Source organism: Ictalurus furcatus, chromosome 13 (assembly GCF_023375685.1).
Source record: "Ictalurus furcatus strain D&B chromosome 13, Billie_1.0, whole genome shotgun sequence".
Taxonomy (NCBI): Eukaryota; Metazoa; Chordata; class Actinopteri; order Siluriformes; family Ictaluridae; genus Ictalurus; species Ictalurus furcatus.
The window spans coordinates 11,810,495-11,936,338 of NC_071267.1; the positions used below are offsets into that span (position 1 = coordinate 11,810,495).

At 38.4% G+C, this 125,844-nt stretch overlaps 4 protein-coding genes across 6 annotated transcripts; 2 read left to right on the top strand and 2 right to left on the bottom strand.

Moving 5' to 3' along the window:
• The first annotated feature begins 47,321 nt into the window (after positions 1–47,321).
• Positions 47,322–85,702, top strand: fam20cb (FAM20C golgi associated secretory pathway kinase b). The gene is made up of 10 exons (XM_053639796.1): positions 47,322–47,916; positions 48,511–48,686; positions 49,375–49,453; positions 75,168–75,260; positions 79,277–79,392; positions 81,461–81,641; positions 82,790–82,899; positions 82,990–83,071; positions 83,208–83,267; positions 83,743–85,702. Exons 1-10 carry the CDS (start codon positions 47,399–47,401, stop codon positions 83,999–84,001), a joined length of 1,674 nt encoding a protein of 557 aa, XP_053495771.1. The 5' UTR covers positions 47,322–47,398; the 3' UTR covers positions 84,002–85,702.
• A 1,563-nt stretch (positions 85,703–87,265) lies between these two features.
• foxl3 (forkhead box L3) lies at positions 87,266–89,475 on the top strand. Its single transcript, XM_053640497.1, has 3 exons — positions 87,266–87,516; positions 88,223–88,391; positions 88,692–89,475. Exons 1-3 carry the CDS (start codon positions 87,413–87,415, stop codon positions 89,112–89,114), a joined length of 696 nt encoding a protein of 231 aa, XP_053496472.1. The 5' UTR covers positions 87,266–87,412; the 3' UTR covers positions 89,115–89,475.
• Positions 89,476–92,436: 2,961 nt separating this feature from the next.
• Positions 92,437–114,231, bottom strand: tom1l2 (target of myb1 like 2 membrane trafficking protein). 3 transcript variants are annotated; one of them, XM_053639766.1, is made up of 15 exons: positions 113,804–114,231; positions 113,024–113,108; positions 111,831–111,909; positions 111,565–111,714; positions 110,016–110,150; positions 109,704–109,850; positions 109,499–109,615; positions 109,174–109,307; positions 109,047–109,095; positions 105,117–105,282; positions 104,912–105,032; positions 99,078–99,153; positions 98,527–98,586; positions 98,011–98,047; positions 92,437–97,711 (listed from the first exon to the last, which is right to left on the bottom strand). In XM_053639766.1, the coding sequence occupies exons 1-15, from the start codon at positions 114,003–114,005 to the stop codon at positions 97,557–97,559; spliced, it is 1,713 nt and encodes a 570-aa protein (XP_053495741.1). In that variant the 5' UTR covers positions 114,006–114,231; the 3' UTR covers positions 92,437–97,556. The 3 variants fall into 3 exon arrangements, with proteins under 3 accessions (XP_053495741.1, XP_053495743.1, XP_053495742.1); XM_053639768.1 differs by lacking the exon at positions 110,016–110,150; XM_053639767.1 differs by lacking the exon at positions 98,527–98,586.
• An 86-nt stretch (positions 114,232–114,317) lies between these two features.
• atpaf2 (ATP synthase mitochondrial F1 complex assembly factor 2) lies at positions 114,318–119,001 on the bottom strand. The gene is made up of 8 exons (XM_053639769.1): positions 118,657–119,001; positions 118,517–118,561; positions 116,655–116,803; positions 116,467–116,564; positions 116,149–116,229; positions 115,935–116,047; positions 115,242–115,357; positions 114,318–115,063 (listed from the first exon to the last, which is right to left on the bottom strand). The coding sequence occupies exons 1-8, from the start codon at positions 118,781–118,783 to the stop codon at positions 114,926–114,928; spliced, it is 867 nt and encodes a 288-aa protein (XP_053495744.1). The 5' UTR covers positions 118,784–119,001; the 3' UTR covers positions 114,318–114,925.
• Between the last annotated feature and the right edge of the window lie 6,843 nt (positions 119,002–125,844).

The window sequence follows — 125,844 nt, forward strand, 5'->3', positions numbered from 1 at the left end:
TTAAAACAAAAAAAGGTTTGAAATATTTCACTTTATGTGTAATGAATGTAGAATATATGAAAGTTCCACTTTTTGAATCAAATTATGGGAAAAAATGAACTTTTCCACGATATATACTTTTTTTTTTTTAGATGCACCTGTAGCCTTTGCACTAATTTTTATAAAAAAATTTGTCATTAGATTCCAGCTGACATCATTTATAAGCAAAATGAAATTAGAAAATAACGGACCACCTGACTATGCATCATGGACCTCACTTTGAGAACCATGGCATTAGAATAATTATGGCTGTTTTCCCAACAGATTGCACGTGTTGTTTGTTCTACTGCTGAGCAGTTATCAGTCAGGTGGGTTTCTGACAGATGAACAGTGCAAATGTGTCTGATGGAAAGCTTAACACTGACCACACAAATATCAGATTTTTATCCCCTATCTTTGCCACAGTAGTTCAGCTAGGGCGCATCCTTCCTGGCTCCAACCCATAACAGTATTGACTTAGTTATGAATCACACGTACGCACAGTACTGCCCTATATGCTGTGAAACCACACCTCCACTGCAGCATGTCATTTAAATAGTGGTACTTTGTGATGGGTCACATTTTAAGGCGCATGTAGTGTGAGGATGAGCTGATTCAGTGTGGCCATTTTAAAATCCACTCACCCGTTTGCTGCAATATGTTTGCTGTGGCTGGATCACTGGAGAAACCCAGTCAAACATATGCATATGGGTTGACGTGAAGAAAACATAGTTGGCTCTCTAGATCTAAACATCCATAAAAAGTTTTTATACATTTTTGTGATGTTTAGAATATTTTGATCTCCAAGATAAATGTATCAGATAATAATAATAATAATAATAATAATAATAACTATTATTATTATTATTATTATTATTATGATTATGATTATGATTATTATTATTATTATTGTGTGTGCATCTATGCTTGGTGCCCTATGTGTACATGTTGCCCTGTGATAGATTGTCATGCCATCCATGGCATGTATTCCTGCCTCAAGTAAACTGTTAAATCCAGGATAGATTCCGGCTCCAACGTTACACCGATCAGGATAAGGCAGTTATTGATGATGACCGAATCTATTATTATTATTATTATTATCATTATTATTATTGTTAGTAATAGTAGCAGTAGCAGCAGTAGTAATAGTAGTAGTAGTAGCAGCAATAGTAATAGTAATAGTAGCAGTAGTAGTAGATCCTTTCCTGTATGTTATGTAGCTTAGTTTTATATGGAGGATGCTTACTTATTGTTCCATTTAATTGCATCAGAGGATAATGATTTTATCATAACTTTCACATTAAATGTGAGCGAACTGGAGGAATGAGGGTGGGCACGGTCTACTTCATTTTCACCCTCATTATAAACTGTGTCTTGGGTTGTGGGGTTGACTGGGAGAATTTTCTGGCCGCTGGTTTCCCTCATTACAGTGTGTCTTGGAGTGCTTGTCAGACATACCTCCCACATCCTAAATCAATTAACCACTCTCCTCTCCAAGTGTCCTGATCTTTTAGCAGGCAGAGAAGGGAGAGCCGGTATGTGTTTGACAGGATGACTCTCCCCAGCCCCCCTTCCAATGCCCTGATTTAATTTGTTTGGTAATATGAGAATTGGCACGTTCAGCCCAGGTTCAGTCCAAAGTGAAATTGGACAAGGGCATTGGAGCTTCACCATGTAAAAGTGTCTCACCTTGACAGCTGGCTGATTGGGCTGAGGATTGCCTGAGAAGAACACCTGAACGAAGTGCACACACCAATTCATTTAGGTGCATGCCAGGGGGATTCAAGTCTGAAGACGGTGTTATAAAGATGGAGGTAAGTGGGCAAATCCATAGTGTGTAAAAGAGAGAATGCAAGCGCAAGTTGCAAAGTCTTTGAACAATTTGGCTCCTAGGTTGTGAACTTTTTCTAAAACTTCTACTATCATAACATTTCAGGCAATGTTGAATATTGTTCAGAGCAATGGATGAAATCGTTTAGGATGAGATTTTTGGCTCCCTCAGAACTATAATTGATACTTTTCAGGACTTCTTTTCTGTAGTATGAATCTAGAAATGCTGATGCAGCAGGCATGGTAGATAACTGGGTTCCATGTGGCTTGTGTTACTAAACCCCACTGGCTTTATTCCAGCTTGTCAAGACCGACATCTCCCATCATAGATCACAGAGCCTCGATTGTCAATGAAATATTTATCTGGAAACATATAGAAATTGTTTTTGCTGAGTGTTCTGTTTTATAAGATAAACCTTTCCAAGAAGTCGCATAGTGGATGAGCTCAGTAATGTGAGTTATCTTCTTATGCAGCTTTATAGCTATTTGTATTTCACCTCCCAATTCACCAAGCCAGTTCTCCCCTATTATTTGACAGTGTTTCATCCTTGATAATGCAGGGTTGCTTCAATACAATGCACTGTTCTGGGCAGTGTGAAGCTCAGCTTAGTGACTTTAGTTGGTGATTCCAGGGCAGCACGGTGCCCTGACACTACCTCACAGCTACAGGGACCCTGGTTTAATCCTGAGCTCAGGTTCTGCCTCTGCAGAGTTTTACATGTTCTACCTGTGTTTTACTCTGGGTTCTCCAGTTTTCTCCAACTGTCCAAAAACATGCAGGTACATGGATTGGCTTAAATGGCCCTAGGGGTGAATGAGTGTGTGGATGTGGGTGTGCATGGTGACCTGCATTGGACTGGTGTCCCATCCAGGGTGAGTTCTCCTGCCAGTGTTTCCATGACAGGCTTTAGATCCACTGCAACTCTGACCAGGACAAAGCAGATACTGAAAATGAATGACGAATGAATAAATAATCATTTCACTAGTTTTTCCATACTTATTCCTCCAGAATTGCCAAGCTTCATTTGCTTAATAACACTCACTCACCATCAATCCTGTATACACCCAATGAACACTTTAGGAACTATTAGGAACACTTCACTAATACCAGGTCTGGTCTTCCTTTGCTCTCAAAACAGCCTCAATTCTTCATGGCATGACAAGATGTTGGAAACATTCCTTTGAGGTTCTGGTCCATGTTGATGTAAATGTACTTTTCAACAACCTTGAAATTCTGCAGTTCTTTTTTTTTTTTTTTTGCACTGGAAAGAAAATGACATTTTGTATCTTTTATTTTTTCTTCAAATAACAGATGCTGAATTCATTCATTCCTTCAGTAGGTTGTCCATCTTTATCATATGAAAGCCTTTCTTGACATGTGCTTTTCTCCCATAGGGTAAGCTGCACTGTATAAGAGCTGCTGTTGTGGCAGGACACACTGAGCATCTTAAGTCCAGCTCATTTCCACCTCCAGTGGAGGGAGACGGCTCCTTTAGCCCTCAGGAGAGATAACTGTTCACGGCCAATCACACCTCATGGCAGATGGAGGCAAGGTGGTGGAGGCCAGTCACTACCTCAATATAATCGGCCATGATTTTTTCTCAGTTCAGTGGAAAATGCTGGAGTTAATGTGTTAATGCTTAGTCTTTTCCTAGTATTGTACAGTTCTTTTCAATTAGCATATTTCTGTCATATAAGGCCATTATTGTTCAGGCAATGAACATGGTGATCTAAATGAGCAGAGCAGTCTGTTTTTGCTGCAACGAAAGGCAGCTTTACTACTGGATCAAAATTCAATTAAATTCAAGGAAGGTCACATCACGGTCAATAAAATCTCTAGTTTACCAGTCTGCTTCTGTTAAATATGCTATCACTTAAGAAAAAAAATGTTCTGATCCTAATTTGTTTTTGTATTACTGGTAGAAAATATCAGTGTGCTCATAGTGTGTGGCACTATTTCTTTCCTGCCACCGCCCCTTCTGAGACTGTTAGCAATAATAATTAAATAGTCCACATAGTAATTCAGCTGTCCCACAAGGATTGGTTAAATATAATTCTCATTTCTGTACTCAAGCAGCCACTGCAGATTTTCATATAGCATTTTGAGGTTTAGGATAAAAATAAAAAGAATCCTATTTGTGAGATGTCAAACATGGCTTTTACACCATGTGTATGCAACATATGCCCAATAATGAGCAATGTGGAATTCAACCTAAGGCTTGTATATATTATTGTGTGTGTGTGTGTGTGTGTGTGTGTGTGTGTGTGTGTGTGTGTGTGTGTGTGTGTATATATATATATCTCCAAATAGCTTTGCATTTCGCAGATGTACCTGATAAGATGTTTAGTGCCATGATTCACACTGAAATATTATAAAAACATTAACATGCATCTTATATAAGCACTGCATAGTGACAAGCTGAATATCCTGGAATGTAATCAGACATGGAAATCCCACTCAGATTGATGCTCTCTAGTTGATGTTACTTATCTATGCTGCTTTCTGATTAGCTATTGGCCCACTGACCTTACAATTAGTGCCTGACATATAGAATAACAAAATTTACCATTCTGACACATTTACCAGTAGCCATCATTGGCTCCTCATAATGGCTTCTGATTTTCCAACACTGGAAGGAGGTGAGCATGAAGTGTTGGGGGTTCTTTCCTATTAGCATATTCATAGAAGCTGGGTTTCTTGATGAGAGTAATAATGTGGACCTCTTTGTCCCCTTTTAAGCTGTTTATTGATATTGTGAGTGAAACCACCAAGTAAAGTAATTTATTATTCAATATACAGATAGGTAACAACAACAAAAAAAAAAAACTGCTGCTGTTATGCTGTGGGAGGCATTTTGTTGGCATGGACTGGGTCCACCTGTCCCGTTAAATGGAAGAGTCACTGCAAATCAATACAAAGTTATTCTGACTTTGTACTGCACTATCTCTTCAAGGATGGCAGTCCCCATCCACAGGCACAAGGGCTCACTGAATGGTTTAATGAGTTTGAAAATGATGTAATTCATTAGGACAGCTATGAGAAATCTATATTTAGTGACCACTGATATAGTCCTATTATTACTGACCACTATTAGGAACACCTGTACACATGCTTCATTTATGCAATTATCCAAACAGCCAATCATGTACAAGCAGCCCAATGCATAATCTCATGCAGATACAGGTAAAGAGCTCCCATCAAATATCAGAACGGGGAAAAATGTGATATCATTAAGCTTGAGCATGGCATGGGTGATGGTACCAGATGGGCAGGTCCAAAACAATATAGTGAGCAGCAGTTCTACAGGCTGAAAAGCTTTGTTGACGAAAGAAGCCAAAGAAGAAACCAGACTAGTTTGAGATATCGGGAAGTCTACTTTGGTCAAAGACTGGACAAATATCCAGTCTTTACAACTGTGGTGATCAGAAAAGCATCTCAGATACTTGAGGCAGATAGCCTAAAACAACAGAACCCACAAGACTACATCGGGTTTCACTCCTTTCAGCCAAGGAATGAAGACTGAAAACTGACGCTGCAGTTGGCACTTTTGGGACACCCTGCATATATATATATAAGCAACACACACGCACCCGGCCATCCACATGATGTAAAAGAAAACGTGATTCACCATGAACTTTTTCAGCAATTTGTGAGCAAAAATGTATCAGCAAAAAAATAGCTCTTCGATGGGATTGGACCAGACGGGCTAGCCTATGCTCCCCATGCACATCAATGAGCCTTGGGCACCCATGACCCTGTTGCCAGTTGTCCTTCCTTGGACCACTTTTGGTAGGTACTAACCACTGCATACCAGGAACACCCCACAAGACCTGCCATCCTGGAGATGCTCTGACTCCGTCATCTAGCCATCACAATTTGGCCCTTGTCAAAGTCAGATCCTTACGCTTGCCCATTTTTCCTGCTTCTGACACATCAACTTCGAGAACCGACTGTTTACTTCCTGCTTAATATATCCCACCCCTTGACAGGTGCCATTGCAATGTGATGATCAATGTTATTCACCTTACCTGTCGGTGGTTTTAATGTTATGGCTGATATAAAAATTAAAGCAAACCAATGTTGATGCTAAGCTGCAGAGCAGTTCAAAACAAGGCCAAATGGCTCAGATGGGCTAAGCTGCTGTATCAGCAGGGAGGCTGCATGTTCAGTCTCCTCACTGAAGCTGCTGGTTCCTGGAATTACATCTTTAATGAAACACATTCCTCGCTCCATTTCTCTTTATGGTCCATAATGATTATTAAACTCAGCCACAGTGCTATCAGAAAGCACAATAAGACCTAATGATGTGGCCAGTGGTTTATCCAAGCTTCATCAAAACAACCAACACTTCTTCCATGGGAATCAGTGATTACATTTTTAATTACAGCTTTCATTTTACAGCATGCTAAACAGTTCCGTAGGTTTTCGTTGTCCTCCATTCAGATGTTATAAGGCATCATTAGCATTACATGTGGGTTACTGGAGTTGGTGGGGTTTGTGTGTTGTGTGTATTGTACAGTAGCCTACACAGTCTCTTCGCACATAGTTATGAGTGATGAATGACTTCATCATGTATGTATACATTATGTACAGATTAGGGATGTCACGATACCAAAAATCTAGTAGTCGGTACAGATACCACCAAAAGTACACGATACTTGATACCAAAGTCGATACCACAGTGTGGTATAAAAATAAAATAAAATAAAAAATTTAATTAAAAACACTCCTGGAGGACATCCTCCTCTGGCTGATACTGGCAGAGAGAGAGACAGAGAGAGAGAGAGAGAGAGAGAGAGAGAGCGGGGGGGGGGGGGGGGTATTTTAGTTATCAAACACTGTCTGACAATGAGTGGTAGTGCACTCCTAAACGCACACACACACCCCTTATACTCTGAATGCAAGCATTAGTTTAAATTCACTGATATGGTGGCAGGACAGAAAGATTTATTAAAAGCATGAACATGTGAATAATTATTAGTGACATTAGGCTACATTTAGCTGACAGGACACGGGCTGAATGGCGATGCATGGTGGCCCATTAGGAGGTAGTTTATAACATCGCAATGTGTTAGTGTCTTTAACAAATAACTGGCTATAGCAAATATTACATGGAGCATAACGTTAGCTGGTTTCACGGCAACAATACAGCTGCCTCAAACAAATATAATATAGACCCGTCTTTCAGGTGCTTCACCAAATTCCAGGTGTTTCCTCGCTTTGTTTGAAATGAACGATAGCATCGGTTGCACACCGGAAACCGATACTAGCTTTCCTCCCTTTTCCTCTCAACGAGTCGGGGCGGAGCTCAGCTAATCTTCTGTAGTTTTTCCCGTGTGCTTGTAAGCGTTCTTCTTCTTCACCACTTGTGGCCCGACTAAAACACTTGCGCGTATTTGCTGCCCCCATCAAGTCCGGAAGAATCGCAACCTCGGTACCTCCATTAGAAACGGTTCCAACGCTAGTGCAGAAAAACAAGTACTGTCACGTTTAAAGAATGTTGGTACCGACTTGGTACCGAAGTATCGGTTCTCGTGGCATCCCTAGTACAGATGTTCAGTGTATTCGCATAATGTACATTAGTGCTGACATACTGTATCCATGCACAGAAAATGGAGCTCATTTCATCTTGCTGTTTGATTTCCATAAAATAAACATCATACTAAATCACCAGAGCAATTGTTGCTCCTTCCATATGCATAAACCATTAGCTTCCATTACAAACAATGTGTTCAGACTAATGAGCAAAATATCTCTCCCTGGAGAGCTGCTGGAAAAGGGAAATCCACTAAAGCCAGTTTAGAGCATAACACTGCCTGCTTTCACTATAACTCAGCCATTCTCTGCCATCCATCACAGATACAGGGCTTAACTTCCTACTGAACAGCAAGTATGACATCGATACAATGACAATGTAATCACAAAATGTATTTTTAAAATGATTTTACTCACATGGTCCATATTTTTTATCACTCATATTTTGACTGGTGTCAGTGAACATAAAACATAGACACGCTACTCTAATGCTCACATTATGAATCCACAGTAGCAGATTGCACAGATCTAACAAAATGGATTGATTACCGTGTTCAAATATTTTAGAAAAACATTTCAAAATTTCATTACCAAATTCCAGTGTTCTGCCCCTCTTTTCTCATTTACATATCAGTTACTGAGCTGAGCAACTGGTGTGATTTGTTTCCCCCTTAAGCAGGCTAATGTAATGTCATGGCTAATAATATCCCTGTTTATGTAAAAGACACAGTTGATTTCCTGATGCTCTCAAAGGTGATGTTGCTTAGCAGTTCTTTCCCATAGCAGTGATGGATATTCAACCACAACTCTCATGCTTTCACACATGTGGGAGGCAAAGGGACTTTCACACACTGAATTTCTCCCTACTATTTCAGAAAAACAAACTGGTAACACTTTACAATAATGTTCAACAACTCATAGGTAAATAGGAAGGAACTAAGCAGGAATGAATGACTAGTTTTTCGTTAACACCTTATTCCTATGAAATACTAAGAACTACTAATTAATTAGGCATTAAGTATGTAAGTAGAGTTCACTGTTAACTATGCAGCAATTAAGTGAGTCTTACAGTACATTTCTCCTGCGGAAGTACTAGCTAATTATGGCTTTTATATTAACTACTGATTAATTACTGATCATATCGCCAAAAGCTAAGTTTTACTTTCGTCCTGGAGATCTACTAATATACTTTACTCTATTCCATGAGTATTTATGAGTTTGTATAGGTCTCCTCAGAGGATCACAGGGTCGGTGTGTTATTTTTATTTAGCCAGTCTATGTCTAAAGAGAGAAATAAACAACAATAACCAAAAAAGTAGGCTATTGAATAATAAATATTCTACATTAAGGTACTTAAAAAAAAATTGTAAATAATTTTCTTTTAAATAACAAAATTAGTAATGAATTACCATGTGTAATCCTGTTCCACATCATCATTAACTACTAAAGAACTACACAGTAACACTTCAGTCATTACTAATGAGTTTCACTTTATTGTTTAAACTCATATCCTATAGTTAAAATACTCGCAAACAACACTCGTACGTGATTTATACAACTCTGAGCTGTTATGGTACAAGACAGGGCTCACAGATTAATTACCGTGGGAAGTTACATTGTTGAGCCTTACCACTATGCTCATGGTAACAATGGAAAACACTAGAAAAAAACACCCAGAGGTAGAAATGTCAGCACTGTCAGCATAGTGTGTAAATGCTGGCTCTGACAGTTTCTCAACCTCATGTACATCAGTTGAGTTCATAATTGGTCTCAACTAGACATTTTATTAACACATTTTCACATGACATTTTCTAACAAATGTAGTTGCATTTATTTCCCAAGATACAAACAAACTAGTAGCCTAATTTAAACCTCCACGACCCAGACCAGACATTAACTAAGGATGAATGAAGGAATGCTGTAAAAGCATTGTGCAACACTGCACATTAATGGTAAATATGATAATGATTGTGGTACAGTATACATTTTAATAATTTAAATCAGTTCAATTTTGCTGCTTTTACCCATAATAATAGTGCAGTTTATATAAGCATGTTGTAGCTAATAGAACTTTTAAAATCTTTGCAAGCTAAAAATGGAGATAAGTTGACTTAATCCTCATTCATGCTTCATTCATTTTCATAAGCCTCATAAAAGTCAGTGTGTTCACATCATTACTGAAAATTTGCTCGGGAAAATGGACAAGGAATGACTCATTATCAGAAGCTGTGGTCTAAGCGAGCTTGTCATAGACTGCTTGTCAGTAAGGCCTTAGAACGGTTTTATTTAGAGTCAGTGTATGAAAATGTCTGCAGCCCACTGATTAATCCACCAATTGCCCTTACTGTATCCTTCACTGCTCCTAATATAGCCTTAGCAGCCCTGATTTCCACTGAGACAACATCCTATAATTCAGGCATTGATTAGGAAACACAGTGGAGTGGCTGGGCCATACAGATAGCACACTTTAATTTACCTTGCTGGATGTGTGGTGAAGACAAACTAATGATTAATGGTAGACTATAAATATTGCAAATGCATATGAGACTATCTGATTAGACATAGAGCCAAGAAAAAAAAAGTTTTTTTTTTTTTTTTTTTATGTTTTACATAAAACGAGATATGTCAGGAATTCTATTTTCCTCTACATATTACATGTTGGATAAAAGGAAATGAATATTTAACACATTGGAAATACGCTGTTTCTGATTTACAGATAATATCCACTCCATCATCTCCCTTTTCCCTCTACCCCTTTCCCTCAGCTTTGCAATATATTTTACAGAAGAAATGGTTCTGTACATCATAGACATACTACCTGAGCTTACACTTAGCCTTTGTTTGTGGAAGTTTATTCAATTTAATTCCGATTATTTGCAATACAACAAGATCTTGGCCGCCATGGAGTATTTTTAATCTAACCCAATTTGGTATAAAATCAACAACCCTGGCAACCCTGTAATTAACTGTCCTATCCACTGCTCCTCGTCCCTGAAAACATTGATGGCATGAACATGGGACAGCATGATTCCTGCTCCAGTGGGTCTCTATTAGCGCTTGTTGCAGTTACCCTTTTTTTTTTTTATCACTATGTACAATAATACTTCCACAGAGTTAAATGAGGAAGTGAGGAAGGTTTTGTCCATTTTTTTGTTTGTTCAAGAGGTAATTAGTATTATAACTGAATTGAAAATGTTATAAATGATGACTTTATGAAGATTAGCATTTCTTGAATGGCTGATATATATGGTGGCCCCACATGCTCCTATGGATGAGCTGCCACTGGATTTGAGCCACATGTTACACGCTTCACCTTGAAAACACTGACCTTTTTACACCCTGTGTTACACACTGTATTTCCTCTGGCTATGAGCATTTCCTACTTCAAACAGGCTCTGAGCCTCCAACTGGCCCTTATCCTACATGGTGGATTTTATTGTCCACTGTATTATGATAACTGAAGATCAAGTCTGAAATTTGAATATGATAGCTCTAAGGCTGAGTCGAACCGAGAACCATTGCTGTATTCCTCTTCACTGATAATTCCACTCAGAAAAGCAAAGCAAACTCAACATGCAGAGGCCTGAAGCTGCAGAATGTATCTGATGGAGGCCATGGCATCATTTCAGGCTCTGAGGTAGCATATTATAATAGTTCAGAGAGAAGGAAACTTTTAATATGTACAGTATGTTCTTGCTGCAGGGTCAGAGCCATATAACCGTCTGCAAATAAAATTCTTATCTACCTGGGCTTTACACTTGACACTGGGGACAATTGTCAAATTAATCAACGTGTCAGGTTACTGTAGAAAAAATGACCTCATTCTCTGTGTGTGATTGGTAGATCGCACCTGGAGACTCTAGTGAAGTGTTAATTAAAAGCAGTAATACAGTTGTCAGTGTCAATAAATCAATGAAAACCCCTGAGAAGGAAGAAAGAGGAACAGAGTTGTGCCTGACTTTTAGAAGTAAACACACTTTTCTTACTCTCTCCATGACCTTCTTTGGTATACTGTTCAGTACTGAAGAAGCTTACAATAAATGGTTGAACATAGTATAATTTTAAAAAGAATGTATTATTTTATGGTTTGTTTCTGATTCTAACTTGAAATCAGACAAAGGATTTGCCCACAAAGTGCTGTGTGTGTGCACATGTATTTTTGTTTTCACTTTTTTTTAAAAAGGGTAACGCTTTACATTAAGTTTCCCTTCATGTTATTTATACTTTGGTGCAGTGTGAATTCTCAAATCTGATTGGTCAGAAGGTGTTGATTAATTTTCTATCATATCAGCAGCTCTGACAATAGTGGCAGCTACACAGGTATATATTAATGCACTCTTCTTAATATATATGTAGTTATATGTAGTAACACAGATGTGGTGAAATTTTATTTCTGTTTTTTTAACATGATAAAACAAGCCGTGATTTACTTTTTGTATTAACTTCAAGAGAGATAAAACAAGAGGCTAGTGAGTGAACGATATTATAGTAGCTGCTATAGCAGAAGTGATATAAGTGACAAGCTAAATTGTTCTAGAGAATATATATACACAGACTATATATACCACTAATATTGGCACCCTTGGTAAATATGAGCAAAGAAGGCTGTGGAAAATTGGCCATGTTGTTTAAATTTATTATTCAAACAATAAAGACAAATTTGTTAAAGTAAAGACATATTTACCAAGGGTGCCAATATAAGTGGACGGCGCTGTGTATATATACTCATACTTATGTCCAGCAAATTTCTTAACATGTATAAATATTTGTATTGACATAAAAAGATTCCACAACTGAGACATAAACTGAACATGCTAAATATCTGGTGATGTCTGGCGACTCCACATCCTGTGGTGGGAAAAGTGTTGTCATTAGTAGTGATTGCAGCAATGAGCTACAGCCAATGAGAGCTCAAGGCATGGGGTGAGATCACCGTGAGGAAGGGAAACCTGCGAAACCTTCCTTCCACGAAACTGTCTTGTCATTACAAAATTTTTTTACTCACCTCCAACTCTCTCAGTAGCACACACAATCCCTGCCTCCTGCGTGTGTTAATCCATTCTTTCCCCCACTTTCTCTGTCTTTTCCTTTTTGGGGTTTCTTCAGCACAAATCATCACACAAGCTGCTCGCACCTCTTGTTTCTGTCCTACGTCCATCTTCAAATAAACAACTCCTGTATGTGCTTTTCGCATCATATATCCATGTCAGTTCTTGCGTGTGTTTTCGTGATAAAACGTAGTTTGGACACCAGATAGAGTCGTCGGGTGACAGAGTCATTGTCAGAGCATGTAGTGTGTGACCTCCTGTCGCTGAGCAATCGTGTAGTGTTAACACCACAATGACTTCATGACTCCTGATTACAAGAGAGCAAATCGTGTAGTGTGATCAGCACAGCGATGTTGAATGTCGTGTAATGTGAACTTAGCCTTACCTGACCTAAGGAGAAAAAGATCTGGACTGTTGCTCAGTGGTCCAAAGTCCTCTTTTCAGATGAAAGTAAATTTTGCATTTCCTTTGGAAATCAAGGTCCCAGAGTCTGGAGAAAGAGTGGAGAGACACAGAATCCAAGTTGCTTGAAGTCCAGTATGAAGTTTCCACAGTCAGTGATGATTTGGGGTGCCATGTCATCTGCTGGTGTTGATCCACTGTGTTTTCTCAAGTCGAGACTCAATGCAGCGTCTACCAGGAGATTTTAGAGCACTTCATGCTTCCATCTGCTGACGAGCTTTATGGAGATGCTGATTTCCTTTTCCAGCAGGACTTGGCACCTGCCCACAGTGCCAAAACTACTACTAACTGGTTTACTGACCATGGTATTACTGTGCTTGATTGGCCAGCCAACTCACCTGACCTGAACCCCACAGAGAATCTGAGAGACACCAGACCCAACAATACAGACGAGCTGAAGACCGCTATCAAAGCAACCTGGGCTTCCAGAACACCTCAGCAGTGCCACAGGCTGATCGTCTCCATTCCACGCCATATTTATGCAGTAATTCGTGCAAAAGGATTAAAGCCCCGACCAAGTATTGAGTGCATATATTAACATTAACATACTTTTCAGAAGGTCGACATTTCTGTATTAGAAATTCTTTATTCTAATATTTTGAGATACTGGATATTTGATTTTCATGAGCTGTAAGCCGTAATCATCAAGATCAAAACAAAAAATCTTAAGTGTAATGAATGTAGAATATATGAAAGTTACAGTTTGTGAATTGAATTATAGGAAAAAATGAACTTTTCCATAATATTCTCATTTTTTTTAGATGCACTTGTAGACTTTGCACCCATCGAACTCATTTTTATAAAATTTGTCATTAGATTCCAGCTGACATCATTTATAAGCAAAACGAAATTAGAAAATAATGGACCATCTGACTATGCATCATGGACCTCACTTTGAGAACCATGGCATTAGAATAATTATGGCTGTTTAAAACTTTAAACAAACTTAAATTAATATTAGTGTTACCTTACTTTGTCAACGTTACTTATGGTTTATTAATGCTGAAGTTCATGTTAACTTATGTAGTAAATAAATTCCACCCTGAAGAAGATCAGAGAGAACCATGCTGAGCCCAGAAGTTCAATCAAAATGGTGTTTATTTTGCCATAGAAAAGAGAGAGAGTGTGTGTACTCAGAATTCTAGCACATGATAGGCTTATGGAGAAAATCATGATCTACTTTTTATTGGTAAATGATCACATCAATCTAACAAAAGAGGAGTAAAGACAGGGTTGTATGAAGACAGCAGGTGCATGATAAAACTTCCTCAAACTAGTTTCTTCTATGGTGCCAAGAAATCAGAAACTTAAACCTTGAGGATGTGATAAAAGAAAAACATTGTGTCACATATAGGGTAGTTGCAACCTGAAGAATATAATAGAGGCTGAATTCTGAGCTAAATGTGTGTGCAGATGATCGGCAACTACAAATACAAACTGAAGTCAGAATAGAAATCAAAATGTAAAAACATAATACAAATCTAGAATAACGTTAATAAGAGAGAGGATAAACTAAAAGTACAATTTTGACTTCACCAGTTCCCCGTTCAAGACTCCATAAAGAAGTTTCATCTCTCCACTACTTCAATTCAGTTCAAATTTATTTATATAGCACTTTTAACAATGTCACAAAACTGCTTTACAGAAATCCCTAATGAGTAAACCAGAGGCAACAATGGCATGGAAAAACTTCCTGAGAAGACATAGAAAGAAACCTTGAGGGAACCCATCCTCTTCACACCAGTATCACACCAGATACTGAGATTATAAATCAATACTTTGCTATACTACTAAGTGTGCTGAAAGGAAGTTCAGTACGAGCACTTCTGATGTGTTAGATTTATCTATGGGAGACATATCGTGAAACAACAACTGGTGAGGAACAGAACCACTTATGAGCCACTTATGAACCACTACAAAAGTATAGTAATGAATCTCATTTCTACCATATACATATGAATTAGTATAAATAATTGCTTTGGCAAGAATGGTCATCATTAACAATAAAAACAACATTCTAAGCACCTGTTCTCAAAGTACAATCAAAGAACTGAGTATATGAACAAGATACTGAGTATATGAAAATGGTTATAAAAAAGGTGTATCAGTAAATGAATGACTATGTGGTGTATTTAGAATGAAGCAATGTTGATTTTCTGAATTCTGGTCCAGAGTCTATATTTTCTGCCCCTTGTGGTTTTACACTGTGTAGAAGGGCTGTTGGACAATCAGAGAAAAGTTATCAGCACTTCATCTGATTGCCTTTATCATCTGGATATTGCTTATGTAGAGTTTTTGTCAAATGAGATTGTTCTCCTCCTGAGTTTCTCCAGAAGGATGCACCATCAAGAGTGAGCAAACTACAAACACGTGTTGTGACCCAAAGGCAGTGAAACCAACCATCCTGTAATATGTATAAGCAAGGTAGCGACACTGAAGGAAAGAAACACTCAAAACATATTAGTTTAATAAAAATATATTACAGCAGAAACATCAGGATTTACGGTCCATCATAATGCAGCACCTGAAAAAGACTGGGCTTAATCACCAACATGAAAAATAAATTTCAATTTAGTCATCCTTCTTATTTTCTGCTATACGATATGTGAGGGTGTTAGTAGCATTAGGAAGAAGTTTAATTTGTGATAGGTGGGGTCATTGCGTTCTACTAAGTTCTAGCTCAATAAGCAAAGAATTGTGGATGTTTACCAGGATGTATGGAATCCCTCGTGTCTTAAAGACATAGAGGACAGAATGCCAGTTTTTATCAACTAAGACTTAATTTTCTATTTGGACAGACGTGTTTGCAGCAACATTTTTATATCTAATCTGTCTTTGAGTTTTTGGGTGCTCAGAAAAATGCAGAAAATTGTGAATCCTGAGAGATTTTTAAAGAACCTGATTAAAGACATATCCATGGTGCATTTCAAAACACAACAGGAACCAGCTCTAATTATCTTGGCATCCATAATTCATAATCCCATAATCCCCCATTAGAAGGCGAGGCACCAAGAGAACGCTAGTGACCGAGAGTCTTAGCTTCTTTAAGACAATAAAGGGAGAGAAAATCAGAAAGGACAGGACAGTCAGGGTGAGATAGTAGGGTATGGGAGGGAGAGGGAGGTAAACAAATGCTAAAGGGACATTTTGTTGTTGTAAATGGCCTGTCAATTTACAAACAGCAATGTAATTAGGGAGAAGTTCGTCACAAAAAGAAACTATCATGGAAAACATGGCTCTACGGACAATAGGGAAACAAATAGGGATCAAAAATATATGTCTTTGCCCTAAAGTAGTGTAAAAACATACCACATTGAAAGAGTTTAGAGTTTGGTATTATTATGGAGGCAGAGGAATCAGTGAGGAGTGTGGAGAAAGACATGATCATAGACCACAATAGGGTCCACAGGTTTGATGGTCCATTCTGCACAGTCCAGGGCCATCATCAGAGCAGTTGTCCTTTCATAGATGCAGGTATGAGAGCTGAAAAATAAGCAATGACATCGTAAGTGCAGTCATCTTGAACTTGGGATAAAACTGCCTTGCAGGTACATGTGTGATCAAATGTGAAAAGGTTTAAATATGTCTGAGGGGACTCAGAGAGGAGATCAGGCTCATCCATTTCTGGGATCCAAGTGATCCAAGTGCTACATGGTTGGACACCTTTTACGACATCAGTTAAGAGTTTGGCCAAATCAGAGAAATCTGGGTCATTCTATTGAAATAAAAAGCCCTAGAGCACACCTCAGCCCTGTAACAGATGATGGATTAACTAGACAGGCTAATGTTTTGACTCTGTCAGGAAGAGGAGGCCTGCCATGTATACCTTTATGTGGTGAAATCAATAGTCAAATGGTATTGAGTTGGATTAGTGCCAGTTTGGGAACAGGCCAAAATTGGAGACAATGTAGGTGATGAGCACGGAACAATAATGCCTTATGAAAGTAGCATCTGAATAATAATGGTGACTTTCTCAGCTTCGTGTTTCCATACATAATATGGCACAGAGGGATGTATAAGGACCCTGGAACAGAAATAGGGTCAAGTGTACATAGCCAAAGGGTCAGTAGACCATAAACCAGAGAATATGTAAGAAAAATACTAATTTGTCATGTTGTGTCAGATCAGGATCAGATAAAAAAAATTTTACTTCAGCAATTTCTGGTGGAGAAAATTCCACCCTGAAGAAAAGCAGAGAGAAGCATGCTAAGTCCAATCAAAATGGTGTTTATTTTGCTTTAGAAGAGAGAGAGAGAGAGAGTGTACTCTCAGTGAATCTGATACAAGAGCGATTCAAGGAACAGACTGACCTAACATCACAGATACATCACTTCATATACTGCAGAACACTAGCACATGATTGGGTATGGAGAAAAAGATGATCTACATATCACTGGTAAATGATCACATCAATCTAACAAAGGAGGGGTAAAGACAGGGTTATATGAGGTTACTGGACTGAAGGTGCATGAAAAAACTGCCTCAAACTAGTTTCTTCTATGGCACTAAGAAATCAGAAACCAAAACCTTGCGGAGGCGATAAAAGGAAAGCATCATATCACATACAGGGTCACTGCACCCTCAGTAATATAACAAATCCTGAACAAAATATGTGTGCAGATGATCAACAAATACAAATTGAAGTCAAAACAGAAATCAAAATGTAAAAACGATATATATATATATATATATATATATATATATATATATATATATATATATATATATAAAATATGTATGCTGCGGCTACAGTGCTTGACGAACGCTGGAGAGAGGCCCATAGAAAGAAGGATTTTCACTGTGAAGGTCGGGAGGAGTACTGGAAAGAGATTTTTAGTAGAAAGTCTACAACGATGCTGAATGAGCTCAGATGTGGAGCAGTGGATCAGGAAGAGCAGGTGTGGGAGATACTAATACCGATCTCCGAAAGAGAAGTAACTGAGGCACTGCGGGGGATGGGTGCCACGGCGGTGGGGCTGGACAAAGTTGAGGTAAAGGATTTGCTTCAATGGCACCAGCCCACGCTGGCTGGGTACCTTAACCTGATTCTAGCACTTGAGGAGCTCCCTGAGATCCTGACCACAGCCCGAGTGGTGTTCCTTCCGAAAACAGGAAACCCGGCGATGCCCGGGGAATTCAGACCGATATCAATTACCTCTGTTATCACAAGAACCTTCCATAGGATTTTAGCTCGCAGGATTTGCTCGTATGTAACATTCTCTCCTTTGCAATATGCCTTCTTACAGAAGGACGGATGCCTGGAGGCGAGCTCCCTGCTTCATGCTATCCTGAGGAGGGCGCACGACAAGACACAGTCAGTTGCTATGGCCTTTTTAGATCTGGCAAAGGCCTTCGATACGGTCGCTCATGAGGCCGTCATTGATGCGGCGAAGGCCAGTGGCATCCCATCGCCCTTACTGAACTATCTTGAACATCTATACAGACATTCGACTGTGTACTTGGATGGGACCTTAACAAAGTGTGAAAGAGGCGTTCGACAAGGAGATCCGCTGTCCCCGGTTCTGTTCATATTAGCTATAGACAGAGCCGTGAGGGCGGCATTCCCAGAAATAGGAGTCGATCTGGGCGGGTGCAGGGTCGACGCACTTGCATATGCGGACGACCTGGTTCTTTTTGCGGAGCGCCCAGAAAGGCTCCAAGAAAAATTGGATGGGCTGGAGGAGGCTTTAAGAGCAAGAGGAATGACTATTAACATCAAAAAGTCAGCTGGCCTTACCATCGCAAGAGACGGCAAGAGAAAGTGTGTGGTTCTGATCCCATGGAGGCTAAAGACAACGGGTGGAGTAATTGCACCGATGGGAGTAGAATCTGTACAGAGCTACTTGGGTTTGAAGTTCACCTGGAAGGGGAAGGTGACCCCCAAGCACACTGGGAGGTTGGAGATGATGTTGAGAGAAGTATTAGAAGCTCCCCTGAAGCCGTATCAAAGGCTGGAAATCTTAAAGATTTTCCTCTTGCCCAAACTAACTAAGAAACACAATGAAGAGAATGGACACTTTAATAAGATCTAGTGTCTGGAGATGGCTGAGGTTACCAAATGACACCTCGGTGGCGTATTTACATGCCAGGGTGCAAGATGGTGGTCTGGGGATTCCCTGCATTAGCTCATCAGTCCCTCTAGCCCAGAAATCAAGATTCCAGAAGCTTTTAACAAGCAAGAGCATATATTGCGCGTCCGTTGTCAACCAGAAATCATTTAAGAAAATCGGGCGAATTATAAACATCCCTTGCAGGGTGGCTGGAATGGTTATAACAACAAGGGATGAAGCCCAACATGCGTGGGCTTCACAGTTACATGACGCTGTCGATGGCAGAGAGCTTACAGTTGGTAAGATCGACAAGGCAAGCCACCTCTGGCTACAGAAACCAACGAGAGTCTTCCCCCGTTTACAACTTAGGGGAATCCAGCTGATAGGCGGAGTTCTGTCCACGAAGGCATGAGGGTCTCGCGGTAGACCTGACAAGGCAAATGATATCACATGCCGGGGGGCCTGTACTATGCGGGAGACATTAAATCATGTTCTCCAAGTATGTGAAGTCACGCACCAGGCCCGCTGTGCCCGCCATAACAGAGTGATGCGGTTGGCAGAGAAAATGCTTAGGAAGGTCAAGCGGAGTATATGGACAGAGCCTGTGATTGCAACTGCACACTCATACATCAAGCCTGACCTGGTGATGGAGGAACCGCTAAAGTTGACGGTATTGGATGTTTCGGTGGTGGAAGGACGGAGACATGGAACCTTATGGTTGAGAAATATGGGTCTTTAAGGAACACCGAGGCCATAAAAAGATGGAGAGAGACAGAGAAGGAGATAATACAACTCTCGTTGATCTTTTCAAACAGAGGCCTTTTGTATGAGCCCTCAGGGGCCGGTCTTCGTCGAATGGGGTTAACTGAGAGGGATCTGAGTTACCTTTGCCTGTCAGTAATAATGGGTCAATCCGTTGCTACGATTGTTACATGATAGGGACGAGATGAGTATTATATAAAATAAATAAATAAATAAATTATCTGAGTCTGTCAGAGAGAAGGACCTTTATGATCCGCCAAAAGCGGTGATACCTGATGTTTGCATAGCCATTAGCGCCCGGTTGGGTGCCTCAGGAAGAGAATATCAACCTGATAACAAGTGTTAAAATATATATATTTTGTCTATAGAATAAACTATAAGCAAAATTTCAATTTCAATAGAACCTTAATGAAAAGTGTTACACAAAAATTCTTCTGGCACAGTGCTTCATTTACATGCTGAAGTTATAGGCTTACGTGTGTGTGTGTGTGTGTGTGTGTGTGTGTGTGTGTGTGTGAAGCACTGGGTTTCATCCTGGACCTGTGAGCAAGTGCTAAATTGACAGTCAGTAGTAATTACTGATCATGGCTCTGATAGCGCCGCAGATTAAAGCCCAGATTGTTTTCAATCTATTGCCTCTGTGCACATATGCCTAGTCCCATCAGATCTGGATGAACGCCAGATAATTGAACTCGCTGGTTCTGCACTACGTTGTACAGTTCTAAGATGGAATCATTGGTATTGGGACAGTCAACTCCCTCTTCAATTCTGCTGTGTCATTTTTTCATGGCTTAAAGATATAAATGGCTTCTGGGAGATCTGTATTTGTATGTGTGTGTGTGTGTGTGTGTGTGTGTGTGTTTTCTTTCATTGTGTCAAATTATGACTTTGATTATGGGCTAGAGGTGAGATGATGGAAAGTGAATTTAAACACACACACACACACACACACACACACACACACACACACACATGTTTGTCTTACTATTCTTACACTGACAATTATTAATACTTTGCCTACACATTCACACTCAGAAATAAAGGTACTGAGCTGTACTCCTTATCACTGTGTTGGTATCATTAAGGGTACATCTTTTGCACCTTTATTGTGTAACCCAAGCAAAACTTTAAGGCTGTAGTTTTTTTTTTTCTTTTTTAAATAAAGGCTACAGTCAAAGCTAAATGTCTCCACAAGGTAAAAATAAATTTGCTCATTAATTTGCGAGAGGCAGCAGGATCACCGTCATGCCAACAAAGTGTCATGGCCTCCCAGCTTACATCATTGACAGCATGAAATAGAACACGACACCTCAAGGAGAACAGGAAGGCAGGAAACTGAGAGCAAGCGGGAGCAAGACTTTAGCACACATTGAGTGGATATGCAATTAGATACATCAAAATCAAATCATAGCACCCAATTGTACTTTATTAACCCTTAAAAGGGCCTATCATTCTGTTATCTTAAAGCATATTTCTGCAATAACTTTTATGAATTATATTTCGCATGAAATAATTCATTAAATGTTTAATAAATTATTAATTATTTATTGAATACTGTGAAACCAGTCAGAAAGATTGAAAGATGTAGTTAGGAAAGTGGGGAATATGCCATCTGGGAGTTTAAGGAGTTAACATACAGCATGTTTTTACACTTTGTGTAGGGGAGCAAGAACGAGAACTAATGTGTTATTACTTGATATTCCTGTAATTTTCTTTCTGGCAGATAGATTTGTTATTTAAATTTATTCAAAGAGCACATCAAATCCATAAAAGTGTGTATTCATGTTTTCAGAGCTTGAACACATCCACACGCTGCATCATGTTTTAAAAAAAGTATCTTTTAAATGTTTCTACAAACCACACGGTGCAGCATTACTCAATAAAATCTAGTGTGCAGCTCATAGCAGTGCGCATATTTACCTTGGTCATTAACACTTGTAATTTCTAGGGCTTATCCTGATACACTGAGATATTTCCAGTGACTCAGGCTTGCCTGAATTCTGAAATACATGGCTAACGAAGTAATGAGCTTGCTTTAGGATCAGCTTGCTTACTGCACTGAGAACATGGTGCCTCAGGGGCTCATTAAAATATCTGGCTATAAACAATAATTCAAGCAACCGGTTTAAAAACCAAATGAAAGCATGTGTGGATGTGCTTATTAACACGTATGAGAGTGAGATATGTTCAATTATTGTACACTAAGATGGTGTCAAATGTGTTAAATGAGCTTGAATGTTCTGAGAAACAACTCATGTTAACAAAATCACAGCCTGTATATATTAAGCTTCTGTAATGAATACAGAAATACCCCAGAACTCTGTTAGCCTCTGTGAACTTTCAACGGCACGGTATGATGTGCACACACTACACTTATTTTAATGACGGGTGAAGAAAAGATGGTACTTCGAGTGGTACTAGATGGTATTAAAAGAGATACATCAGGACCTTGGTCCTAAAGTAATAATTCCTTACATTTATATAGCACTTTTCTAGACACTCAAAGCGCTTTACATAGTATGGGGGCGAGGAATCTCCTCAACGACCACCAGAGTATAGCATCCACCTGGATGATGTGACGGCAGCCATAGTGCACCAGAACACCCACCACACACCAGCTATTAGTAGAGAATATAGGAGAGTGATGTAGCTAATTCAGAGATGGGGATTATTAGGGAGCCATAATAGAGAAAGGCCAATGGGGAAATTTCACCAGGACACCAGGTGAAAGTAGCTCCTGTCCTGCACATTTTAGGGTATTTTTTTTAACGTCTATACACACATGATTCAATCAATCAGCTACTTATTAGCCTTTCCTGAGTTGAAAAGAGAGCAGGGAAAACACTAAAATGCAGGACAGGGCTACTCCAGGACCAGGGTTTGGACTCTGCACTGTTTTGTTACAGTAATTCACTGGCAGCAAAATAAATACACAGTAAATAATTACAGAATACTGTATGTTTTGCAGTATATCACTGCATATTACTGTATTCTACAGTACTATATGTAAAACTGTACATTTAAAATAAAATATAAGCCACTACATTCGCTCCTTTGGCTGATGCTTTTATCCAACGTGACTTACAATTGAGGAAGGGTACAGCTGAGCAGTTGAAGGTTAAGGGTCTTACTCAAGTACCCAACCATGTCAGCCACCACTTCCCTTAACTAGCCTGCACTGATTAACCCACTTCGATCGTTGAATTAACTCACAGTAAAAGATTAATTCCAGTGAAACTGAAGTTTTTATTAGCATATAATCTTATAATATAATATAATCCCTCTTGAAGATGGTTTGTGTTCACCTAAAACAGTTTTTGACATATAGGGCACAAAAATATTTTCAGATGTTGACACCAAGAGATTGTTTATCATTCTCACTCCCACATAAAATATTCGATATCTCACTATGCATTGCATTTCCTGTTAATTTTCCTGTAAACCAATGCACTGCTCGACCTGCCTAATCATTTACAGTCCAATCCTGTAAAGTGATCAGTCATTATCACAATAAATACAGCACATGTACAGCATTCTTTTACAGTGTGTGTATTAGGTGAACACAAGGAATGCTAAATGTGTTTGTGAACGATACGCTAGAATAAGCAGTTAAACTGCTGGAATTGCTGAGATTTCACCCAAGATATTTTTAGAAAGCTGAGCTTACAGCATTGCAGTATTCAGTGCAGCACGGTGACTAATCATTCTAACAAATGTAATCAAATTATGCATGTTATGATTTATTACAGCACTTAGCACCCAAAACAAATGGTTTTACGCTGCACACAGAATGCCACTGAACACTTGGGGAAATGTTTACTACAACTCCTTTAATTGGTCCCATTAGCTTGTTTATACATTGATGTTTTATGAATGCACTACAAAAGTGTGGACAAATTTTAATGTTGCCTCCTGTCTGGGGTCAGCAGCACATCAATGGAAGATACAACTTAATATAGTCTGTAATGAGGTCTGACAGGGAATAAATATTAATTAAATGAGATCAAACCAGGCCTGAGCACTCGTCTTCATTAATGTTTAAGTGACAATGTAATTTTCTGGGTACTGCAACTCATGGGGTGATGAAGCGTCTCCACTGCCGCTTGTTGTTCCCTGAGTGCCATCTAAAGTGTTTGTGTACACTGAATAGGACGGTGTGTTGCACTGAGTGCTAATGGCGCGACGGAGCTCCCTCCCAATATCAGCTTTCATGGCGCTTGTAAATTATAGATCTCGATATGAAGTTATAACAGCCGCTGAGTGATATCTGTTTCATGGAAAAGGATCGTCTCAGCATTTTTCTTTCATGTCAGTCCCTGGTGGTTTACTGATTACCATCCGTCATGTTGATGCTCCATTGTTTATTGATCAGCAGCTCATAAATTGTGAAAGGATATAGCAATGATGGGGCCTCTAAAAGCATTTTTAAATAGATTAGTGTTGGCAACTGGAAAACCACAGGAGCCCTTTAGAAATGAATGTGTGAAGGCGCAATACAAACCAGTGAGATTAAAACAAGGCAGAGGAACCCCAGGGCCATTGTGTTTAATCTGTGTTCCCCACTGTTCTGCCATATTATTTTTAACTTGAACATTCATATTGTAATACTTTTGTCATGGCTAGTGTTGCCACACCAAACTGAAAAATATCTCTCAATGGATAGTGAAACACCAAGGCTGTCCTGCTATATAATTTTTTTTTTTTTTTTTTAATGTAATGCTGTTGCCCCGAGTTAGAGCTATTTGTCTTTGTGCTGTGCCCTGGTGTCTTGTGGTACATCACAGGAAAGATGAATGCAGCTAATAGACTGTGACACAGCCATTAACTACAGCTGTAATGAAAGTGTAATGGAATCAAGCAGCCATTTCTCAGCACAACACTGGCACACGTAGGTAAAATGTTTAAAGATGAACCAAGAAGGCCCGGCATTCCATGCTGCTTGCCCTTGAACTCCTATTGGCATCACAGGAAACATCAGAAACCCAGGATAAAAGGCAACTTTTAGGCATAAAAAAAAATGAAAGAGATTTGCTGATTATATTTGCTGATTGAAATGAAACATGTACAGTATTTTCCATAATTTTCTCTGCTGAGTATAAAACTTAGGCTAATTATTACAGATTGATAGTACTGATACTCATTTTTGAGGTTATTAGGCTTTAATATTATAGCTGTAAATATTAAAAAATGACTTTAATAAGCACTGTAACCAGAATCAAAATTTTAGCAAGGTCCACATTGCAGAAACGTATCATACTTTATATATATATATATATATATATATATATATATATATATATATATATATATATATATATATATCACAATGCCAAATGTGTAATGTGTATGACATCAATTGTTGTTGTTTTTTTTTTTTTTTTTTTCAGTTATGTTATGATCAGTTATGTTATGCTTACATTTTTTCATAAACTGCTTTGACTCCAGTTTAATTTGATTAAGCATTTTGGTTGTTTCCAGACAGCCTAAACTGTCAATTTCTAAATGATATTACTTTACAAATTATAGCCCTTGAACAATAGCCTCTGCTGTGTACTCATTACTCTAAGTTTTTGAAGTAGTTATAACACACAGTTATAACACCCACTGCCCTGAACAACTTTTATTGAGTCTCTTGTCCACTTAGAATCATCCCTACCACCCTCCTCTTTAAGGCCTACTGCACACAATAATAACATGCCATTATCCACGTACTCTAAGAGTCATAGTTAGGGTAGTTTTAATTTTACTCTTCATCTCTAAAGCTTTATTGTTGTTATTTACAGGCTGGCTTTCATCTATTCTATTCTCAAATGAATCCCATTTGCCTGTACACAAACAAACCCAGAGCCTGCTGAGACTGCCAGCACATAAGACTCTGATGAAATTCTAGCTTGGTGATGAACTCTGATATCAGGGGAAATATTGCAAAGGAATATAATCTAATGAGAGCTCAAGATGTCTTTTTGAATTTTTTTAATAGCAAAAGAAATAGATCAAATTAGATGAAAGATAACCTTAGCTATTATAATAGTTCAGTGTAGGTTCTGTTATATATCATGACCAAGAAAAATCAAACATATTAAGATGACTTTAATTAAATAGGGAGCAACAAAGTATATATATAAATTGCAATGTAAAAATCTTTCTTTTGTTCCTCCCTATTTAATTAAAGTCATGTTAATATGTTTGATTTGTTTGGTATATATATCATCTCAAGTACTTATCTTAATGTAAAGCCTGTTTAATTCCAAAATGTAAATTACAACATTTACAACATGCTACACATATTTTTGCAAAATACATACAGTACTGTGCAAAAGTCTTACGTACATGTAAAGAAATGCTGTAAAGATTCCTTCAAAATAATTCATTTACATTTACATTTATTCACTTAGCAGACGCTTTTATCCAAAGCGACTTACAAATGAGAAAGATACAAGCAAAATGAGAAAGATACAAGCAAAATGAGAAAGATACAAGCAAATTCAATGAAATGTTTCTACATAAAATACTGTAAAAAGCAGTAAACAATAGTAATATGGTCTAATATGTAATTTGCTTCTTTCTTTACTGACATACAAACTTTTTTCTTTAACTTTTTTTGTTGGAAAAGTAATGTTTGGAAATATTCAGTGCTTTTGTAACTTACTCAATAATGCAGAAATCATAAAATAAATATTTATAGCAAAATTTGTACTAAAAAAATACAGTGCCTAAGATTTTTTTTGCACAGTACTGTATATATTTATAAAAAGTTTGAAAAACACAAACACATCACCTGAAAAATAAAAATGCTGCTCTTATTCATGTTTTCAGGTGAAAATAGAACAGGGCTATTCATATCTTATTAATAACTCACAGCTTTTCAATATTTACTAGGGTCGGGCTTGTCGATAACAGTCCAGTGCACCAAAAATGGATGGATAAGAGCATTTTTCTCTGCTTCTTCAAAGGTATTCTATAATTTTCAAGACCAGCAACTTTCAGGTCTATAAAAATTGATTTGTTTGTCAGGAGAGCAAACTGATTTGGACCCTTTCATCCATGAAATCTTTGGGTGAAATAGGAGTATCATTCTGACACATGAAGAGGCTAACAGAGAACAAGAGATAGTGAGATCTGACATTAATTTAGACATTGTCTGGTGTACTAAATCCAAAGAATGCATATAACAAGGTAAACTGATTAAAGCTTGTAGGATTTATATGGTATTATCACTGCAACCAGCAGATGAACTTTTAAATTTTAGAAAGTACATTTAATCACAGATGTCTGAAATAGTTTTTGTCATACAGAGATGTTACTTACATTCATGTTCAGGAAATTAAGGCCCATTTCTTGGCTATCTAAGATTTTTGCCTGTTCTTGATCTTTCAGTCTATTGGTAGGAAAGTCTACCAACATCAGGATTTGTATGGACTTATCCTTGCTATCACAGAATAAACTGATTACATTTTGGAATTGATCCAAACATGGTCAAGGTCAATTTTAAGGGTATTTGAGGCATACAAATTAGTAACAAGGAGGACTAGACTTGTTGGCAGAAGGGGGCATCCCCATCGACATCACTGGCATTGAGTTCTACTTGGTCCTGTTTCTTTGACTTGAAACACTCAACAAACAAACCGTATAAAAATATACAGCTTGTCTAGTTCAGACTTTTCTGTTACCTGAGTTTTATTCATGGAACTGTTATACAAATGTTTAATAATATACAGTGCAAAAGTCCTAGGCATACTGTAAGCTGTTAAACATTTACAGGCATGTCAGCAAAACAGAGCCCAGTTTTATACCTCCAGCTATTAATGTTTCCCAAAAAAAAAAAACCTGCAGAGAAACATTTGGATGTTGTTAAAATAAGAAACATGCTTTTTGCCGTGTACTGCTCTTTATTGTGATTTATTTGCATATTTATCTTTTTTTTTTTATTTAATTCATTTTGATACATTGACTCATGTAAATAATTTTTTACATGCACGTAAGAAAATATTCCTTGAACATAAACAAAACAGAGCATGGTGGTACAGTGGGTTTGCCACCTGGGAGTCACAGGGCCTCTCTTTCGATCGTGAGGTTTGGTTACTGTGGAGATTCACATGTTCTCTCTTTGTCTGTGTGGATTTCCTCTGGGTTCTCTGGTTTCCTCACACTTCCCAGTAAGTAACAGTAAGTGAACTGGCTATTCTAAATTGTCCCTAGGTGTGGATAAGTGTGTGAATATGTGTGAATGGTGTTCTGCGATGGAAATATTCAAATGTGAAAATATGGTTTTGTTCAGATGAAGCCAGATGACAGAGAATCAAGATGGTGAATAGAATCTTTCCCAGAGTGCAGATCACATTTCAGTGCTCAGGCTCTGGTCATTCATATATCATCACTTTGAACCATCTCCACTCACTCACTTTCATAAACTGCTTTATTATGATCAAGGTCACGGTGGATACTGGGCAGTAGGACTGAACTATATTTCGTCTATAAATATTAAGATTACTTTCACAGAAACTGGGGGTTTAAACTAAGTCCCAAATGAGCCTAATGACTTGTTTTGTACTGCATGAATACCAGTGAATTACTGCTGACTGGTTATTATTACTGTAAGAGTACTGTATCGTTTTATCAATAGGCTCCCAATAGTATTATACATGACTGAAAATTGATTTTGGTGTAATTCACTAATGGTGCATAACATGCTAAATGATTATACGTCTGATGAAACTCACAAAGCCTTGATGTGCTGAACTTGTGAAACAAAGTAACCATGACAAAGGGCTTAGAGTGCAGGGAGTGATCCTATACTCTGATCATTATGACCATAAAGGTCTAGTGAGTACTAAAGGGAACTAAGGATTTGTACCTCAAGGAATGTTTAACCACTGTGACTTTTAATATACTGTTATCACTGTTATCCTTCTATCACTGTACAATAATCTGCAATTATAGCAGATGATACCACACTCAGAAAGTAAAATGACAGAATATCACATTCAAATGTACAGTATTTCAATAAGATATTTTAAATTCCATATTGCATAGATTGTGTTTAGATTGGTAGCACAAAAATCCATTCACCAACAAGTGTATGAGACTTGATTTGTGAGCACAAGTGATTTAAATGTGGGCTACAGAACCTAAGAAATTAAGAAAAAACTTGTAATTAAGAAGCCTCCATTAAGTGTCTTCAGTTTCACCTTCATTTTCTCTGTAATCCACCTCCTGGCCTCGGGCAGTCATCCAGCGACAAGGGCCAAAATCAGTACTGGCAGGCTTTAATTAGAGCATCCTTTTTACAATACAAACCGCTAAACCTCCAGTCCTAACCATCAACCTTTGCCCCTCCTCACAGAAGCCTGTTTAATGAGACTAAAGATGTAGACGCACAATCCTGCCTATCATGCAACATGTTATATTTCTTGGTAATTATAACACCACGTCATAATCTCAGTGCTGTGCTCTGGTAAAGAAGAGAGCACCATGCTGATGTTTACTAGAAACAAAGTCATTCAGTTATGACAGAGGTCTATGGAGGTCTACTTCTGCTTCATTTCCACTTCTGTGTCGTCAATTTGCGGTCTGGAAAAAGGCACACTAAATCTCTTACCTGTACCTGCTCATTGAAGCAACATTTTCATCCTTTTAGTCTGCTTTTCAAGTGTGCCCTGCGATGGACTGGCACTCTGTTCAAGGTGTACCCCGCCTTGTGCCCAATGCTCCCTGGGATAGGCTCCAGGTTCCCCCACGACCCTGAAGAAGGAGTAAGCGGTAGAAGATGGATGGATGGATGGATAGTCTGCTTTTCATGTATAGAATTATGGTATTTATCTGTTAATATGTTTTGTTTAGACCAGATCACCAGGAATTGCTCAATAGCAGGAAATCCATATACTTTTATAAAGTAGTACTGACAGTAGGTCCGGCTGAAAGGTTTACAATAACCTGTTCACTTTTTCTAAATATGTTCTTATTTCTATGGTAACAACTTACACCGAGATTGAATGGAGGCCTTTCAACAATAATTGAATTAAAGAAGATGTGCAATTGTTGATATGGTAAAGTTTTCTGTGAGGACATGTTTATTTAATAATTTTTGGAAGGAGACTTCGCTGTCAGTACTTTGTAACGGCCAATGGTAAAGCTGAAACTTTTTACGTATTCTTATTAAAATTAAGTGAGAGAAAAAAAGAGAGGCCAGTGAAGGGAAAGATTAGAAAGTCATTTTTAATTTAACTGATATTAAGAACAAACTTGTTTCAAGGATGTTCCACAATATTAAACGTAAATAGTTACAGATACAAAGTATGATATATTGTTCTGTTATGAATAAAAACATGTAATTGTGGGCAAATAGCCAACACACCCATACTATCCTTCTACATAGGATACTCCTCTATAGTAAAAATAGCATTTTAAAAGTAAAATTGTTTTTTCATACACTGTTCACTATGCTAGTATGCTGTGAAAAATATGACTAGCACAAAAAAAGGGTGAAAAGAAGCTGGAAAAACTGTGCCAACAGGACAGATAAGCAAAACGCAGATAAGTACCAGTGCAGATGTCTGATTTAGGTTATGGTTTATTGACAACAAAAGCTTCTACTTCTTTGAAAAGACAATTAGTAAGATAATTCATATCAATAAACACTGGGGGTCTACTTTATGAATATTAATGACTAGTGGATGGTGTGATTTTGGTTCCAAGGAACCAGATTTAACAAATTAAAAATATATACAGTATTGTGCAAAAGTCTGTGCAAAGAAATGCTCTACGGCAAAGATGCCTTCATAAACAATGGAATTAAATGTTTCTACATTGAAAAAAATACTATAAAGTGCAGTAAAAAACAGTAATAAATGAAGCAAAGTCACTATTTAGTTAAAATAGTAGTCTCAGGTACACCTTCTACAGTTTTATAAGGAAATTAGCTGTAAGTTTTATCGAGCCAGTGAACCAGTGACAGTTCTTCTGGAGACTTTGACTGTTGCACTTGCTTCTTATGTCTTATTTTTTCAGCAAAAACCCAGCAGCCTTCATTGTGTTTTTTGTCTGAAAAGTGGTTTCTTACATAATATGCTGTTTTCTTTACTGACATACAAACATTTTTCTGTAACATTTAATTTTGTGCTGGAAAACTAATGTTTGAGAATCTAAAATGTTTTTTTACTGACTTGATAATGTAGAAATCATAAAATAAAAATCTATAACAATAAAAATATAATGTATATATTTAAATTTCAATAGATTTTTTTAAAGAGCAAAAATCCCTTAAGATCCACGGAGACTCAGTAATAATATAAAATGCCAGAAAATCAAAATATATACAAGCCCAATTCCATAAAAGTTGAGAGACTGTGTAAAATGTAAATAAAAACAGAATGCAAAATGATTTGCAAATCTCATAAACCCATATGTTATTCACAATAGAACACAGAAAACATATCAAATGTTTAAACTGAGGAAATGTGCCATTTTATGGAAAAAAAAAAAAAAAAGGTCATTTTGAATTTGATGGCTACAACACGTCTCAAAAAAGTTGGGATGGGGCAACAAAAGGCTGGAAAAGTAAGTGTTACTAAAAAGAAACAGCTGGAGGAACACTTTGCAACTAATTAGCTTAATTGGCAACATGATTGGGTATAAAAAGAGTATCTTAGAGAAGCAGAGTCTCTCAGAAGTACACATGGGATGGAATCTGGATGGAAGCATATGTTGCTCTAAAACCTGTACATACCTTTCAGCACAGACATGTTGTGGCCATTAAATTCAAAATTACCTAATTTTTTTCTTAAAATGGTAGATTTACTCAGTTTAAACCTTTGATATGTTTTCTATGTTCTATTGTGAATAACATATGGGTTTTTGAGATTTGCAAATCACTGCATTCTGTTTTTATTTACATTTATTTACATTTTACACAGCGTCCCAAGATTTTTGGAATTGCGGTTGTAAGACCTTTAATTATATCAATTATATTTTACTGAAATATCTGCAACTTACAGATTTTTATTTCTTCAATTGACTTTGGCGTGCAGCAGTTAGAAGCTTACAATGTGATTACAACATGGTGTAGTTAATTACTACTACTGTGTACACAGTGTGTACACACAGCACTATTACCCCAATAACCATGACACAGTTATGCAAAAGAACAGTAGCACAAGTCTATTGAAGTTCTCACACAAGCTCCTAACCATCTGCTGTAGCCATATGGCTTTATCATGTCAAATTCAATGCTAACTTTGAAACCCACATAACTAGCTTTCCAAAGTAAACATAACTTGAGCAGGTATTATTTGTCTCAAGGACACCCATAATTATTCATAAATAACAGGGTATTTAAGTAGTAGGTGTGTAAGGTTTGTTTTGCAAAGCCTATATTTAATTTAGATCAGAATTGCTGAGAGAAATAAGCAGCTATAAGTCATCTCCTTTCCAACTAAGGTACTTCATTACTGAGAATCTCCCTTTTGACTCTCTCTCTCTCTCTCTCTCTCTCTCTCTCTCTCTCTCTCTCTCTCTCTCTCTCTCTGCCCTGTTTCTTATTCATACTGAAATACTGAAGCAGATGTGGTACCCTCTGAAGCTCATCTAAATTTGAATTTCATGTCTAAATCCTGCTCTCTTAATCAAACCCGTGCTTTATGAGAAAAATCAATAATTTCACAGGAGCCTGGAGGAATGCAGTTACAGTCAAAGGCTGTTCTAATGCACACAGGGAGTGTGGCACTGCAGGCTTTTTATTCCACAATAAGCAGTCCTTTTAATGATGAAGATGAGCATATTTCCGGCAGATGGGTCAGTATGAGTGAATGTTTCTGAGTATTTGTGCACACCGCAATGGCAGCACTGAACTAGAATGTACTCATGAAGGTTGTTTTAGTTCTGCAGGTCATGCACCTGCATTTTAAGAGAAAATTATTTGACTTTTGACAGTTGATGGTGTACCAATATTAACAATCGTTTAAGGTCAAGTGACATTTGTGATGGTTTTTCACGCTTTTTAGAGCCATTCCTATTGCTCATTAGGATGGAAAACATTTAAAGGAAAATAAATATCTGTTCATATATCTACTCTGCAAGGAGAAGTGTTTTTTTTTTCTTTTTTTTTTGTATTAACACAAAGAGCTGTATACTGAATTTAGTGTGCGTAATTCACTGTGGTCATACGGTTGCATTTCTGTAAGCCTCCACTGGCTACTACTGTACATTCAAATGTTATTAGAGCGGGAAAGGTAAATTTTGAAAATGTAACTTTCAAATGTAAAATTGAGCCATGTGCTCAATCACTTTCCTGTCATTTTTGTGAAGGCCTTGGTTATACATGTGAAAAGAAGCTGTTATTTATAGTAGTGTTGACAGACACTGATCTGAAATGTCCACTGGAGGTGTGAGAAATTGATGACTTTTTTTTTGTTTACTTTCAGGCTGTGGAAGTGAACAAATCCTGGAGGGTGGGCAGGTTTGTACCTATCCTTTCAGATGATCTAATGGTGCGTTGCAGCTTGTTCAGTCTGCTCCTGCATCAGAATGGAAATTCAATCTGTTTTTGTAGGAAGAAAATCTTCTGCTGGAACTTTTTAGCAATCCAGTCCATACTGGCTCTCCATTTTAGGTAAGTGGCGATATCTCAGGACCTTGAAGGTCTCCACAGCAGTCACAGTCTTGGGTCATTCCCTCTCAAGTTGGTCCAATACAAAAATCTAAAATCTATTCATGCATACTGACTGCACACCTGTACTAACATGATCGATCAGGGTTCTTCAAATCTGGCCTTTGAGGTCCACTGTCCTGCAGAATTTAGCTCCAGCCCTAATCAAACACACCTGAACAAGCTAACCAAGTTCTTCAGGCTTACTAGAAAATTATAGGCAGATAAGTTTGGAGGTTGGAGCTAACTCTGCAGATTTGAAGATCCCTGTGATAGCTCATGCTTCACTGTTGCCAATATAGACCTCATTCAATATAGACGTCACCTCTAGATTAGATTACTGTAATGCCTTACTGTCTGGATGTTCCAGTAGGAATATAAATAAGCTCCAGTTAGTCCAGAATGCAGCTGCTAGAGTCCTAACTAGAACTAGAAGGTACGACCATATCACACCGATATTATCAATACTGCATTGGCTCCCAGTAAAATCTCGCATTAACTATAAAATACTTTTATTAACCTATAAAGCACTAAATGGTCTCGCGCCACAATATCTAAGCGACCTTTTGGTTTTATATAATCCGCCACGCCTACTTAGATCAAAAGATGCAGGCTATTTGACGGTACCTCGAATAGTGAAGGCTACAGCAGGGGGAAGAGCTTTCTCTTATAGAGCCCCACAGTTATGGAACAGTCTTCCTATTAGTGTTCGGGACTCAGAAACAGTCTCAGTGTTTAAGTCTAGGCTTAAAACGTATTTGTTTACTCAAGCCTACCCTGACTAGATTCTGTTCTACTACTTCGCAGTCATAATTATCTTTTTTCTCCCTCTCTCCTTTCGCCGAGCCCCACATGAATTTATGGAGATACTAGAGATCCAGATCCTTTCTGCCTCTGTTTGGAGCTCAAATCTTCTCTAATTCCAGACTGCTGGGACTACGGCTGCTCCTAAGGCCATACAGACTTCATATAAATCCATAATGAACTTTTTCACACTATCTGTTGTTACCCAGATGAGGATGGGTTCCCTTCTGAGTCGGGTTCCTCTCAAGGTTTCTTCCTCTTAAAACATCTTAGGGAGTTTTTCCTTGCCACCGTCGCCACTCAGTGGCTTGCTCAGTTGGGATAAATTCGCACCTTTAATATCTGTATACCATGTTGATATTTCTGTAAAGCTGCTTTGAGACAGTCTATTGTAAAAAGCGCTATACAAATAAAATTGAATTGAATTGAATTGAATTGAATTGACAACCATAAGCTATTGTATATCAATCACAAACATAATTACGGTACAATACAGTTAATTTTTCTTATTTGTTATGCTTATATTACATCTGTTCATCATGATCAAAATGCATGAATAAAGTGGGCTTTTCCCCAGATTTCTACTGGCCCTAGCTCTGTAACCAGTGGAATCTCAAACTCACAATTGTTTTGTTTTTTTGTTTTTGTTTTTTACAGCTGAATGCTACTATGGAGGACTTCAGGTTCGTATCTGATCCCCCCACCAGAGATATTCAACACAACATTTAAGGGATTTTTTAAAAATTGCACTTTCTTTCCCTCATAAAAACAGAGAAGTCTCAAACCTGAAATGTTCTGCATGCACACTATTCTTACCTTGGTACCTCTAAAAGAAAGTTAAGACTGAGACTCGATCCCTTCCAATTATAAATTAACCCTAAAAGTGGATCTGTAAGCAATCTTGAGCACTACATTTGGACTTCTAGGCCTAAGGAACAAGCATGTGCAAAATGTGTATATACAGTCATGTGAAAAAATAAGTACACCCCATGGAAATTGTTGGCTTATTTATTTATTTATTTATTTATTTATTTATTTACATATTTGGACAAGCAAACATTTGATCCTCTTTGAAACAGTACCCATTAATAAAGTTGATACGCTCAATCAAATGATACATAACATTTAAATGAACAAAAAACAGATTAGTCACATGGAAAAAAGTGGAAATGTTATGGTTTGGGGTTGCTTCACTGCCTCAGGGATTAAACAGCTTGCACTCATTGATTCAACTGTGGATTCTTCATCATATCAAAGAGTGCTTGAAGATAATGTGAGGCCATCTGAAGTTGAACCGAAAGTGGACCTTTCAACAGGATAATGAGCCTAAGCACACTAGCAAATCCACCAAGGAATGGCTCAAAAAGAAGAAATGGAGGGTTATAGAATGGCCTCGTTAAAGCCCGCATTTGAATCCCACTGAAATGTTGTGGGGGATTTAAAAAGGGCAGTACATGCATAAAAAACCCTCAAACATCTTGCAAATGAAAGAATATTGTATGGAAGAGTGGTCAAAACTTCCAGCAAGCCTGGTGGAAAATTATGCAAAATGTTATTTCTGATAAAGGGGGCAATACTAGTTTCTGAGGCCAAGGGTGGACTTTATTGAAAAAGCAAATTTTTCTTTGTGGTTTTGTTCATGTATATCAACTTTATTAATAGGCACGGTTTCCAAGATGATCAAATGTTTGCTTGTCCAAATATGTCAAAAAAGCCAACAATTTTCATGGGTTGTACTTATTTTTTCACATGACTGTATGTACCTGTGTTCTAGAGATCAGTTTTTCTTACAAGGAGCTAGGCCCATCCTGAGCCGAGATATTGAGGTTTCCATAAACAGCTGTTTAACCAACATAAACACAAAGATGGCTGTCATGGTTAAACCAAGTGTATATATATATATATATATATATATATATATATATATATATATATATATATATATATATATATATATATATTTTTTTTTTTTAAATTGTGGTTTTGAAATGCCAATACATAGAGGTAATCACTCCAAAATATATATATAGAGAAAAATGTAAAAAATGGTCAAGCAACCAAATTTACAATTATTGGACAACTTGAGATGGTCTGACCCTCTTTGTTATGTATAGTTAGCAAAGGCACTGGTCAGCATTTAATAATTTTAGTAATTAATTCTACAATTTATAGATTTGACTCAAATGAACATGTCACAGACTAAAGGAAATAAACTAAGGGACAAAAACATGGCTTTAAATCATAACGATGAGCACGTCCTTCTTAACAGTGACCATGCACTAAGCACCTTTCCAATGCAGATGTAGGTTACTAAGAAACTGAAGCTCTTCTCTGGCCATGAATTGATGGTCAGAGTAAATGAGTTATAGATCCATTTCCTCTCTTTATAGCAGATCACTGCAAGGAAATTGGGAGGCTGGACCATAATGAAAGAAACAGAAGTCATTGGTTCTTGCAAACCGGACAGCTTCTCCCTCCTCATCCTCCCAGCTATGTGGGTAATATAGATATTATTTCAGCCTCAGTCCCATTTTCTCCTCAATTAAATTATGATGTCCTCGACCCATCCTGGCTGGGTGAGAGAGAAGGGAAAAGATATGATGTGAAAGCTTTATTGATGTCTACAATTACTGGCTAGGCCCAGCTGTAGGCTCTACGTGAAAGAGGGTGGGAGGTTAGGGGCCTTATCCGAGCCTCAGAGCGACCCAGGGCCAGCAGGGAGCACCATCATAACTTCCATTGTCCGCCTCCTTTGATGGATGAGGGAGAGAGAGATCTCCTGAGGATTCAGTGCTACCAGTGCCCACTGCAATACTGTGTCTCTCCCTCATCCATTAGGCTAGACATATGAAACTGCTATAGTTTTTCAAAGCAGTGGAAGACAGGGCATAAAATATCTGTTGGGAAAGTGAGTGGATAATAATATAATACCACATTTGTGTTTTACAGTAACATCCATTCCATAAAAAAAATGACAAAACCACAGGTGCATGGTATTAACCTCGAAAGTTGTTTGTACTTGTAGGGTTGTTTGTAGTTGAAGGGTGCCATCTACCACCATACAGTTTTCTATGTAGAATCTTACAACAGACGTATTCAAGTAGAAACTATTTAACAAATTACACTACTTTAAAAAGTGCTGGAAAAGGTTGTTTTAGGGTGATTTCATTAAAAGCTTTCGTTAAGAACTTTTTAATTGAAATATCTTTCAATCTTTCCATCAATAAAGCTTTTTTGTTGCTGCCACAGAAAACTAAAAATGTTATCATAAAAGCTACCATTATGTGGAAGGATGCTTGTGGTGGAAAATGGTTATTCCATTTATTGTGGAAACAAATTGGATAAAAACTAATGGATCGAAACTCTAAAGAAATTTTCTTACACCTTTATGTTAATAATTGGACATTACAAATGACATTAAAATACAGAATGTCAGTTTAAATTTCATTATGTTCACTTTACAATGTAGGAAGTTGCAGCAATTTTTTTGTGCACAAGAGAGTTAACAAAAGGTCTAGAGATTTGGTTTTTGTACCAGCGTGTTCTTGTGGTATTTGAGCAGGGTTGGGAGGGTTACTTTAAAAATGTATTTCGTTACAGTTGCAAATGACTTTATAGAAATGTAATCAGTAACATAATCCAAGTATCACAATATGAAAGTAATGTAATCTGATTATTTTTGGATTACTTCAAGGTCACATATGTAAATAAATTCAAGAGAAAAGTAACATGATCTAAAATACTTTTATTTAGAGATTATTTTAGAGTTTAAAAACATATTCAGTGTTTGGATTAGTTTTAATAAAATAATTTGTTGCTCGTGTGAGTCACAACAAATAATTATTTGCCTAGTGCTCAGTTCACCAATAAATAAAAGCTTATATTCCCGTGCATGGGTGTCTTGTAATTTTATAAAAGAAGTACATTAACACTTACTAGTACTTAGTAACACTTACAATAGTAACTGACATTTCAACACAGTGTTCTAAGGTCTCTAAGTGGAAACAATGACTCCACACTGTTAGGCTGTGCCTTTGTTACACAACCTGGGCTATGTGCTCTGATAACTGATCAGATGATGTGGAGGAGAAAGGAACCCTCTGTGGTTAGAACTTAGTCAGAAAGTCTCAGTTCCCCTGTTAGTTTAAAACTAAATGCTGCATATGTGTGTATGTATATTTTTATTTCCAAAGGGCTCCCAAAGAGTTGTAATAAATCAAATGTAAAACATTACACTATGTTTATCACTGAAGCTAAATTTAGTTTCAACTTATGGTTAAGGCTGAGGTTTTTTATTATTAAGTATTGGTTAGAGTTGTATTGGTTAGAGTTCATATTAGAGTTGTTATGGTTAGGGTGAAGGTTATGGTTAGGTTTATGGGTTTAACTTTAATGAAACAACAGTTGCACACAAATATAGGTCCCCACAGAAATGGATACTGTCTGATTGTGTGTCTCAGCCATTGCTGCAATATTTGGGCTCTGATGTTTTCTCCACCCAGCAAGAAGTACACTACTAGGTGTGGAGCATAATGAAGGGTCTTGTCGAGGCATGGCAAGACAAGGCAAAAGACTCAGAGTGAAAGGGTGCGGCCTTATTGGAGTTTTTAAAAGCTCACTTCTGCACCACACTGGCGACGACTAAACTCAGAAAAAATGGGCAAAGAATGCTGTAGCTGTGTTGCTGCCCTATGAGGTAATGCTCTAATTGAATTTCTCCCAGGAAATTTCTGTCTCAAGTTGCCTGTGCAGACGTTCTGACTTTTATGGTATCAACCAGAAGTCACTTATATTGTAGTATTATTAAAGACAGAAGTTCATGCAAACGGATATGACATAGACATTAGGGTTTGTCTTCCAGTCCTATCACTAAGGATATTGCACATGTGGAATATTAGACATCAGAAATTTTGGTTAGTGTAGAACAAAATCAGGAAGAACACTCGACTTTGCATAGTGCAGTCAGGTTGGTTCTATTTTCTGTTCTCACCTGATGCACCGTATTTTTCAGCTGGTTAAACTCACTGCTGTTTGCTTACAGAAAAGGCCATCAATCACCACGGAAAGCACTACCTGTTCATCAATTATGCAGCTGTGCCACAACAAAGGGGGTTTCAAAGAAAACCAATTAAAGGCTTCTGTTTTAAACACTCAATACATTATCTCAATCTCTGCCACAAATAAAGTGCCAAATTATACATACCCATATGTCATCACAATACATTTATCATCCTAAGTCTGAAGATTGAAATCAAGTCTGTTACTTTATTAGAGACGTGCAACAGAAGCAAGTTCTTATGTTTCATGCTCACAGATTACAATTGCCCTTTGTTGAAGCTTAAACTGTCTGATGTTGTAGTCCTGTCTGAGTTTTTTTTACCCTATTTTTTAGTACAAATTTGTTATAGATTTTTTAATTTTATGACTTCTACATTATCAAGTCAGTACAAAAACATTTTAGATTACCAAACATTAGTTTTCTAGCACAAAGTTAAATGTTATTAAATGTTAGAGAAAAATGTTGTATGTCATGAAAGCAGCGTATTACATAAGAGACACTTTTCAGACAAAAACCATAATGAAGGCTGCTGGGTTTTGCTGCAAAAATAAGAAGTGAATGTGACAGTCAAAATCTCCACATGAACTGTGGCTGGGTCTGTAAGATGCTCAAACCTACCAGCCAATTTCTTTATAAAACTGCACAAATTGTACCAGAGACTACTATTTTTATTTTTTATTTTTAAAAATAATTCCGATATAAACCTGAAGTTGGTGTAACCTAAACTGATTTTTTTTTCTATTCTTGTCCTTTAATTTATTTTTATTTTTATTTTTTAATTAAAAAGATATGTGCACAGGACTGTTTAGTTTTTTGTGTTTTTTTTTGTAATCCTCATCAGGCAATTACTAATGATGAATATATGAACACTGTAAACACATGGCTGTTCATTATTCAAAAGTTTCTGTATAAAAGTAAAAACCTTGCCACTTGTCTTTTAACTTGTGTCCTGTGGGATTCCAGCTCTTAACAAGTCTCAACAAGATGCCATGTAAACTTTTCTGGCAAAACAAACACACAAACATGTATAGAGTGCCTCCTACTCTGTGTTTCAGCACTTTGTGCTTTTTGATACTCACCCACATCCACACATTACTGGACCTTCTCCAAATTACTTCAAACACCACTTATCAAATAATTACTAGCAAAAAGTGCAAAAGAAATACATTTGGATTTACGAGGACGGAAAATATGTTTGTTTTCTTAAGCAACTCACAGGAACACTATAGCAACCACTATGTACCACATATTTAATCACAGATGTCTCATATAGTAGTATCCCTTTAAAACTAGAAAATAAAACCTTACAGTACAAAAGATATGTTTTAAAGTGATAAAAAGGTCATGGAGATGCTGAGTCCAGCTGTTTTACTGAAATTGTTACTATTATGGTCTTGAAAGCGGATGGTATTTTATTGACTGTGGTTTTCTTTGCCTGTCTTTGTCTCATGGTTAGGCACTGAGGTGAGGGACAGAGTTCTGGTCTGAGTTAGTGTGTCGTGTCAGCTCCCTTCAGCACAAAACTCTGAGCCCACACCAAACAACTGCCACAACTCCACAAGCTCAAGTGCACATAGCCACATGGACTCAAGCCTTGCAATTTTAGCAGGCAATCAGCTCTGGTAATAAAGGCCTTAGCAAGCAGTGTTACCTGCTACAGCCAAATGTCTTGTAACTTACAACCAAGAGAGGCTGGGAGTAGATACCCTACTAAGTCAGCGCTTGAATAATTGCAGTGCAGGGGAGTGGTGAGCCAACTTCAGGATCTGAGACTCTGACAAAGCTCAGGATCATTCTGGAAAGCTCTGGATTGGATTCAACTTCATGGATGCAAATAATGACACACAACTATGTTCCTGTCAATATGCACCTTATAGCAAAAGTATTAAAGTATCTTGCTTTAAATATTTTGCAATCCTCAGAGATATCGATAAAGACTGTTTTACCTTTTTTACCTACGGATTTGTATAATATTTGGCAAAGATCTTCTCCTATGCCTTGTGATGGATCGGCACCCCATCCAGGATGTCCCGTAACCCTGTGTAGGATAAGTGGTATGGAAAATGGATGGATGGATGGATCTTCTCACATTTAGAGAGCTATTTAGAAGAAAAACTCAAAGTAGTAATAAACAAATGATATGGCCTACTTCATCTAACCAATCAGAACAAGAAAGCATCCTGATCTACTTACCCATCAGTCATGTTGCCTTTAAACAGAAATGTTAGGAGGAGACATCCTGTTTAAAATATGAATGGGGTAACACATAACTTTACATAAGCCCCACCTTCAGTCGCCTTGAAAAACATTATCAGACTCTTACAATGCCACATGCACACACTGAGATTGAGATTCAACTTTATTGTCATTGTGCAGTGTACACGAACACAGACAATGAAATGCAGTATTAGACACTCATTAATTATGCAGAGATGTGCATGTGCATTATCTGGAGCCATGAAAAATTGAGACGTTTCTGTTAGTCCTTTTTCATGTCCTTACATTCTGCCCTGGAACATACAAGATGGCACTCGAATGCACATATTCACATTACATGCAAACATTCTGACATGATTGTGCAAACTAATGTCTGCACATGATTGTGCAAATGCTCAGCAGTGAGGACCTCTAGTCTAGCAGTGTTCTAGGGCGTGACTTTGATGGGAACACTGAAAGGACAGGCTTTGTTTGAAATCTGAGTTTCAAAACAACAGGCTACAGTTAACTCCAAAATTACTAACTACACCTCTAATAAATAATATGTACTTATATTGTTGCTTCCACACTTACTCTTCCAGGATACTCTATATTTACTTATAAACATATTTCCTTGGAATTGTCCTATACCTGTAGCTTGATTTTGTGCAAAGTATTATTGCAGCATATTTGATGTAATACACTCGGAGGGAATGATCTTTTGCCCACAACTGATTGCTGACAGCTCAGTGTGCTGAAATAGCAGGTGGTGCCAGATTAAGAAGGTAAGGAACATCTGTCAGACAGAAATCCACTCAATGCAATATACATTATAGTGCTATATATACTGCTTGATTATTACTGTTCTGCATCTGTTTAGTAACCATTACTGAGTGAAAAAGCTGTATGGTGTGGAAAAAATACCATATACAAGATACTTCCAAATATTTAAAAAACAGAATCTCCATAGAAACAGGACCACTGTTTAGGTTCACTTGGTAAACAGATTCATTTGTGGGGAAAAACACTCTCATCATGTTGAGTTTTATCAGCTGCACTCTTCCGTTAAAAACAAACCAAGACTCCTTTGGCTGTCATTTTCAGCTTTGAATATATATAGCTCTTGAGTAAAATAACTAACTGTGGCATAGATGACTGTTATTTAGGCAGGGTAAGGGGGTCGTTACTATAATCAGTGCTGACCAGTCATCCTTGGAGACGTGCATTAAAACCCACACACTGAAATAAACACAAGCCTAACGCAATGATCTGAACCAAAGCCTTTCCACAGTTCTAGCTCCTGCTCATTAAAGCTGTCCGCTTGGGGCTAATTATAGTGGTATATAGAGCTTATGGGGCACTGGCACTGCATCATCTTATCTACATACAAACATGGAATCCAGTCTTACATGACCCCTCATTTTTTTTTAACACTCAAACAAACAGCATGTGTATAAAGTACAGTAGAATATACTGGGAATATACACCTGTTTTTATCAGTCTGTTGAACTGTTTAGTATCCTGTGTCAACCTGCTAGGTTGTGCCTACTCTGCTGCATATTATAATTTTGATATATGCAATATGTATATGATGATAACTTTGCATAATTCATAATAGAAAATGCCTGGGAAATGTATATGCATGTTTGTAAGCTATGCATTTCTTCAATTTATAAAGCTTCCTGAAAAATGTCCATAGTGCTCATATGAGAGAAAAAAATGGATCAACTGCAGTTTTTCATGCCAGATTATTTATAAGCTAGAAACCTCTTCAGTGCTCACTCAGTTAGTCTTTCAGATGGTAAAAGGAACACTTAAAGAATAACAGTGAAATGCAGTAACTTAATTTCTTAGTGTAATTCATTCAAACATTTCTCAATACTCCATCACCATTCAAGCAAAGTGCAGTGTAAATCTTTGACTCAATAATAAATAGACACATCACCAAATACTTTCACACTCTCACCCTATCTGTATCTATATCTCAGCTTCTATCTCCAGCATAATCCTCCTTTCTCTGTCCTTGGAACTGTATCTAATGGTCTTGCCTGCTACCTTGCAAAGACATACGGTACCTGTTCATAAATCTATTCTGGCTTATTTAGAGCCGCTGCTGTAGTCAGCGCTTTGAACAGTGCAACTCCTCAGGTGCCTTTGCCATCTGCAGGACTCTAGCTGATGCCAAGCTGCTCGTCAGTGCTGAGGAACCTGAAACAGAAGAGCTTCTACTGCTGGACTGCACAACAGATATTCACTATGTCCTCTTATGTCCATTGTCTTCCTAAATACACAGCTCTGCTTTTAGGACACAATAAAGGGCCTGTTAGGAGCTCTTGTTAGGTTACAACCAATTACAGAAAAAGGCAGTGGTTATGTTAGTGTAAAAAAAGGATCTTCATCCAAAGTTTCTCAAGCAGTACAAATAAATAGAGTGGTTTCTGATGATGGGTCAGAAACAGAGGAGCTTATTTGGAAGTGAAAGCCAGCACTGTTTTGGGTCAATGCTGGTTTATCTAGGCTGACCTCAGGTGTTCATCCTAACTCAAAGGATCCTTCATGAATAAAATGGGCAGACCCTAGACAAAGCATGACATTGTGTTGGTGTGGTCTAATGACAAAGACCCTCAGCACACTGTCATCTGAGTTAAACATCAGAATATCTTCTGCGATTGAGGTCTTTCAGCATGCAGAGAAAACGAGTGCTGTAGTGAACAGTCCTTTCTTGAAACCTAGAATCAATAATAATATGATAATAATGTGAGTGGCATGTAGTATATGATCATAATATAGTGCATGCATACATAAAGCATTTATATTTATTGAATATTGTACATTTTAAAGCATTCACTTCTTTCCATTTCCATTTATTATTTTTTTAAATTTATCTTATAAAATTCAGTGTTTAGTCATTTTTTTTCTTTTACTGTTTCCACAACAGTTGGATTATGTTTTGTGAGGTTTCTAGGCTCAATTGTATTTTCACTATTTTAGCTATGTTTTTTGGCACAGCATGGCTGAGCATTGTCTGTTACTTTGTAATCAGTGGAACATACTCTGACACATTTTATGTGACTGCTTTAGAGGAATCTGTCAGTGAGAAAGTGCTGGGAAAAATACCGGTGGGGAATACGGGTGACCAGAGCAAAAAAAAAAAAATATATATTTTTTTTATATTACAATGAAGCCACATACACAAGCCCCCAAAGTGCATATAATTATTTGCACTCTTCATAAAAATGAGCAAAAATTTATATAGAAAAAATATATATATTTAAAAAGAATAACACATGGTTACCTTGGTTCTAGCTCCTGCTTATTAATTATAGTGTTATAAGCGGGACCATGAGCTCTGCATCATCTTATCTAGAAACAAAAACAGCAAGCAACTGCCAGTTTATTAGGTACACATACCTCATCCATTTAATAAGGTATCTACCGTATAGTTTGACTGTAACCCATCTGTGCACAATTTATTAGCCCTTCAGTTAAATGGCATTACCATAGGACCACCACTAACCAGATAGAGCCTGGGAGGTAGACCGTTCTCAGCACAGCAGTAACACTGTCATGACTGCAGCATTATTACGGGGTGTATATTTACTGGCCACTTTATTAGCCATCCTTGTTGTTTTGGTCTAACAGTTGCAGTTCTACAGTTAGGCACTACAGCTCTTAGATTTCCAAACACAATTTGTGTTTGTGGACTATTCTTACCATAAGGTTCTTGGCCCAGATGTGCCTGATAGACTCAAATCAGTGCCAGGTAGTCGTGTTCGATATTTGACGATAGCCTAGCATTAAATCATGAATGATGATGACGTAGAGAAGGACTATTTTAAGTATCGTGCAAATGACCTGCTATCTCATTCATACATCAGTTAAAAATAATAAATGCTAATAATCAATTTATGATTCTTGACTTGGTTTGAATCTCGTTTAACAGTCCCTCCAGGATTTTGTGATTTTACGATCGCAGAAATGAACGTCTCAATATTCGGAGGAGCTTGCAATTTTTCAAAATTACCGCAGATTTACCGCAGAGTTGGTTCAAGATGCGTCATGTGACGTCATCACAACGCGCATTCAGCCAACACTCTCTTCGATTCACGTGCGTCGTGAATCTTTGTCGTGAGACTTTGAAAGACAGTGCAAAACAATTTTTTGCAATTGCAAATTTTGCCAATTCAAGTAGTTTTCTGCAAAAAAAGCACATCAAACTGCATCAAAAAAATTGTAAAAAGCTGCAGCAAAATCAGCTCCGTGAAATCCTGTACGGACTGATTTAAACTGGTACACTAATCTAAGTCATCCATTTGAGTACACTCAGTGGTGGTCCTATGACTGTCCAATCTCACTGATGGACATTGTAGAACATCCATCCATCCATTTTCTATACCGCTTATCCTTCCTTCAGGGTCACGGGGGAACCTGGAGCCTATCCCAGGGAGCATGGGGCTCAAGGTGGGGTACACCCTGGACAGGGTGCCAATCATTGTAATACAGAGTTGACCAATTATGTATACCAACAGATGGACTAATTGTTATAATTGCATACCTATATCCATGGGAAATGTACCTGATCAAATCAGGGTATCTACATGGTAGGTGTGGTGGCATGGTGGTGTAGCGGGTAACATTGCTTCCTCACAGTGGGAAGTCTCTGTGCACATTCTCCCTGTGTTTGTGTGGGTTTCCTCTAGAGTTCTCCAGTTTCCTCTTGCTCTCCAAAAAGACGCAGGTAGGCTGACTGCAAACTGAAAGTCTGTCTGCGTGGTATCCTGCATCCATCCCATCCCAATAGACCCATCCGGGGTCTATTCCTACTTCACACCAGGTATTCCCAGGATAGGCCCCAAACCAAGATAAAGCAGTTACAGAAGATGAATGAATATCCAAAGTAGGTGTAGTGCAGCCCTACTTATTCAACACTCAGATGAAGCAAAACCCTGATAAAGCAGTGGACGGGGTAATACGCCCTCTTCTTGCACAGTGTGGAGTTGCAGACAGCAGCAGCCTCAGTCTGGGCTCTGATTGCTCTGCTGAGCTCCACTGCTCGGCTTTAGCCAATCCCGTGTCTTTGTGAGTGACGCTGAGGCGGATCGGAGGAGCGCCCCTTTAACACACAAACCCATACACACACACACTCACGAGCACACGCACAACGCGACGCAACAGAGCAGAGCGCGAGACGCTGACCGTTTCAGTCTTGTCAACAGACCGAAAAATAACAATCCTTCCCGCTTGTCATCGCGGCTTTCTCGACGGCGGTGTATCTAATGTGACATGTGAAACTTCCTCGAAGAATTTCTCGTCCTGGTCGAGGAGAGGCGCAGCGCTTTCTTCTTCCTCTTCTTCTTCTCTTCTTCTTCTTCTTCTAACCTGCCCCGGGTTTTGTTTTCGGCTCGCGTCACGCTGTGCTTGATCGAGCTTGCTCTGTCGGGGATAAAAAGCAGGAGCGATCAGTCGCACGTTAGAAGATCCGGCGCGTCACTGCGCTCATGAGGAGCTCCAGTGTCTCACTGCGACCTGCCAACTCCACATGTTTCCTCCAGAACCATTTGATTTGGATGGAAAGCGGTGAGTCGCACATTTCCAAAACAGACCGCAAAGATGTGCCGTTGCGTCTCTGTGGAGATTTTCATGGCTTCTTGTGATGCCTTTGAACTTTTCCAAAAAGAAGTGTAAGTGAAGCTGTAGCTCAATTCCGGAGCATATAGCGTGACTCATTTTGACTTCTTTACTGGGATTTGCTTGTCATTGGGCTGGATTACACTTGAGACAGACGCGTTATTGAGAAGGAACTGTTTTCACATCCACAAAATCGCAGCATCCCGTTTGAAGCTGGCGCATGAAAGCCACGCTGCGCCGTGCGTCCTGCTCAAATTGGCCACTCGCGTCGTGTGCACCGTGTGCGATGTAGCGCGCCTGCTCACTTTCCTCCTTCTCATTCCCAATAAATCTTGGGGCTTCACCGAACAGGAGGGCCTGAAGATGATCCTCTTCCGCAAATTCCGCGTCTTGATCCTGACCGTGTTCCTGATCGCATGCTCCTTGCACATCATGATTGACTTGTTGCCGCGGCTGGAGGGTAAAGGCACCGGCGGCTGCTCCTGCTCTCACACGCCTAGCGAGGAGCCGCGCAACTGGGCCCAGCCTCCGGGCCGAGCCGCCGCCCCGGAACCTCTACCGCTTCACAAACACACTCTGCGAATACTGCAGGACTTCAGCAACGAGCCCGGCTCCAACGTGTCCTCACACTCGCTGGAGAAGCTCAATCAGGATGCCGAGAAGACGGAGGCGCGGAGGACAGGTGAACACCGCGCCAAGGCGGGACACGACCGGAAGCAGGAGACGCACGTAGCGGGGGTGAGGACACGCTCCAGACTCGCAGCGCTGTTCGAGCACCCGCTCTATAAGAGACCTTTACCTGTCCTCACTGACCAGGACACGCTGTTCAACGTCAACACAGACATCAGGTTTGACCCCAAAGCAGCCGACAACCAAGAATGGTTAGTTACTTCCTCTGCTTTTCTTTATAAAGCCAAACGATTTGGAAAAAATGTATTGCTCCCATAATGTCTTATTTACTAATTCATGAATGCACAATGAAGTATGTTTTAGTTAAAGGATATAAACATAAATTATTTATAGTCTCAAATCTATTTTTTAAATACACAAATATAAATGTGTAGCCTAATTTTTTTTTTTACGTTTTCTGTTACACAGAATATATATTATTCTAAATATATCAGATGATGTATAAAGTATATTAAGTGGGTTGCTGTTATTAAAATAATATGCTTTTTAAACAATCTCTCTCTCTCTCTCTCTCTCTCTCTCTCTCTCTCTCTCTCTCTATATATATATATATATATATATATATATGTATATATATATTATATATATATAGTATAGTGTAGTATAATAACACCATAAAATAATTACACTCTCACTTGACGGTTAAATTATAAGTACTTGGTTCTGAAGAACTGTCTTCTGAATTCAGTCATTGTTTAGTATCAGCAGCTGGTCCTTTCAATAGCTATAGATGTGTGTGTGTGTGTGTGTGTGTGTGTGTGTGTGTGTGTGTCCATGCTCCACAGGCATGGACAGGAGAAGAATGGGGAGTACACCCCTACAGGTGAGCTTACTGCAGACTCCTACCCTAACTGGCTGCGCTTCCACATTGGCATCAATCGCTATGAGCTCTACTCTCGCCACAACCCTGTCATCGATGCAATGCTGAAGGACCTGATTACACAGAGAATCACCAGTGTTGGTAAGATCCAGCAGCTGGGTAATGCATGTGTGTGAGTTCATGAATGCTATTCAACGAGACAGCAGCATTGTTGGAGCTGGAAAGCTGACAGAGATGAGAATTTATTAATGTATTTTCTTTTCCTCAAACAGATGCGACAGGATTTTTTTCATTGTATGTAGGTGTGCATTGACTACAGGCTTCCTTTCATCTAATTATCAAAGTTAACTACACTGCAGTTTCAGTTTCAATGACATTTAATTAAAATGTGAATCAAAAAGAATACAGTGTTTGAATACATCGCATGTAGGCAGCCAAAGCTGTCTAATAAGAATCAGGCAGTGATTAGTTGGATGCAGCTGTGTTGGCACTCACGCATGCACTATTGACTAGAACAGTATGTAGTTTACTTACACTGCACAGTAGAAAATCAAAACCTGTTAAGGGCAACAGCCTTTTTTTGTTGTTTTAACACAGTGTCTTTATTTGTTATTGCTCATTCTTTAGGCAGAGGCCTTTGTGCCAGGACCTACCAAGAAATTCTCAACATACTTGTTTCCTTTCTGTCTCCAAATTCATTGAATATATTTTCTGCACTGAATAGCATGTGACTTTTTAGGTTTAGTAAGAAAACGGTTACTACATTAAGTGTGACACTGATGTGACTATGAGAGTTTATATGATGGGCTCACTCTTGTTTTCTGTAAAGCCATGAAATCTGGAGGCACGCAGCTGAAGCTCATCATGACATTCCAGAACTACGGCCAAGCACTCTTCAAACCTATGAAGTAAGTACTATTTAAATGGCTGCTGCAGTGTGTGTGTGTGTGTGTGAGCGCGCGCGCGTGTGTGTGTGTGTGTGCCTGTAAATTAACACACGGATGTCAGCGTGTTAATTTTTTATCTTTATGTTTAAACAGACAGAACTATACACACACACACACACACACACACATATATATAAGACAAACAGTCTTTTATTTGCTTTCCATTATTATTTGTTTTCAGTTTGAGCTGAGGCACCTAGACACATATTTTCTGCTTGGAGTTCCTCCAGGAGCAGTTGCTTTCAGAATTTCACAACTAAAACACAGTGAATCTGTTGGCTCAGAACAGAACATGTCTGATGATATTAAAGGGATTGTAGCATTAGTCACAAATAAGTCCTAGAGTCGGAGCTGCAGTGTGTAGAATTCTTTTGTCAAGCAATCTTCCTCTGGTTTATCCTGACACTTCGGATTTTACCCTGTAAAATCGGCCTTGCTGTTTTGGGAGGTACGCTTTTAGCACTGCTGCTTTATTTAATTTGGAATCATCTTTCATTATAACTATTCAATAATGGCATTGGATTTGGGCCATTGATGGAGGATTTATTGTAGCCATCACAGTAGGTTATAGAAGGTGGTTTATCTTCTGTCATAAATATAGGTTACAATGGTAGGGTCGCTGTGTGTGGATTTGTGATGCCCTTCTCTACAAGTAGTAATGGCCTCCCTATAATTTTGGAAGCTATAAAGGGCAGGAACTGAATCACCTTAATGTCGATCCACAGACATTGTGCCATCTGAGTGCAGGTGGCCTGACTGGTGAAATTCTTTTGGATCACACTGTTGTGTTTGTACTGCATTATAGTGAATCACAGTTATACTTGTTTCCAGGGAGCTTGAAAGTGATATATGATGTAGGACTGATAAAATGATAAACATGATTATTTTATTCTGTATAGAATTCAAGCATATTGAAAACAAATATTCAGCGAACAAATCATTTTCATTACACTTTATTATTGTATATAAATAAAGATACCACCAGCCAATAAACACCGTTATGTAATGTGGTCTGTTATGGTAACTTTAGCTAAGCTTACCAGTATCACAGTGGATGATGGTTAATACGATTAAAAACTACTAACTGTATGTCCTTAATGTACAGGACGCACACCTTAGTAACTATGACTGGTGATGAAAAGTTCCTCATATGATCTTCTTTTTAAACTGGTCGACATGACCACTTTCAAAAATCAAGACTAGCTGGTGTTTTCTTCTTCCCAGCTTTATGAATTATGTGAAGCACAGTAGGTATGTTTATAAAAGCAGATCTGTCGTTCACACACATTTATTTGATGTGGGCTTCCATTGAATTGCAGTCGTCTTTAACTCCGACTGAGGTTTGGAACATGCTTAGGTCCTTTTCAATGGATCAGGGATGTCTGAAACACAAATGTGATTAGGTTCAGATAAACGTGGATGTGAAAAGAAGCAAAAGAAGCTTTACCCTGTCATCTAAGCATGGCTGTTAATAGTGATTATGTATAGTATGTAGGTAAACACCCCTTCATCTGGGTAAGGGTATGCAGCAGGTTAGATATGGCATACAGCAATTTTATGGTACACAAATACGTCTCCCACACGGCTACTTTCATCAACAGTGTATTTGGTTTCTGCACAGGGAGTATTTAGGACAGATGAGAACAATGGTCCATTGGTGAGAAGATAAATGTTATTAGAGAGCAGGGATCGGCATACATTCTGTTCCTTCTATAATTAGCACAAAGCAAACAATCTACTCTGGCTTCTTCTAAGCTGGAGTTCATTCCTGTATTTTATTTTCAAGATCTGTCATTTTAAAATAAAAGCCTCTCAAAGTACAGCTTTATAATTTTTCCTTGCTTAGGTAAAAATGTCAGGAGCTTGGATTTTTTTTTCAATGGTCAAAGTACAGCTCAAGTGTTAGATCCAGCTTGTGCTTTTGTGGGAGGAAAAACAATGGCTGTTGTGAGTTGTGTTTGATTATGCCGGGCTTAAGTAAGGCCTTAGATCATTTTTTATTTCTTTTTGAATTAATCCATGGACATGTCCAGGAAAAGAGACAGTCCTTCCTGTACATCCTTCTACTTTAGTGTTTGCATTTACATTGAACTTTTCTGAAAGTGTTCCCGTACAAATATCCATAGTTGCAACATTTGTGGTTTAGTGAATCATTTGCATAAAAAAAATGATTCATGTCTGTCTGCCCAATGTTTGGCATGCAGTCATATCAACCTTAACAGAATGCATAATGTCTGTGAAATCCCCCTTGAAGCTTTAAGCTACAGTTTTATACTGTGAAAATTGTCCTCCAGGTCATTCACTTAACAAGCTGCTTTAAAGCATCTGAAGAGGAGTAATATTACACAACGCACAAGACTGCAGTGATGAACACATTGATGATTGAACTGATAGAATTTTGAAGGTAATTCTTTTGGTCAAATCTCCTACTCAACAGTTAGTATGACAAGCATAAAAATAGACCAAGGAGCAATGAGTCATGCCGTGACATAAAATACTGCAGAAAATATCTTTTCCTCTTTTGTGAAACGGAGACTGTTTCTCAACCGTCTCATTAATACAATTCGTCTTTGTGCCCCAGTTGTTTGACGTTATATTCTAGATGTCATGTGACTGGTACAACACGTCCTTAGTTTGCTGAACTACTTTCTGGTCTGGCTGATTGACCAAAATTGTGACAGTTTTCATGGAGTTGCGTTATTGCAGTATGCTAAGTGTTAACTGTAGAGAGTGGCAGGTGGTGAATGTTTGCCTGAGATTTATCTCCAGTGGGAGAGGCCTTAGTGTTGATCCTTTATGTGGCCGACTGTTGCAGCTCTGGCAGCTCTCAGAGGAGCCAGACTGCTTTACCGACACTGACATGATTCAGACTTAATTAGCACCTCTATAAACACACAACAACAGATTTTGGACAATTTTGTTGCCATTGATTACAATGTTTTGAAGAGTTCATCTCAGTTTGGTGTTGCGCTGATGACAGATGAAGAAAAAGAATAAAAGACTTTCTCAAGAATGCCTTATAATCAGGTGATTGCAGACTTAACAAATGCAGGCTTATGTATTTGGTTAACCGGAGACATGTAGTATTTAAGATGTAAACAAAAAGAAAGCTATTAGATTAGGGGGGGGGGGGGACAGTTTCAGCATTTAAAATGTTGTGCCTGAATAACGAGCCACTGCTGATCATTGGATCTGCTTTAGTGCAGCAGACCACTGGCAGTTTTGGTGTAGTTGCCTTCCAAGCAGTTTTTTCACGCTGAGCTTTGATTGTATGTGACATTCTGCATTAAGCCAGAAGTACAAAAATACCTCCCAGCCACTAAGCAAACTCATTGACTTCACACTGTATAACCTTATGCCAAACACAACAAGTTTGTTTGCCATGTAAATTATAACAAGCATATAGATAGCTAAACCTGCACACCCGCCTGATGACCACTGTCAAAATGTTTCCCTAACGTTTATTTATTGCACAATTAGCTTTAGGAGATGAGGAAATGGACTGACCAGCAAACACAACGATTAGGTGTATTCTTAGAGACAACTGCTTCAGTTAAAGTCCTTCATAATGAATTAGTGTTGGAATGTCTGATGAGCTACAGGGTTTCGCACATAGCAAAGGTTAATGGTGTGCGCCCCGTCTACACAGAGGCCATAGATCTATCGATTTTCAAGATATGACCTTAAAGGTGTATTATAGAACTCCTTTAAATGACACATGACGTATGACTCAGTGCTCAGTTCCTGTCTATACTGGCTTTCCTTAATACTTCCCCTTATCAGATTTTTGGAAGACATACTGACTCACGTACCTGGTCTATAAATATCAGTACAGTGCAAGTACAGTGAGATTCACATAGAAAATTTTGTTCATTTAAATGGAATTAGTATTTAAATTTGTGCATATTTGTGGTATTGACCATATTATCTTCTTTGGACAAAATATCAGATTTTTCTTTGAGTCATAAACCTTCCATTGAAGTATGGAAATGCTTATTCATGGTGAACATAACACACATAAGGCACAGCTGGTTATATACATTTTGTGCATAAAATGTGCTGGAGTAAAGTTCATAAAAGGTCAACAAATCATCATATTTAACAGCCCCATATGTCAAATGAATGTTCTGCTTGGTTTCGTTTAATCACATTTTATCGACTGCCAGCTGCTATGATAAGAAACAGAATTAACCATTCAGGATCATGCATGTTCCCCTGTTTGTGTTTGAACCCAAATACCACCACCGCTTATGCTACTGTCTGGCATCCATGCAAATTTCATGAGTGTATCATAGTTATCATTATAAAGTACATATCAGACAGTGATTTTATTTAGCACATTTCCTCATTCCCTCCTGAAATGAATTCATTGCTACACCACAGCATCACATTACATGTAGTTACAGTCAGGAGGTGTCCTGAGAAATAATTAGCCAATACTCAATCAGAAAGGAAAAAATTCAGCATTGTTAAACTTCTTGATTGTCACTTTTAATTATAAAGGCACAGGCATAAGCGCTGAGCTTATTTTATTTCACAGTAGGACAGACTGTCTAATTGGCACTCCCTGTACTAGGCTATCTGAAACATGGCTTTGAATAAGACAGATAATTAGAAGACAACAAGAAGTGCACCACCATAACTCTATCAGCCCCTGCCAGTGTGAGGAGCAGTTCATGGCCCTGAACAAGGCTTAGAAGACATCTGTTGTACATCTTAACTATAAACACGCACTGCTCCAATCTTTCTGTCGACCCCAGGCTGACTCACATACTCTCTAGTTCTAAGCCTGAGGTGAATTACTTGTCTGAATGGCCTCCAATTTTTTCTACTGGCCATTCCTCTGCTTGTGTTACTGCAAAGTTGTGCAGGCAAAACCAGTTATGAATCTCGCCCTGGATTCAGATTCACAACTTTTCCCCCTTCTTTCTGAAGTTGATGTGTATTTCTGTTTCGCTGTATCAGATTGTATTTGTCTCATCCTCACTGCTCCCTCTTCCCTGTGTGAGTCTCAAAAGTTCATTGCAGATGTTTGTGTTGGTATCAGTACCGCAGTTATTACAGCAGAAGCTCGGTGGATTGCATGTATGCCATAAGGCCCAGAAAAAAAAAGCATATGGCCCTTTTGTAGTAATAAAAGAGAGATTAATATGTGATAAAGCTGAGAAAGAGCTTGCTCTTCTGCTTAAACTAGCTTTAAACTAGTTCTTAGAAGGTGTTAAAACTGGAGATGAGGGCACTAAAAGCACTAAAGCAAAACAAGCTTGCAGGAAATCATTGATCTGTTTACTCTGCAGAGATGAGCAGAAATGGGAAAAAACACACATTCGCCTGTTTGTTTTACAGCATATGCAAATATGAGCTTTGGAATCTAATTTGTGGTTAAAGCACGGCCTGTGTTTGGGAGCTAATCTCAAATCATGCAAAATAATGTGCATGTATAATTTCAGGCACAACAATAGTGCTGGCAGACAGCAGAGCACAGAGGAGGCACTTATTTCTGGAACATAAGTTCCGCAAAATTCCAGTGTTCTCCGCAAGGCGCACCTTATAAATGTCCTGAATCCGAGAACCTCGCATGAAGAACTGAGCCTTGTTTCTTTAATCCTCCCCTACAAACAGCCCATCGTAGTAATATTATATAAACCTTTGCTGTTGAATCATTTAAAGGACTTGCTTTAAAAAGAGGGTTACAGAATCAGAAAGCCAGCGTAGTACTTTCTGTGAGAGCTTGTCATCTTTTCTGTTATTAAACCGTTTTTATTGAGATGGGTGTAAGAGTTGTGGTGGAAGTTGCGTATGTCAGAAAATGTTTCTGTTAACCACAGGCAGTACGTTTCTCAACGTAGACTATGTATTTTGTATTTTGTGATGTGAATGCAGCTATTCAAACAGCCTGACTCTTTTGCAGTTGACTCTGGAAGATAAGTAGTTTGTGTGTTTAATATGGACGCTGTAATATTTGTGTATTCAAATTCTGTCATGGTGAATGGGGAATGTTTTTTTAAAGGGTTCCTTACATTACTTTTGTATTGAAAACCATACATGATGAAAAGAGCTGTTATTACTACTAAAACCTGATGAGATATTGGACAACAAAATGTCTTGAAATTATTGGCAGGAAAATAACGGGAGCCACTGCTGCTAATAAAAAAAACAAAACGTCTGATTCATATATTCATATCCACACTACATCAGGTACCATGTAAGGAATAAAACACAATGGGGTGTGCTGGAAAATGATCAGCAACAGGGTGGTGTGATACGGCCTGATGTGAAGCATCTCTTGTTACCAAGGTGATTATTTTCCTATAACATCTCAAGGTTTTTTATTCCTCTAAAAGCAATGTGTCAGCGCTAACAATGTTTAAGTTATTATAGAACGGCACATAATACTTTTTACCCAAATATAGTTATGTTTAATGTTGTGGAACATCGGCAAAACAAGTTCCTGTTATCACGTGTTATAGCAGCACCTCTGATTTTTTTTCTCTGTCTTGAATTTAATAAGTCAAAAAACAAAAAATGCAACATGAATGACTGAGAAACCACAAAATGCTATTCTGGAGACTTTACTGTGTCAGAAAACCCAAAGTTACATCTTTCCCTCTGAGTGCTGACATTGGAGACTCCTTCCAAAAATGCTAAATAAACGTCTCCTCACAGAAAACTACTCCATCTGCCTTACATGTCCCTGTGTAAGCTGTTATTATAGAATCGATAGAATATTGGAGTACATTGCATAATATGAGTGCATTAATGCAAACGTGATTTTTCTTGTAGCACTGTTGTCAGCACTGTTGTCAGCACTGTTGTCAGCACTGTTGTCAGAGTTCCTGTTATGTAAGGAGCAACACATGGCAGACCGTGCTGTTATATGAAAATAATGCACGCACAGGAATGAGAGTGGAGGGTGGGGGGTGTGGGGAGGGGGAGTGATACAGAACAATGCGGAAGCAGACATGCAATGCTGTTTTTGTATAACAGCACGGTCTGGAGTGTGACATTCGTCTTATACCACAGCAATTTGCCAAAGATTACAATGTTTAATTTATTAAGAACAACGGAGAGACAGGTTAGTTCCAGGTCAGTTTTGTTATAGCTGTGAGAAACAATCCCTCACCAACTTTTCTCTTTTTTTGTCTTTCTTACTCTTTCTTTCTTTCTTTCTTTCTCCCTCTTTCTCCCCTCTCTCTCTTTCTATCTATCTATCTATCTATCTATCAAAAAACGCAGCTTGTCATTTTAGTGTGAAAACAGAGAGCTCCTCTGTCCTGAAGACTTTCCTGTGCCGATAAACTTCACAAAGCACCGTGACGCTTACAGTACAACTGAGACTCCTTTTAAATGTTAAATAAATGTCTCAGAACAAAAAAAAAAAAAACCCACCACAGTAATGATTTTAATTTGAAAAAAATCTGTTTATTATTAGTCTTAGGTTATTTGGAGCATCCGTCCTGTGTATGAGCTGTTACTATAAAAACAAAAGCATTACAACAAGCAGTTGTTTGTTATACGGAAATTACGCACACCTTCTGACCAATCAGATTCAAGAATAAAATAAAATGTATAATGTGTAATGCAGTATAATTATAAATTTTGATTTTATGTCTGTGCCATTCTATATGAAGACACAAAGTGCTGTTTGCCAGAAAACAGAATATGTGCTGGGAAGTCCTTTCCCAATTCTTCAGCTTCACCTATTCTTTAGTCAGAGAGCTTGGAGCCAGGGCAGTGTTTTATTGTTGTTGTTGTTGTAACTTCTGTTCTCTGTGTTTGGGCTTTGAGTATTATAAAAGGAACGTCTACACATAGCTGGAAAATGTGAACACATCAAACATCACTGTTGTCAAGGGTATAGTGAATCTGTATTTATTTTTTACTTTTTTGGCTTGTATTTTTTTAGTCACCAATAAAGTTTCATAGACTGTTCTCATAAATATTTAATGATTCAGATAACTACTTTCCTTTTTTTCCCCCTGTATGGCTAGTACGCCACATTGGCATTCAATGTGGATATAATGTGAGGCTAGGGTTCTCACAACATTCCAGGTTAAACTTAAATAGCACATATAGGTAATCTATAAACCACACTGGGAACACTGTTATAGGAAAATAATTAATGACGGCGTGGTATATTGTGGGATTACCACCCCTAAGTTGATTGTTTTCCAGTAACAGCACATGTCTACGTGTGCTATGTTACAATGCCACATCGTTCTTTTTATCGTTTCTATTTATAGTTACATTTAATGCTGTAGAACATCTGTAAAAACAAGTTCTGTAAAATGAATTCCTGTTATTATTTTCATTATAGCAAGTATAAGCGGTCGTTCCCTCACCAGCCTTTCTTTCTTCTCGCTCTTGAAGTTAACGACAAAAATGACCAAGAAACCACAAAATACAACGTGGTAGAAAACGTAATGTTACAGCTTTGCAACTGACTGTTACAAAGTCCATGTTGCAACTGAGCTCTTATTTAACACTTTTCACACATTTCATGACCACAGACTAGGATGCTTTTCTCCTCAGTTCAGCCAAGATTAACATCTGAAGTAATGCTTTCATTTTATGTTGGTGTTTATGAAATGTAATGATTTTAGATTTAATGATCACACTTTGTGATAAACAGATTGCCTGTGTTGTGCTCTTTAGAGGCCTGTAAGAGGGCATGGAGCTATATTTTTAGAGCAGATTTTTATGTTTCCTCAAATGCTTTAAGATCAAGTTCAAGAGCCACCTCTTTTGTAATTAAGCATGAGGAAAATGAGAAAACAACTCGACCACAAGTTGAATCTTGTCAACAGCCAGACCAGACCAAACTGTATAATTACTCTGAAGTGTTCCTGCAATAAATCTGAATCCAGACATGAAAGAATTTAGGGAAAATCTTTAATTATACACACAGAGAAGACCAAATAAGCACGGTACCTTGGGAGCAACTCTATGTAGAAGTTATCTGATGTGCTGAGTTGGTTTTTTCAGCATATCTGATATGCTGGGGAGGGGATGCTCAGATCATATTCACACTTCCATATAAATGAACACTGGTTCAATTTCTTATTTAGCACAATGTATTTGAACGAGTGAAAGCATTGCCATTCAAACACTGGCATAAACAAGACTATGACACTAAGACCCCATGACAAGGTCACTCTTGGTCTGCTTTCAGAAAGATATTTCTGAAGGAATAGAATCAGTGTTTCTTTGTTTGACACGTAGTAATATACTAAAATGAGATTGCATTTTCTGATTCAGAAAGTGTAAGGATTATATTTAATACCTTTTGGCCTTTAAATGAACAGGAACTAAAATGCAGCAGTGTGTAATTTCCTTTCCTTTCTAAGAAACTTGCGTTGCAGGTGTGATTACATTGTCAGAACTCATCGTGAAGAAGACCAAAGCACAAACCTCAAAATGAATTTGGTGCTTTAAATATTCCGCTGGAAATACAGATGTGATATGACAGATCTGTAAATAGCAGTCAATCATGACACTAATTTAACTGATGAATTTAACAGTACAGTGTGTATTCATGACTCTATGGCAGTGTTTCATGTACTTATGATACATTTATTACACTTTGCCTGTAATAAATGAGCAGCTCATTATTGCCCTTGCTCCAATTCAATTCAATTCAATTTTATTTGTATAGCACTTTTTACAATAGACATTGTCTCAAAGCAGCTTTACAGAAATATCAAGATCTCTCTTAGTTAACATAGACAGAAATAGAGATGATTTTTCGCTAAATAAGTGACCCGCCTCCACGCCTGATCTTTGTGTTGTCAGGAATTTCCATGGTTGCGCAACAAGGCAGTATTTAGGTGGTGCTTTGGAAATTTGATCTCTGCTCTGTTTTTATCCAGAGGACCTCAGACAAGCTTGAGGTGGGACAGAGGAGACTCTGTGCTGCCATTGTCCTGCACTCTTGGCTATTGTCTGCCCCCTGATCACCCCTTTATCTGTAAGAAATCCATACCATGGAGGAAACAAGTGGAGTGTATTAGCTTACAAGAACAGTGAATTGAAGGTGTTTAGGAGGTACATTGACCTATTATAGGAAAGGTCGAGGGTGTATATTATAAAGCGGGAATTTGTTAAGTTGTATGTTCCAGATTCAGTACCACATCCTGATTTAATAGAGAGGGGGACAAAAAAGAATTTGTAAGGCTTGTATTAGAGAGGGTGTATAATAATATATATATAAAAAATACTTTGTTTGTTAAATAGTATTTGATATATTATGCCTTTCACGCATAGGAGCTCACAAGCCAAATTGTTTCTACATGTTTGCATCTGTGAATGTATTCTGTGTATGTTTCAATTGTAAATAAGCTTTCAATCAGTGTTAAATCACAGTAGAAAGACAAAAGTGCTCAAGGCCAATTGAACCAAATCAGTCAAACCTTGTTTATCAATTGTTGAATTGTTATCAATAATTATCACTCACTCCCTATCAGTAACCGCATTATCCTGCTCAGGGTCAGAATTACTACAGAGCCTCTCCCAGGAACACTGTGTGTGAGGTGGGAATACACCCTGGATTGGACGACAGTCCATCGCAGGGCTCAATAATTATCAATATTTTCTATACACCTAGTGAAACTGTCTATAATTCCTGTTAGCAACACTTGAAGCCTCATCAGTGGCTGTGGTTCAAATGTGGCACTTAAATTTCCTCCAGTTATCTTACATTCTACATTCTCTCTCTCTCTGTCTCTCTCTCTCTCTCTCTCTCTCTCTCTCTCTCTCTCTCTGTGTCTCTCTCGCTCCTCTTTCTGCCCCCACTGTGATATATTATGATTTTTTTTTATATAAAACCCCTGATAGCGTTTGCTTGCCTTGAACAAGAAAACTCATGCCATTGTGTGTATTTCAGTGTCACAGTATGTGTGAGCTGTATGTGTTCCAGATTATAAGAAAACATTACCAATTGATGTGAGCAAGTGTGCAGTTATATAAGCCGTAAAGACATTTAGGAGTAAAGTCATTTGAGTAAACATTTCCGATGGTTTCGGTACCATGGAGGTAACATGAAGCTATGCTTCTTGAAGTTCTCTCCATGGACATAGCAGTGATGTAGCTGTAATATTAGCAGGTAGCCTCTTTAATCTGATATTTGAACTGGCCCTAAAGCATATGGCAAGTGGTAAGTGCTTTGACACTATCTTACCTGCCTGCCAGTTCAACTAGCTAGAAAATGAATGTTACATGGCATTTTTGACTTCTATAAAATAATTCACTCGTGCTGCTATTGCTAATATCGCACTATATCACTACTTACTTTTCAACTGAATTGCATTTGCTGGAATAATGCACAATTCTAATTGGCATCTTTCTTTTATAGCGGCTTGCAGCCAGTGAAATTGGATTGCGAAAAGACATGACAGGTTCATTATATATCTCTCAAAGAAAGTGAGTGGTTAAAAAAAATAAGCCTTGTCTTTACTCAATCTTTTACCATTTTATGAACCTTGTTTTTGTTTGAAATGACATGATTTGCTCTGAGGGTGATATTACTACGTGAGCTTTATGGGCTTTGGGCTTTCACTTTAAAATGTCTTAAAATAGCATGCCATGGTCCATGTGTTGTCTTTTTTTTTTAGATTTAGTGTAGATTTATGTTTTGAAACAGAAAGGGGAAGAGCAGAAGTAACAGAGACGTCCCTGCTTATATGGTATGGTGGTTCGGAGGGTGAAAACGACGTTCGCTTGCCCCATTAGAGCACCAGCAAAGCATTTCTGTTACAAGCCTCTCACAGCAGGAGCAGCTTTTATAGTACCAGTGACTGAGAGAAGCAGGACTTGCCTCACTCATATGTTTCTTCCATCTCCTTGTCCTCTCTGAATCCCGGAGGGCAGCTGTTGACACTGTAGACAAGTATGAGTAGAGAGATGCATCCCAGCATCCCATTGAAGAGGAAATGCCTTTCACGCATCGGAGCTCACAAGCCAAATTGTTTCTGCATGTTTTTGCATCTGTGAATGTGTTCTGTGTATGTTTCAGATGTAAATAAGCTTTCAATCAGTGTTAAATCACAGTAGAAAGACAAAAGTGCTCAAGGCCAATTGAACCAAATCAGTCAAACCTTGTTTATCAAGTGTTGAATTGTTATCAATAATTATCACTCACTCCCTATCAGTAACCGCATTATCCTGCTCAGGGTCAGAATTACTACAGAGCCTCTCCCAGGAACACTGTGTGTGAGGTGGGAATACACCCTGGATTGGACGACAGTCCATCGCAGGGCTCAATAATTATCAATATTTTCTATACACCTAGTGAAACTGTCTATAATTCCTGTTAGCAACACTTGAAGCCTCATCAGTGGCTGTGGTTCAAATGTGGCACTTACATTTCCTCCAGTTATCTTACATTCTACATTCTCTCTCTCTCTTTCTTTCTCTCTCTCTCTCTCTCTCTCTCTCTCTCTCCTCCTTCTGCCCCCACTGTGCACTCTGGCCTCAGAATGCTGGCCATTATCTTTCACCATGCTGCTCTGTAATGCGAAGGAATGGTGTGCCCTTGGCAGGATGAAATCGTGACTGGGTCATCGTTAACACATACCGCACTAATAGCCTGCCTGTGTATCTGCTTGATGTGGAGCTGTGATTGCTGCACGGCTGCTGATGACCCTCTCATGACACATATAATGTGCTTGGATTATCCTATTAAGAGCCAAGGTAGAGAGAGGAGGAAAGCAGCTATGTGTAAAGCACAAAAACACCTTTCTGAATGCCAAATTGAGCTAATCCTTGCCTTTACAAAAAGATACATTTTCCTTAAGCTTTCTCATAGGCACCCAGTCTCACTGATCCAAGAATATTTTCTGGCTGCTCTCATACAGATTACTCTTATTGCTGATATAGAGAGTGTTCAGATATTTAAAATCCCTGCACTTCTTACACAGATCAGATGAATTCTTTATTGAATGAAACCCCACAATATCCGTGGCTTATTATTCAGCTATGAATTATTCAGTAAGTACGCTTAAAAAATAGTTGGATCCAGTACACTTAAGGGCTGTTTGGCTTGTCCTTTTGGGATATGTATGGTAGCTATAACTCCTTATGAATTATCCAAGGAATCTTTAAGAAGCTTTTTTTTTAAAAGTACAAGAGTAGGTCAAATAGGAAAGTTATGTAGTTACACAAGTGAGAATTCAGTTTATTTAATCAGTGTAAACAAAATATTAACGATTTACTGTCAATCTCCTGTCAAACATTCACTCTAGGTTCTAATTAACTTATGACTGTAAGACAGTGGTGGAATGCCAGAGATTCCTGGTAATACCTCTTAAAAGATCCTGCTCAAAGGATGAGGAATAAAGGAATAGTTATAAATTATGTAAAGCCCACTCTCAAGATGTTGAGACACATCCTGCCGTGCTACTCCACTCGTTCAGTTCTGTGCAATCCTCTAGTGTTTTTCCTTTGGAGGATAAAGCTTAATGCTGGACCTTGAGATTTTCCTCAGAAAAAAAGCCTTATCGCAGCATTCCTCCCCTGCTGCTACACAAAGGCTGATATTCAGGCTTTGTTTCAACACTAGCAGAGAGTGGTGCATGTATCGAACATGTCAACTGATAGTATCCTTCCCCCTTTAAAGCCGTTACCCCGTGTCCTTTATGCCCTTCTGCTGTGGTCCAGCGCTGGCTTTCTGTGGCGCTCAGCTTGTGATGTTCCCCCGCTGCTAGATAAATGCTGTTTTGCTATCCATGGGGAAGAGGAGCCTGAAGAGGTACAAATAAGGTAGACTACGTGCACCGAGTACAGAATCAAAAATGGAAGATTCAGGCCTGCTAATTAGTAGTAATTGCTGTATAGGCAAAGCAATTTGCTTGTTTTCTCTTGAGAAATGTAAATTGTACAGCTTTAAGGCTTTGCTCTTAAATTATGTTCATGATCTCTGAATGAGAAACTGCCTAGGTTTTTTATATGTGCATGAAAGGTCAAGCCAGTATATTAGCAGACTGTAGTAATCACTGATAAAACAGAAGAAAGGAATAAGTATTTACATTGACTTCTTAGAAAAACATCATTAGTGTATGATCTAGTTATACATCAGTTATTGATTAAACTATGTCCTATTACCTGTTATTAGATTATTCTGAATTACACACAGATTTACAGAGATGTGCTGTATTGATGTTGTTAAACGCACAATTTTATAACTGGTTTTAAAATGTACATTTACCAAAAAAAGGGCAACCCCTACCTGTCTCATGCTTCAGGCTGTTTTCTTTGTGCTCCAATAGATAGGCAGAGATGAAGTGATCAATTTTAATTACACAGATGTGTCTGGATCTCAGCTCAAGCATAAATACAGCTCATATGATATGTGATTTTAATATATACATAAATCCATGTTCTTCAAAACAGGCATTGTGCGATTCATTTGTAGATCAGCAAGTTATGGCAGTCAAAGCTAATTGTGGCCTATTTAATCACCAAAACAAAGATTTCAGTCTATAATGTACAGTATCTCACAAAAGTGAGTACACCCCTCACATTTTTGTAAATATTTGATTATACCTTTTCATGTGACAACACTGAGGAAATGACACTTTGCTACAATGTAAAGTAGTGAGTGTACAGCTTGTGTAACAGTGTAAATTTACTGTCCCCTCAAAATAACTCAACACACAGCCATTAATGTCTAAACCGCTGGCAACAAAAGTGAGTACACCCCTGAGTGAAAATGTCCAAATTGGGCCCAATTAGCCATTTTCCCTCCCCGGTGTCATGTGACTTGTTAGTGTTACAAGGTCTCAGGTGTGAATTGGGAGCAGGTGTGTTAAATTTGGTGTCATTGCTCTCACACTCCCTCATACTGGTCACTGGAAGTTTAACATGGCACCTCATGACAAAGAACTCTCTGAGGATCTGAAAAAAAGAATTGTTGCTCTACATAAAGATGGCCTAGGCTATAAGAAGATTGCCAAGACCCTGACACTGAGCTGCAGCACAGTGGCCAAGACCATACAGCGGTTTAACAGGACAGGTTCCACTCAGAACAGGCCTTGCCATGGTCAACCAAAGAAGTTGAGTGCACGTGCTCAGCGTCATATCCAGAGGTTGTCTTTGGGAAATAGACGTATGAGTGCTGCCAGCATTGCTACAGAGGTTGAAGGGGTGGGGGTCAGCCTGTCAGGGCTCAGACCATACGCCGCACACTGCATCAAATTGGTCTGCATGGCTGTCATCCCAGAATGAAGCCTCTTCTAAAGATGATACACAAGAAAGCTTGCAAACAGTTTGCTGAAGACAAGCAGACTAAGGACATGGATTACTGGAACCATGTCCTGTGGTCTGATGAGACCAAGATAAACTTATTTGGTTCAGATGGTGTCAAGCGTGTGTGGTGGCAACCAGGTGAGGAATACAAAGATAAGTGTGTCTTGCCTACAGTCAAGCATGGTGGTGGGAGTGTCATGGTCTAGGGCTGCATGAGTGCTGCCGGCACTGGGGAGCTACAGTTCATTGAGGGAACTATGAATGCCAACGTGTACTGTGACATACTGAAGCAGAGCATGATCAGTATGCAGTATTCCAGCATGATAACGACCCCAAACACACCTCCAAGACGACCACTGCCTTGCTAAAGAAGCTGAGGGTGAAGGTGTTGGACTGGCCAAGCATGTCTCCAGACCTAAACCCTATTGAGCATCTGTGGGGCATCCTCAAACGGAAGGTGGAGGAGTACAAGGTCTCTAACATCCACCAGCTCCGTGATGTCGTCATGGAGGAGAGGAAGGGGACTCCAGTGGCAATCTGTGAAGCTCTGGTGAACTCCATGCCCAAGAGGGTTAAGGCAGTGCTGGAAAATAATGGTGGCCACACAAAATATTGACACTTTGGGCCCAATTTGGACATTTTCACTTAGGGATGTACTCACTTTCGTTGCCAGCGGTTTAGACATTAATGGCTGTGTGTTGAGTTATTTTGAGGGGACAGCAAATTTACACTGTTACACAAGCTGTTACTCACTACTTTACATTGTAGCAAAGTGTCATGTCTTCAGTGTTGTCACATGAAAACATATAATCAAATATTTACAAAAATGTGAGGGGTGTACTCATTTTTGTGAGTTACTGTATTATCTGCTATACTGTTTCTGTGTTACTTCCCTTTATGCTTGACTGGTATTCAATTAATGATCCTTAATGACCATAGATTGGAAGCAGCTCCACTACTGTTTCTGACTGTGTTCAGTTTCTGACTGTGTTCAACTCACTGGCCACTTTTTATTGGCTGAATAGACGAATACAGTCAATTTCAAATCCTTGTATAATGCTAAAAACACCTCCTTGTTTTGAATAATCCCAAAAGATGATATCTCAGTAAGATAAGTCATAATCAATCACAAATACATGGCACTCTCCTCTTTACAGAAGCAATCAGAATTATTCAACCCCCATTGCAAATCAGGTTATTGTCAAAATGTACAGACTTTCAGCTGTGTGCAGTGAACAAATCAAACAAAAACAATTGAAACAGTTCATCACAAAGAACGCTTCAAGTGGTTTCTCCAAATTCAACTGAAAATGCAAGTTATAATGATTTCTCCAGTTTCAAAATTATTCAACCCCCTGAATAGAATCCCTCACAGCAGCACAAATATGCAAAAAAGGTGTTGTCTCAAGCACACCTGATGCAACTAATCAAGGGCTTCATTAGTTGCACCAGGTGTGCTTGAGCTGCAACCGGAACTGGCTTGGGGTAGAAAATAAATGAAATACCTGGACGAGCCAGAAAAAGGAAGCCATCAACGGCTGCAACCAGATTTCTGAGAAAGTAGGTTGTGAAAAACCCTCGAGTGACTGCAAAAGACCTGCAGCAAGACTTGGTGGCAACAGGAACTGAGGTTTGCACAGTAAGGCGCATACTGAACACAGAAGGTTTCCATGTCAGGACTCCAAGATGTACGCTACTACTGACGAAAAAGCACAAGAAATTCAGCTCAAAATCATATAAATAAGCCACAGAAGTTTTGGGATTCTGTTCTGTGGAGCAATGAAACAAAACTGGAACTTTTCGGCACGATGGATCAGCGGTATGTCTGGAGGAAGAAGAATGAAGAATGAACTTCCTGTCCAGAGTCAAGCATGGTGGTGGCTCGGTGATGCTCTGGGGCTGCTTTGCATCCTCTGGCACTGGGAACCTGCAGCGTGTGGAAGGCAAGATGGATTCATTGAAGTATCAGGAAATCCTAGGAGAAAACATCATGCTGTCTGTGAATAAGCTGAAGCTTGGACATCATTGAACCTTCCAACAGGACAATGACCCAAAGCATACCTCAAATTCCACCAAGGCTTGGTTGCAGAAGAAGTCCTGGAAGATTCTACAGGGCCATCACAGTCACCTGACTTGAACCCCATAGAAAATGTCTGGTGGGATTTGAAGAAGACGGTTGCAAGACCCAAACACAAGAATATTACTGAACTGGAAGCCACTGCTCATGAGGAATGGGCTAAGATTCCTAGTGAACGCTGCCAGAAGCTATGCATCTCGTTTGCAGCAGGTCATAACAACAAAATGGTGCTCTACTAAGTACTAAAGACGCTTGCCATGAAGGGGTTGAATAATTTTGAAACTGAAGAGATCATTATAAGTTGCATTTTCAGTTGAATTTGGGGAAACCACTTGAAGCATTTGTTGTGTTTAACTATTTCAACTGCTTTTGATTGATTTGTTCATTGCAAACAGCTGAAAGTCTAAATTTTGACAATAAACCTGATTTGCAATGGGGGTTGAATAATTTTGATTGCAACTGTATTATGATGTGTAAGTTCCTCCCACACACCCACTGAGGCATTTAGTGTGTATTCATGCTCAAAGAATTCCAATCACAGCTTCTCTCCTGTCTCAATGGGTTTTCTAAAATGAGCCATACTGCTTTGAGGCATACCACATGCTAAGGCTGGGTACTCCGATTCAGTTTCCAAAAAGACATATACCACTGAGCAGAAAAATATGTAAAATTCCATGCCCAAGTTTGCTACAAATTCATTTTTCTAATGTGGTTTCTACTTGCATGCAAAACACAAAGAGCAAGTTCTCCGACATGCTCAATAATTTGGCTGTCAAATCTAACGTAACATATGATGCAGTGAATTAATCTATGTTTTTATATGTTAGCTGTGAACTTGGCAAACAAGATGTTGATGTTAGGCTTCAGGTCATTTCAGCCTCAGACACTCCACCCACGGGCCACAAATCTTTGATATCTTTTGTATACTTTTCTGGAACAAAACTTCATGCTTGAATGCTGATTGGCTATCCATATTTCTATGTATAAGCACTTCTGTGTGGTAGTTTCGAGCAGGAAAAGAAGCTTTTAAACATGGCATCCAAATGAGCATTTTCATCAAAGAAATTTTAATTAAATGAAAGGCAGAATTTCAATGGTTGTATATTTCCAAGAAGGTCTCATTCAAGTGTTTCTGAAATCACTGCTATAGTTCATTTTGGCTGCCATTGCACACCTCATTTTGCTTCTAATAACAGCAGGCATCAAATTTTTAATTTGTAATTGCATAGAACCAAGGGGTTCTAAGGGCCTTTTGTCAGTACTGCATATGAACACCATGATCAAGCTGAGTAGGTCTGGGAAGCCACAATCCAGTGCTCCACTGCACTTTATAACATCACATGAGACATCAGAAGCACCTGTCTGAAGCAAGGTGGGTGGGCAATGCAGGCTGTGTACGTTTATAAGATCCTGGATGCATTATCAGACAGAGAAGCTTAGCAGCCATGGCTGGTAAACCTGTCAGAGATTATGTGCAGATGATGGATTCCTCTTTATGGTCCATTGATCTGGCTGGAATATTTACAGGATGCCATTATGGGAGTGATGGACCATGGAGGGGTTGATGCAGCAGGATGTTTAGACCTGCCTGTCGTTCAGCTCGGTCGGTTACTTTCAAAGGCGGGAAGGATTGGTTTTCTGATTGTTGCAGCTGTGCTGTCAGCCTTCTGTCATCTTGAGCGGGCCTCTTTAAACTGACACATAGTTGGTTTTGATAGTGAGGAGAAATCGATTGCTGTCTTGGCCACCTGATGCTCTCCAGAAAGGTACATCTATCCAAGGTATCTAACAATCTGTGAGCTCTCTGATAGTTTGAGCTTCAGGCAAAACTGCCTGCTACAAATCTGAACTCAGAAAAGCACATCCTCCTGTAGCCCACACCATCTCCTCATGTCCACATTTTCCCACACATGTGCTGACTGAAAGCAAACAGCTGACCTCCTTTATCGTGTATCTGTGTTTCACACCCCAGGGCACTGCTGACAGTTAGTGGGTGATATGATTGAGGGAGCAATATAGCATTCAACATAGAGTGCTACTACCCAAACAGTAATGTTCCCTTATAAATATACCAACACAGAAGCAGCAATCTTGCTGAAGCACACATATGCACACAGACACACTCATTCATGGGTAAAAATATATAACAACCCCAGACATGCACAAACATAGACACCCGAGCCTGAGTTCCAAAAAAACAACAACAAAAAAAAACGGAATCTTGTGACTGTCCAGTGACAGAAACATGCTTAGTGGAATTTTTACAGCATGGGTGAGTATTCCTCCTCCCATAAAGCAGACTCAAGGCCGTCACTGGACTCTCTCAATAAACAGCTTTGCCAGCAATGTCAGACACGGCACTAAATAGTGGCCATCTGGGCTGAGCTGAGCTTGGTGCGTGTGGATGAGTGCAATGGCCTCGATTCTTGCTCGGGGCCAATACGCCCTTCACAAGTGAAACTGCACCAAGCACTTTAATGTTGAATGAGAGAAAAATGATAGCAGTGTTTTATCTGACAGGCCGTTTCAGACACCCCCCACCCCTCACCCCCCATGCTTCTGTTCCACACCTCATATGTTTTGTAGCTGCACAGACAGAAATTGTGGTGAAATGTGCTTGAGGGCATTTCACCTCACTGAGTGCCGTGGTGAGGTCAGCTGGAGTAGTGAGGCTGGTAAAACCTCCTGGCATAATGTGTTATCTGTTATCACCAATGTACCAATGAAAGCTGCTTTATTTTCTCCCAGGTACCCCTTACACCCTGCCCATCAAGAACGGTTCAGTCTATGAGAGCCAGGGCATTAGCTCCAAAGGTCATCTCTGTATGCTCCAGCAGAGTTTAAACAATGCTTCATTTGCTAATCATAGTAAAGTCAAGAAGTCACAGTGCAGTCCCAGTGGAAAGTGCACATAAAGTGATGAAGTTTAGCATGTGGTTCAGCAGCATGTGGTTTCAGTGCTCAGTTGTTCCTCTGCATCACATTAACTGGAATGATGGAGTGAGCTTTTAGAGCATGTACAGCTGCCATGCATGTGTATTGTTCCTGTTCTCAAGACAGTTATCAATGACATATGTTTAATGGTATTTACTGAGCAAAGGGCCAGCGAGGGACTCAGGCAGTGTGCACAGTCACAGCTGTTTCTCCAACCATTAATCTGTTCTTGCTTATTTTCTCGTGGTATTAGATTTTGTATGGTGCACACCTTTTGTGTTCCCACCCCCACAGCATTTTGCTATCTGCTTCCTATATTTTGCTTGCAAAGCAAATAGTCAACTATTTTTTTGCTGGCATGGTCCTCTAAGCCTTTGGTGTGTGTGTGTGTGTGTGTGTGTGTGTGTGTGTGTGTGTTCTTTGTGTCAGTAAGCTGTCTTCCTGTTAAGCGTAAACAAGAGTAAACAGTGTCTTTACACCCATGCAAAGTGCATAATCAGCCGATTTTGATATCTCATGAGGCCCTTGTCTCAGCAGACTTTAATTTTAAAAAGGCTACACTATAGACACACATCCCAAAGGCCCATCTTTGCTTTCTCTGAAATAGGTGTCAAGTGGGAGGCTAGTTTATGATAGATGTTACACACACTATGAGTTGTACACAGGACTGGAACAAAGAAGTGGCTAGAGCAAGCAGTTTTTGCTCTCATGTGGGCAGTCAGATATGAATCTAGCTGGACAAAGAAAGGTCATGTATATTAATACGGGAGCACACGGGATGTGGTGAGGTGCTTAGATCTGGGCAGGGTCAAATTACTTTGGCTTAAATGACTTATTGTTTGTACTTTGGGAAATAGCACCAATGAAGTTCATTAGAAGATACACTATATGGCTGAAAGTATGTGGACTTGACCATTGCACACATATATGTTCCTTCCTCAAACTGTTACCACAAATTTGGAAACACACAATTGTCTAGAATGTCTTTGTTTGCGGTAGCATTACAATTTCCCTTCACTGGTGCTAAGAGCCCAAGTCTAAACATGTCCCAGCATGACAGTGCCCCTGTGCACAAAGCGAGCTCCATGAAGACATGGTTTGCCATGGTTGGTCTGGAAGAACTCCAATGTCCTGCACAGAGCCCTGACCTCAACCCCACTGAACACCTTTGGGGTGAACTGGAAAGCGCCAGGCCTCCTCTCCAAACATCATTGACATCACTGACCTCACTAATGCTCTTGTGGCTGAATGAGCACAAATCCCCACAGCCACGCTCCAAAATCTAGTGGAAAGCTTCCCAGAAGAATGGCGACTGTTATCGCAGCAAAGGGAGGACCAACTCATTTTATTAATATAAAGGACCCGGTTTTGGGATGGAATTTTCAACAAGCACATATGGGTGTCATGGTCAGGTGTCCAACTACAGGAAGTAACTGCAGGCAGGATCTGCAGAATGAGGAACAAAAACACCACTTGAAGCCTGAGCAATCCCCCCCCCCCCTTTCTATCTCTCAGTCTAAGCTCATACATTCTTTGTTTCACTACACCCTCAAGCTCTCTGCTTACAACATTGGTATACACACCTATTTCTTTTTAAAACAGTTGAATATATTTTCAAAGTTACAAACAAAGCTTGTAGCGCACATTGTGACAATGTCCCAGTTGTCAGATGTGTATTATGTCCCATTTACTGGGTGGATGAATTTGATCTTCTGCCCCTGTTACTCTTATTTGGTTTCTGTTGTTATCATTTCCTAGTCCAGCAGTGATGTGGCATGTTTTTTTCTTTAGTCCTTTCTGAGCTTTTATGGGAAGAAATTAGCTCCTTCCACTCCTGCTTAAAAAGAAAGTTTAGGGAGGCAGTGAAGCAGTAGGGGTTTTGAGGATCTCCACCTCCACAGCTTCTCCTCAGGTTCTGCCAGACATTCAACACTTTCCTGTCAGGACCATTTGCACTGTGGATCAGATGACTGATTTTAGAATTATAGCTTGTAGATTATTCATGGCATGGGAGAAGCACATATTTGGTGAGCTTTAATTAGGAGTTGTTTAGTTCTGTTGCTTATATTGAACAACATAGTTGGTAACAAATCTTTTTTTTTTAAATTAAATCATTAAATATCAGAATATAATAATAATAATAATAATAATAATAATAATAATAGCAGTTAAGTGCTAGTGACATTATCAGGATGTGTAATAATATCAGGAACATGTCATCAGTGTCAGATAGGTGCTAAAAATTTCTTCAACAGGAAGACTATGTACTTTTATATCAGTATAATAAATGTGTTATCTCATATAGTGAACAAACATGCTTTGGATCTGTGCAAAAGGACATACTCTTTCAAATTACACTTGAAGCAGAGAGGACATAACGTAGAAGACATAATGTTTACTGTCAAAGCTACATCACTGAACACACTTCATTTTATCTGCTGTTATCAGATTTAATTCATTCGATGACTACATTCACATGCACATCAATATTCCGATGTTAATCGAAATTTCACAATATTCGAATTAGTATGGAGTCATATAAACTCCGCAAACCGATTGCCCGATTCAGATTAAGATTCCGATTCCGATTCCCAACCCTGGAATATGCCTGTTTTAATCAAAATTTGTTGCATGTACACACCTTATTCACAAAATCCACTGAAAGGAGATATATGCGCATGCTCAGTCCATAAGGAATTGTGGGTGCTAACAGATGCTTAGCTGTAGGCTAGGTGTTTAGGAATGGCAACTCTGGCATAGTTACATCCATGTATACAGGAATATTCCGATGCCTGTACACATACAAACATCGTATTTGGAATATGGCTGCAACCCGAATATAGACCTTAAATGGAATTTGATGTGCATGTAAACATAGTCATTGATCTTCAGTAACTAACAGAAATGCGTTCACCCTAATGTCCGGTGATTGTGATTTCAAATCCAGACAATGCCACAGTCAGACATGACCGTAAATTGGGATAGATGACATAATCTCTCTCCCCTATCTATCACAGTGACACTAGCCAATCATGGGTGTCTGTGAGATTATTTATGCGGAAAAGGGCACATAGCGCTTTAGCACATAGCCCATAGGACACAGTGGCTGGCTTGCACATGTCTTGGAAGAAGCACATGTTAGCCTTCACCCACTCTGCTTGGTGGCTGTCATATGATAGGGGAGAGCTGGCTGGTGGGTGCGAGTTGGATGAGAGTAAATTACAGAAATTTTTTTTTGGGGGGGGATACAAAACAAAAAGTAATACAGCCTGGGTGGGGCACCAGTCATTCAGAGAGTACCATGTACACATATTAACACCAAGGGGAAATTTACAGTAGCCAATCCACCTACTGGCATGTTTTTTGGGCGGTAGAGGGAACCTGGAGGAAACCCTCACGCACATGGGGAGAACATGCAAAGAAACTCTACACAGACAGTAACCCAAGATCAGGATCAAACTAGGGACCCTGAAACTGTGAGGGTGGAATGCTACCTGCTATCAAATTAATGCTTAAATATTCATTCACATCTTCAGTAAGGACTTCAACCTAGTCAGGGCTATGATGGATCCTGATCCAGGAACACCTGGTGCGATGCAGAATAGCAGCGAGCCACTAGCACTAAGAGCACTAGCTGCATCTCAGAGCAGAGGAATGTGGACTGTCTCTGGCAGCTTCAGTGCTAGCTTATTTAATGATCAGTGCATATGTCATCCTCACAGCTGTATCTGGAACGAACAGCCGGCACAGGATGGCACTCCACACGGAAATATTGCTATGAACCCTGGGAGAGCCAGTGCCAAGTTTAGTAAAGGAAGAGCCTCTTGGTTGACATTTAGATGTGAGAACCTGGAGCAACGCAGAAATCTTGAGTGGGTCTGAAATGAGCTCTGCTGAAAACATCCCCGCACCAATGTATACAATGTAAAAATATCCTGACCAAAAACATGGCAATCCAGTTGATATTCCCTACCTACAGTCCTGTGCAAAAGTCTGAGGCACCCTATTTTTGTTAGTACAAACTTTGTTATAGATTTTTAGTTCATGATTTCTACATTATCGAGTCAGTACAATTTCCAAACATTAGTTTCCCAGCACAAAATGAAATGTTACAGAAAAATGTTTGTATGTCAGTAAAGAAAGTAGCATATTATGTAAGAAATCACTTTTCAGCCAAAAACCACAATGAAGGCTGCTGGGCGAAAGTCAAAGTCTGTGGCTGGTTCTGCAAGATGCTCAATAAAACTTATCAGCTAATTTCCTTATAAAACAAATTGCACCTGAAACTACTAATACATTTTTTTAATGTAAAGGGTCGTCACACCAAATATCGGCTTTGTTTCATTTATTACTGTTTACTGCTCTTTATAGTATTTTTTTAAATGTAGAAACATTTAATTGAATTATTTCTGAAGGTATCTTTGCTCTACAGCATTTCTTTGCATGTGCCTAAGACTATTGTACAGTACTGTACATTGTTTTATAGCAATAAAATTCAAATAAAAAAAAAAACTAAGTGAAAAGGCAATGACAGGAAGACAGTTATAGGAATAATAACATTAACAGTACATTGTGTCTCTTGCACCATCAATGCTTTACACCTCTGGAGAAGATTCAGAAAGTGTGTGTGTGTGTGTGTGTGTGTGTGTGTGTTATTCTCTCAGGGGCCCTATAAAGTTCCTTCAGTTAGCAGACAGAAGGTTATGTTGTGATCCAGAGCATCTCACAGGTGCTCTATGGGGTTAAAGGTCAGGAATATGAGAGCAGATCTTGGACTGTTGACCATTTTCCTGCCAGTCTGCTGAAACTTTGTCTGCTGTGGCAACACTGGCACATGAAACACAAGCCTGCAGCATACTGGCGTCACTCTCACTAACTTCTCATTATACTTAGGACTATGGTACATACCTGGAACCCTGGAACATGTATATCCTTTACGCAGCATATTAAGCTTAGAATGAACAAAGCAAATTGAATCTTTTATAAAAAAAAGACAACAATAAGCTTCTTTTTAGTATAGTTTTTCATTCCATGAAAGGCAAATCTTATCACATTTTACTCTGATACTCGCTGTACATTTTATGTGTGGTGTGTGAACCTCAATATTGATTGGTTCTTACTTCATAGGATGCCGTACATTTCTTATTATTGGGAGATTTCTCCACTGTTTAGTATAGCCAAGGATTTTTGAGCTTCTTGAGCTTACACGGCTTACGCAGCGCTCGCTCTAACCTCTGGCTAAATTTGGCTTTCGTATATCAGATACTTTTGGGACAGATTTTAGTAATCCAGAAATAGTTAGAGGGTAGATGTATTCCAAAATGTTTTTGCAGCCCACAATGGGCTCTCTCAGAGTGAAATGATGTGGGTTTAAAATTTTTTTTTTTTTATCCAGTTGGGACTTAAAGCACCTTTGTTTTGCAGGCAGACACGGGAGCAGGAGACACCTCCGGACTTCTTCTACTTCTCTGATTTTGAGAGACACAACGCAGAGATCGCTGCTTATCATCTTGACAGGTAAATATCCCTCAACAGGTGCTGTAAATGTCAGACATTGGGATGAACATAATTCTGTGATTACATGTATGTGCTTGTATTTACACCATAAATAATTGCTGTTGTGTTTACAATATTACGGCATGTCCTGTATTACAAATTTATAATAAACTCCAATAATAGTATAATGAATTGTTTACAACAAATGACTGGAAATGGGCTTTTCCTGAATAATTGTAAGGTTTTGAAATGTTGAAGTTTCAAAAGCAATGGAATTTATGTACTAATGGAATTTATGTTTATGTACTAGATTAATATGTATATTTTACAGGATATTAAAGTGCAATGTATAGGTTATTTTAACTGGTTTGTTATGTAGGACAGTTGAAATAGTGAAATGTGAGTGTGAGGTGATCTGTTGCATAAGCTGGGGAAGTATTTTTCTGTAATTTAGAATATTGCATTTGTTCTAAGTTAGTGTGCACTTTGAACTATGGAGGCTTGGGAGAACCTTTTTGGTAAGTCAGCAGGGTTGCCAGGTGCGTGGTTTTCCCAGTAACTTATTTTATTATTCAAGGGTGAGTCGAATGAAAACCTTCAAGTAGAAGAGGATACTGAGAATAGTGGACCAGGAGTATTTTTATTATTATAAAAATTATTACTTTTGCAACTGCACATTTTATGTACCGTTTCTCTGATTTATGTCTCACTTTTATTGTTTTATTTAACTCACACTTGTATATTATATTGTTGTAGTTATTTAGCTGTGAAGATAAAGAAATGTTCAGTACGTTTCCCTATATTTTGCATTAAAATATATACAAAGGTTTATTTATTTCTGGTTTTATTGATTATAATTATATAATATTATAATAATTTTATATATATATATATATATATATATATATATATATATATATATATTACAGTAGTTTATTGTATAGCTTTTTACTGTAAAAAATTACAGTACTGTACTACAGTAAACTACATCAAACTACAGTATGATATAGAGAACTTATAGTAATAACTAAATTAATAATTACAATAATAACTAAATTGACTATTTTCCCTGTGAAATTACAAAATCAGCATTAATACAGTTTTACAGTACTTTTAAGAACGTTAGGAATTTACTATAAAATCTACAAAAACCTTTTACAGTGTATATATACAATGCCCTCCACTAATATTGGCACCCTTGGTGAATATGAGCAAAGAATTTGCTTTATTGCTTAACCTTTTGATCTTTTTCTAAAAAAAATCACAAAAATACTCTGCTCTCATGGATATCAAACACAACACAGGTTTATCCAACAAACAATCTTTGTTAAATGTAGGTGTGCAACAATTTTTGGCACCCCTATGAATTCATATGAGAAAAATATATTTCAAGTATATTCCCATTGATATTTTAAAACATTTTTAGTAAACCTGGGTGACTAGGACCAAGAAATTGTTCAGCTGTTACTTCCTGTTACACAGGATTATAAATATGAGGTAACACAGGTCAAATTCCCTTAGTCATTCATCACAATGAGTAAGAACGAGGAATATAGCTGTGATGTGCGGCAAAATGTTGTTGAGCTTCACAAAATGGGAAGTGTCTATAAGAAAATAGCACAAGCATTGAAAATGCCCATTTCCACCATCAGGACAATAATTAAGAAGTTCCAGTCAACTAGAAATGTTATGAATCATCCTGGAATTGGACGTGTGTCTATATTGTCTCAATGCATAGTGAAATGTTGCACACCTATATTTAACAAAGATGGGGGGTTTTTTTTGGATAACCCTGTGTTGTGTTTGCAATTGTTTGATATCCCTGAGAGTAGAGTATTTTTGTAATTTTTTTTTAACAAAAGATCAAAAGGTTAAACACTAAAGACAAATTTTCACAGCCTTCTTTGCTCATATTTACCAAGGGTGCCAATATTAGTGGAGGGCACTGTATATGTCTAGGATTTGTTTGCAGAAGGATGTTGCACTGTAAAATCCAGCATACGTGTGTGAATGTGTGTGTAATGATGCACATATGTTGTGAGTGCAAAGGAACACTGTGTGTACGAGAGCGTGTGTGTGTGTTAGGAAGAGCAAATGGACTTAACATGGAATCCACAGAGGCCACAGTGACTCACTCAAAATCAATGCAACTCCCATTCCTAAACACCCACCAAGCTCACTTCAAAACTATTCTATGGGCTGAAGGATATATACATACAGTCACATCTGAATGCACTGTGGTCACTGACAAGAAGTGAAACAGAGGGAAAAGACTTCAGTCAGTTAGTCACTCTGTCATGGGCATCTGTAGGTGTAAAACTGAATGCTTCACCTTAGAGTCTGATTTCCGTTTTTATTGAATCTGCCTACCTCATTAATTGTGTAGTTAATCTACCTGCGTGTTAAGCAGTTCTGTGATCCTCCTGCAGTCTATTCATGTGGATTTGATTCTATTCTGTTAGGATGAAGTGTAATGATTGAGCAGGCCCAGTACAACCTTCCTATGCTCTCTGCACACATCTGGCCCTCAGCTGTAACCTCTCATTGCCCACAGGCATGCATGTGGGAAGAGAGAGGAAACCAAGAGCATGAAAAAGCCACCTTCTTTCTAAATATAAGTTTGTCTGGGTTAGCCAAAAGTGCTGGTTTTTAGTTCGGTGCCGGGTGAACGCAGCATTGCCGAGTGAACCTCATGCTCTTCAGCCACGACCTCCACCATCACATCATTAATTATCTGATTTTAGTCAAAGGCGTTCGCTCATGGAAGTGGCCAGGAACCATGCCAAAGAAGAGGCTGAACCCCTTTTCAGTTTCTCTCATGGCTGACACTGCGCTCAGACAGTGAAGCAATATTTCCTCCACATCCACCCTTCTTCTGCTGCCAGTGTGAATGCGACTGCGCAATTAGTAGCTTCAAGTACAGTCATCCCTCAGGCTCAGTCAGTCCATTACAGGTTTTTCAGGATGAATATTTAAAGTTGTTCTGTCAGCAGAAAGCCTCTGAGGAGAGCGAGCACACGTATAAAATGCATCATGCATGCTGAATACCTATTAGAGCATGAATGGATGGAGACGTTCTCATGGCATGGCAGACTACATGTTCATTAGTGGCTCAGAGAGACATGCTCAATAACTAGGTCAAAGACTGAATGAAATAATGTGGAAATATAAGGTAAAGATTTTCATCTTGTGTTTGAAAGGATTAAAATTATATGCACAAAGAATAATCCTTTATTTGTCATATATACATTACAGCACAGTAAAATGATTTTTTTGTGTGTGCATATGCCAGCTTGTTAGGAAGCTGGGGTCAGAGTGCAGGGTTAGCAGTGATACAGCACCCCTGGAGCAGATAGGGTTAAAGGCCTTGATCAAGGGTCCAACAGTGACAGTAACTCTGTTTTACCACCACTGCCCTAAAAGAATTACCATATAAAAGAATCTAAATGGTATCTAAAAGAATCTAAAATATATAGTTTTATTATTATTTGGAATTAATTGCTTTTGTATCATGGGGTTCTTTTTCATGGGAGTCATTTTTATTGCATTAAAACAAACAAACAAAAAAGAACATTTCCACCTGCTTGTTCCTCTATCATTCCGAATTTCATGTTTCCAAGTCCAAAATATCTAAGAGAGTAAATAGTGTGGCTAAAGCGCCCTCTGCTGGTAGCATCAATTAGCAAACACGGTTTCTAATTGATGAATGAATCATATTAATTTATTCATTCATTTATTCATTCATTCATCTAAAGCAGACACTTCATTCTTGTCAGGGAAATCCTTGCAAAGCGCAATAATAACTCTTCATGGTGAGGAAGTGATAACTAATGACATAATGCAAGTGTGTGCAAGCACCTGAATACGTTTGTGTTTAAATGCAGCCCACTAACTGGTGCCAGAATATGAGCCATGCTGTGGAACAGTTATGGATTTCTGTTGGACTCTAAGATGTTCAGTGTTTTATACTTTGTAATGATTATTTTCCCCTTTTGATTACTAATCGCAAATTGTGAAAATTCTCTGATTTTTAACAGCATCTTGGATTTTCGGCGTGTTCCTCCAGTGGCTGGTAGGCTGGTGAACATGACCAAAGAAATCAGAGACGTAACCAGAGACAAAAAGCTGTGGAAAACATTCTTCATCTCTCCAGGTACTGAGCACATTTTAAAACTCCCAAATGGGACATAGGCATTATTCCACTCACACTTTTTCCTTCTTTCTACTCTCCTCTTCTATTTAATGATGCAAACAGATTTATTGTAATCACTCTAATCCATTCAAACCTGCTGCTCAAATCGATGGTTACGGATGTAACCGTGGTTCTGTGAATTCCGGATGACCGCCAGAGAGTGTGCTACAGTAGAGGATGATTGTAGCGCCAGCCAGATTGGTCAAGATAAATAAATTCCAACTAATCACGTGTTGACGTGAGCTGAGCAGAGGTGATATAAGCCACTGCAGGTCAGTACTCCACCTCGGAGCGTCTTCTCGCACACTCCGAGTGACCGGGAACTCTGGCGTTCATCCGGAATTCACAGAACCACAGTTACATCCGTAACCGGCATTCTGTTTCAGTCTTCCTGACCACCATAGAGGGTGCTACAGTAGTGGATGGCTCATACCAGAAAAGTCATGAGGAGTAACTCACCAGAAAAGATCAGGGGTCACCGGCGAAGCACAGCTGAGCCCACATCCTGGGATGAAGCAACACTGATATTATAGAATCTCACAAAGGTACAGAGAGAGGACCATGTCGCCTCAGCACAGATGTCACTAAGAGAGACAATAACCTCAACTACCAACCATGACAGCCTCTGTTTAGACAGAGGGGCACCCTTCTTAACACCTCCATAACAGACAAACAACTGTTCCAACTGTCTTAACTGCATTGTAGCCTCTACATAGCACCTCAAGGCCCGTACAGGGCACAGGAGCCCATTGGCTGGAAGGAACACAGCTCAATGGACTGATCAATAAACTGGTGTAGGAGCACTTTAGGAAGGAAAGTTGGATTGGGCCAGAGGAAAACACGATACCCTCCGGTTTCCATCTCATGCAGGACTGACATCCACCTTTCCCTCGCCATAGCCCCCATAACTCCTCCGCTCAGTTCATGTCACTACATGACTTTATTGGTATTTATTTATCTCGACCAATCTTGTTGGTGCTGCGATCATCCACCAACTGTAGCACCCTCTCTGGCAGTCAGGAGGAATGAAACAGAACCAACCGGATGTACATTCGACTAAATACTCTCTGGAATTACAGACTGATTCTGATCACTAGATATGATGATATAATCACTAGCATAATGATTTCTTCTCAGAATACAAGCATATACAAAACATACAAAATTGTCAAATTCACTAAAAGCAGCTTTGGGCGGCTGTGGCTCAGGTGGTAGAGCGGGTTGTCTACTAATCGTAGGGTTGGTGGTTCGATTCCTGGCCCATGTGACTCCACATGCCGAAGTGTCCTTGGGCAAGACACTGAACCCCAAGTTGCTCCCGATGGCAAGATAGCGCCTTGCATGGCAGCACTGCTACCATTGGTGTGTGTGTGAATGGGTGAATGAGACACAGTGTAAAGTGCTGTGGATAAAAGCGCTATATAAGTGCAGACCATTTACTTATTGTATAGTGTAAAAAAGTTTTGCATATAAATGAGTGTAAAACCAGATCTTCAGTTGCAGGCCAGACTTCTGCCTTCTATGCTATACAGTATGTTCAAGCAGATACAACACTTGCACTCTTACATTCTAGGATGAATACTGTAGGGTCAAATCTGTGTGTGTGTGTGTGTGTGTGTGTGTGTTGATGAACACGATTTAATGTCGAGACACACTAACTCTATAAAATCACCTCGCCTCAATCCCATATAAAAATGTAATTATTTGGACCAGCAAGTGAACTATGAAACTAGGCATCATGCACTCTGAATGGTGCAGTGAAGGAGTGAGCTATAATGCAGGCGGGGTTGCATAACCAAGCATTAATCACCAAGTACAGAGTAACCGAGTACAGGGGACACTAGGTGGCAGTGTTGGTTTTGAATTCTGATATTGCACAGCAAAAAAAGCAAAAGGGCCAACACAGAGTGCACCCTGCTTTGACGATCAAATCTTTGCCACAAAATCTTAATTAAGCTTACATGCATTATATTTATCTCTGTACACCATTGTGTTTATATGACCCTAACCCTCTTTTTCTCCTCCACAGCCAATAATATCTGTTTCTATGGTGAGTGCTCGTACTACTGTTCCACTGAGCACGCTCTGTGTGGGAAGCCAGATCAGATCGAGGGATCTCTGGCGGCGTTCCTCCCTGACCTGGCCCTGGCCAAGCGCAAAACCTGGAGGAACCCCTGGAGACGCTCCTACCACAAGCGCAAGAAAGCTGAGTAAGAACTGCACAATCATGTCCATACTAGATCTACCAAAAGCGCAGGGATCACATTCAGCCTTACATAAATTATGACTTAATATATAGATAATGAGATAGATATTCAGTGGATAAGCTCAATGCTTAAGACAAGGTTCTTATGGTGACTCCTGAAGTATTTATGTTTGTCTTAGGGATTAAATAATAGCACACATTTCCCTCAGTGCTAATATACTCAGGCTCCACTATCAACTCAAACCTATTATTATTATTATTAGTAGTAGTAGTAGTAGTAGTAGTAGTATTGTTCTTCTTTTGCTTATTGTTCTTCTTCATATTGTCCTTATCTTTGCTTATTGTTATTATTATTAGTAGCAGTAGTATTGTTCTTTTTCTTGTTGTTGTTGTTGTTATTATTATCCTTATCTTCTTTTTATTGTTATTATTATTATTATTATTATTATTATTATTGTAATCATTACTATTAATAATAATAAATAAATACTAATTATTAATAATGATAATTAATTAAAAAAGAATGGAAATGGGCTCCTATTTTATAATAATAATGCATATTAGTAGTAGTAATAGTAATAGATAATGATGATGATATAGCATTATCTATAATAATAATAATAATAATAATAATAATAATAATAACAATAACAACAACTCCCTTTATAATATACATCTTTTTCTTTAGATTTGCACCAATATGGGACTAATTTCAGGACTACTTTATTTGTCACAATAAAAATTCACAGTAACACAACAAATGCAGTGGAACAAAATAAATAAAACAAAGTGAAGACTGATGGTATAAGCTTTATTAGCAGCAAAAGATTTAGAAGGAGTACTGATGGTGTCTGTTATGACAAATGTTCAGTTGGATGGCAGGAAACTGATATTAAAAAACTAAGAATCATTACAATTGGAATCCAGAATTATTGGGGATGTAAGCAAGTGTACTGGGTGTAAGGAAGTGTAGTGACTCCGAGAGCAAGATCCCGAATAAAACTGAGTAAAGATGAGCAGCCAGTGCTCCATGTGGCATTCTCACATTACTGAACAGCGGCCATGGATTTAGGTTTATTCTAAACAGATCCTGCATTTTTACATCAGATAGTCTTGATAGTCTGCTGTAATGGGTTCTGTGTGTGTTCCTAGGTGGGAGGTGGATCCAGACTACTGTGAGGAGGTGAAACAAACTCCCCCCTATGACAGTGGCACTCGTCTGCTGGATATCATGGATATGACCATCTTCGACTTTCTCATGGGTAACAGCGCTCTCTTGGTTGTGATGCTAGTTCATGTTGTACGTATTCGAATGAATCATAATCAGAAATAATTATTTACATTCTTTACAGGGAACATGGATCGTCATCACTATGAGACTTTTGAGAAGTTTGGAAATGAGACCTTTATTATTCATCTTGATAATGGGAGAGGGTGAGACAAGGCTCTTCTTTGTTTCATAAGCAGTCATTTAAAAGAAAATGCATTTTTATTAGAAACTATAAACTGTAGTTTTAATCTGTCAATATGTTAAGGACACAGAAAACATGAGTTTTCTTTCTCATCTCAGATTTGGCAAACATTCCCACGATGAAGTCTCTATTCTGGCACCTTTGAGTCAGTGTTGCAGGTTAGTCATAAAAATGTTTACATTTTATTTGTATTATTATAATATATAATTTTTTTTTTACCTGTGGTATGATGCCTGAAACTTTGTTGAATATCGTTTTAGTTCATTTATCTTGACAGACTTAATGTTCATGCTCTTCCTGTTTTGCAAGACAATTTTCTATTCTTAATTAAGAAGACAACACAAAAGTATAGTACAGTATTGTGTTGTATTGTATAGTATAGTAATTATAAAGGCATACATTCTGAGATCCTTTCAAGAATACCTTGTGAAAATGTTGGAATACCTTTATACTGCCATTCTTTTAGCATTAAATAGTTTTGCGTAATGAGACAATAACAAAGAAATCACAAATCATTTTTAAGCATTTTATTTAAAAAAAAAAGCAGCAGTGATGCCATTTTCATAGCTGTTGTGCTTGGCTTATCATGCGGTCTGGCTAGATAATTACTGGATGATCGCTGCATTTCAACAGAGTGAAGAAGTCGACTCACTTGCGGCTGCAGCTCCTGGCTAAAGAGGAATACAAGCTGAGCGTTCTCATGGAGGAGTCACTGAAGAGAGACTCACTGGCCCCCATCCTCATCCAGCCCCACCTGGAGGCTATGGACCGGCGTCTGCGCCTCGTGCTGCAGGTGCTAGCTGACTGCATCGATAAGGAAGGCTACAGCAGTGTGGTGGAGGACGATATGACGTCGGAAAGAATGGACAAAGGCTCGGCTCCTCTGAGGTAGTAGGTCTGGAGGAACTGCTCTTCCAGCTTTCCAGCACGTCTCAACAGACAAAGAACTTCTCACAAGGGAAGCTCTCGGAGATGACTTTTCTGAATTCAGTGAATTCCAAAGACTCCGTCCGCAATCGGTGGACCGTGTCTGTCACGTTAAAGACATACATGTGGACAACGTGTGCGTCGCTGCCTGAGTTTGTGGACATATGTGTCTTAATGCAGTATAATGGGGGTCTTTTATTCTTGCTCTTTATGGCAAAGAAGAGCTGTGCATTTAACAGAGGTTTCTTTTTTTTAAGTCGAAGCGCTTTGAGTGGAGTGCAGGTTAGCTCCAATATGTGTAGCTGCCAATAATTATTTATTAAGTTTTATATTTATTTTCAAGAATTGTTCGACCAACTTCTTATATCAGTGCAGAAAAGATGGATGATTCAGAGACAACTTTAATGAAATTTCAGTGTTTGTGATAGCATTTAGAAAGTGATTGTTTTGTGTATTAAAGACATTCCCGATATAGCCTGTTGGATACCAAGAAAATCCTACTTATCACTCTCTAAATATCAATAAATCATATTAACGCGATCTGTATGATCACCTGAAGGGTTTTTTAGCAAATCTAATCATAAATATAATAACAGAGCATTAGAAACGTTGCCTAATATTGTGAGTGCTGGGTGTGTTCATTTATAAGACAAGCTGGGTTGACATACAGAACACACAGTAAATGAATTACATCATAAATATTAGAGGTAAATACTCGAATGGACCAGCATTCTTTGCGTTTTTACCTTGAGGTTTAGCCGACATGTATAACAGTGGTATTTCGGCAATGCACACACACACACACACGCAACCACATTCACCAGATCCTCTGCATATTTAACAGTTTGATTTTGACTGATTTTCAATATATTAGTGGGCTTTGTATAAACTGTGGCGTGATCGTGCTAGGCTGGAACGCTGCTATGTCAGAAAACTCAACGTTAGGATTTCGGAGCAAGCAGGGTACTGAGATATGCATAACTGTGCAGGAAAAGCGCTCTCTTTCTTGCTTTCTTTCTCTATCTCCCTCGTTGGAAAGACAACCTGGTCTCTCCTCTGCTATTACGCACGAACTTGTGTGTGTTTGGTCGTAAGGCTTTTATTTTATTCAACAAAACACCCTTTCTTGTTTATACTTAACCTTATTTGCAAGGGTTTTTACAGTCTATTTACAGATTCTGATCACATTTATTTCCAGTATATTTAAAAAAATCCTGGTTTGGACATTATGTATAAGCCTTGTATTTACTTTACCATTATTTGCTGTCCTTTTTTATTTTATTTTATATATATATTTTTAAAGGAAGCGTGAAAGTGGGTGTTAATGTACAAAGCAAAGACTTTAAACTGCACTAGAGCATATTTCAGTATCTGTTGAAGAAGACCTGTACATATGATGTGAATCCATTACCTGTGCAATCATAGAAAAACTTGAACATGTGGGTTCTATATAAATGGGTTACATGACTAAGTGATGGCATTGCATTACCAAATGAAGGTCATTTGTTACATTCACTGTACATTATTTTACAGACTTCATATTGAGTTCGGTCAGAAATATCACTAACATATGAACTTTAGAGATGCATATATGCTTTTTAATTGCACCGTTTCTGTGTAAGGTTTCTTTTTCATGTCCAAGTGCAATAAACTGACCATTGCAACACATCTGTGTACTGATATGTTGTAGCTGGCCTGAGTTTAATCGCAGAATTATTGTTATAATTATTAGTTTTATATTGTATAACAAATATTTATTTCATTTCAGTTTTTCACAGCTCGAAAACCAGGAGTTTATCTTCAGCCATGTGACAAACAACCAGTTGGGGAAAACAACAACAACAACAGCAGGAGTGAATGCCCCCCCCCCCCCCCCCCCCGTACGGCGCACATTTCATGTTAGAATAACTTTCCAAAAAGGTAGAGGTGAAAAAATACCCACACATCCTAAATATTTGGTGTAACATAGAAGAAGTATAACAGGATTTCGTGCGTTGTGCAAGTTATGATGTCCTCCACATGCCCTTAGCTGAGGGAACCAGCGTCTAAATTTAGAGACACAACAGTCCTACTAACAGAGGACGGAAACGGAGCAGAAAGTAAAGTCCCTTGGGTCAGCCAGAACTCAGTAATCGCGATCAGACAAGCCGCAGACACCAAGCAGAGGAAAGCGCGACATGGGAACGCAGCAGGACTTGCACAGGCACACGGGGTTGCCAGATTGGACAAATACAGTTGAAAATAACCTTGTGTTTCTTGCTATAATCTGTGCAGCTTTTGCCGATTATTCGAGGTTTACTATAGTTTTGGATGGCTCATAAAATCTGGCAACCGCACATCATTCCTGATTCACACACACGCGCACGTTTCCTGCGTATTTACGCAGTCAGATGTTTTCCAGGCATTTTAAAACTATTGTTTTTCCCCCAAAGGTATTTTTGGTTCGCCTATAGTTTATGACTAACATGAGTGTGTGTTCAGACTGAATATACACACCTCCGGAGCTTTTCAAAGGCATGTCACACACAAAGATAAGTAAATGATATGCTTTCGGGAAACAAACTAAAACCGAACACACACACACACACACACACACAGACCCGCCGCGCATGTCAACATCATCTCATGTCGCTTATAGTTCCTTCTCAACACGAGTGTGCGTGCGTGTGTGCGTGCGTGTGCGCGCGCGCGAGCGCTCCACCAGGCAGTAGCTGCAGTCTCTGTCAGATTGGAGGCCACACACACACTCGAGCCGCCGCAGGCTGTTTGTCGGCCTCGCAGTAAACCCTGGCCCTTCATCTGGTCCGTTTAGGCTCCTTTTGAACACACACGTCCTCCCGTTTAGTCACGGAAACGCAATTTATGCTCATTACACAGCATTATAGATTATATCTACGGAACTCGATTGGCTGCTGGAAGATTGGTGCGATTCGGGCTGTGCAAACACGGCGCTGTGTGGAACAAACTCAGTCAAGAAACGCAAACACTGAGAGCCGCTCACCTTCCCTGTGTGTGTTACAGAGCCTGGGTCCACGTTCAGCCCTATTAAGTGGTTTAAGCTTAAAAAAGAAAGAAAGAAGCATGAGGAAAGAAAGCCTCAGTTTTAAGACAGGACTGGACCACCCATAGTCCCGGTGTGTGTGTGTGTGTGTGTGTGTTCGTTTGCTGGCTCCATTATTAAAACCCATTTAGAGCGGGTGGGGGGGGGGGTTACAGAACGGGGGAGAAGGGGAGGTAAGGGGGGCAAGAGGGGGGTTCCACCACACCAGGCCAACACTAAAGTGTGCTCACTCCACCAAGTTCCCTTCTGCTCTCAACAGCTCTGAATTACACTGAATTATCATCGCAGGTGACTCTCCATCCTGCACTTCACACAATGTTCGACAATTCACAATATCCTTACAACTGCTTTAATTATGATGGAGATTATCCGTCCTGTGGCACTGAGGAGGAGAAGAAAGTGTGCAGACCTGCTTACAGGTATCTAAACATTTAAATCTCATTATTATTATTCTTATTAATGAAGTTTGTTATTGTTGCTGTTGATAACATTTTTATACAAAAATATACCGGGAACTATTATATTGATAACAGCTCTTATTCTAATTATTCTAATTATTATTTCTTATTTATTTAAAAATTAGTGTCATTAACCATAATACTAGTAATAAAAATAGAGTTGATTAACAATAAAGTTATTATTGTTGTTGTTACACGATTATAATAACAAATAGAATTAATAAAAATACTTTTGATAATAATGGTTATAGCAAGTCTATTATTCTAATTATTACTAATCATCCTTATTTAAATTTATTGTTATTAAACATAATAAATGTATTGTTAAAACACATACGTTTATTAATATTACTTTTTTATTACTAGTAATGTTGAGATTAAGTTAATAAAATCTTAGTCCAACTGTAATATAACTATTGCTGTTTAAAATACAATTTTCATTTGATCTTTTTGTTGAGTCAGAACTAGTGTGAATAATGCTAATATGATTTGTGGTCATCAAAAGTTTGTGCGTAAAAGCAGCTCACTTATCCAAACAGCAAGAATAATGATCTACTTTCTGTAATTTTTGTAGCATTTGCTTAGTGCTTTCACACCAGGACTTGAAACCTCTTTGCTGCTATTAATTGTCTTTCACTCATCATTAATTTCTTTCTTCATCTCACAGTTATATTGCGCTGATAGCTATGGCCATACAGCAGAGTCCAGAGAACAAAGTCACCCTATCGGGCATCTACGAGTTCATCATGAAAAGATTCCCTTATTACAGATCCAACCAGAGAGCCTGGCAAAACTCCATCCGCCATAATCTCTCCCTCAACAGCTGCTTTATAAAGGTAAGAAGGGTGCCAAAACATTATACCGCACAAATGCATGCCAAGATTAAATTAAATGAAAATGTAGTGAGTGGAGCGCGTGCAGAGCCCTGCTCACAAACAGTTTCACTGTTTCAGGGTTGAACTTTTGTTACACGGCTTGTGTCTGTTTTAATGAGCTTGTGTCTTATTTACTTTTTTAGCATCTGAACCCTCTGCCTAACAGACACCTGCAACTAACTACACACACATATACACACATGACTGAGCCACATTTCCAATTTTCTACGAGATCATGAGGCCAAAATTTGTTTTCCTCAGGTACCTCGCACTGAGGGCAATGAGAAGGGGAAGGGAAATTACTGGACTTTTGCCACAGGCTGCGAGTCCATGCTGGACCTCTTCGAAAATGGCAATTTTCGACGCCGTCGTCGTCGGCGACGCAACTTAAGCCTGGGATTCAGGGAGCCGGCTGAGCCCTTCAGCCCCCTGGACTCGCAGCAGAACGCCACGGTGCGCTCACTTCATCCTGAATCCTTTTGTCCAGAAAGTTCAAACCACAGAGTGGACCAGCGCAACCCTCCACTCAGCAAACCCGAGCAGGAGATCAAATTCAGCATCGACTACATTCTGTCCACGCCAGACCCCTCACCAGGGTTTAGACCTCCACACTGCAGCTCTGCAGGAGCCGTGATACAGCACCTGGAGCCTCAGCAGCTCAACCTGCACCTCTGGACCCTGTAACCTACACACTCTGAAAAACTCGCAGAAATCATGAAACCTCACTGAACTTTTTGAAGGTGTGGTGCAAATTAGTTGGGGCAATAATGTGATGATTGTTGTGTTGAGTGCATCTGATTTTTGAGATAAAATCTTTAAACACAATGTAGGTACAAATATTATGGACTGGACTAGCACTCATGGTACAGTGGATTAAAAAAAAAATCTGTAAGTTACCAAATGCACAGAATTTTTTTTTTTTTTTTGCCGTAGTTATTAGGCTTGTTAGCAGAATTTGTTTCCACCTAAAGACTAGGTATAAAGTTGTTCTGCTTTAGTTCACTAACACATCCTTTAGGTTTAAAGATAATAAACCAAAGTTTTATAATTGTGCTGACATTGACATATATATATATATATATATATATATATATATATATATATATATATATATATATATTCTTTCCTTGGTTGGGTTGTATAATTTGGACGGTTTTGTTCAGAGTGTGGTGTTTAACCTGCCTTTGGAGTTTAAATGTTGAGTATTGCACCACCTTTTGGAGAAAGAGTTGAGGGTTGAGGTGCTATGTTGTTTGCACATTTCAGCGTTTATATTCTATATAATTTCCCCTGATACACACTGCTCTGTCAGACATTTATCGACAGACCATATCTCTTACAGACGAAAAACAATCTGACCCGACCTTTTTTTTGTTTTACAAGAGAGACGTGTTCACTAATTACATACACTCAATTTAGCTGCTTCTTATATTCTGTGCTCAGAGGACAGATTTCAGTTTAATAATTTAATAATCACTGTAAAATGTAATGTTGATAATCTGTGATCATTCAGTAGGTTAGAGGAAAGTGAAAGAATCTTTTTGTGCAATACCAGCATATACAGTATGTGCGTACTATACTGATTCTAATTTTATTTTATATTGTATATAATCTGTAGAACTGCTTTCTGGGGTTGGGGGACGACCACATCCACACATGACAAATTAGACAATTAAAACAAATCTCTAATCAGGTGGTAAATCTATGATAATTTGTAAACTACACTAATCTTATGCAAATATTGAAATAGCCACGAAACATCAAATTTATTGCCTATTTTTGTGTCATAATATAAAAAATTATACTTCAATTTAAACTTAAAGTACAATATACCTTAAATGAATTAAATCTGCATTAAGCATAGCATAGAATTTGGCTTAATGAATATATCTTCCTTCAATAAACAGCTGCCTACTGAAAATTGTAAAACAATATCAATCCGAACACAGTTTATTACAATTAAAGTGTCAGAACAGCTAGATTAAAACTGTGTCATTCTTTGTATTTTAAATTCTGTGTTTCCGTGACATGGTAATTTACATGCTGCCAAACCAGTGCGGTCTAACCTTCTCCAAATCCGACTAATCTCTCTGACTGACCTTTTCCTTTGTGCTGAAACAGAGTCACTCTCAATTTGATCCCGCTGCTCTATTAGAATACATATCATTCATAACAGTGCACGTTTAAAATGGAAGCCTGTTAACATTTATTTTCCTTCTAAGGTGTATCAATCATTGCGGTTGTACTGGAGAGGGGACATTTTTCAATTTAACCTTTATATTATGGTGTGACTACATCAGGAAGGTTTCGACACACTTACCATGAGTGGCATTTAATATAGTATTACACTTGCAAGGTTAGCAGGAGATGTGACCTTATTCAAATCCTGCTGCCACTACACCACTCTCCATGCAATTATAATTAAATGCCTTATGCCGGCTTGCAAATCCCCTGATCGATCATTGATATTAATGTTAATATTGCACTGCCCCCAGCCCCTGTCTAGCAGTAGAACTGTTATGGATCAGCAGGTTTCTATTAACAGAGCTGTTGATGTTGTGGGCTGTGGTGTGGATATATTTGGGTAAATTAACTTAGCATAAAGTGCTCCAAGGCCTGGGCTTAAAAAATAGTGGAAACAACAAAAAGACCAAAGCCATAAGGCTCTATATACGCTTTCTTCATGGTGTTAGCTTAAGATTACCGTCTGTATAAATGACTATTTATTGATATTGCCTACAATTTTAAATATGGGTCATTTTGCCTTCGTCTATGCAAATAAAAATGTGTCTTTTTATAATATTACAGACATCTTTCTCTTTTTTTTTTCTTTGCATAACATCATTGCATTATGTGGTGGCAGTGTGACATTGGTGAAAATAGGAGCTTAGGGCTAAGTAAACAGAATTGAGAGAGGCAATTGGGAAATCAGTGGTGTGCAACAACAACAGCAGCCATATCACAAACATAAATAGCCAATTTACTCAATTGTTTCTAACTTTTCGCCACAGTTTATAATTGCTTTTTTTTTTTTATTTAAATATGACTCAATAACTCATAAGAAATATACTTTTTTATGCATTATTGCATGTTTATGTATAAGAATGGCAATCCAATTATGAAGTTCCTGATTAATAATAATTTCCTCGCGGTCTGTTTTCGCTGAAGAGTAAAGATGAAGTACACGCTGGAGATTAATGTACACGTCTGAATGCTCTGGGTGCTAATGAGGATTATTTCAATAACTTGAGGCCAGAGACATAATAATGTAATTCTTACCATCACAGAAAAATTCACCATGTTGCAATTTTGATATAAATTCTGTGCATCATGTTTAGACTTATTTGAACTTAATTTACCCATGATCTTTACCCATACAGCTGATAGTTCGTGGATGTGCCTCAGAGGTAAACTGGAAAAGCATTTTCCCTAAATGACCTTGGGGGACAGTGGAGAATAAAATCAGACAGACAGGAGTGTTAAACCTACAATATATAAGAAAATGACGTGTGTCCAAGCAAAACAATATGAATTGTGTTGAGAGAGGAAATTCATAAAAATCCTAAGGTCTGTGTAGAAACAGTCATAAATACCATCTGGGTCTTCAGCGCAGGATAAGAAATATACAAAACAATAAAAACAAAATAAAAGTCTGTCACTTTGTCTCATTGTCTGAAATAGCTCAACTCTTGGAAACATTTAGTACTTATGTAATTACATTTGATAAGCTTTTTGCTGCTTGAACTGTTTGATTTCATCATGGCACTTCTCTTAACTCTTTACATCAGAACAGCCTACGGCATGAGAGCTTTATTCTTAATTAAGCTTAATTCCTCCCAAATTACTGGCTTCTATCATTTAAGCAAATAATCTAGACAGCATCTGGAGAGTAATAGCTGCTCAAGAGTATGTGCCGTCTGACTAATTCTGATGGATCTCCTGGACATGATCATAAAGAAAAGGACACATCACTGTAGTCATTGAAAACAAACCCAGAAAAAGCCAATTTGATGAAAGGTCACCAGCTTGGTATGTTTTATTGGAGATTAGCACATGCATGAATCAAAGAGCACAGTGCAACTTGAGGTATAACAACAAGTAAGCACACAGACAAGCACATCTGTACACAGCAGTGTACGGTTTAGCCGTGCCTCACACGCGCTTGAACACAACGCACTCGAAATCTTGTTCTCCTGTCTCTCCATAAAATGAACATTTCCTGAAGCGGGAATGGGAGTATGCTTACACAGATACATAACACTTCAAATACATATCCAGACAAAGAAAAGTACTACTCATATATGTATATGAAAATGCTATGAGGATGCACTGATTTTGAAGAAATTCCTTCCCACGTTAAGTAAAAAAGAGCATCACTGACCACTATGTGTGATCCTTTAAGCAACTCTCTTACTTATTTTCAATCGCAGTGAAGTCAATGATTTGTATTTATCTTTAAACGGATAGTCATGATTATTGAACCTTGAGGTGCAAAAAGCTCTAAACAGCTTACAAAAAGCAAAACACAAACACTCAGGTTTCTATTAACACAAGTTTTAAAATCACACAAATAATAAAAAAAATAAAATCAAAAGCTGTGAAGTTGATCACGGCATTCAGTTTTACCATCCCAATACTGACATTATGAAATAAAAATAAAATAACTCATTCCTACATTCTCCACATATAGACCACAGAGTACGTTACACTCCCAATCACACTGAAATGCAAACAATAAATGATGTAGTGCAGAAGCTGACGAGTGTTATTCTACCCATAAAAATATCCATACACAAAAATTGCACATACAGTGCCCTCCACTAATATTGGCACCCTTGATAAATATGAGCAAAGAAGGCTGTGAAAATTTGTCTTTATTTTTTAACCTTTTGATCTTTTGCTCAAAAAGTTCACAAAAATACTCTGCTCTTATGGATATCAAACACTTGCAAACACAACACAGGGTTATCCAAAATTGGTTAAATATAGGTGTGCAACAATTATTGGCACCCTTTTAGTCAAAACTTTGTGCTACCTCCCTTTGCCAAGATAACAGCTCTGAGTCTTCTCCTATAAAGCCTGATGAGGTTGGAGAATACATGGCAAGGGATCTGAGACCATTCCTCCATACACAATCTCTCCACATCCTTCAAATTTCATTACCTCACAGGTTTTCTATGGGTTTCAAGTCAAAAGATCAAACGGTTAAAAAATAAAGACAATTTTTCACATCCTTCTTTGCCTTATTTACCAAGGGTGCTAATATTAGTGGAAGGCACTGGATTGGATTTAACAAAATGAATTAGTGTTGTTATACATGTTCATAACGGATTTCCCCATAGACCAGGGGTTTAGCATCACTGAGGAAATTATGCGAGTTCAGAAATTAAGAAATTTAATTTAATTAATTAAATTAAAACAAGTCCATTACACAAGAATTCATTGTCAGGCATGATGGTGAAAAGATAATGCAATGAATGTTTTCCATTCTTCAAAACTGAACATTAAATTGCTCCAAAAATAACTAAATAAATGAAATGACTCATTAAAATAAAATTACTCATTATTAAAATGTAAATTTCTTTCTTTCCAAGACTTTTCCAAGACATACTGACGTTCCATTACTCTCACGAGGCTGACATTATAAATATATTTTGTGAAACTAAATTCTACAAATGTCAGAAACCACTATTCTGTTGCAACAGACCTCCTTACCAGACCTGACCACTGACAAGCTAAACAAAAAGTCAGCAGAGAAAAACATGCAGAACAAATCTGTCAGCCCTGTGTCTTTCTCTTCTATCACATCACTTTTCTCTTTGCTTACTGGACATCCAATTTAAGCTACCAGAATTTACTGTTCAACAAAAAAATGTTATAAAGCTCCAGATTGTGTCCAGGACAATGGGATAGTTCAGGTGTCACCTGCTTTTGTGAGAGCAGAATTGAGGGAAGTGCATTATTACATTAAATTAGTGTTTCTGCAACAACATAATGTCTCTCTGTGGTCTATCCACTCAGCACACAACAAATACAGAGTTAATACGCAATCTGAACAAACATTACACAGGGTTTTCCTGACTGAAAATGAGGCAAAGATGACAATCTGTCAAAGCAGGCAAGTGTGGAGTATTCTGTTCAGGATGCTTGTACTCTGTAGTGTAATTAAATAAAAAGAAATATATTCTTTATTATTACAAAAACACCGTTTAGAAACAAGCCATATCTGCACAGCTGCAACCGCCTACAATGCCATTTAAATCCTGTATGGGATGTAAATTCAGGAATTAAAAGGATTTATTTAGAAAACTTTTATTTAGATGGCTGTTCTGTCTTTCACAAACAAACCAACTTTGTACCTGTAGAATGTGAAATATCCATTTTTACTAGTGAAAGAATTGAAAGATAACATTTTTGAAGTGCCTCTGCTATGTAAGGGATAATCCACGGCTAGGTGTGCATTACACGATTTTAATGCATGACGTGGAGGCAAAGAATCACCTGACGCGAAGCGGCGTGTTTAAAAATCATGTAATGCACACCTAGCCATGCATTATCCCACTTATACCATGGTCACTTACAAGATAAAGCTGTCATTGCTGTTTGCAGAGCAAAATGTGACTGAAAGGATAAAAATAATGGTTAATTTTCTGCCTGCTCTAAATCATACACAGAGATAAAGTAGTGTGATAAAATTACATTTATTTGAATGAATTATAGTAGTAGTAGTAGTAGTAGAGAGAGAGAGAGAGAGATTGTGCATGTGTGAATTACCTGCATCTGTACTGCTTCTCCACTAATCATCAAGCTGTGAGTTTCACTACTGTATGCAACTGTAACTGGATGTTGCTATGGTTGCAGTTGTTTATAGGCAGCACATTAATTTAGAATGATGATTAAACTGATGGAAACTACCTGTGCATTATGCGGTTTCAATGCACACCTTGCAGCCAATCAGAATCGAGTATTCAGACAGACCATGGTATAAAACTTACTAGTTAACTATATTAGCATGTTTTGTGTTTTTTGATTTTATGACTTGTAATTCCTATGCTTAACATTTAATGAAATTGGCATTCATAAGGATGATACAAATACAAACAAGAAACAACGACCTGGCCTAGATTTCCTGCTTGCTAAGCAGTTCGCTAGATTACAGTAAGTCTGGGGGGAGGGGAAACAGTTAAGAAACTATTAACAGCTAGTTATTATTAAAATACATTAGCTAGCAATAGTTATCTATAACAGATATTTCAATTTTGTGGCAGCTCACAGGTCAGCTGTTGAATGACAGATGAATTGTGTCTGGAAAAAAATGCAGACAAAATGGCCTATTTTGTCTTTTCTGTTATGGTTTGGGTTTACTTCTCTCGTCTGGCCAAAGAAGTGCTGTTTTTGACTATTTATGTCCAAAATCTTTCTCTGGCATCCCTAATAAATATAGTTGACTGATAGCTAACATTAAACAAGTATGTATTTAAGTCGAACATACATTGATAGATTTTGTTTTACATTTGATATTTTAAAAAACTCTAAAAAAAAAATTCTCTATTTACTGTAACAAGAAAGCCAAACACTGAAGACAAGAGACTAATGTGAGACTGGAGAGATCAAAACATCTCTGCAACCTGTCAATCGTTACAGATTTACATGTCAATTGTCATTTTTATTAGGGGTAGGGGGTGACTGTAGAAGAAGATTGCCCTTTTTGCGTATTTTTGGTTGACAACTCATAGCAGGATTCTCTGATGTTAAAATGCGGCATTCCTACTCAAAACGCGTACAGATTTGTGAATCTGATTTTGCAAGTGTTTTTTTTCATGAAGTCTGGGAAGCAGAGACAGTTGGCCATCTTTTAAGTCCCCATGGAGGAAATCCTGATGCAAGCTATTCTTCTGGACACCTATATGTCGTTTGGTCCATTAAAACAGTATACATCTGTGAGTCACACCACATGAAAACACTCAAATGTATCAAACAGCATATTCGACATACAGAATTCAAAATTTTACCCTACTTAGCTACTCATGGCGTTTGTTCATTAAGGCAGATCCGTTTCATTTCCTAGTAACAACACTTAGCTTGACATCACTTCAACAGTAGATGTGTGAGGGAAAAATCCAATTTAACCTGCCTTGCAGTCACCATCAGCTTTGAACTCTATTTACTTGGAATATGTCTCGTATAACAGGCAGCATTTCAACGAACGACAGCTAAGATTTGCATTTGAACAAAAGCTCCATCTGCACAGCCTAAAAGACTGCTTCAGTGCAAATGATCCTAAATATACATATTAATGCTCTTTTGCTGAACCATCACTTCTACGTCCTTTTCCCTTTCTCACTCCTTTGCGAGGTAGACCAAAAAACAGCGCTCATGTAACCGAAATCAAATGAACCAGTCTCCCAAGTTCATGTATTGAAATTAATGTATACCTCAAAAACCTAACCAATCCTTCCTCTGTTCATTTTCATTTAATAGACAAAATAGATAATGTAATAGATCAAGCTGAATTTACTGTTATTAGAGCAAAACTTTTTCTAGGAAAAAAGAAATGAGTGAAATCGATTCATTTCCCTTAACCGTAAGGTTTGTGTGCTACTGAGGTCTTCAGATGCATTATATCACAAGAGATATACACAGCTAAAGATCATATTACATGTTTCTGTATTAGCAGCATCTGCTAACTGGAGACTTCTGAGACGCATTAGCAGTAGCTTGCTGAACAACACTGCTGTGGAGTAACAATTTCAATAATCTATGCCCGAACAGAATTACAAAAAAAAAAAATAAATAAATCCACTTCTGACATTTAAAGAAATTGATAAAATTCTATTCTTGTTGAGAATCCAAAGAATGCTGTTTTTTAAGTTTACTAGTTCCTTGCATGTGCTTCATTAATGAAATATCAATGACGTCTTACATTCAAAGAGTTGAATTGTGACTTTTTTTTTTAAAGAAATGTATGTCTGAAGCTCATGAAAATCCGTTCACAAACCAGGCTGGATAGGAAGCAGACGCCGTAGTGTTGATTGTGTAGTAATGCGGGAAGCAGAGGAAAGACAGGGGGCCGCTGAGTCTGCAGGACCACCTACTTACCACACACCCAATAGTCCCAAAATCCTTCTACAGGACAAACATGGAGTCTTCAGGTCGATCAGGCTTTTTCCCAGCATTTACAGCTGAGCCAGCTGTGCTGGTCGAATCTGCACTCAGCGTCAGTGGAAGTGTGGGGACCATTTCTGCAGCTTTAGCCCTCTCCTCCAAAAACTTATCAAATTCTGAAGGAGGAAGAGACAAAGCAATGGTAAAGTCATTGTCATATACTCATCTATCGTACAGTGATGTGTCTGGTGATGTAGTGTTACTTCAACAATGCGTGTGACAATTCAAAGTTGTTGTTATCTATCTGCCTGTCTTGATTAGTGTTTCACCATGCGCCGGCGTCGCATTTACTGATTTAGTCTTGTCTAGTTTATGCCTGTTTGCTGATCGTCGGAGTGTTCACATTGATTTTAAAAAAACCAGAACGCTGCACTTGCTTGTGTCTGTTTGCTTCATGTCAACAAGATGTGTATACCTTCACTCGTCACGCCTTCTTCTCCTTCATCTCCTTTCTGTCAAAGAAATAGAATCTTTTTTAAAAGAAGTAAATATTAAAGCAACATTGATGATAAGCTGTGCTAAATTTTTGTAAGAACACTGTCTAAATGATCTTGTTTAGAATTCACACCAATGCCAGCTAAGTCAAAGTCAAGGCAAAGATAAAAGTGACAGAAAAATGTATAAATTAAAAGTAAACTGGAATTTGTTAATTGCACTTTCGGAGAAATAGGGAAAGAAAACCCAGAACATCCATAAAAAGTCCATATGAACAGTGAACTTTTAAGAAAAGCCATTAAAGGGCCACAAGCCTTCTAAAAGAAGATGCTAAATAGCAGAGCTGGTTGTTTAACAAAATTAAACATAAACAAGAAAGAAATATACTGTTAATGCAGCATATTTCTTTTCAGGAAATCTTGTTATGCAGCATCGAAAAAGAAGCAAAAAGTCAAAAAGTCGGAATTAAAAAACAAACAAACAAAAAACATCTCACCACATCAGTACAGAGCCATTCCTCAATGTCATCCATGACAGAGGACTGGGCAAGAGCGAACTTTGGGCCGAAGTCATGGACAAACCATGGGACAGAACCAAACAAACAACGAATAAAATAAAAAAAAAGAAAAAGAAAAAAAAGCCAGAAAACATAAAAAATACATAAAACAATTTAACAAAATTCCTTAAAATGAAAACAACTGCATTGCCTCTGCCTAAACACTGAAATGATCTAAAAAACAAAAACACACTAGAGAAAAGACGTGTAGTGAAACAGTGCTGCATACAGACAACAGGTCTGGAGTTTTACAGTTCCTACTATTTTCACATTTAGGAAATTAAAGGCATTTAATATTCATTTAATATTCAAACACATTAAAAATTAAATTCAAACATATTCAATGCGTAAAAGAAATTATGTTTCATAACAAAACAGAAACTGTCATCACAATTGTTCTCTTAGAAATGGCAATTACATTTGAATATTTCACCGCATGTAAGAGAAGAGATAGTACGACAAGCCTCCACACACTCATTACATACACTCACCCCTCCAGAGTTCTGTTGTCTAAGCTCGAGAGTAGGAGCAGCTCCACTTGCAGCCTGTGTGTCTTCAAAAGGTGGACTATAATTTGGACAAGAAAAGACAATAAACAATTGTGAAAGACACTACATGCTTATCTGATTTATACCTTGTTAAATTGACCTCACAATCAAAATTAACACACAGTGTTGCAAATGGTGTGAAGGATATGAAGTGCTTTAAGACATGATTTTTCTACCCTGTTCATGAATGCACAGAGAGCACCACAGGACTGAGGAGATATTGTTTGGGAGGTGGAGCACAGTACTGACACTAAAACAGTAATGAAATGATTGCGTGTGTGGTGATGGTGCATCACAGCAGAATTTATTTAGTTATTTATTTATTTTTTAACTGACCACCTTTATTATCCTGAATTTCTACCTGACACATTGTGCAATGTGTTGTTACAGTCCACACTGCAATCCACACTGCGTGTATTCCTCTATAGTGCAGTTTGGATTAGCAGGTGAGAACACAGCAATCACACACAGATGGGCACCAACACAACAAGCCCAAGATCGACTGATTGTGGTGGTCTTTTTCTGGTTCCTGTCGACTCTAGCATGGTTCAATTGCAGTGACAAAGTGACTCGATCCTGAATTGATCCAACTAAATGAATCAAACCAAACATGATGTGTATTGTGGGTTATGGAAAAAAAAAATCTGTAGATGTAAGCTGCTAAACTGAGAAAGGACCGAGCTGAAGTGCTGCGTAAATGTGGTGTGTTATTGATATTTGGACTGACACACAAAATGAGAAAATAAATACAGGATATGATACACAAAATGGCATACAGTAGTTATTTACATTATTATCTAATTATTTATTTACCACCAGCTCCATGTTTTTGTGATTTCTATGCACACTTTCCAAACAATGACCTTTATTAATTTAGCCATACAGTACATAACCCTCTTCCAAAGTTCTTGTTTTTTTTATTCACTTAATAATTACAATAATAATAATAATAATAATAATATGATGTTCGATTAATATAGCACCTTGCCAGAGATCAAGGAAGCTTTACAATAGCAGGGGGAGTGAAATCCAGATTTTAGGGGCTACAACACTGAAAGACCTGCCACCCATGGTAGAGTGACGAGACCTAAGGACAGAGAGCAGTCCGAGCCCGGAGGACCAGAGAGAGCGGGTCGGGCTGTAGAAGAGAAGCAGATCACCAAGATAGCAAGGTGCCAAACTGTGAAGTGATTTAAATGTAAGCAAGATTATTTTATATTTAATGCGAAACAAAACCGGTAGCCAATGCAGTTCAGACAGGATTGGAGTAATGTGAGCTGAGTGCTTGGTATGTGTAAGAAGTCTAGCGGCAGAGTTTTGAATATATTGCATATACAGTGAGGGAAAAAAGTATTTGATCCCTTGCTGATTTTGTACGTTTTCCCACTGACAAAGAAATGATCAGTCTATAATTTTAATGGTAGATTTATTTGAACAGTGAGAGACAGAATAACAACAAGAAAATCCAGAAAAACGCAAGTCAAAAATGTTATAAATTGATTTGCATTTTAATGAGGGAAATCAGTATTTGACCCCCTCTCAATCAGAAAGATTTCTGGCTCCCAGGTGTCTTTTATACAGGTAACGAGCTGAGATTAGGAGCACACTCTTAAAGGGAGTGCTCCTAATCTCAGCTTGTTACCTGTATAAAAGACACCTGTCCACAGAAGCAATCAATCAATCAGATTCCAAACTCTCCACCATGGCCAAGACCAAAGAGCTCTCCAAGGATGTCAGGGACAAGATTGTAGACCTACACAAGTCTGGAATGGGCTACAAGACCATTGCCAAGCAACTTGGTGAGAAGGTGACAACAGTTGGTGCAATTATTCGCAAATGGAAGAAACACAAAAGAACTGTCAATCTCCCTCGGCCTGGGGCTCCATGCAAGATCTCACCTCGTGGAGGTGCAATGATCATGAGAACAGTGAGGAATCAGCCCAGTACTACACGGGAGGATCTTGTCAATGATCTCAAGGCAGCTGGGACCATAGTCACCAAGAAAACAATTGGTAACACACTACGCCGTGAAGGACTGAAATCCTGCAGCGCCCGCAAGGTCCCCCTGCTCAAGAAAGCACATATACATGCCCGTCTGAAGTTTGCCAATGAACATCTGAATGATTCAGAGGACAACTGGGTGAAAATGTTGTGGTCAGATGAGACCAAAATGGAGCTCTTTGGCATCAACTCAACTCGCCATGTTTGGAGGAGGAGGAATGCTGCCTATGACCCCAAGAACACCATCCCCACCGTCAAACATGGAGGTGGAAACATTATGCTTTGGGGGTGTTTTTCTGCTAAGGGGACAGGACAACTTCACCGCATCAAAGGGACGATGGACGGGGCCATGTACCGTCAAATCTTGGGTGAGAACCTCCTTCCCTCAGCCAGGGCATTGAAAATGGGTCGTGGATGGGTATTCCAGCATGACAATGACCCAAAACACACGGCCAAGGCAACAAAGGAGTGGCTCAAGAAGAAGCACATTAAGGTCCTGGAGTGGCCTAGCCAGTCTCCAGACCTTAATCCCATAGAAAATCTGTGGAGGGAGCTGAAGGTTCGAGTTGCCAAACGTCAGCCTCGAAACCTTAATGACTTGGAGAAGATCTGCAAAGAGGAGTGGGACAAAATCCCTCCTGAGATGTGTGCAAACCTGGTGGCCAACTACAAGAAACGTCTGATCTCTGTGATTGCCAACAAGGGTTTTGCCACCAAGTACTAAGTCATGTTTTGCAGAGGGGTCAAATAAATATTTCCCTCATTAAAATGCAAATCAAGTTATAACATTTTTGACATGCGTTTTTCTGGATTTTTTTTGTTGTTATTCTGTCTCACTGTTCAAATAAATCTACCATTAAAATTATAGAATGATCATTTCTTTGTCAGTGGGCAAACGTACAAAATCAGCAGGGGATCAAATACTTTTTTCCCTCACTGTATATATTCATATATGCAGTGGTGGCTTAACGGTTAAGGCTCTGGGTTACTGATCAAAAGGTCAGGGGTTCAAGCCCCAGCACTGCTAAGCCGCCACTGTTGGGCCCTTGAGCAAGGCCCTTAAACCTCTCTGCTCCAGGGGCTGCTCCAGGGGCTACCCTGCACTCTGACCCCAACTTCGTAACATGCTGGGATATGCGAAGAAAAGAATTTCACTGTGCTGTATATGTGACTAATAAAGACTCATTATCATTATATTCTCAGTCCAAGTCACCATCTACTGACTGCAGGACGCACCGATCGCTGATGTATCTTAACCGCAATGTACAGCATCATAATTCGCCAATCATCCCCAATGCTTCACATAGTCATTTTGCTCTTCTGAACTGCCGCTCCATCTCTGATAAAGCCTCATACCTCAACAAAATAATCACGGACAAAAACATCGATATGTTACTACTCATCGAAACCTGGGAAGTACCCAGTGATTACTTGCAGCTGAAACTACTTACACCAGATGGATATAGACACCTATCCAGACTGTGGCTACATGGCACGGGGAGTGGCCTTGCTGTCATCAGTCGAAATGATTTGCGTCTCACCCAAACACTAATTATGTGCAGTGTGAAACCAAACCATAGCAAATTAACCAAAGGTATCCATTTCTCTTCGATTCAGACTTGGCAAATTGAGTAAAACCCTAAGACAATGAAAAATATACACTCAATAAATCACTTTATTAGGAACTATAAAGGAACTATATGTACACCTGCACATTCATGAAGCGCATTCATCCAATCAGCCAGTCATCTGGCAAGGTCTGCAGGCGGAAACAGCTTGTTGACGAGAGAAATCAGAGGAGAATGACCAGACTGGAATGCGCTCAGAGAAAATCTTTTGTATACTCACAGAAACTGGACAGTTGAAGACCGGGGGAAAAAAACAGGTGACTTTTTTTTTTCAAATCTTAAACCTTCCAGTTTGGGTGAGTCTGTGCCCATGATAGCCTCAGATGCCTGTTCTTGGCTGACAGGAGTGGAACCCAGTGTGATAATCAGCTGTTGCAGCCCATCCACCACTAGGTTTGATGTTTTGTGTATGCTGAAAAGCTTTTCTGCTCAGCACTGTTATAAAGACTGATTATTATATAAAGAGTTACTATATATTTCCTGGAAGCTCTCGAACCCATCTGGCCATTTTCCTCTAACCTCTCTTATCAACAAGGTGTGTCCACCCACAGAACTGTCGCTTAGTCAGTGTTTTTTGTTTTTCTCACCATTCTGTTTAAACCCTAGACACTGTTGTGCATGAAAACCCCATGAGATCAGCAGTTTATGAAATACTCAAACCAAGCCATCTGGTACCAACATCCATGCCATGATCAAAGTCAGAGATCCTATTTTTCATCATTCTGATGTTTGATGTGAACATTAACTGAAACCTTTTTTTTTTGCATTGCACTGCTGCCACATGATTGGCTGATTAGATAACTACATCGATGTGCAGGTGTACAGGTGTTCCTAAAAAAGTGGACAGTTAGTGTATATTCAATCCAGTGTGTCCTAACTTTAGACTGGTAGTGTACATCACATTCTTATTCAAACTGATTAACCGAATAAGATGTGTTAAATAAGGAGTTTGAAAATGATTAGAATGCATTAATAAAGACATATAAAATCCTTGGAGTAAGAGAGAATCATTGTAAAACCAAGGAAACCTTTTGGAACAAGTAGAACTCTATGACTGTCACCAACAAATCTGGTTTTTTTGTTTGTTTGTTTGTTAGTTTGTTTTGCTGATTGACCATGACCCTGTTTGGATTACAAATGACAAAATCTAGTAAATTCATCTGTTGGTTACAAGGATAATTCCATGTAAATTCTACACACATTCAACCACTCGTTACTGAGATATCGCGGTAACGAGAATCTTGGACAGATGCACGGACAGACGGATGGATAGACAACCCAAAAAACCAGTGGCATAAAACCCTAATTGGGTAAAGCAGTTGTAAATAAACATGTGCTGCATTAGTTGTTGCATACTCAACTAACTGTAAAATATTTTGTACACAAAAAAGTTTAAAAATCTGATTGCCAAATGTGATCCCAAATGAATCACATGTAAATGAATCATACATAAATGAATCACATGTAAATGAATCACATGTAAATGAACCATATGAAAATGAATAAGTAAATTAAAGACAAAAATCTGATTGCCTTTGTTGTGTCTGGAAAATATGATACACACACTACCGGTCAAAAGTTTAGACACACTCACTCTTTATTTAAATTTTTCCCCCGACATTTTATAATAATAATAAAGTCATCAAAACTCTGTAATAACACTATGGGAATACATATGGGAACTATGGGAATTATGTTGTGATAAAAAAAATCCAAAATAAATCTAAATAATTTAGTATTTTAGCATCTTCAAAGTAGACGCCCTTTTTGCCTAGAATTTTCATAAAAGTATTCTTGGCATTTTCTCAACCAATTTCCTGAGGAATCTCCCTGAGGTGCTTTATAAACAGTATTAAAGGAGTTCCCACCTATGCTGCACACTTACTGGCTGCTTTTCTGAATATTTTTACTCCGAGTCATCCATTTAAAAATATATATTTTTTTAAATAAAATGCTAGTTTTCTAATGAAAGAAATGAATATGTTGGCACGATTATATTTTTGTCTACAACACCGATTTCAAACATTTAATCATAGACCTTCAGATCAAAAGGTTTTTAACATCATGAGAAGCATTTCAGTCGAGTGTCTCCAAACTTTTAACCGGTAGTGTACACGTATAATAGAGTATCATTATAAGTTTTCCTACTTCTTCCTTTGGTCATTCAGGGTGCCGCTCCTGGTCTGGGCAAACATGTCAAAGTCATCTGACAGTGGCTGACAGCGACTTAAAGAACTCAGAGTGCCACTGACACTTTCAGCTCCTACATCTGAAAACACACATTTATCACAAAGTGTTACAATTATTACTAGCATGCGGGAGACACAAATAATTAGCGTAGGCAGAGCCTCACCCAGGCCTGCCAGTCGAGAGGAGAGTGTGGCAGGTGAAGCAGCGCGAGCAGGAGCTACTGAAGCCGGCAGGCTGGAGGGAGGAGTGCCACTGATCCTGGGGCTCACCACTGCAGGAGAACCTGGCCCAAGGTCAATCAGATTGTCATCTGTGGCCTCACTCAAGACCTGCAGATGCACAACAATTACACACCAATAGGCAGGGCAACAAACACAAATGACCCACGGAAAGGGCACATTTGACACAGCTTGGATTTGGACACTAATAAAAAAATAATAATAATATGTTTGATTTATATATTTGATGCAAGATTAGTTGGAAATTTAGCCTTGAAAATGAGATTTAAAAAGCAACTTGAGGAAGCGGTTGTGGATGTAGCTCCCAAATAAAAATAAATACAAATCTACACTCTACAAACACACAACCCACAGAGTCTCTCTCTTCTAGGAATTTTGATGCACACGCACACGGCCATCCACATGATGTAAAAGAAAACCTGATTCATCAGACCGGGCCACCTTCTTCCATTCCCCCATGGTCCAGTTCTGATGCTCACAGGACCATTAGGTGCAATGGACAGGGGTCAGCGTGGGCACTCTGACTAGTCTGCAGCTACGCAGCACCATACGCATCAAGTTGTGATGCACCGTGTGTTCTGACATCTTTTTATGATAGCCAGCATTAACCAGACGGGCTAAGCCTTCACTCCCCACGTTGGGCCATGGGCGCCCATGACCCTGTAGCTGGTTCACCAGTTGTCCTTCCTTGGACACCTTTTGTAGGTACTAACCACTGCATACCAGAAACCTCCCACAAGACCTGACGTTTTGGAGATGCTCTGACCCAGTCGTCCAGCCATCACAATTTGGCCCTTGTCAAAGTCGCTCAGATCCTTACTCTTGCCCATTTTCCTGCTTCCAACACATCAACTTTGAGAACTGACTGTTCACTTGCTGCCTAATATATTTCACCCCTTGACAGGTGCCATTGTAATGAGATAATCAATGTTATTCACCTTACCTAGTGTGTCTACAAATATATATAAAGGCTAATTTCACTACCATCCTGCATCTTGTACCATAATTACCATCTTACACTAGAGCTGCAACAACTAATCGATAAACTGGGGAGATTTACTCATTGCGTTACTTCTGTTCAGAAAACACGCTTCAGAGTGTAAATACTAAACTTGTGTCCCAAATGACGTTCTATACACTTTCACTATGCACTACCCGGCTAGTGCAGTGTTTCTCAACCGGGGTCCGCGGACCCCTATTGGTCAGTGGTGTAAGTTTTAAAAATGTTTAAATAATATTAAGTATATATTTTTTGTTAAATGTATAAAAACATATTCAAATGAGATGTTTTAAAATTAATCAATTTGGTTATTCGCAAATATCGTTCAATGATGGATTTGTTTTAAATTTATTTACAAATGAAATGAAATTTGCAAAAACCTATGAGTGGTAGAGAAGTTCAAGTGTTGCATCGATAGATAAAATAAACAAAGGATAATTCAGACAGTCAAATTAAATGTCACACCAACAATAAAATGTAAAAAATAAAATCTTGAAATGTTTTGATTTAATCTTAATATTATTAATGTTAAATATTAATAAAATAAAGTTACAATATATAGAATTGACTGTTAAATATATAGCCTATAATTGTTGTGGAGTGAGGGGGTCCTTGTGGATTGTTCGAAATATGCTAAGGGTCTAAAGCTCACAAAAGTTTGAGAACCACTGGTCTAGTGTATGAATTTTATAAAGGTAATATCGTCTCAAATGGAACACATTAGCTTTTTACTAACCTGAAAGTTTGCCCCCATCCGATTAATCGATTAATCGAAATAATAATAATAATAATCGGCCAACTAATCAATTATGAAAATAATCGTTATTTGCAGCCCTAATTTACACCATGGGTTTTTACTACATCGACCAGAATGGAACCCATATTTTTAAAAGGGCGTGGTGAAAGGGAGTCAGTGGCACGCAAAAGCATTCTTGAGACATTTTTAAATTGAATGATCTATATCAGAGGTGCTCAAACTTTTTCCTGTGAAGGACCAAAAACCGAACTTGATTGAGGGCCGTGGGCCAAAAGTAAACGTTGCATTATACCAAACTGTATTATATTAAAATTAAAGTTGCCATGGTTCCCCTAATTTATAATATTTAAAAATAAATAAATAAATACATAGAAAACATTACTCTGTAATCTGCTTAACTAAGGCAGGTTTATTTTCCAAGGTTTATAGTTCAGTGAAACTCATAGTACAATGAAAAAATATAAACAACCCAATTTATAGTACAATAGAGTTCACTGCCTAATAAGTCAAGCTATAAGCAATGCAGCCATATGCTTGCAATAGCAGTGACATCTAATGATAGACATGAAGCTGGTCCTTATTTTTCAAAAGTTTTTTTCCAAATTGGGCTGCAGCTGACTTACTGACAAAGTCAGGGTATTATGTAGGTGAGAGTCAATTAGTTTCCTTCTCAGTTTACACTTGTTTAAGTTCATCAGACTGAAAGTCTGCTCACAGAAGTAGGTATGCCAAACAGAGACAGCATCACTTGTGCCTGTTTGCACATCTTTAGGTACCTGTTTGGTGGGACACGTTTGTAGAGGTCTGTCAAGGGAAGGGACCTGAAGTTGTGTTTGAGTTCTTAATCACACTGAAGCTCAATTAGTTACATCTGAAGATCATCACTGACTGTGTCCACACTGATGGTGAAGGGGTGAGCAAACAACACAAATTCACACATCACATCCACAAGCCTGATGGATTTGGCACATAGCTGTACTTGATGTAAAATACAGTAGTCCTTTATCACTTTCCTCCCACATTCACTGACTTTATGAGACACCAAGGTATCAAGGCCAGATTTCCGCCCTACCATTGCCGGGACTCCACCAGTTGTTATACCAGCCATATTCTCCCAGTTTAATTCATTCTTTTTCAACACTTTCCCTCTTCTCATATATGGCATGGTGGGCCAAATCAAAAGTCACCACGGGCCAACTCTGGCCCACGGGCCCTAGTTTGGGCACCTCTGATCTATATGATAACCTCCCATTAATGAGAAATCAAATGTAGAAGTTAGTGGAGAAAGTTCCAGAATGAAATGCAGCTATACAATGCTGCTACACTGAACTAAAAGGTGTTGGTTGGCTTGGCTAGTTAGCAACATACAAGATGTCATCACAATTTCTTTGATCAAGAACAGCAGTATTTGCATGGACGTTGAAGACTGGATGTTGAACAGAACCTTATCTGTTTGAGGCAGAGTGTACAGATGAGGATGTGAGAGAACTGGACAGACTAAAGGACTAAAGCGCTGCTGCATTGCTCAAGAGATTAAGCAAGGGCCAACCCCCACCACCACCTCCAGCGGCAGGCAGTTGAACGGCATTGTGGGTAATGTAGAAAACCATAAACCAAATTGAAAATAGACCAACGTGTCGATAAAAGACTTTTAAACCAAAAAATGGTATAAAATAAATATTGGATGCCATTCAATGCCACCTATCGATGTGCAAGTCATTTGATCGTTTGACAGCTTGATGGTGAAGCACTAAAGGCTTGCCATCTCTAGAAAATTGGACATAAAGAGACACTGCAAACACTGTGATAATACAGGAAATTATGATTTGTGAGTGGTGGTCACAACAATGGTGGAGGACCTGTCTATATGCTTGTGTGACTCTGTGATGTGTATGCAGTCACTATATAGCCAATGTATGTAGAAAAAAAAAGCAGAGAGATTGCATATTAGGAGATATCAAGATGTTTTGGGATGCAGGTGTTAGTTGTCCTAAGGTCTGTTTCTCAAGACAGTCTTAATTTTAGCCTTACAGTTCCCTGCAGATTCAGTATTTAACTTACATGAGAGTTTAAATTAGATAAAACAACAGAGCTTACCCCATTATTGACACCATGACCAGCTCGACCAGACCGGAACCTCTCATATCTAAGTATAACAAAGTATTCATTTAACATGCAGTCTTTAGATATAAACTATATGCCTTTAACAGTGAAAAATAAATACCTCTCATATCGCAAAAATATGTTGTTGAGGTCGTCATTGACATGGAGCAGTTCCTCCGTGACCTCCTCGTTGGACACACGGGAGATGAGCTCTACTATCCTCTGCTGCATGGCCCTGCAGGTTCTGTTCAGCTCCTTAACGTAACCACAGAAGTCACACAGTCACTTTCTTCGATTCTAAAACCCAGCTTGGCCATGAGGTGGGAAAAACTGAAGAGTATCCCTGATTAATGTTGTCTTTGATTTTGAGACTACACGTGCTCATTGTCTGAGAACACAATAATAAACTATACAAAGACAAAAAAGCTGAGTCAAGAGTCACTCACCTGCAGAAGCTCGTGGTCAGATGGATCCTCTTGGCCGGGCACCATTTCTGTTAACATCTCAGACATCACCTTGGTGTTCCCACGCACAATATCCAGCTCACTGCGCAGCCTAGAAATCTTCAGGGTAAACAGCCAGTAAAACGTGTCAGTGCATTCTAAGCACAAGCACTAATGTGGCAGTGCTGTTTTAGGGGAAGCAGGCTACCTGGTCCAAGGTGGGGTTGATGGGTCCAGCCATGTGCAGGTTTGGAACCTGAGGTGGGCTTTGGACAGGAGGAGCAGAGTATGCATGGGCAGGTTTTGGCTGTGCTGGAGCACTGGGTTTGGGATCCACCTCTGAGGTACTCTGCAACTGAGACAAACACCACCACACCAGAATGTGACTACAAAATAGGAATACAGCACTGAGTACAGCACTTTTTAAACCTGTAATTGTAACATCCCAAAATATTCAGCTATAAGTAGATCATGTGGCACATGCTGAATCTCTGCCAAGCAGGTCACCAGGAAGTCTCACCCGCTGTGGTGTGTGGATAGGTGATAAGGTCTCCAGGTCTGACCTTGGGAACTCTATGCCTTTTCTCTTCATTTCCTCATAGACATGCACCACACCTGTCAAATCCGGACTACTCCTGAAAGCATCAGCCCAAGCCTGAGCCACACAGCACACAGTGTTAATAACTATTGACTTCAATGGCCTTAAATCTGCCTTACTCATTATACCTCTGTTCAATAGGCAGCATTACTGAATCAGTGGAGAATAAAACTCTCCAAAACCAGGAAACACATGTTTGTGGGTTTTTCTACAGGAGTGGAGCAAACATTAGAATAAGGTTTACATAATGTAAACATTGGAAAAAACTGGAACAAATATATGGAGTTGTATGCATCTCGATCTCTTAAAATTGCATTAGTAAAGAAATATAAGATAAACAAATAAATAAATAACTGAAAATATGCTTTCCCTAATTTACCTCAATATCAAAACATACACACACACACACACACACACACACACACACACACACACACACACACAAATCTCTGCTAAGTAAAGCAATATTTTTGCACAATCCGAAATGTGAAGAACAAGTGTTAAACCGTTTCTTACACGTTCATTCCATAAATGAAAGCCTAATAGTGAATGGAAAATTATTATAAAAGGACAGAACAGCTCAAATCAGAAAACGAGCACTTTAAAACTCAGTTAACGTTACCAACCCTGAATGTGCACCATGTATGTAGAATGACCCATAAGTGTAATAAAATATGATCAGCCAGACCTTGGAACATTAAAGTGTGATTATTATACAATAAAATGGCTGTAGCACACAAGTCCAAGAAGATTAAGATGCTATCTATATGCTGCGATCTACATGATAGATAGCAATGAGAATGAGGTAAGAGTTTACTGATAGAATCCATCATATCAACATAATTACAAGAGAGATTACATAATGAACAAGATTTTAACATTTTAAAACAATCTCTCACTACAAAACCCGAGTGACAGGGACAGGGGAAGGTAGGCGTTAAAGGTGATTAGTGAAACACACAAGATATTAAGGGAAAAAAGTGCCAAATTATATTTTGTCAATATTGTGACTAAGCAATGCACAGCACTGCTTTAACAGGAAAATTAATGTGTAGTATTTCTTATTCTGCTCTGTGAAAAGCTCTGGAAAATTCTCTTTGTGAAATATATATATAAGATCATACTCTCTTTCACATTACTCAATTACAACTACTTAAGGTACTGTAAGAATCTTTACATAGCTCTCACAGCTTTCACTGCAGTTCTATAAAGAGCAACAGCCTATCACAGACACAATCAAGTTGGCCTCAGACACCTGAGATGCTTGAGGTAACTAGATCGTGCCTGGTGATTATTAGCAACTCCTGGGACAAAGCACTTGCCAGGTCTCCTAGGCTACAGGGCCTCTTGTAACCATGCAGTACCAGAAGCGCTCCTGAGCCTTCCACCTCACGATATTTCAATGAATGTGTTTCAAATTACAAAAGCATCATATTTTCATCTTCATCACATTAGTATCAAGTTACTGCACCTGTATAAGGGCAAGTACTTTGTCCTGTACGATGGCTGGGGGGTTGTTTTTAGGCGAAATGACCTTAACCAGAACTCCATCAATAAAGTCCCGGGTAGTGACGAGAGCATGGAAGCGATAACCACAGTTCTTCACACATGTCTCGAGAACCTAGCGACAGAGGAAAAAAGGGGTCATAATCAAGGTGATCTGATTAAACAACAATTAGATAAAAATGAATAAATAAATCTTATTTATTTAAAATATATATATATATATCTGCTTACAGTCAAGGTCAGCATCACTTCTCTGTAATTCTTATTTCCATTAAGTCTCTTCTTGACAGCCCTTATGGCATCCTTAGGCCTGTCAAGAGAAAAGAAAATTAAGACAACTACATTCAGTACTGTAGAAATGTTTAAATGGAGTATCAGTCACATGGTCTAAGCAAACGGTATAATTATACATAGTTACTGATTTGCTCAGTTATGAATTTTCACCTTTGTTTTACATATCTGCATGCCGACTCATACTGTTCCTGTATAATCATAGCAATATGTTGTTCCTGTTATATTTAGATGTCCATTCTGTAGAAAGACTGAATGTTACAGTGTATTATCCCATTCTGTGTATATATGATCTGAATATAAAAGCTGTAGCTATGACTTATAACTATATTGATTGCACAAGCTTGTTGTCTTGTTATGTGTAATACACACGGACAAAAAAAAAAAAAAAACATTTGCTAAGAGTATTGTCGAAGCATATCCACATACACATTTGGCAAACATATTTACTTTTTAGTTACAGAGTCCAAACATAAATAGCATTGTTACTGCTTTTACACAAGCGCAGAGAGCTTCAATCTCATTGGCCATTTTGACGGGTGACAAATTAAAGGATGTAGTGTACATAAAGTGTTTTACCAAGGTTCTACTGGCAGATAATTTTACTCATTTGAAGCATTTATTTCTAGAAAGAAGCTAAATTATCTGCCAGTAGATTAATAAAATGACAAGCTTGAAATGAGTAATGTCTAAAAATAGGTTTAATTATCTTATATATTGTTTATTGCAATCTTATAAATAGGACATGCTACATAAATGTGACTATATGCAAGATGTTCACTTGCTGAATACCACCATATTCATTTATAAGATTTCCACACACAAAACCCCAAACTATTGACGTTGTGTTAAAACAGAGATAGGAAGGATGTGGGATGGTATTCACCACACGTTTAGTTAAATGAAACTTGCACTCGGATTCAAAGCAACTTTTGATAGGAGTTGACCATGATCTATTGCAATGTAACAACATTGTTTAAAAAATAAAAATCAACAAAAACCAAACTGCAGACACACTGCCTATGCTTCATAAACCCTGGTGTCACTGTGCCTCACTTTAAAACCCATGGACTGTTCAATCCAAACAAAAAAAATGGAAAGAAAAAACAAACTCATGTATTTCCCCCCCTTACCCATCTTCTGTTTCATTAATGAGGTCACATATCTCCATGTTTAAAGTCCAGTCTTCACTCTGTAAGGAGCCATCTGTGGCTTTTTCTATGGAAGAAAACAAAATAGGTTTTTAGCTAACATAATCTACAACCATAATCATAAAATACTGCGTTAAATCTGGCTATTACATTGTAATCACGCGATATAACACTAGTGTAAAGATCAATCAAACTATAGTCACTGAAAGTAGCTAGCTAAACGAGCAGACTACATCTAGCTGGATGACAGATGGGCATTAGCTAGCTCAGTAAAGGGCAGTGATGTCGTTCAGTAGCAAAGCTACCTTATAAACATTTTCACCCTCTGAATTTTAGCTACAGGCATTTATTTTGATTACAGCAACCTTGAATTTCCAGACACTATCTAGCCATGTTTATGAGCTTAGTTCACACACAGGGAACCCAAACAGTGAAATTCATCCATACATACAGCTAATTCAGCTAGCTAGCTTAGAAACAGTTTACAATACTACAGTTCTTTTAATAATACAGCTACTTTTTGCATCACAAAACAGCTACATGTGCACGAAGGAAACCATTAAACGACTAACTTTTTTTTTAATCATGACAAATGAATTAAAACGCTGATGTTAAATTGGCTGCGAATGATCAAGATTCCTTAGTTATTGGATAGGACTCGTACTCGGCCATGTAAGCAGCCAAACTGACATACTACAAAGCAGACAAGCATCAGTGTAAGAGATATAACACGTTTCGTTCATTTCTATTTCAATCCCATACCAATGCACTGTCCCACCGGAGTACCGTATGGATTTCCCAACAAGAACTCCATCTTGTCAACAACAATTCCATCGACTAACGGAGAATAAGGCAATAAACACTGAAGCCCCGCCCTCTCAGTCCTATTGGAAGACGCAACACTGGGCTTGATATTCATTGGTCGAAACTCCTGTCTATCAAAAAAAAAAAAATACCGTTTCATTCGTTAAAGGGACACATCAGGAGGTGGATTTAAAAAAAAATGCATATTTGATATTTTCTTTTAAATACTGAAGACTGATTATACGTATTTGTAAAATATTTTTTACATTTAGAACTCTATATAATAGGGATACTTCATCCTACTAGCTTACACACATGATATGCTACTTGTTTGAGAGCTTATCTTTTGGACATTTATAGAACCTGATAGCATTAGTGTAGCACATGCCCATGAAGTACACTACAGTCTTAGCTAATGTTTGACCTTAACTTAACAAGATAACATTTACACAGAAAGTCAATTCATAGTTCATTCAGTCACAACAACGGCATATTTAATGTTTCACAGTAATATTATTAGAATATACAATATATGTAACTGTTAACATATAATAACCCCATTCATTTTTAATCTTGGGGAGTCAGGAATGCACCCTAGACGGGAAGCAAGTCCATCACAGGGCCGCTCGCTCACACTCACACTCACACTCACTCACACTCACACACACTCACACACACTCACACACACTCACACACACTCACACACACTCACACACACTCACACACACTCACACACACTCACACACACTCACACACACTCACACATTTATGGGGAGAACACGTGAAACGCCACACAGACACCAAGTTCAGAATTAAACTAGGTATCCTGAAGCTAGGAGGCAGGAAAAGGTACCCTAAATTCCCACCGAAAATAGTTGGAAACATTCTTACACATCATTAACATTCTCACATACTACAGAGAAATTGGTTAAAGGCTTTAGACTTTTTAAAGTAAACAGAGAAATGTCACAATTCCAGACATATCATTACACAAAATTCAGTTTCCATGATCATCCTTATATTACAGTAATAATACTATAAGCAGAGAAGATGTATTTTGTCTCATGTGCACAGGTCAGATCAGTCCCGAAGCAGTTTTTTCTTCACTGTGGAACTTTCAGATGACAGATGGACAAACAGGGCACCTGCTGCTGTGCGAGCCCGCAGCTCATACATATCATAGTCGTGAGCCCATTCGACATTTCCCCAATGCTGGATCTAAGTGTGAACACATACAGATGTTTAAGCAGTACAGACATGCTGGACAATGAAAACTGCTATTATAGTGAAATGAGAACAACTCAGAAAACTGAAAGCAGCATTACCATTATGCATCTTTTTTATTTTCTGTGTTCATTACAAGGTAGTCTGCTGAATGATATGTGGATCATTATACCTGGTATTCCTCCTCTAGTCGAGACAGCAGAACTGCATGTTCCACAGTTAAATGTCTGTCAATCAGCCCAAATGACAGAATCACTGACTTCAGTTGTGAGATCACATACTCGAGCCCTGTAGAAAGATGCATTTTTTTTTCTTTCAAAAAGCTAATTTAAAGAGCAGAACAAACTCCTGTGCACCTTATACTAGACAATATATTCTCAATGAGTACATACATGAAATGATAACGTGGAATCACCTGGAATAACCCTGTGATTGACATTGCTGTTTATTAGTTTAAAAAAAAAAAAAAAAATACACCAACATCTCTGTTTATACCTGGTTATTCATAGTAAATTGAATAGTAACAAAACATTAGGTGTAAGTGCACCTAAAAAATTATAATACATTCAAATCCAAACATTCAGTGTATTTGAAGCTTCACTCCAAGACAAATTTGATGACCAAAACTTCTGCCACTACATTACATCATAAAATACAAAGGTCATGACAACTAGAAACACGAGAACAATGCAGTTAGGTGCCTCATTAGGGTACAACCCAGATATAAGAAACTACCACATGTAAACACAGTCAGTGTACAGTCAAAAACTAAATGATGACACACAACTCCTACTTGTGTGACAAAAAGAGTTTTTAAAGTCAATTACACCAAATAAAATTTTTAGAAACATATACTTATCTATACCTGTCAGAGACCACAAATTATAAGACTCAAGGTGCTGGCGAAATGTTTCCTTGGTCTCCTCTGGAATTTGCGGGCCCATTATACTAGAGGATGACCCGATGATAACGTTGTACCTAAAAAAAAAAAAAATCCAGATTAGCAATTTTTTCTGCACATGCAGTTAGATGTTTATGTCATACAAAGACTGTCTTTTTAATAATTCAGGGACGGCTACCTTTTTTCAATCCAGTCCATAACAGGGTCCCATTCATTCTTCTGTAATTCGACAAGTCCTGGAGGGTCTTCTACTCTGTAACTAAAGGTATATCTGGGTCAGGTTACATGCAATCATATTTTTCTGATAAACCCTGACATGGTAACAGCTCAGCTCTCAATCAGTGCAACCCTCCTACACGCACTGCTCCCTGTTAAGCCCCCCCAAAAAAAATCACTTAATGTATGAACTAATTAAACTTTTTAGTTCTGGATTAAGAGATCCAAGTCCTTTCATCCATTTTAACTGAAAATGCCATAAGCCAGCCACTTAGCATACCAAATAGTGTCAGTCTCCAGAAATTTCAGTGCAGCAGAGATCATTTGGTCCTTGTTGCGCTGTGTTGGGTTATCAAGAGCTGTATTGCACAGAGTGGTCTACAAAAACAAAAATACTTGAATGGATTAAAAAAATAATCCCAGAATAATTTCACAAATCCATGTTTCATTAAATTTAAAGTATCTCACTAGATGCATGGTGTAGAACTTGAGTGTGTCCTTCTGAGCATCCCATTCAGTAGCAACAGCTATGGCCAGGGCTTCATTGGGCACAGTGAAAAGTTTTCCTCCTGGAGTTTTTAGCTTTCTCCTGTCCAGGTTTATCTCAAACAGGCCACCTGCAGCAGACAACAACCAGTATTCAGCCACAACAGTACGTTTGTACTAGATACACAACTCTTCACTACATAGTAATACAAAAGGAAGACATATATTGCATCTATTGCATACATATCAGTTAAACTGTAATAAAAAAGCTCAAGACTCAACAGAAAATAGTTAATTTCTTTTCAGTTTCTCAACTTGCAACTGCAGCATTTTCTGACAATGAGCAACTTCAGTGCCAGCTCTACCTACTTGGCCCAATCACATCATGGCATATGCTCACTAAGCACTTTTTTAAAGGAACATCTGTACACCTGGCAGCAGTGCAATGCATAACATCATGCAGATACTATCAGAATGGGGGAAAAGCATGATCTCAGTGATTTTGACCCTGGCGTGATTGTTGGTGACGGACGAGCTGGTTTTGATTTCTGATCTCCTCGGATTTTCACACACAAAGAGTCTCTATAGTTTACAAAGAATGGTGCAATAAAGAAAAAACATCCAGTGAGCAGCAGTTCTGAGGATGGAAATACCTTGTTGATGAGAGAGGTTAACAGAACGGTCAGACTAGTTTGAGCTGATGTAAAGACTTCAGTAACTCAGACATCCACTCTGTACAATTGTGGTGAGCAGAAAAGCATCTCAGAACGCACAACATGTCGAACCTTGAGGCGGATGGGCTACAACAGCAAAAGACCGCATCAGGTTTCACTTCTGTCAGCCAAGAACAAAAAGCTGAGGCTGCAGTGGGCACAGACTCACCAAAACTGGAAAAACATAGCCTGGTCTGATGAATCTTGATTTCTGCTGAAGCACACAGATGGTAGGGTCAGAATTTGGCACCAACAGCATGAATCCATGGACCCAACCTGCCTTGTGTCAACAGTCCAGGCTGGTGGAGGTGGTGTAATGGTGTGGGGAATGTTGCCTTGGCACATTTTGGGCCTGTTAATACCAATCTTTCATCTCTTGAATGCCACAACCTATGAGTATTGTTACTGACCATCTGCTTCCCTTCATGTCCACAATTTACCATCTTCTAATGACTACTTCCAGCATGATAATGCATCATGTCACAAAGCAAAACTCATCTCAAACTGATTTCATGATCTTCTGGTTCAGTGTTCTTCAGTGGTCTTCCCAGTTCCCAGTCACCGGATCTGAATCCAGTAGAACACCTTTGGGATGTGGTAGAACGACTAAATCACTGCATGAAAGTGCATCTGAAAAATTAATCATCAACATGGAGCAGAATCTCAAAGGAATGTTTCTAATATCTTGTGGAATCCATCCATGAAGAATTGAGGCTGTTTTGAGAGCAAAGTGAGGCCCTACCCAGTATTAGTATAGTGTTACTAATAAGATGCTCAGCGAGTGTATACTTAAAATTAACTTTCCTGTAAAAGTCTGTCTCTTGAGTGTGTCATCAGCAAAACAATATCAAAAGGCAAGGGTTTTGTTTTTAATATTTAATAAGACAATGCCTAATTTGCATAAACAACATATTTTTTTAATTAATTTTCAAGACAAAAAAAATCCAATATAAAAATACTTGTAAGAATATCAGCAACCCACCATACAAGGTTTTTAATTGATTGTCTTAACTATTGTTTGTTTGTTTTGTGTGTGTGTGTGTGTGTGTGTGTGTGTGTGTGTGAACGACCCTATTCATCTCTAGTGCCTTGCCTTAAAGTAAAAGCAATGCAAACTTCATGGATGCTCACCTTCACCTTGAGAGATACTGACATCCTGGTAGAATTTCCTGCGCTCTGTGGAACAATGTTTCACAATAGAATAAATAAACAGCAATCAATCGTCACACTTTACCTAACTCCACACTGAGCATAGCATCTGAAGACCTCACCTGCTGTAGCACTTCCGTAGTTTGCTCTTAGCACGTGCGCTGATGAAGTTAACGTTAACGGACGAGCAGCAAAAGGCAGAAGAGCTCCAGCGAACCGCCGGTGAAATTTACACAAACTCTGTAACATCTCCGTTTCACCAAGCTGAACGACTCCTGCAATAAATTAAATGCTAATACTGAGCATTAGCCATAAACACAACGAGCTAACACACACTATTCGGCTCTAAAGATTAGACTTTCAGTTGTAAATCACATATAAATGCTTTTAACACACGATTAGTTCCTGAATCTCACAACACGAGTTTAAAACCTCCATATTGACCTTCCCGTGATATGTGAAGCAAGAAACGTCCTTTTCAAAATAAAAGTCGTTTTTCATTGCGCTGTCGGTTACTGTGGGCTATTTTTTATATAGTATTTTAGCTCTGGGGTTCCCAAACTTTTCCAGGGCAAGGCCCCCCAAATGTCATTAACATTTGACTGAGGCCCCCCTTTTGCAAGATGTCTTTAAAACACATTAAAAATACAGACTTCTGAATATATCACCCCCCCCCCCCCCCCTTTTTTATTAATATTTACTATCTTACATCTTTACATTACAGGGAGCATGGGGCGAGGTACACCATGGACGGGATGCCAATCCACTGCATGGCACAATTGCATACACATTCACACACCCATTCATAAACTATGTACACTTTGGATATGCCAATCAGCCTACCATGCATGTCTTTGGACTGGGGGACGAAACCAGAGTACCCGGAGGAAAACCCCCACAGCACAGGGAGAACATGCAAACTCCGCACACACAGGGCCGTGTCAGGAATCGAATTCGAGGTGTGAGGCGAACGTGCTAACCACTAAGCCACCGTGTTTGTTGCTTTTTATTTCATTCACAAGAAGAAAAAAAACATTCAGTTTAAATACTAAAAATTTACATTATCATTATAATAGTTTTGGATTTTAATTTACATAAAATCTGTCGAAAAGGTCTCGTGTCAACAATAGCATATTTATCATAAATTGATTAAGTAACATTGCGCACTGTATTGAAATAACCTTAGCTACATGGTATTTTTTTAAAATTACATGCAAACTAAGTCAGCTTCAAACATACTACGAAATATTAATATATTATAAATAATCCATCCATTCACTCACTACAGGCAATTTGGAAATGCCAATCAGCCTACAGTGCATGTTTTTGAACTAGGGGAGGAAACTGGAGTACCCAGAGGAAACCCCAAAAGCACAGGAAGAACATGCAAGCTCCGCTCATGCAGCGATAAACAGCACTTAAATTCATCTGGATTCAAACAAATATTCCAAAAGTAAAGTACAGTATAGTATAGTCCACTTTTCTGTTCAGCCCAAAAATGGGTAATGAATTATTGGCTCCCTTGGTAAAGTTGAGCAAAGGTAATTTAAAATGTCTTTATGGTTCATTTCCTTAATCTCACACTGAAAATTTGAGAGACATTTAATTTAAAGGTTTTGTATATATAATTTTATTTTATAGGCTATATTATTAGTCATTGGATTTAACTTGTTGGGAACTACAGTCAATTCAGTTAATCTTAAGCTCTGATTGGAATTAGTCTGTGTAGTAAATCTCCATTTTAATTTCAGTCTCAATATATAAACAAATATTTTGTACTCTAAGGGACATTTAAAGGGATAGTTCTTAGTTGCCAAACTTACCCTAAACTGGTAATTAATAAATAAAAGAAATCAGTGTGGTCTAACAATAAACAATTTACAGTCCTCCCGCTATAACAGCATGGTTTTGTTGTTTAATTTAAAGACGGATAAATAAAACATAGTTTTGATGAGGTATAGTAGCTCTACAGGTTATAGTAACGCATGTATTGTACGCATGCACACACGGACAGTGTGTATCTACTGCCACCTACTGAATATAACATCATTAACAACAACATTACAGAGTGCACTTAATATTGCCATATTGCAATATGGTATTGCAATATGGTATATAAGTATACCATATTGTTTAGGAATTGGTTACTTGTATTTGAACCTACCTTCTGCTTCTTCAGTACTGTAGGTCAGAGCAGCTGAGAGGCATGCTGTAGATTATATATACTGTAGACAATACTGAAGCATAGTGTAGACCAGTGGTCACCAACACTCTTCCTGGAGATCTACAGACTATACTGGAGTATTGACTATACTGAAGCATACTGTAATCTATACTGAAGCATATTGTAGTCTATACTATAGCATATTGTAGTCTATACTATAGCATATTGTAATCTATACTGAAGCATATTGTAGTCTATACTGAAGCATATTGTAGTCTATACTATAGCATATTGTAATCTATACTGAAGCATATTGTAGTCTATACTGAAGCATATTGTAGTCTATACTGAAGCATATTGTAGTCTATACTATAGCATATTGTAATCTATACTGAAGCATATTGTAGTCTATACTGAAGCATATTGTAGTCTATACTATAGCATATTGTAATCTATACTGAAGCATATTGTAGTCTATACTGAAGCATACTGTAGTCTATACTGAAGCATACTGTAGTCTATACTGAAGCATATTGTAGTCTATACTATAGCATATTGTAATCTATACTGAAGCATATTGTAGTCTATACTGAAGCATATTGTAATCTATACTGAAGCATATTGTAGTCTATACTGAAGCATATTGTAGTCTATACTGAAGCATATTGTAATCTATACTGAAGCATATTGTAGTCTATACTGAAGCATATTGTAGTCTATACTGAAGCATACTTTAGACTATACTATTTCTATAGTAAAAAAAAATGAATGAAAGTCATATCATGAGAACTGTAGCATCTACATTTTCTAAATATATTACATATTGCAGTTAACAATTTAGTTTATTAATTTCATGGAAATATAAATGTATGTAACTGAGCACATAGAACAGAATTAATGATCAGTAGTGAAATATGAAAGTCAGGTCATGAGTACCTGAAGTCTTCTTCATCAATCTTTGGGAGTTTGTGTGCTTTAACAGACATTTAAAATTAACTAATTTTAATTTACTAAAATGTTATTGGGACTTTTCTGTACCATAAATATTACATAGGCTCAATCCCAACAGTTTCTGAGGGACAGCTTCATTAATTAATTCGCTGAACTTCTTCACATTTTCACAGTTTAATGAAGCGGAAAGACCAAATAGAAACTCCCTTGTTACAGTAAAACGTAATGCACTTACACATGCATATGCTGAAGCTTAATTATTGAGCCTCAGGTTAATTATTAAGCTGCAATGTATAGCCTTATTTAATATAATGCTTTTTCGATTCTGATGGCCTGAATAGACTCGGTTTGTTACACCCACTTTAGGTTTGCTTAAGGAGCACTAAGCAGATACAGACACAGATAGTGGTATTGCGTTACAACCCTAGCATGCAGTTACAAAAGTGAGTATACTGTATTCCAAATGGGACATGCTTCATTTCTGCCCAAACATCCTGCCTACCTAGGGATCCTACTGTATATTTAGCTATAACTAATGAAGGGTGTATAATTAGTGCAGACTACACCTTTGCACCACATATGTAAGTATTATGGTATATCGTGTAACAGAGTACTCACCATGTCCTGACCAACTTCCCTCACCTGAAGCATAGCAACAATCTGCTCGACCTACACAAACACACATAAATACATACATGTATATGGCAGTAAATTAGAGTGTTTCATGTATGCCATATGAATATGATGATTGAATAAGCAAGTGATATACATTAATGTGAATATCTGTAAATATGTAATTGGTAGGTGGGGTTTTGTTTCCACACGGCCAAAGCTAATTCATGTCAACTGCATGAATCAAACATGGCACACTTTGTATATTGCTAAAATCTACAGTGTTACTAAAACATTTAGTCAATTGTTTAAAAAAGAGGAATCCTCTGTGTGTGTGTGTGTGTGTGTGTGTGTGTGTGTGTGTGTGTGTGTCTTTGCATGTGTGCGTGTGTGTGTGTGCGCGTCTGTGTGTCTGTGTGTGTGTGTGTGTGTGTGTGTGTGTGTGTGGACCTGGGAGCGCAGAAGCTTGGGGTCCCCAATCATATTTAGCAGGTCATAGTTGTCCTCGCCTTGCATAACCATCCAGGTGATGTCTTTAGCTTGAGTTGGGTGGATTTCCTCCACCAGTGGTAACATGTACTCATCTGCAGACAGACAGAGAGAGAGAGAGAGAGAGAGAGAGAGAGAGAGAGAGAGAGTAAGACATGTGTGAGAGTGCGAGATGCTGCTTTGTGGTTTGTTTGCTTTCCTATACACAGAAGTAAACATTTTCTGATCTTTTCTGATTTTCTGAACCCTTTAAAATGTTCTATATCTCTGCATAAATGTGATCTCATACATCATCAGATTTTCACACAGTCACACAAGTCATAAAAGTGGACAAAGAAAACCAATTAAACGAACGAGACAAAAATGTTATACTTGGACATATATTTATTGAGGAACATGATCCAATATTATATATCTGTGAGTGGCAAAAATATGTGAACCTCAAGGATTAGCAGTTAATTTGAAGGTGAAATTAGAGTCAGGTGATTTCAATCAATGGGACGACAATCAGGTGTGAGCGCCGTGTATTATTTAAAGAACAGGGATTATAGAATAAATTGATAAAGTGTAATCAATATGTATAACCAACATTTAGAATTATTACTTAGAAGCATAATCTAATAATCAATATTTAGAAGCATAATCTAAAACCATAGAACACTTTTTGATCGTTATATTCTCAGTGTGTATTGAGTTAGATGAATTCTGTGTCTTACTGTACAATAATTGTTTTTCTGTATCAGCGTGCATCTTTCTGCACAGCAATAAACGGGCATTAGATATTCGCTGAAAACTGGTTTTGTAAGTAAATAACTTTTAGGCCAGATAACAATTAACGAGTTAGGATAGGGCCTCATGAAGGGAGGTAGATATCAGCTAGGACAGCAGATAGAAAAAATAGACAGAAGCTCATTGAGACAAGAAGGAAATGTTGGTCAGAGAGAAACAAAAAACAAAGGCTCTGTCTGAGTGAAACCGTTTTTTTTTTAAAAAAAAGGAACCTTGTCCTCATAAAACCTTTTCAAGAAAAACAACTAACTGCGCATGCTCCACAAATTTAAGACAACATATAGATGTGAATAATTAATCGTGGCAAAGAAGATTGATCTGTTTTTAATGAGAAAAGGTAAAATCCTGCCTAAGATGAGTACGCCATGGAGAAAGCTATAAAAAAGGGCTGTGGGTTTTTGCATAATTGAGACTCTCTGCAGACTGTATTGTTTCAATAAAGTTTGATTACTTTTTGACATCTTCAAACCCTCTGTCTCTGTGGTTTTTTGACTTAGGCTGGAAAGATTGTTTTCCATGACAGGATCTATCAAAGTCTGATCTTCACAACACATGTTTGTGGAAGTATATCATGGCATGAATTAAGGAGATTTCTGAGGACCTCAGAAAAAGAGTTGTTGATCCTCAACAGACTATGAAAATCTGATGATGTTTTGGTCATATTCATGCAGATATATAGAAAATACTAAAGGTTTCACAAATTTTTAAGCACCACTGTAAGACCTAGGGGACACTGAAAAAGCACAACCACAACAGATTTGTGGTAGACTGTTAAGATTTAACATAGCCAGTATGTGCTCCTTCAGTGTCAAAGGGCAGACCAAACGTTAAACATTCATCTTAATAAGAAAACAAAACAAAACCCACAGGCACTGGATTATGTCTCAGACCAGACAACCTAAATAAATAAAGGTGTGAAAACAAAAAGTGCAATGGCAAGGTTATGTGGCATAACCACATGCTTTTCTGTGACTTATAAACAGTATTTCCTTACAAGAAATTTCATGTTTCATGATCTTATCCGTTTACAAATAACCAGACTACAAGGACACTTCCTCCTGCTGCATTCAAGTAAATGTAGAGGTATGCACAAGGAAATAACGATTTTAAAAATACTTTCTATTGACATAGCAAAATCAAAAGCAATATATTAACAGTTTCTATTCACACCCATTGGGCAAGGTCCTGGATAGGTCTGGGTTTTTCAGTGTCAGAACAAGTTTTATAATTACTTGACTCATGTTCATTAATCCACATTCTATTGGAATAAGAAAAACTGCAATGTAGATATGTACATATACTACATAGATTGATTTGTATGCATCTGTATGCCTACTATTCTGTGATCTTGAATGTTTTCACAAATTCTGTCCTCCAGACTAGATTCTATGGTCTATGATTCTGATAAACTATGGTCTAGAGGCTCTATATTACCAACTATATTTATATTTACTATATTTAACTGGAGGGTGCACGGTGGCTTAGTGGTTAATGTTCTCCCCGTGCTGCGGGGGTTTCCTCCGGGTACTCTGGTTTCCTCCCCCAGTCCAAAGACATGCATGGTAGGCTGATTGGCGTGTCTAAAGTGTCTGTAGTGTATGAATGGGTGTGTGAGGGTGTATGTGATTGTGCCCTGTGATGGACTGGCACCCTGCCCAGGGTGTACCCCGCCTTGTGCCCGATGCTCCCTGGGATAGGCTCCAGGTTCCCCTGCGACCCTGAAGAAGGAGTAAGCGGTAGAAGATGGATGGATATTTAACTGGGTCATCATAACCCATTTAAAATCAGGTGTTAAGAACATAAAGATTAATCGCAATATATTGTAAACATTACATTTGATTAATCTAAAGTATATATTACTTTATTATTATATTATATTACCAATAATGAAATTTAACATTAAATTAAATCACGTGTTATATAATGGTGACAGGCTTCAGTGATGAAAATAAAATATACCATTACACTGTCATGGAACCATTATACTGTAGTAAAGCTGTCTTGTATGGACAATTTAAGGAGAATGTTATTTTTTAAGCCAGTTTTATACAGCTGCAAACATTCCCATTTCTTATTCAGAATAGAAAAAAAATCCTCTGTTGGCATATTGTTGCATGGTTTGTTAATTTGCAGTTAAATTTCCTTTAAAACCCCAACTTAAATAAAGAAATAAATATTGTGTATTTATACCTGCTAGAATTGAAAGGAAACTCATCCTCAGATGATATGAAATTGTATTCGGACAATGTTTCTGCTCAGTTTTAATGTAATGTGAATAAATCTCAGTATTTTACATAAGAAATTT

What these genes read in the sequence shown, in the direction of transcription:
- foxl3 (XM_053640497.1), top strand. Translation starts at nt 87,413, where the DNA reads ATGTTCGACAATTCACAATATCCTTACAACTGCTTTAATTATGATGGA. An exon ending in GTGTGCAGACCTGCTTACAG is followed by an intron (nt 87,517 to 88,222) that starts GTATCTAAACAT and finishes TTCATCTCACAG; the next exon opens with TTATATTGCGCTGATAGCTA. An exon ending in TCAACAGCTGCTTTATAAAG is followed by an intron (nt 88,392 to 88,691) that starts GTAAGAAGGGTG and finishes TGTTTTCCTCAG; the next exon opens with GTACCTCGCACTGAGGGCAA.
- tom1l2 (XM_053639766.1), bottom strand. Translation starts at nt 114,005, where the DNA reads ATGAAACGGTATTTTTTTTTTTTTGATAGACAGGAGTTTCGACCAATG. An exon ending in TCCGGTGGGACAGTGCATTG is followed by an intron (nt 113,109 to 113,803) that starts GTATGGGATTGA and finishes TTTCTTCCATAG; the next exon opens with AAAAAGCCACAGATGGCTCC. An exon ending in CTCTCGACTGGCAGGCCTGG is followed by an intron (nt 105,033 to 105,116) that starts GTGAGGCTCTGC and finishes GTGTGTTTTCAG; the next exon opens with ATGTAGGAGCTGAAAGTGTC.
- fam20cb (XM_053639796.1), top strand. Translation starts at nt 47,399, where the DNA reads ATGATCCTCTTCCGCAAATTCCGCGTCTTGATCCTGACCGTGTTCCTG. An exon ending in GCAGCCGACAACCAAGAATG is followed by an intron (nt 47,917 to 48,510) that starts GTTAGTTACTTC and finishes CATGCTCCACAG; the next exon opens with GCATGGACAGGAGAAGAATG. An exon ending in ACAGAGAATCACCAGTGTTG is followed by an intron (nt 48,687 to 49,374) that starts GTAAGATCCAGC and finishes TTTTCTGTAAAG; the next exon opens with CCATGAAATCTGGAGGCACG.
- atpaf2 (XM_053639769.1), bottom strand. Translation starts at nt 118,783, where the DNA reads ATGTTACAGAGTTTGTGTAAATTTCACCGGCGGTTCGCTGGAGCTCTT. An exon ending in AGTTCTACACCATGCATCTA is followed by an intron (nt 116,565 to 116,654) that starts GTGAGATACTTT and finishes TTGTTTTTGTAG; the next exon opens with ACCACTCTGTGCAATACAGC. An exon ending in GACTAGAGGAGGAATACCAG is followed by an intron (nt 115,064 to 115,241) that starts GTATAATGATCC and finishes GTTCACACTTAG; the next exon opens with ATCCAGCATTGGGGAAATGT.